We start from the raw sequence: 140,541 nt of genomic DNA, 5'->3' as shown, positions 1-140,541 counted from the left end.
TGGGCAAAAGGGTGAAATAATGCTTATTGGGATTATGTCCAACCTTGGCAGACTGCTGATACTCTACTTCACAGGGCTCAGTTTAAGACTTCCCAAAAAACCAATAGCATGGGCAGACACCCCTGTTTCTAATGCTTCTTTGAACCAAAAAAAGCACACCTATTCCCATTACTTCAGATTAAACCACCCAGTTCTTCGGTGTCATCTTTCCAGGTAAGAGCAAAAGGAAGCATCAGCCCCATCCCATAGAGATCTCTGTTCATGAGCTATTTTAGCCCCGCCCATACCTAGCTCTATCAGCAGCTCATTGATAGCTTCAATAACGTTTGCTCTGAGAGAAGGGTAAGGAGTGCTGAAATCCTCACTCAGTCCTCCAGAGGTCAGAAGTTTGTGCAGGGAATCTTGCTGATCACTTTCCTCACTGCGCCCATGAAGTCTGCAGAGAAAAAGCCCTTCAGCCTCAGGAGAGCATGCAGGTGCAGAGCCTAACACAAAGCAGCTAGCATCCCCACAGCACAGCACGTGGGTGTGAATGGAGAGGAAGGAAAACCATATGCAGGGGTCATGTCACACCAAAGAGCTTGCCTAGCCATCTCTGGCAGAACCTGAAGCTCTGCCAGTGAGCGCTTCCCAAAGCTGCATCCAAGCACAGCAGGTGGAGAGCAGTACTCACAGCTACTGCTGCAGTGGAACAGACCCTCCTGGGGATGCAATAGAAATGGCCAGGTCAGAACCCAAACTGCTCTGGGGAGGGGAGCTTTTGCATCTACTAAAGGAAATGTCATCAGCTATTTTGAAAACCACTGGTCCATTGGTAGTGGTGCCCTTCCCTCTATTATTAAACTTATCGAATCCCTCTGTAGAAGATGCTGGAACATGGAACAGCAGGTGATAAAAGCAATCTCACAAAAGCAAAACACTCTGCAGGAGCCTGCTCTGGGTTCTTGGGGGGGCAGAGAGAGCACAAGAAGCACCTCACCGGCCATACTCCTCCCGAATGACCTTCAGCACACGCCGCACCATGTTGCCCACTGTGGTCTCGGATGGCTGTGCTGCTGTCATCCGCTGGCCCTCCGTCCGGATCAGATCCATCAGCTCCCCTGAAAGAGGGCACAGTCTCAGTTATAAACTGCCTGCGGCTGCCCTGTGCACATGTCAGACACCGGTAACACAACGCCAAGGCAAAGCACAGACGTGTGCAAAAAGCAACGCCACAGTTTGCACCAGAGGATTTTTGGGTAATGTGAATCACCTGCATACAATGCAGACTTGGAACCTATGAAAGATCATAAGAGATGAGTATGGAGAAGAGGAAATTCTTCTGCAGGTGAGATGAGCAGCATTCTGACTGACATCCCGAGCTTTTAGAAAGACCTTTACGTATACCCCATGCACAGGATGGCAAACTCGGGACGCTGAAATTAACTACCTAAAAGTGGGAGCCATATCCCAAGAAGCTTTTGCGAGGAACTGCATACAGAAACAGCTGCCGACAAAAGAAGGAAGCCCAAGCCCAGTCCCAGCCCACGGCACAGCTCTGACAGTCTCGGGGTGGGCGAGGAGCGCGGGCAGACACGGGCGACTCAGAGGGAGCCCGGACCCCGCCGGCCACGCTCGGAGCCCCGCCCACAAAGCTCCCGGGGCTCCCCGCTGCCGCCCTCCCCCCGCCAGGCCGCAGCCCGGCCCTCACCGGCCCATCCCCACCGCCCGTGCGCGATAATCTTTCGCAGCAGCGACAGCGTCTGCCGCGCCGTGTCCTCAGAGCGTGGCCTCTGCCCGCCGCCCCGCAGCCGCGACACGAAAGCCTCGATCTGCTCCGACAGCTCCAAGCCGCGCTCGGCGGCACCCGGCATGGCGACGGCCGCGACACCGCCGCACGGGCGGGAGAAACTCTTCCGCTTCCGCCCCTCTCCCGCCCCATTGGCGGACACTGCGGACACTGCTCCCGCCCCGTAGCGGCGCGGCCAATGAGAGGCGCGGGGCCGGGGCTGCCGGCGCCCTCGTTACTCGGGAGACGGGCGGCGACCCGGACCCAGGAGGCGGGAAGAGCCCGCCCGCGGCATTGACTTTGGAGCGGGCCGCGCTCGTGGCGCAGGGAGCCAAAGCAAACCGGCTGGAAGGGCGCAGCTCCCGGCGGCCCGGCCCTTCCCGCTGGCAGCGCCTGGATAAGGCAGGAATGCGGCTCCGTCTCGTCCGCTTCCCGGCGCGCCGCGGCCACGGCGCAACGCTGCAGCGCCGCTCCGGCCCGCCGCTCTGCTGGGCCGAGGAAGCAGAGCAGGCTGCCAGCCGGACACCAGCGGCGCCTCGGCGATGTACCGCAGCAGCTCGCGCCCAGCGCCCGGGCTGCTCCGGTGTCCCCTGCTGCTCCTGCGTGCCGGGAGGCCGGCCGGCTTCCCCGAGCGGCAGGCGGTCACACGCTCGGGTCTGTGCTGGAGAGGTCCGCCGCATTACACGGGAGGACGCTGCTGCCCGGCTGCCCCTCTGCGCAGCCGCACTGCAGCCAGGCCGCGAGCCGTGCCTGCCGCTGGGTGCCGGCATGCAGACGCCGCTCCCACGCACGCACCCTGGGAGCGGGCACGCGGGGAATGGGCCAGAGAAAAATGCATTGCGTTGGAGCTTTCCTCTGTTTGTTTACTTATCTGGCTCATAAACAGAGCAGCTCTCCGAGATTAGGCAGGAGGGAGCGAGAGGAAGGGAAACCAGTCCGGGGGTTGTGACCTCCGTGTGGATGCGGGCTGTTTACATTCCCTGCTCCAGTCCCAGGAGCTGTTGAGGGGCAGTTTCTTCTCAGCCCTTGCCAGGCTGCAGGGTTTGCGAGCTCCACGCTCACGCTGCCCGTTCCCTGCAGCACGTCCCGCCGGGCAGTGCCGCCGCAGCCAGCCGAGGACAGCTGCCAGCCCGGTGTCCCTCGGGGGGCAGAGTTCTGCTTTCAGCCCGCTGCCCCGTATTTCATGAATGAAAGCCTCTGAATGGGGATTTGGGAGCGGTTAGCCTGCGGCCGCGGTAGCTGAGCCGAGCCAGAAGCTGCCTTTCTCTGGAGAACTGGAAGGCATACACCGGGCTCTGGCTGCTTGGCAGGACCGCGGCTGAGGGACATCTGGTTGTCAGGGGCCAGCAGCTGCCGCCGGGCTCCAGTGCGTCGGTCTGAGCACCCAGGAGGAGTGAGGAGGGAGGGGAAGTGGGGTGGCATGGTCCCGGCCAGGGCAGCCTAGGGCATGTGGAGAGGTGACTGGAGACCTCTTGGTGTCCTGGTATATCCAGTAACGTCTTGCTGTCTAGCACGCTGTGGAGGTGGAGAGCTCCTTGGTGGGTCCTGGGCAGCTGTCCAGAGCAGAAGCTAAACTCTGCAACCCCTCTCTTGTCTGCCTCCTGCACGTCACGCCTTCTGCATGTCTTCTCTTCCCTGGCATACCCAGATGCCCCTGGGAAGACTTGGCTGCAGCGGCCTCCCAGCTGCCGTGTGAGCAATGCTGTGGGTGAAGGAGCTGAGGAGGGGATGAGCTGGCTGGCAGAGCCAGGCAGATGCACACATGTTCTGTGCCTGTGGAGGAGCTGGGGCATGGCTCATCTCACGCCCAGCACGGTGCACTGCTCCTCAGGAGCTGAAGCTGCACTGTGTAAGTGGATGACACAAAATTGGGAGGAGTTGTTGACTCTCTTGAGGGCAGAGAGGCCTTGCAGAGAGGTCTTGAAAATTTGAAATGATCACCAACTGCATGAAGGTTAACAAGAGCAACTATCTGATTCTGTGCATGGGACAGAGCAGGAGGATGAGAAGCTGCAGAGCAGCCCCACAGTAGGAGCTCTGGTGGCTCTGTTGGACTGCAAACCGATAACGAGCCAGCAGAGTGCCCTGACAGCCCAAAGGGCCAACTGTACTGTGGGGTGTACCAGGCCCAGCACTGCCCCCAGGTGAGGGAGAGGTTGTCCTGCTCTGCTCTGCGCTGTATGGACTCAGGCTGCTCAGGGCTGTGGTCATGGCCCCATGCTGCCAGAGTTCAAAGGGCAATTGGACAATGCCCTAAGACAGAGTTTCAATTTTGGGTGGCCCTGTGTGGGAGCCAGGAGCTGGGCTCAGTGATCCTTGTGGGTCCCTTTGAACTTGGGGTATTCAGGATTCTTTCTTAGGGGTGGCAACTGGATACACTGTCCGTTCTGCCTGATGAATTTTGCATTTATCTTTCCCTGGGGACTGCATGCAATCCCCTGAGTGCTAGTGCGAGGGAGGAGAAGGCAGCACAGAGGCTGGGTAGAGTCTGGGAGCACTGGAACATCGTGTGCTAGGAGGCTGTTTGGATTAGAAACTCTCTGAGGATCAAGTGGGCTGGATGAAATGCCAGGGAAGGGAATTGGAGTTTGCTGAACTCTAGTAATTGGACTCGTCTGTAACACACGGATAAGAAAAGTGAGCTGCTCACGCTCAGCACAGATGAAGGGAAGGAGCCAGTACGCGGGAGCCAGCAGACACAGCCCAGTAGGAATAACAAGGTGGCTGTCTGCACAGCAGTGATTGCACAGGCTGGATAGGTGACATGGGGAAAAGGAGCATGGGGTGACTGCTGGGTGCCAAAGGTTCTTTCGGGCATGAGTGGCAGAGGAGTTCAGGACTGTACAACACGTGATGGCAGGGGGAACACAAACCATAGCCTGAGGAGTTGGGTTCCCCGGAGTGTCTCTGGTCCATGTTCAAAGGAATGGCCCCAGGCAGCAGCTGTGACAGTCGCAGTGGCAGACAAGGCTGTGCAGCCATGGAGGCAGAACTATAATGAAACAGGAGTGATTCTGTTGAAGGGCCAGGGGAGCCCAAACCGGTGCTTTCTGCATGTTACTGGGAAGAAATTGTGTCACATAGTAAGCAGAGGAACTGGAAATGATAGGCTGAAGCAAGTGCTGAGCACATGGTGAATACTTCAGCTTCCAGGAAAAGATGATAAAAACCCCAAACAAATAGCTGATGATCAAAAGCAGGTATGTGAATAGCTGAGAAACACAGCTCTGTGCGTCTGGAGGAGCACGAAGACACGGCCTGAGTCATCGGCAGTGTTAACATGCTTGAGATTCATGGCTGACTCCATAGGTACCAGGAGGTGTTCTGCTGCTCTTTGCAGATGAGCCTGGCAAAAACTGCTCCATGAAGCAGCATCTATAGGGAAGTGTGATTGAAGTGAACAGCAAGAAACAGGCAGGGTTTGCTGGGGGTGCTCTGAGGGTGGGGTAATAGGACCAGCTCAGTGCCTCGAGATAGCAAATGACTGGGTACAGCTCACTGCTCAGCAGCTCGCACGCATATGCCCCAGCCTCTGCCTGGCAAAGAGCTGATGGCCCACCCTCACATCAGCATGGTGCCCACAGGCAGGCCTGGCAATGCTGACACAGTCCTTGATCCCTCAGGGAAACAAGTAGGTGGTTCCGAATCCGGTCCCGGGATCATCTCTTCTGCCAGCACGTCTGCTGCTTGCTCCCTCCTTTTCAGAGCCTTAAAATAGAGGCCGAGGCTGGGAAGTCACAGGGTTTTTCTAGACTTTGTTGTGGAAGCAGTCCACACTTGTGCCCCCAGTGGGCTGTGCAGGCTGGGCCGTGACCCTGGGGACAAGAGAGAGAGGCACAAGAAGCTGGCACTGCAGTGCCTGTTCTGGGCAGGGAGCCCCGCTCACCAACTTGTTACTCTGCCACCATTCCAGGTCCCTGGTTGGGATACCGGCAGCTGGAGGCTCTGGGTTCAAAGGCCAGGCTGGTCAGGAAGAGTGAGGGAAGTGTGGGGGAAGCCAGCTGTCAGGTAGGAAAACAAGTTCGAGAGAGGGCTGAGGGAGCATGCTGCAGGGATGGTCAGAGGATGCTGGCCCCAGCACCACAACCAACACATCGGGCCTTTGTAGCCAGAAAAGGCATCGGTGTCACTCAGCGCTAAGGAGAGCAAGTCAGAAAACTGGCTGGCACCATGCAGGTGGTGACTGGGTCCCATCCCTGCTCAGAGGGCACGCAGCAGGCTGGATGGGCTGGGGAGGAAGCGGTGCCGGGGTTTGCGACGTGCATCCCTCCAGGATGAGCTCAGGGGAGTCCCCAGGCAAACCTGGCACCACCATTGCTGCTCCAGGAAGCCGGGCCCTTCGGGGGAGACAAAGTGCGTCCTAGCTGCTTTGTGGTCACCGAGGGTCCGTGACACCAGCAGTCTGGGCTGCTTCCTGGTCACCGGCCAGCTCTGCGCAGTTCCTCCACTCACGCGCTCCTCGCACTGCAGCTGGCTGCCGGGCTTGCTTTACTCATTGTCTGCCGCGGGTGATGCGAGCTATTCAGCGGCTGCCAGGTTTCAGGGAAAGAGAGAGATGAGCCACCCCTCCACCCACGCTCTGGGAAGGGCTTGGGGACGAAGCCCTGCCGATGCACACGTTCACTCCTGTTGGGGTGAGCTGAGTGCAGAGCCCGCGCACGCCATCCCCGCGTCCCATTGCTGCACTGGTGCTGTGAGCAGAGGTTGGGAGCCTGCTCTGCACAATAGCAAGCCTGCTGCTCCCCCTCTCCTTATGTGTTTGCCTTCCAGAACCAGACAGGGGCTTGCCGTCACTATTATTTTGCTTTGTGTCAATATTATGACAGCTAAAAGCAGGAGAACTGCATCCACATGATAAGCAGCCAGAAGCTCTGGGCTGGGCGTGGATCACATTCATTTGGCAGGAGAGGATGCCTGGCAGCCCCTGCCCGCAACTGGCTGTGATGGGAGGTGGTGGGCAGAGGCACGCAGCAAGGCAGCACGTGCGCCGCTCCTCCCTGTTAGACTCCCACCACCTTCATCCCAGGGCTGATGAAGCCTTCATGGTGTGTCGTGAGGGGAGATGTACACAGAAAGAGCTTTGTTCTCTAGTGGAAAGTCACCTCCAGCTCTCATTCAGACCCATTCTCCTGGGGGGTTGCACATGACAGGGGCTGCGTGGGGGCTCTCATCAGCTTGGCACAAGGGGCTGCTGCCTGGGCACAGCAACCACACACTTGGTCTGGAAGGCTCGGTTTGGGAAGCTGCTGAGACAGCGCTTACCTGTAGGCACCCACGTATACTTGATGCTGCGGTTCAGCTCCCTAACCTCACCCTGCTCCTGCAAACACCGTGTCCCAATGTGTCCCCGCCAGCCGACCAGCATGATGTGCTCTCCGTGACTTCCCACCAGCTGCCATGCGCTGCCCTGGTGCAGCCATGTCACGGCGGAGCTGGGAGACAGCCAGCTGGCTTAACCCTCCCTGCTGCTGGCATCACCTTGCCCACAGCTTCACCTCTGTGGGAATGGGGCTTGGCCTCAGTGCCAAACGAGGCTCACACTTGGTGTGAGATGCTGAGCTGAGCAGTGCCTGCCCCTGGCTCAGGGTCCTAGGACTCAGGTCTTGCTGTGTCAGATTGCTGCTCGCTGATGGCATCGCCCCTTAAATCTCCAGGGGGATATCAGTGGGGTGCGGCTGCACTGCTGGGATTGCCCTCATGGGTCTTGTGCCCCCTGTGCTCCGAAGCAGCTCTGGTTTCCCTGTAGCCAGCCTGGGGCACAGCGCCGCAGGCAGAGTGCATGCTGAGCCCTGCTGTTGTGCCAGCACAGGGCAGCCGTCAGGTGTCTGCAGCCTCATCAGCCCTACAGAGGCCATGGGTCCCCAGGGAGGCCAGGTCCATCCCGGGGAACCAAAATAAACAGCAGAGTTCCTGCCACGTGCAGCCGGGGCTGACTAAGGGCAGCCGCTTCCGCCTGCTTCGAGCAGCAACAACAGCCACAATGTTCGAGGTGCGCAGCACGGCCCATTTCCCCCTATTGTCAGCCTGCTGCTCAGCACACACATCCCCTGTGCACCTGGGCTGGGAGGAGAAACCACGGGGCTGCCCGCAGCCACACACAGGAGGCCAGACCTGGCCAAGCTCTGGGGAGTACTGTGGGGCCCAGGAGTCCACAGGCTTGTTCCCTCAGGAGAAACGCTGGCAATGCAGGGGTGCTCTGGGACGGGGCCCAAGGAGTGCAGTGTGTCACATCCCTGTGACGTGTGGCCATGGGGGTCCCGTTGTGGTGGGGTTCAGCACTGCTGGCTGAGGCTGCTCAGGCACAGCATCACACGGGGCTCCGGACTGACCCACGGTGGGCCAGAAATAGCTGCAGCACAAAAATACAGAGCTGAGGTTTCCAGGGTGTTTTCTGAGGGCTCAGTAGGTGACGCAGGAGGGCCAGGAGACAGTTGGCTTCACAGGGACATGAGGATGTTTGTTTGGGCTGTTCTCACCTGAGATGCCAAAGGTGAGATTTTACAGGGGCGAAGACTCCCATGGGGGATGTTGATCCCAGCACAGGACTATGGCAAAGAAGACTCAGTGCAGTGGGGTGAAGCTCTGCTAACAGAGCAGTGAGGTGGCACGGGTTTGCTTGACATATTGGAGACAAAGCTCTTAGCTTTGTGGCTGCCACATCTTTCCTGCCAGGAAACGTTTCCATGAGCCCCCAGCCAGTCACTGAGCCCTTTTCCTAAGGTCTGTGGATCTGGAGCCCCAGGGAGTTTGTGTGGCAGATATCAGGGTGCAGTTATAGCACTGTCCCCAAGCCCTGTCCCATGGCTGGGCCCCTGCTGGATGCTCCCTGCTTACAGGAGGATGTTGCTGGTCACAGGTTACCAGTGTCCAAATATTATTTTCCCAATCCTGTCTCTGCTTCATGCTACCCGGAAAGGGGATGCTCATCCCAGGAATGTAAACTCTGCCCGAGGCCTCTGAGGAAATAGCTTCAGGACAGGAACAGGATTGCCCTCACAGTGAAGGGCCAGTCCGTCCCCCCTTCCAGCCACATGGCCCCAGGGAGAGCCCTTTGCTCCAGCACCAGTGGGGCCTTGTGTCTGAGGGGTGGCCCCAGGAGACCTTCCCGCAAGGACGGGCTGGCAGCCCTGGAGGCCCCGCGTGGTGACGACCTCTGCAATAACAGCGCTCTGCCCTCCGGGTGGCTGTAACTCCTGCACATGGCTGGGGGAAGAACTCCCTTGGCTCCCACCCCAAAGCCATCCCCGGGCAGAGGGGTGCTCTGGGCCCAGAGGTGCCATAGGGCAGCGGAGGGCAGCACAGGCACCGCACGGGGATGGCACCTGCTCCCATAAGGGCATGGGAGCTCCAGCAGGCGCTGAGCACCTTGCGGTGGCCCTGAGCAGCTGCTGTGCTGCTGCGTGATGGACTGCAGTCCCTTGGCCTCTCTGTGAGCTTATCTCCACAGCACCTCCCTGCTAGGTACCAGCACCTTCCTCATGTGCTCAGTGGTAGCAGCACACAGGGGGGTCCAGCTGGAGCCTGATGCTTGCTGGCACCTGAGCCACCACGGCCTGTATGGCCCCGTGTCTCGGGGACAGAGGACGTGGGGCCGGTATGTGCCACAGCAGTGCAAGGACGGATCCCACACGGAGGAAGGCCGGGAGCCCCCGCAGCCCTGCTGCCTCCCAGGAAGCAAGGATACGAGGCCCGGCCTGGAAACAGAGCCCATCTTTACTCAAGCCCCGCAGCCCACGGGGATCGTGTTCCCGCTGGCATCTGCTCCCTCCCACCTCCGGCTGCCACAGCTTCCCTGGCTACCGGGGTTTAAAAATAGCACAGAAAAGGCCACGGAGCTCCTCCGGGTTTAACCTCGACGGCCCGGCCGCCCGCGGCCCACTGAGCGGAGCCGCTCCGCGGCCACCGGGCTGCTTTCCTCCGGCCCGGCACCCGCCACCCTGCGCACCCCCGTCCTCCGCGTGCCGGAGAACGTCGGTGCCGGGCAGAACCGGGGTTTAGGCCGGGATCGCTCCCGGGCTCCAGCAGCGGGGAGGGGGGCGGCCCCGCCGCTCCGGGGACGCGGTCGTTCCCGCGTCCCCCGGGGCCGGGCACCTGCTCCTCCCCGCGGCCGGAGCGGGCCGGGGCGGGGGCCGAGGCGGGCGGGGGCGGAGCGGGACAGCGGCGGTGAAATAGGGGCGGCTGAGCGGGACGCGCTCCCATGGCCCGGCGGCGACGGAGCGGGCTGGCATGTGGGGGGCGACGGGGCCGAGACGGTGGCACTGAGTCGGGGTCGGGGCGGCGATGCGGCTGCTCGGAGCCTTCCTGCGGCTGCTGCTGGCCGGGGCACTGGGAGCGCCGCCCGCCCCGGTGAGAACCGGGGGGATCGAGCGGGGAGGTCGGAGTGGGGCCGCCGCCTGGGACTGGAAGGCGGCGGTCCCGCCGTGCCGCTCCTACAATGCCCGCTTTTCCCTCCCTGCAGGCCACGGAGACGCGGGGGACAGCCAGCGCGGAGGCGCCCGGTGAGTCGGCGGAGGGCGTCGGTGCGGGACTGCGGGCGGTTTCCCGGCTCCGAGCTCGTCGTCTCGCAGCCTCGCGGCCCGCGGCGGCACCCCCGGTCGGTGCTGCGCCTCCGAGCGATGCTACGGGACGGCGCAACGCGGCTCCGCCCCGGGGGGAGCGGCGGGGAAGCGGGCGGTAGCTCGCCTGGACCCGGGGCTGTGCCCCTGCTCTCTGACGGCCGGCAGCGCGGCCGCCGGGGGTACGGAGCCGGCAGGCGGGTACAGAGCCCCGGGGCGACGGGTGGCTGCGCGAGGTCCGCAGCAGAGCAGTGGCAGTCTCTTTGGGGGCATCGGGGGATCCTCCGCATCCCGCCCTGCGATGGGGACAGCGCTGCAGGGCTCGGCTGGGGACCCTCTTCTCCGGGGCACCCCTTAGAGCCCCCCGGTCTCTTGCAGTCCTAACCTTCAAGGAGATCTGGAACCGTAGCTTCTGCCGGCCTCGGGAGCAGCTAGTGGATATCATTACCGAGTTCCCCAACGAGGTGGAGTACATCTTCAGGCCCTCCTGCGTCTCCTTGCAGCGCTGCGGGGGCTGCTGCGGTGATGAGGGGCTCCGCTGCGTCCCCGTGCAGACCGGCACGGTCACCGTGCAGGTGAGCACCGCCCCGTGGGGCCGGGGTTGGCGGTGGGTTCCTGGAAAGCTTTGCGCTCGCGGCCTCCCAGCCTCACGGCGCTGTAGGGGACCCGCACAAGTGCCCAGCCAGAGGGGTACCTACGTTCTCCGGGAGGTCGGGTGAGACCTCTGGTGGCACAGACCTCTCTCTCCTCTTCCTTGCCCTCTCCTCAGTGCGCGGTCCCTAACAAGAGCTGCTGCCACCAACTTTCTGCGTCCCCGTGGGGCCGGGGTTTCCCTGCGGCTCGCGATCCTGCCAGCGGGGATGGCAGGGAAGTTCCCGTGTGCCAGGGGACGCACACAGCGGTGCTGGCAGCAGACGTGGGATGGGCAGGGTGAGCACGAGGGGTCGTGGTTGTTTCATGGCAAGCAGGGCAGCTCTTGTCTTCGCTCTGCACTGCTGGTAGTCCGTGTGCTGCTGCCGTGCTGTGGGTGAGGGATTGGAAAGCCTGCAGAGATTGAAAGCACATCAGAAGTCAGGAAGGGAGCTACCAAAAAAAAAAAAAAAATTACAAATTTCAAAACTCTTGATTAGAGCAAAAATTTGAAACAAGTAAGAGGTGGGGACCTGTGCCCTTCCTGGGCTCCCCAACACAGGAGGCATTCAGCTGCAGTGCACAGGTCAGTGTGGGTCACAGCACTGTTGAACATTCCCAGAGAAGCCCCTGAGTGTGTGGGTTGCCCCCCTGGCTGCTCTGCAGGCTGACGTGCGGCAGGGCAAATCCCACACCCCCAGCACAGGAGGCACCATTGTCTGGACTGTGGCCCACTGTGGTGGGAGGAGTGGCAGCAGTGGGAATGGTCTGGAAAACTGGGTTGAGAGAAATGCCCTTCCGAGAAGGAAGATGTGCAAAGCAGTCAAATGTATGAAAGGTCTTTGTAAAGTCAGACCAAATATCTGTTCTAAAGCTGAGAAATCCCTACAGGAGACTTAATGCAGCCCCAAAGGCACAAGGAGGTGTTAGAGAGCTTCCAGAGCCACAGCCCAGCTGGAGCTGCTGCCTATGGAGGCAAAGGCCCTAGAACTGAGGAGTGGGCCTGCCCTGTTCCTGGACATGGTGCTGGGTGGTCATTGTCCTGCATTGAGTGGAGGTGGAGAAACGATGCCTCGACAGTGGGCTGGGAAGTAACCTTTGTTCCTTTCAGCTTGTGAAGATAAAGCCCAATGGGGAGGCACCCTACGTGGAGGCACCCTACGTGGAGATGTCGTTCACTGAGCACAAGCAGTGCGAATGCAGGTAGGGCTCACTGTGCTGCTGAAGCCCTGCAAGCCCACCTGCCACCCCTACATGGGGCAAGGGGACATGCTGGGGCCTTTCCCATCTCAGCTGTGCTGGGTTTTGCTGGAGCTCGTGGCCCACAGGCTGCACTGTGTCTCTGCAGCACATTCCCTGCAGCTCAGGGGTGTGGTGAGCTTTGATCAGGCACTGAGCAGTTGATGAGTTGGGCTGCGTGTGCCCCCATCTCCTCACTTGCCTTGGCACCATGTGCTGCTGTGGGCACAGGGTAAGGCAGCTCTGGAGCAGCGCACCCAAGCCTTGGAAGGATGCTCTGTGACTTGGCACAAATGAGTGTGACAAATGAGTGTAGGCCAAAAGGCCGGGCCTTGCATCTCCCTTTTGGACAGGCTGCCTGATCCGAGGATGGTGATTTAGGGTTTACATCTGAGCTTAAATGCATGGCACCAATCTGGCAAGACCATGCAGCACTGACCTGGGACAGATGCTCATCACCGCCTGCCAGCCTGGCACAAAGTTAACTGCAGTGGGTCACTGCCCTCTGGTATCAGCAGTGGAGTGTTGCAAAGAATGGGAAGCACGTCCTGCTGGGCAGCATGAGCCTTGTCCAGAAGAGCATAAGGATCCCGTGCCAAGTGTTCCCCCACAGCAGTGCAGGCAGTGATGTTGGAGCAGGCCCGGGGCTGTCCTGCTTCACGCTGGCTCTGGAGCTGTCTGTCAGTGGATGTGTAAGGAGCGGGAAGAGGCACGTGTGCGACTTCCCCCTGCTTCCAGCTGTGTTCTCCGTGAGGGAATTTCCTGAGCCTGTTGTGGTTTCCCTATGTGGGGTGATTCCTGGGGCAGCATTCACAAGTGCGCAGTCTGGCTTCAGGTCTGTCTTGCACCTGCACAGCCTTTTGTCTTCTCATCAAGCACCCTTCAGCACTTTTACATTTCTCCCCTTGTCAAGTTCAGTGTAAATGCAGCGGATGGAGCCTAGCCATGGCTCATATTGGGGATGCTTGAGCCACGGATGCTGTGGCTGGTGTCAGCCAGCCACTGCTGAAGCCCAGGGGTGTCACCGAGTCTGTTGTCCCCCTGTCTACTGTGGTCAGTGAGGGGCTGAAAAGTGAGCAGGAGTTATTGAGTATGTTTTAAGGATGCTAAGGTGCTTTGGCAGCCCCTTGGCAGCTCCAGCTGGCACTGCCCCATAACCACCCTGCTCTCCCAACAGGCCGCGGCAGGACCTGGCGAGGCCAGGCAGGTAAGTGGCATTGGGGCGCGCCGCTGCTGGGGCTGCGGGTTCAGTGCCCACATGTCAGCCTCTCTTTCCTGCTTTGCTTTTGAAGGAGGAGACTCAAGGGCCGAGGTAAGAGAAGACAAGACAAGAAGAGACGTAAAGACTGCGAGCTGTAAGTGAGCAGGGCAGGCATGGGTGGTTCGCTTCTTGACAAGGATCAGCTGCAGTCAGGTGTTAGGTCTGGTGCTGTGAGTAGAGCGGAACAAATGCAGGAAGGAGCAGGACAGAGGGGACAGCGTGGGGCTGGGAGATTGGACACACACCAATCCATGTACAGTAGGCCTCTGGCAGGGATGCTTGAAGCTGGCCGGTCCCACTTAGGGTGGGGATGGGTGGATGGAGCGGTGAATTTGTTGCATATGGCTATATTGCCTGCACAGTCCATGCTGAGTTCTTCATCCATGAATTTCCAGTTCTAGCCTCATTCTGCTGCCAGCCGTGTCCTTACTGCAGTCCTTGGCCAGCTGCTGTTTGGGTTACTCCTGTCCTTACCCTCGCTGTGTCCTGCTGACTCTTGCAAACAGCCTGCTGGGGCTGCAGAGCAGGCACTGCCTGGGGATGAGCCCGGTGCTGGCACTTTGCTTTTTATACTCCTCTCTGTCTGAAGTGTGCTGCTCAGTGCTCTGCCAGCACCTACAGCTCCATGCCCCTCTCCTTGCCATGGAGCTCCAGATCTCATGGCTCTTCCCTCAGTTTGGTGTTGAGGCTGGGCATGGGGAGGGCTGAGGGGCAGGAGGTGATTCTGGTACTGCAGAGCCCAGTGGTTCTCACACTGTGCTGTGCTTCCCTTGCAGATGTGGCACACCACGCAGGTAGCCTCCGCTCTGCCCCTGGCCTCGCTCCTGCCTCTGGAGCTTGAGCCTGTGGCACTTCTGCCCAGTGTGGGGACGTGTGGTGCTGAGCCCCTTGGAGTGACAGTGCTGGGGAGAAGGACTGAGGCAGGAAGGAGCCGACGAGATTCATGCTTGGCTTGGGTGGAAGCGTATCCTGGAGGCAAGCATTCTCTTGCCCCATCTGCACTGGTTGCAGCAGGACTAAAGGACCCAGAAGGGAGGATGAGGAGCCGGAGCTGCAAACTGGTGCTGGAGGGCATCTTGGGGCTGAGAGGAACAGAGCTGTGGGCATGCTGCTGGAGCTGGGTGCAGTGTGGAGTGGGAGTGAGCAGGGCTGGAACCACAGAACTATTGTGTCCTACAGGCAGAGGGGAGGGAGCACAGCTGGGATGGGTCCCCATCTGGGCAAGGTGCAGCCCAGAAGGGTGTCTGCAGGGGAGGGGAGCTTGGCAAGCCCTTCTGTAGGCACGGGGAGGAACTGGGGTGCTTCAGACCCTTCCTGTATCCACAGCCACATCCCAGCCGTGCCCTTCTGAATAAAAGCTGGGGGTGGACCCAAGAGCTGGGTGGGTGAGTGCTCCTCTCTTTTACAGCAGCTGGAGGGCCCTTCCAGCCAGTGCCCAGACTGGTGGTCCCAGCTATTGCAGCACTCATCCCATTCCTGGTGTGGTCCTGCACTGACTCCCTCTGTTTCTTTGAGGTCTGGTCCCATCTTGCTGTCCTACAGCTGTCCCTTGGCCCTGGTGGAGCTGATGCTGGAGGCAAACTGCCCAGGGGCTTTCCTATCCAAGAAATGTACTCCATTCATCTGGCACAGTGGCACCGTCTGTTACTGGGAACACACTGGTATGGGCAGGGGACTGTCATCCCCAGTCTGGGGAGCTACAGGCACTCATTTTCTGTTTGCCCCAGTAGTGGAGAAAGGGCTGGGGGCTCCTCCCTGGGGCCATGATGGCACTTCAGCCAGGGCCATGGACAGCCCATACCCTGGTTCCTGCTCACCTCAAGCGCTGCCCCTGGGACTCCTCCATTCCACCCCCAGTGTTGGATCTGGCTGCTGCATGCATTCTGTGCTCTTCTGTACCCTTCAGCAGCACACAGACCCTAAGGACAAAATGGGGAACTGATGGCACAGAAGTTCCTAGGTCCAGTCCTGCATTCAACCACCCTCTTTGTGAATGTGGAGCTGACTAGAGCTCGCTCAGCTTTGGCAGCCCCTGACAAGCCACAGCTGGGGGTGTATTTCTACAGACCTGAAGCGGCTGTGTGATGGCTCAGCTGCTGCCCTCAGCTGAGGAGAGATATGGCTTATCCTGTGCTGGGTAGTCAGAGAGGGCTGCAGCATGGATAGGAGATTTGGGGCAGCCTTCTCAGGTCTGATAGTGCTAGGTGGGGGTCCTGGTGCGGGCAGCTTGCTGCGCTGTGTGCCTGTTCAGCAGGTCCAGAGGTGCTGTGAGCAGCAGGAGCCACCGGCAGTGCTGAGGGATGGCCCTGATGGCCTTGCATCCTTTGTAACAGTAAAACTTTCACCATGGTAGTATTATGACCTTTGAGAATGAAACTATGTAAAAACAAGACTATTAATTTAAAAGCCTGTCAGGTATGATTATTGGGGTTAAAAACCCGGAGCCCCACAACAAGCGCAACAGCCTAATGTTTCCCTTGCCCTTCTGCTGGCCAGGTAAGACGGCTGGGCGCCCACCTCGCCTATCCCGGCCGTGCCTTATCCCTGCGGGTGAGGGGAGGCCGGGCCGTGCACGCTGCAGCCGGTAGGGCCCTGGGGAAGCAGCGGGACCCCACGGCGCTATCGGTGCCTCTGGCTCGTGGAGGCTACCGGTGCTGCGGAGCAAAGGTTTGTTTAAGGAGGCCTGCAGGGCCGGGCTGCGGCGGGAGGGTCAGCGGGGACGGAGTGTCGGCTGGGAGCGGGCTGCAGCGGGGCTACACGACCGCGTGCTGTGGGGCGTAGCCGTTGTGGCGACAGCGGATCCCGTCCCGGCGTGCCGGGAAGCTCCCCGCTTCCCCCGGAGCCGCGCACGATCCGACAGCGGCAGCCTCCGGAGGTCTGGGGCTTTCACCGGCTCCCAGGCAGCCGCTGAGGACCCTCGGACTCCAGCGCAGCGGAGCTCCGCGCGCACCCGCCCCACCGGTGCGACGGTGGGAGCCCCCCGCGCGTTCCCGCGCCGCGATGATCTCACCCGCGGCCAATGGGCGGGCGGGGCCGCCGCCGGGCGCGCTCCTGCCGAACGCGGATCCCGAGGCGGCCGCGCGCAGCCCCGGCGGGGCGGGGCGGGGCGGGGCGGGGCGGGGGTAGGAGTAGGAGGATGCCCGAGCCCCGCGCCGCGGCCCCGCGCCCCCGGGCCCCATGAGCCGGCCGGGCCGGGACTACCTGGTGGAGGCGGCGCGGCAGCTGCGGCTGGCGCTGGAGCGAGACGTCAGCGAGGACTACGAGGAGGCCTTCAACCACTACCAGAACGGCGTGGACGTGCTGCTGCGCGGCGTGCAGGGTGAGGGGCAAGGGCGCGGGCGCGGGGGGAGGGGGCGCGGTGCGGAGTCTGGAGGGTCCGGGCGGGGCCGCCGCCCTCTCACACCGCCCTCCGCCCTCAGTGGAACCCAACCGGGAGCGGCGCGAGGCCGTGAAGCGGAAGATCACGCAGTACCTGCGGCGCGCCGAGGAGATCTTCACCTGCCACCTGCAGCGGGCGCTGGGCGATGGCAGCCCCGGCGGCACGGTGAGCCCCAAGCGGGGGCCGCGCCCTCGTCCCCGTCCGGGTGACGCGTGGCGGTGGGTCCCTCACCCCGGTTCTTCCCGCCCGCAGGGGTACAGCAGCCTCCGCCTGCGGCCCGTCAGGACGCTGCGCTCGGCGGTGGACAACCTGCGGCGGTGCCGGGTGCTGGCGCTCATCGACAAGGTGAGGCCGGAGCGCGAGAGGGGTGCGGGGGGGCCCCGGCCCGCCCTGGTGGCTCTGGGTGCGAGCTGTCACCGCGTCTGAACGGTGCCGTACGCTTCCCGCAGGTGCAGGTAGTGCAGGACCCGGCAACCGGCAGGACCTTCGTCCTTAAGGTGGGTAACGGCTCCGGGCGTCCTCCGCCTCCGTCCCGTAGTGGCCCGGGGTCCTGCAGCACGTAGGGCCGAGTGGTCGGTGCTCCTCAGCTCCTTTGTCGTGCGGCTCAGCAAAGAGCGGCTCGAGGAGCCTTCTCTGGAGCCTTCCCGATCTGCAGTTGTCCGCTTGCCCCTCTCAGCCGCCTCCTGTGAGCAGGAGGGAGGAGGTCCTCTTCATCTGTTTGCTTCTCCACTGGGCCTTAGCCTTGCGACGGTGGCCCAGGCTTCGCCTCGCGTTCTGCCCTGAAAGCAGTGGTGGGTCACACGCACGGTGTGCCCAGCGCAGGTGGCGGGCACTTCCAGCACCCTTGGAACACAATAGTCCCCTATAAATAAAGGACTTTGGCACGCTGCCACAGCCCTCTTGGCTGGGTCCTGTCCTGACAGGGCCTGGGAAGCTCACACCTTCCACCTGTAACCCCCAGTGACCTGTGCTCTACCTCCTCAGAGCCTCCCCAAGTCCTTCGTGGAGACCCGCACTCGCCAGACCATCATCCCACATGGCGTCCCCTTTATGGTGAAGCTGCTGTGCTACTACGCAAGTGAGGACTCCATCTTCCTGCACCTGGAGCACGTGCAGGGTGAGTGCAGCGCTGCCTCCCGCTCCTTCCCCGGCCTTAGTGCATCAGCTGCGTCTCCGTGGGTTAGGTCTGCCTTATCTGCTGGCGCAGCCCTTCTCAGGAGGATGTATGGTTAGAGATGAAGAGGCTACGCAATGGGTTTGAGATCAGACCAAAGAGAGGGGATGGCAGATGGGGAGATGATGGGGTGCGTGGTGTGGTACCTGTCTTGCTTTGTGCCCCATCACTTCTTCTTTGCTTTCCAGGGGAGACACTGTGGTCCCACCTGCGTGCCAAGTACCGCTCTCAGCAGGGCTCTTGCCCCAGCTCTGGTTCCCTGTGTACTGCAGTCCCCCCAGCCCTGCAGGGCCATGGGGGAGAGAACAGCGAGGACAGCACCAAAGGGAGCAGCCAGGGCTCCTCCAACCAAGCTGCATTCACTCCCAGCCCCAGCCTCTGTGAGCAGGGTCTGGTCTTCCACACCCAGAACTCTGTGACCACTGGCGAGGCCAAGGGCTGCATGTTGGCAAGAACAGCTCAGCATGAGCCCAGGGCTCTCAGTGGCCAGACTGCCAGTCTGACCTGTGGTTGTGCTCCAGCCCCATCGGGACTCCGCAGGGCTCCGGCCGCCTGGGGGCACGGCCGCACGGCCTGGGCTGTGAAGGAGGAGCAGGTGCAGATGTGGGCAGCAGAAATCCTCTTGGCTTTAGAGGGGCTTCACCAACAGGGCGTGTTGTGCCGGGACCTCAATCCCAGGAACCTGCTGCTGGATACAGCTGGTAGGTGGAGGCTGGCCACTGGGCTGGAAGATGGCTGCTCACCCAATTGCCAGGAGTCTCAGGCTTCCTGAGCCTGTTGTGGTGGGAAGATGGGGAGGTTTGTCTGAGCCTGAAAGCATGATCTGAGACTTCCGAGAGGTTATTATGAGAGGTGTGTCTAGAGGGAACATGGCTGCAGGAATATGCTGCTTCCGCTCCTGTGTGGACCTGTCTGCCTGGGAGATCCTGGCACAGGGAAGTTGGGAGCAGCTGAGCAGTATTTGAGGTTGGTGGAACTGCCCTTTTACCCAGGTTGTACTTGTGACCCAGGGTTCCTTGAGCCTGCCATTTGCTTCAAGTCATGGGTACCTCCCTGGGCAGCTGGAAAAGTTTGAGGCAAACTGAAGAGCCACAAAATGCTTAGGAACAAAAATCAGAATTTTGCAAGGGGAAAGTCAGCCTTCCTCTTCTGCTGTGCTCCTCACTGCTGCCTGCTCCAAGGTCCATGGACTGGCCCCCATCTAAGCAGCCTGCTCTCAGCAGGGGATGCTCAGTGTCCCTGCACTCAGGGCACAGCAGAGGCCGTGTGTCCCAGCTGTCCCCAGTAAGGGCTTATTGCCAGCTGAATGGCTGGGCCTTGGCTTTGTGCTCTGCCAATTTTGTCTTAACCTCTTTGGTGCTGGCCTTCAGGTCACATCCGTCTCACCTTCTTTGGCCAGTGGACAGAGGTAGAGCCACAGTACTGCAGCCAAGCACTGGAGCAGCTGTACAGTGCCCCAGGTAAGGCTCACATCCTCTGCCCAGTGCTACTGATCGGGGGGAAGGCCAGCTGCACGCAGGCCTACCGTGTAACAGCCTCGGGGCTGCTGCCAGGCCCAGCTCCTCACTGCCAGCCCAAATCCCTCACTGGCTTCTTTCTGCAGAAGTGGGAGGCATCGCAGAGCCGACTGAAGCAGCGGACTGCTGGAGCTTTGGGTCACTGCTGTACGAGCTGCTGACTGGAGTGGTAAGAAGCAGTGGGGCTGTGCAGCACTGGGATGGGGCACACGGGACACAACAGTGCAAGGGGCTGCATTCCAGCACTGGCCCCATGCTGCAGTGTTCCAGGAGTGTGGTTCCTAGTGCCCTGTGAGCTAAGAGCCTTGGATTTTAACCTGCCACGCTGGGATGGGAGTGGGTGGTACTGAAGGCTCAGCAGGGTGTTACTGCTCTGATCAGTGCAGCTGCTCACTGTCACCCTCTGCCTCCTACAGCCACTGTTCCAAAGCCATCCAACAGGGATCTACCCTCACACACAGCTGCTTCTGCCCGAGGGTCTCAGCCTGGCAGCTACATCACTACTTACTCAGGTAAAAGCTGAAGAGCCAAGTCAAGCCTAGGCAGCTTTCCCAGTGCACCCATCTTCCCCAGCTAATCTCCTATGTTTCTCTGCAGCTCCTGCAGCACAACCCCAAACAGCGTTTGGGTGCAGGAGGAGGTGGAATCTCCAAGCTCAAGTCCCACTCTTTCTTCAGCACCATCTCTTGGAGCAAGCTGGTGGGCTAAGCAGGGGAGCTCGAGGGGCTGCGTCCTACCCAAAGCCTGTGAACCCACTTGGCTCTTCTGCCTGCAGTGGTGGGAGGCCTGCTTGTAAAGGGGGAGGGCACATACAAGGTTTTGTGGCCACGAATCTTCTGTTGCTGCCTACGCTTGCTAGCATCTTCAAGGGGAGGCTGAGGGTTCTTCCATTAGGACCCCCCTGCTTGGGATGGAGTCTATACCCTAAACCTCATATGTACCACCCTTTTCAGCCACTGAGGAGAGGCCATGGCCCACTGCTTAGCACACTGCCGTGGGGTTTCTTCCCTCTGGTTTTATTTCTGCTGCTACTGCAGTTGATGTCCCTGTTATTTTTTGTGGCTTCCAGTTGTGTCTCCCTGGGACTCTGCTGGCTGGTGCCCGAGCCTGTGCTCTGTGCCATTCACCAGCTGCATGTGTGTGGTAATGCCTGCTGCAGGTCAGGGGTGGGATGGAGCCCCTGGCTCTTCTACTCCCAGCTCTGTGAAAAGAATAAACCACATGTAACTGCTTGCAGAAGTGTCCTTCTGTTTCTGAGTCAGCACTCAACCCAAACTGTTCTATGATTTTATGATGACTGATGAGAATTAGCACAGCTTGACTTGTTGAGAATCACAGTACCTCTGGGCCGAAGGAGTATCCAGCATCGTCAGGAGCGTACTTCTGATCCTCCTCTCCCAGTAACCTCCCACTGCCCAAGCTTCCCCAGTACTAATGAGCTCCTGACAGCAGTGAAGCACTGCTGCGGCTGCTGGTTCCGACCCTGGCTGTCGCCAGCTGCAACACCCCGCTCCTCTCCCAGCCCCTCATCTTGGCGGCAGCAGCAGGGCTCGGCCACCAGAGGGAAGCAGAGTCCGGGAGAAGCTGAGCTCCTGCTGCAGCGACGCGGCTGCAGTGCTGCGATGCAGCGGGGCTCAGCAGCACCGACCCCACAGCTGGCACCTCTGCCCCAGCACCCTTGCCACGCAGCACCTTCGCAGTCACCCAGAAGGGTCACAGAAAACGAAGCTCCAAGCACAGCAGCTGCTCGAGCCTCCTACAGCAAGCGAGGCAGACTCAATCAACCAGGTTGCCCTGGATTGGTGTAAGAGCCTGCGGGGTTCAAAGGCTACACTCTAAACGGAATACAGCCTCATGTACACAGGTACGGATGCCCTGCTGTATTCTGAAGGTGCATGGGAAGCATTTTTAAAATCAGAACCTTCTCTTTCACTCCGTTTATTTTTGCAACAGCAGCTGACCACGCTGGTCTTCTCATAGCATAGGGTTTGGGTTTTTCCTCCCCCCTTCTCTCCTAACCTATCTGTCAGGCACAAAGGAAAGCTGATGCCACGCATCTATTTCTCCTTAGCTGCCAGGAAGCAGTAGAAACAAGTACTAGAAATTCTCTCATCAGCATTGCAGCTGTGCGTTCAATAGTTTTCTCTCAGAAGAGGTTGCCTTTACTCATAGCTGGTAAAGGCAAACCATTCTCTGAAGCTTATGTCAGAGATGGGAAACCCCTACCACAATCCAGGAATGGTTTCTTAATGTTCCAAGACAGACAGCTCCTTGGAGAAATGCCCTCAGTGCCCGTAACAAGAAACAACTTTCAGTTTACATTTCTTGCCTGCGCAACCATTAATACCCTTTTTCTCACTTCCACAATTTACAACCCCTGTTCTACCAGGGAAAACCAACCTGGTTCCAGAACCATACTGAGAGCTTGTCCCAGTTCTCGTTCTTGGCCATCACACCACTTAGAAAATGCTGGGATTCCTTTGCTGTTGATAGACAAAGAAATATGGAAAAAGATGCTTTCTCATATTTTCTGGTAAGAGACAGTTCTTTGCCAGAGGATTTGAGAACAGGAGAGTTCAGAGCCAGAGAAACTTCCATTTACTATCACCACGGAAAGACCCAGCTCCAGTTCCCTTCCTCTCACTCCCAGAGAACGGGCTGCTCATGCTGTGCTACAGGGGCTGCCAATGCCCAAGGCCTCTCTCAGGAACTACCTCCCCAAACACAGCCCACCTTGCAGTTGTTGACCAGTTTTATTTCATTTAAAATCCGCTGTGTTAAATATTTTAGTTACAAGTTCAGTGTAGAGGGTAAGAGTAATAGACTCTGCAGGCACTAGCAACCCCCTCACTCTCCATTACATGTGTGCGCTATCAGATTAAGGACTGTCCCCCCTCCCCCCAAAACCAGCAGCCTTGGGCTGGGATATACATTACACTTGCAGACCAGCCTTCCCTTCCCCCCCCCGCAGCTCTCTGCTGGTAGCAGGCCAAGCCCTCACACGCAGACCCATCCATCAGTACGCTGTGATTCAAGGACAGCTGCTGCGGGCTGTCTTAGCCTAGTGTTGGGCATGTCATGGTGAAAGGGTGGCCTCCCATCCCCAGGAACAGTGCTGCCTCCACAGGGATCATGGGCTCTGCCTACTTGGCCAGGAACATTCATGTCTCAGTGGCCAGGCTAGAGAGAGACAGATGATCTCCAAGGAAAAGCAGGGGAGATGCAACCACTGCATTCCAGTCCGTGGAGGGAGTGTAATTAGAGCACTGCCAGGGGCACAACACCTACCTCAGCACTGCTCTGATCAAAAATTCTGCTGAAATTGGCCTGGGGGAACCCAGGCTGCCCTTGCAAGGCAGATGAGTGTGATATATTTTCAAGCAAAACGGGGACAGAACAGTAGCCTTTCCTCTCCCTCCCCTCCCAGAACCTCAGTGCTAGGAAATAAAGCTGAACCCACTCTGGAGTGGCAGGAAAGGATACCCTAGCACAGCAGCAGCAAGCACTTTCCAGTGGTATTGGACAAGCTAGAGGTGAGAGTTTGGTGCCATGAGGGAGAGGATGCCACACAGATGGCTCCAAAAAGGCAGTGCCGTTCAGCGGTCGGCCCACTGCACAGCAATCCTAGTGAGAGGCTGAACCATCCGTTAAACAGAACAGGAAAGGAGGTAGGAGCTATCCTCCCAGTTCCCTCTGGGACATCTCTGATCTCAGGGGTGGGAGGGAGACTGGAATGACCCCAGCCAGTCCCTGAATGCCCTGCGTTGTGCCCCTGCTGGTGCTGCGTCTATGCCCTGGGTGGGTTGTGTGGGGGGTGTGACTGCTCTACAGGTCGAGTAGCAGCACGCGGGGATCCTCCACCGCTGCCTTGATCTTGCGCAGGAAAGTCACTGCCTCTCTGCCATCAATCAGCCGGTGATCGTAGGTCAGTGCCACGTACATCATGGGCCGGATCTCGATCTGAAGGGGAAGAACAAGACGGGTGTTAGCGAGCTCAGCCCTGCTGCCTGCAGGATACCCTCCTCTCAATCTAGGGAAGACCTGGCATTCTCCTGTCCTGAATCAGGGGCTCGGAACACCGCATGGCACAATTCACACCCGCTCATTCAACCCAGGCACCAGCACTAGCTTGGCCTGCACTGCACAACGCTTGGTCCCCTCTCTGGAGCTGCTCTCTATCACAGAGACTACAGCCCCTTCCTCCTTTCCACACCCTAGCAGTTATTCAGCTGCGTCCCTTTCAATTCGGGCAAGGCTCTCTGCACATCTCAGGCAAGTACCAGTGCCAGCAAAGTTGCCCTTTCATCTTTCAGTCTCTGCTCCTCCGTCACAGTGAAGCCTTTCAGAAAGTGACATCACCCTCCCTAGAAACAGCGTACCGGGCATGATCCTCATCCCACAGAGCACTCCTCTCTACTCACTGAAATCTCCTGTGCAGCTCCACTTACCTTGCCTCCCACAGCCACAGGCCTGTCAAAGATGGCATGCATGCCTAAGATAGCAGACTGCGGTGGGTTGATGATAGGTGTCCCAAAGAGTGACCCGAAAACCCCTCCATTGCTGATTGTGAAAGTGCCGCCATCCATGTCTTCGATAGCCAGTTCGTTCTTCCGTGCCTAGAGGAAAGGTAAGGCCTCAGAAAGCCACTCAGACCACAAATGACAAAGGACAAGGGTTTGAATGTTCAGCCTCTCAACAAATGCTGATAGCCAGAGCTTCACTTATTTGTTCAACTGAAAACCAGCATCAATTACTTGAAAACACATTCTGTTTTAAGACTCAAATATTTGCTGTCTTTGCAGAAGATTTTTTTTGCCTTTGATTCCAAATCCTGCTTGTGCAGGAAACAGATAAGAGGGACTTATCCCAGGGCAGTTCAGCCTTGGCCTCCAGAAGGAATGGTGAAGACACAGCATATCACTAATACATAGTGGGAAGTCTTCTGGAAGGGCAGCAAGTAGATAGGTCTGTCCTGTAAGCCATGGGCACAGCTACAGCTGTAACTGGACCGTTCCCTACAACATAACTCCATGTGTCAGAGGTCAGAGACGATGCCACAAGGGGATCAAATCAATTCATGCCTATCCAGCACCCTCCCAATCTTTTCCAAGAGCACCTCCAGCTTTTCTTACCTTTTCCCCCAACTCATAGATAGCTCGCTCTATGTCAGCAAAGTTCATATTTTCTACATTCCTAACGACAGGGACCACAAGACCCTAGGAAGAAGCAAAGTGCACAATCAGCAAATTAATGGCAGTGACAAGTAGATAACCACTATTGGGCAGGAGCCTGGCCCAACCCAGCACCATTCCTGCCTCCTGCTCAGCCCACAGCAGGTGGTTGGCACAGCTGCCTCACGTTCTGTCAGCCTGCCAGAAAACCTGGCGTGGCACCCACAAAGGCCCTGTACAGTGAATGAAACGTTGTCTTTGCCTATAAACCCGTCATATAAATTCAGCCAGGACTGTCCGTATCCCCAGGCCACATCCACCACAGTGAGTGAGGCACTGGGCAGCTGTCATCTCTTTCTCTGTGAGAAGAACAGAGTCCCTACATGTGGGAGCTCCCCTAGACTTTGAGAGCAACGACAGAACTTCAGTCCTGGCCAGACCTCTGTCTTACAATGGAAAGAACTAATTCAGCATGAGTTCCATCCCATACTCTCCCTTCTGCAGGAACACCTGTTTTGAGCAGGAATATGATTTACAAAAATGGTGGGACAAAACAGCAGAGTTAGTCAGAACATACAAAGCTTTTAGTGTCCATACCATATTCTCACAAGTGCAAGAAAAACAGGTTTCTCTAACTTAGCCCTACTCGACCACCACCAAGATCTTTATTGACCCTGTTACTACACATTTAAGCACAGTGGCAAAATGTTCTTTGTCCTCCACCTTCTCCCACAACCCACCTCAGCAGTCCACAATACATCAGATGTCTCATCTAGATAAGCAGTCCCATCAGTAAGATTCTGCTGCAAGCTGTGTTGGCTCAAAGCATATGAGCATCCCAGACCCAAGGCTACAGGAACCATGCGCAGAGCACCTAAGGTACTTACCCGGGGAGTTGCTACAGCTACACTGATGTCCACATAGTCCCTGTACACAATCTCTTTGGTCGTGTCATCAATTACTAGAAGAAAAAAAAAAAAAAAAGAAAAGAAAAAGGCACGTTACACATGCAGTACCCAAAGATCAAAAGTTGAACAGGCCAGAAATAGCCACAAATTATAACAACTTGCTCAACTATAGAAAGTGTGTCCTCACTGCTTCTATGGGAGAAGTATCAGGACATACAGAAAGGAATCATAGCACATAGAGGTCAGTGCCAGTCAAACATTGCCTTGATTATTCTCCTCCTCTGGGTTTGAGCAAACACTTCTGACACTCACCAGGAACTGCACTGCACCTACAGCAACTACACCAAGCAGCAGGCTCAGCTTTCTTTGGGCTAAGACATCTAGCCACCAGCCCCAGCCACCCTTGCTAATAGGACGTTTGGCAACACGTACTTTACCTAAGTAAGTGGCATTAGCAACATCAGCAACAGCCTGAAGGACTTTGTCCTCTCTTCACCTTGTATTTGACTTGCTTATCCATGCCAACAGCCCTGCCTTGGACTGGGCCACCTGCTTTTGCCCACTCTGGCACATTCACTGGTAAGATATGCGACTCACAGTGAGGATCACCACTCACCTGCATTCACAACAGGCTGGTCCTGCAGAGCGAAAGCTGAAGCTTTCACAAAAGCTGACATGAAACCTAATTTCAGGTTGTGCTTTTTCAGGAAAGGATCCCTGTGTACAGCTCTCATCTCCCGGATGTTGCTGCAAAACATGTTACAACAGTGGTCAGCAGGGAGTCCAGGAAAATGCCATTTCCTCACTCTGTAACAGATCTCAGTGCCATCCCAAGGACTGCAAACTTGCACTACCAATTGGCAAACTTCCAGCGTCCTGAAAAATCCTTTAAGAGGTGTAGATGAAATGGGCTGATGGCTGCTCCAAAGCCCCTGCCAAAAGATCTAACAGGAACTGCTTCTGGACCCTAACCTCAACAGGATAGGTTTACAAGGCTTGTGCTGCCAGGCACAAAAGCAAGATGTGGCATGGCATATTTCCTGCTTAGACCTGATAAAGCTGCAAATACTTCTGCTGAAACTCTGGAGCCACCACTGCAGTGCGGCACTGCAGAAAGCAAATCCAGATGCATCTGGGCTGACCCTGGAAGAATGAAAAACACAGGAAAAAAATGCCAAAAGAAGAAAAGATGCAGGTAATGATAGAGGTAGAAGACTTCAACCATTGCACAAGCCCAGCACTAGCCAGTGCAATGACATCTCTAAAGCCCCACTCTTTGACTTTGGGAACTAAATGAATATGAAAGAATTGTTCCCAGATGCTATGAAGCCAAGTGCCAGCTCTGCCACAGTCTTCAAGCAGGTAACTCCTGTTCCCTCCCTGCTTATGATTATCAGAGATGAGAATGTTCACAAAAAAGAAATGAGCTCTGCCTATTCTAGGATAATATAGATGCTGTGGAATTGCTTGATTCATCTCTCCTGATTCCAGAGACCTTAAGTCTTTGAAGAGACGGTGTCAGCAAGGAGCAGGGGTCTCTGTGGTTTAGAGTGTTTGTTTTCCTGCACCTAACCTTGTTTAGGGCTAGGATTACTGCCCAAAGACATTAGTGCCTCCCAAGACACAAGGACTGCAGCAATGAGGACAAGGTTTGCTATGAAAGTGACTCATTACGGCTTACTCCTTTCAGATGCTGACCCCCAACGGGAAGCAGGAGGCCCAAGCTCAGACCCTCTTGAGTCGTCAGCACAGCAATCAATCCAAACCAGATTACCAGATGCAATGAGAGCCCGAGGCCAGCGTAAAGCGACACCTCAATGAACCTCAGAGAGGAGATAACTCTGAAGCACTTCCCCTCCAATCAAGACTATTTTGCCAACCTTATTGTTTTGAGACCCAAATATTTACATGTTTTGTCTCAAGGAGTGGAATAGGATTTCAAAAGGCAATTTGATTTGGGCACAATTTCCCCCTAATGCACTGTAACATAAGCTGCCCACCTTCCAAAGCCATTAGAGTGCTCAGTCCATGCAAGCACTTGAGTAAGAAGACCCCCACCTGCCAAGAGGGGAGGGAGAAGGACCTCGGTCTGTTCAGGAAAGCTGAACCATCTGACAACAAGGGCTGCAGACGTGTGCAATGCTCATGTGAGAAGCTCTGGGGAACTACCTCACGGGTGGCCAAATATGCCCACCTGCAAAAGCAGTAACCTGGCAAGTGCTTTTGGTGTCTCCTAATAGCCACTGTCCAGCTGATAGCATTCACTCATGCTCATCTGTTCAACATCTACTAGTCCTCCACTATGAACCGCATAGATGAGGAACTGGGCTGCCCCTTAACAAGCAATAGATGATTCCAGAGGAATGAAAGTCCAGCAGGAAACTATGCACCCTTCCTGCTGCAACACCAGCATAGCTCAGATGAAAACGCACAGGTCGGGGAAAAGTCTAAGGAAGAGGTGCCAGAAGACGCTGTTAGCCTTTCCAAATGCAATCAGCATGGTCTCAGCTGCTATTTAAAGATGACTGCCCTCATGTATTTCTACTAGCAAAGGTTAAAAACAACAGGTCTGCTCCTCACCTCATATCGATCTCATTGAAAGTGGTCAGCATGGCACAAGTGTTCTGAGCCTCCTTCAGCCGCTGGGCGATACGCTGACGCATCCTATTCATTTTCACCTGAAAATTAAAAAGAAATAAGCAGAAGCTGCCTCAAGTTCACACAAGAGGCAAAACACACAAGAAACAAAAAAGGCCCTTCTTGCTATCTGGTTGACCAGTAAAACGTCCAAGGTTTTCACCTCAGGTCTCCTCAAAGAAGGAGCACAGCAAGCTGAGAAATCGGTCGCCCAGCTTGACTAAAAGTTCATTTGAACTGCAGAATTGAAATGCATCACAGTAGAACTGCTCTGACCTGCCCGTTTCTCAGAAATGCCAAGTACAGTCAAATTTCCAGCATAAGGCTAGCATAAGAGCAGCAAAACAGCTGAGAAAGCAGACTGCTCCATCAAGTTTTCTTAAGAAGGTATGAGATAGCTGTAGCGCCCTCAGCCCTTTGCTGAGGGCTTGTGCACAGACCAGGCAGATCACGTGGAGCTGTCTGTGCTCAGTCAGCAGAGCTGAGGACAAGATTTTTGCCTAGAAAAGACCAACAGGAGATCAGACCTGGCTCTCTTCATGCCACCTCCAAATGGTCATCTCATCTAAAGCATTTCCCAATCTGTCACAACCCTGACAAGTTGAACGTGAACAGATATATTCAGATTCATTCAGCAAGTTCACACGTTATGCCAAAACAAGTCATCACCCAGCAAGAGAAGAACCAGCAAGGCCCCTATTCCCACAGCTTACCCTATGCTCAGATCTGGCACCTTTGCTGGGCACTGCCTCCCCAGGAGGGGCTGCCACTGGAGCTGCAGCCGGCTTCACTGCAGACACTGAGGAGTAAAGAAGACATCAGTCAAAAAGGAAAACCAGGGGCTGAGGGCAATGCCTGAGAGACAGAAGGCCTGTTCCAGTCACTTGCTTAGGGTGCCTAAGCAGCCTTACATTGGCTGGGCAGCCTCAGGGACAGCTGAGTTCTGCAGACAGGCCTCCACTATACAGCCAGTTTGTTGGCTTTAACTTTACCAACACTCCCCATGGAAAAGAGGCTTTAAAATAAGAGGAAGTGGCTCTTGCCTCACCTGGTTTGCTGTCAATGGGCTGAGCTGACACAGGTGGCACTGGTGGCATTGTAGTTGGAATTGGTGCTGCAGCAGGAGGAGGAGGAGCTGCAGCTACAGGTTCAGGTGTTGCAGGAGGAGGAGGAGGGGCTGCTGCTGGTTTGGCCTTGGCAGGAGCAGCTAAAAGAAAAGGAAGAACAATTATTATAAGAGCAACCACAGCTTCTACTGCCAGGGACCTCTGGGCCGAACCAACCTGACAGAAGTCAATCATCTAGCACTTTGCCTTTATACACTCTACACTAATAAACTGATAGGAGCCACCCCATGTAGATCCCATGGTGTTTCATCTCATCAACACCCTAGATCTCCTCACTGTGCAGAAGACTGGATACTAAAGAGGGTGAAGAACGGAGGTATGTGAGGGGAATTCTCAGATAATTTTAGCTTAGTACTGCAGTCTCCTCCAGAATAAGGAAAAGCCAAGTTTCTCTCTCAGAAAGACTGCAATTATGTTTGTCTGTTTTGTTTTTTTTTTTTTTTTTCAACAAAACAATGTTTTAAAAAAAAAAAAAACCCAAAAAAACAAACAAACAAAAAAAACAAAAACACCCAAAAAACTGGTTGAAATAGGAAGGTAAGTGCAAGTTAAACCCCAAACTTACCTCCAGTTTTCCTGAGTTTGAACAGAGGTGTCCCCCCTTCCACTTTGCCACCATCAGGTACCAAAAGGGCTTCAATCACACCAGCTGCTGGGGCTGGAACTTGCAATGATGTCTGTAAAAAGGAAAGTCTTTAAATTCTCCCAAATACTGGATGAGGAATGAGTGCCCAAGCAAAGATGCCAATAGGCACATGCATTGTAGTCTGGCACAGAGAGCAGCTCTGTCCTGCACCATTTCCACCAGTTTGCATGCCCTCCAGCAGGGTTTTGTGCCAACACTTAGAAGTGTGGAAGATGCTGATAGTAGATCATATAGTCTGATCTTCCTGCTTCAAGGTACAATGCAGAACTGACCTACTGCCAGCATCTTTTTGACAACAACACTGGAAAAAGAACTTGGCAGGGAGTTTCAGCGCAAGCTTCAAAGCCTAAGAGTATTTTAAGGGGTAAACTTAATGGTTAAATTTAAAATAGCCTGAAGATACCAAATTGCTCTGCAGATTTCTCCTGTTCATACACAGACAGGTTTCCAAGGTGACAGCACCCTAACAGGAGGGAGTGAAATTACAGATCCTACAAACATCAGCTCCTCTGATTCTTAATCAAGTGTATGAGGAAGGAAGGAATTATCAAGCAATCCTCACTTCAGGTACAGCCTGCTTTCATAGTAAATGGAGAAAAGTCTGTCCCTGTGAAGGGAGCAAGAGAGACAGGCAGGATGTGCAGGCTCAGCTGGAGAGGAGCCACACAAGGTACTCACTAGAGAACCAGAAAACGTTTTGGTCCAGAGAACTCCTACCTTGTCTGTTTCAATCTCACACACCACTTCATCTTCCGCCACTGTGTCTCCAACAGCTGAATGATAGATATGAAGACCACTGTGAGGAAGGAGGTGTGCTCCAGCCTCCCCTCTTAACCCACAGCAGTTTCCCACTAACCCAGAATTTTTTTCACCCCAGTTTTCCACGTGTTCTAAAGAAAAGTGTAACTCAAACTATCTACCGCATAGAGTCCAATTCCAGTCTAAACATCTCTCTTCATCCAACATTACTCAGGACAGAGGAACTGAAGCAGTAATTGCAATCCTTACTCTGCAGGAGAACTGTAATTAACCTTAACTGCCTTCTTTGTCACAGACTGAAGAATATAAAATGGTCAGCCAGTTAACTACAGTTCATCCCTGAGCTGTCCAGTGCAGAAGAAATGGTACTGAGACTCGCAGGGAAGAGGCAACTATTTACCTTTCTCCCACCTGACATCTCCTTCTGTGACTGACTCTGCAAAAGCTGGGGTGTTCACCGTAACCACGTCATCCCCTGTGACAGAGACAGACAGATAGACTTGAACACATTCAGAGCTCAAAACTTTTGGCACCTCTTCATTCTTGTCACCAGGACTCCAGTAGAGTGAGTGCACAAACACTCAAGCCAGCTGACCTTCTCCTTGCTTCAGTAACGATTAAGATTCGAACATGAGAGAAAATCTCACCTGACTGTAAGTTGTAAGTCACAATGTGACAGAAAAAGCAGACAAAATCTTTAGGGCTCCGTGCCCAACCAAGTGTGACAGCAATGAATTTAGACCAAGGGTGGAAAAGGCAGCTTCAGCTGTTGTTAGAACAGCAACAGGTAACATGAGAGTCACCCCACTGACTCCTGCCTCTTTACTTACTATGTACTGCTGTGGTTCTGAAGTAACGGACAGTGAAGACACTGGAGCTATTTACTCTGCAGAGAGAAAGAACACAAGATATGAACACAGAATAAGCAGCAAGTTCCCGTGGAAGCTGCCAGCACCAGTCTCAAGCTCAAAATTTACATTTGCTTGTTTAACTAATCTGAAGGCTGCTCAGCTGTTCAAATGTATTGGTTCAAAAGAACTTCCACTTACCTGATCAAGGGGCAAAAATCCAACTAAGAAGCATGGAAACAATTCAGTAGTGCTCTCAGAAAATCAGCATGAAGTGACATCTACAGAATTTTAATTTACAGAGACATCCCAACATATCTGCTGTGTTTTAAATACTGGTAAAAGGTTGACCTACTCAGCCTACTGCACACCTAGGATGTGATCACAGGAACCATTTTTTACCTCTAAAAAAAGTCTGAAGAAGAGAAAGCACCATAAAATGGCAACAGCAAAGCATTCAAGAGACAACTGCTTCCCTCCACCATTCCTCTTCACAGGGAGCTGGCACAGATGTTTTTTATACCTGTGGATACTGTATTTGGAAACTTGAAGCAAATGTGCTTTAGCATTTCCGCTAACACAGGCTGCTTGGTGCAAGCAGACCAGTGTATCAAGCTCTTGGATGCACTCTTATGGTTAAAAAAAAAAAAAAAAGTATTTGTGGAAATGATGAGACCATCTCAGCAATGCAGACCTTGTCATATGAACAAGAGCTCCCCGAGCCATCCCACTCCTCCTGCAGGAGACCACCTCTTCATGTGTCCAACAGAAATCCTACTGGGAGGCTACCACAGAGCATTCACAATCATAAGAACAATGGGAAGAAATTGATTAACCACTGCTCTCTTCATTCCTGCCCATCCTGCCTTGACATCTGGTTCCAGACAGACCTTATTTTATTGAAACATACAAAGTTCCTGACCTGCAAAAGCCAGAGAACCCAATTTTTTTTCCCCCTCCATGCTCCTCGTAAATGCACAAAGATTTTCTGACAGCTGACTTTATTCTGCCTTCCAGCTTCCAAATGCTATCATGGTTAGATCCCCTGCATATCACAGCTCTCCTATGGATACTTACATGAGCTTCCTGCTGTCAATGTAGGCCAGTCCCTGGCTGCCAGCCACACCTGTGAATGAGAAAGGTATTACCCACAGGAACATCACCCAGTCCTCAGGACTGCTAAAACCTCAGCTGCTGGTGAGCTATCCCCACCAACACAAAGGGATTCCTAGCAGGAGAAAGTGGCAATCCCCTAAGAGGTGCTCTCTAGAACTCTCACAATTGCATGGAACAGTAAGGAGGAAAAATGCCTTGAAAATGGGGCACAGGGCAGAGCAGTGAGTCACTGCCACCCCTCTTCTCTCTTCACCCACTGACCCAAGAACAAGTCTGCTTCATAATTCAAAATGGGGAAGATACTTGCACAGCTTCTCAGGGTTTTCTAGGCATCAGTGACCCCTTGCCACACTGCTCACACGCCCTGACACAGCAATTCTTATTACTTACTGAACTCCTGTCCTTTGCCTCTTTCAGGGCACTGGACCTATTTCCAGACTGATCTTAAAGAGAATCAGTATAGCAATTATAGAATGTAATTATCTCAATTACACAACACCAAAAAGAAGCAGCATTTCTCCACTTGATCTTTAAGAAAGTTAATACAATATTGATACCATCCCCTACTGAAAGCTAATAACACTGGAATTCTATAGCCAGGAAAGATAAGCAGATTTAACACATTTCTCAAAGCAGACTCAAAGGGAAGTGATGTAATCCCATACAAAGGTAGCACAGCTCTGAGAAAATGCAGTTTAAACACCAGACGACTTTGTGGTCATATTCACTCTGACATTTCAGTTAACATTCACCCAAATTTTCAAAGCAGTTTATCAGAGAGCTGGTCTCTGCAACAGCAAGTGTTGTAAGCATTACAATGCTTGAAATACAGCACTGCTGCTGAGAAATCTCTACCTTGGGTGGATGCACTGGGTGGCATTTACACTAGGCAAGAGAGGCACTCATATGGGCACACGTTTCTTCATTGTATGATTGATAGAAATAACTCTTAATAAATCCAATTATCAATAGATAAGCACCTCTGCCTAGATTAACTTGAAGTTAAATACAAAACATAAGACTTACCAGACAGGGAGCGCCTTGCCAGAGTACAGTTGCCCTGTCAGAGAGAAGAATGTCAGTACTGCAAAGAGGCAGCCCCAACCTAGAGGAGCTTTGGTTTTCCTAAGACACCTGGACCAGAAGGGCTCCACCAGTCCCACAGTCACAGAACCTAGCACTTAGCACCTTTTTCTTGGTTGTTCAAGACTATAGGGTCTTTGAACTCCAAAAGGTCAGAATTTTCCTCGACAGCCTAACTCCTTCTGCCTACAGTGAGCTGGGGACTCCACCTCCTTATGACCTTTTCCTTCATACCCAGTAATCATTGACCCACCTTTCACTGGCACCAAACCTGCAGATCTGGAGAACCAAAACATTCTTCACAATCTATAGGAAAATACCACTATACTCACAACTGAAATGTGATTGACGATGGTTTAAACAGCTCAAAGCATCCTAATCCAGCAGCAAATACAGAAGGTAAAAATCAGATGTCATTCAGAATGTCTGTTTCAGGATGGAGGTTTATGTAGAAACCCCAACTTCAGTATCACCAGAGCAAGAAAAATGGGATACAGTTGAATACCAAAATAACTTCTGTAGATGTGCGTCACAGACAGCAGAAACATCAGGGACCAAAGAGATATTTAATCCTGTGTCTTATCAGCTACAGGACTGGGTGGTATAACATGCTAAAATACATTCAACAAACACCTCCCATCATCAAAACTATTTAACGGTTCTGAAATTGGCCCCCTGGCAGATCAATTATCCAAACTCAAGGACGGGTTTGGCTTCCCAGATATTAATGTGCAGTCAATTCAATTGTCTATGGGCAGCTCAACATGGCTGCAAATCAGCCGTGCTGAGGATGCACAGCCTGGCTGCTGTGCCAGCTAGGATCTGGCAGAGCCCATCAGCTGCAGCATCACTCCATGCAGCAGCCCACCTTGGGCCCAACATCCTAGACACGAGATTCTGCAAAACCAGCGGGGCATGTGGAGAAGGAAGAGAGAGGTGTTGCACCATCCTGAGTGCTACACAGCTTAGCCTCAGCCCAGTACTGCTAGCATTGATCCAGTTCATGCAGAGACAGTTCTAAGCCAGGATCACTAAGACAAACCTCCTGCTAACTCCATCTGGTTGTGTGCCTAAAGCACCATGATCCTCAGTACGTGCCAGCACCTGCGCTGGTCAAGTCCTCCTCAATTTCTGCAATGTCTCAGATAATACTGAAGTTAATCTCAAAATATCAAGGAATATGAGCTCCCTTCTGTCCTTTAGTGTTTTCCTGGGTACTCTATAAAGTTGTAAAGGTAATCTGAGCATCCCAGACAGTAATTCATTAAGAAAAAGTACAGAACCAGTGTAAAGGTCTTAGTATAAGGTTAAAAAAAAAAACAAGTTTAAAAGGTCTGTGCTAAAGTAAATGGCTGTGAGAAAACAAATCTGCAGCTCTCTTCCAGGAGAAGGGCCAAGCCTATGTGCTACAGTTGCTGCAAAATAAAGAAAAAATGGCATCGCTTCGCTTTGCCCTAGGCAAGAAGTGAGAGAAGAGCTCTACCGGTCTGAGAAGCTGTAAAGAAAGACACCGAGATGCTCTCTGCCTTGTGTTCTGCAGAACTGCTGTGCACCCACCCCTAACCACAGTGTGCCAGCACATGCAGCTCTGAGAGATGCCCTGTGGGCTTATTTCCTTCAGAGGAAAAAAGGGATCGGGAATCGCTGTGATTGTACCTGTTCCTGAAATCACCTGGCTACGTGTGTCACGTGTCAGATCTTTGGTAAAATAGGAAAACTGTAGGTTTCACCAGCTGCTGTTAACACCCTAGGTCAGTGTAAAGAAGCAGTGTTCCTTTGGAGAAGCAAGTCTTGTTCTAATTTGCTACTGACTCACACAAGTGATTAAAACTTTCCCCCAGTTACACGTGACTTCTCAGAGTTGTTTTCACGCTGCTGTTATGTGAAAGTGACCCCACCACGTGGCAACTCAGGCTACACCTTCAAGGAGCTGTCACCTTCTAGCAGGTCACCACACACATAAATCAACTATAGTGCATGTCTGCTAAGACAACAGCCTGCATGCCTGCAAACCTCTTCTGCAGTAGTAGAAACAGGGAGCAGGTCGGGAGCAGGTGGACCCTACTTCAACAGGAGCATGAAGCCCATTGCACAGAGCCACAGTGAGACCCTAGTGCTGAGCAGCTCTGACAGCAGCAATCATTTTGCCAGCCAAGGCTTCTGCAAAGCATTGTGGCTGCTGCTTTATTAGCAAGGATGGATGCAAAGCAACACTGTACACAGAAAACCCATCGTGCATCTTTAACACAATTATATATAGCACAGCAAGGCAGATGCAAAGATAGGAGAGAGAACAATTCACAGTGGGTATGGGATACAGTTACTAAGACAACAGGCTGACAGCTCTTGTAGCATGTGGAGGGGATCAGCGAGGGAGGAAGTTCTTAATAAACTCTTCTCCAGAGAAACACGAGGACTTCACCACCAAAGTGTGAATGAAGGACAGCTGCCCATCACATCATCCCTCTTCAGAACCTCTTGGTCCTCCTGGGACTGCCTTGGGTCACCCTTCTGCCACTGCATCTGACTTGTCGGGGCAGGAGCCTCAGTGGCACCTGCATGATTTCTACTTGATGTATGAACACAGACCCCTCCTTCTTCCTAAGCATTAAACCCAGCTGTCCCCTCCCTTCGCATGCTGTTTTTTGCTGACTTAACCGTTCTTCCATTCAGCTCAACACTTCTGAATTTGTTTCCACTTCTCCCAGCAGAGGCCTGCCACGCTCCAGCATTCCTTTCTACAGTTCCCCCAAGCCCCATGTTATCTCCACATCAGCACTTAATCCCCACATCCCTACTCCAAGAGATGTCAAGCTGCTACTACCTCCTTCACTTCTCAGCTTACCACTTTTTCTCCACCTCAAGCAGGCTAAGCACAACTCACTGCCCACTTGCTGTTTAGCTATGGCTTCTCTCCATGCAAACCGGTTTTGAAAAAGTCTGTATTCTCCATCTGCCTCTCCTCCCTGTTCTGCATAATTACACAGCACCATAGCTGCTGATAAAAAAAATAACTATTATTAAAACGCCACTTAAATAAGCACGGTAAGTAATGTGTCACCACAAATACACGAGCACGGTTACGAACATAACCATACACACGCAGTTACAAACCGCTTACGGTGCACCGTACACACGTGTATCCGTGTGCGTAACTCCGGGCACAGCCAACAGCCCACCTGCAATTCCCGCACCAAAGAAGAAGAGAATCGCGGAGGGAGGAAGGGAAGAGCCAGAAGGAAAGAGCCGAGGGGAGCGGCCGAGCCGAGGGCTCCCTCACAGTCACGGCGCCTCCGCCACAACGGACAGCCCGCCCCGCCGCCGGGACTCAACACCGCGGCCGCGCCACCCGCGGTGCCCCCGCCCCGGAGCGGCGGCGGCGGGGCCGAGCCGGGCGCGTCCCGGTGTCCTTGGCGCCGCCGAGCCCGCCCGCCCAAGTGCCGCGGCAGCCCGCCCCTCGCCCTCCCCGCGGGCGGGCCGTGCCGGGCCGTACCTGCCGGAGGGTGCGCACCGAACGGCCCAGCGCCCGGCCCAAGCAGCGCGACCGCCACAGCAGCAGCATCGCGGCGGTGGCGGGAGGAGCTGGAGGGCGGACACCGGAAGCAGGCCCGGCGAGAGCCGGAAGTGCGCAAGGCCGCACCAAGCGCTCCGGCGGGGGGGGGGGAGCGGGGCGTGGCGGGCGCCGGGGGGGGCTGCGGGGCGGGGGCAGGTAGTGCTGTCTCGCGGGCCGGCTGTGGAGCCGCTGCGTGGTCTGCCGCTGTCCGAGGCGGGCGGGCGCGTGCGTGTCCGGCTCTGAAGTGTGGCTGGGCTGCCGGGGCTGCTGTTCAGCTGGGTCTGCACGGGCACGGTTCCTGGCTGTTGGTGGAATCCGGGTGTGGCTTTCTGCAGGGAAGCAGTTCTGGCGGTCTTTCTGCTCACCTTGCTGCGTCCTGCTGTCAGGATCGCTTAGGACCGGAGCTGCTGCAAACGTCAGCTTGATTAGAAATGGGCAAGGTCACCTCACTGCTACAGGGAAATAAGTGTGGGGAAAAACAAAACAACAGACCACACATAGAAACAAGCAAACAAAAACAGGCAAAAGGATTTAAGTAGGCTTCATTGGAAAGGAATACAGCAGGTCACGGAGAGTCTAGTGTGACCTGATGTGATGCAATGAAGACAGGGCCAGGCTCTTTCAGTGGTGCCCAGTCCCACTCCTAAGACACGGTCCACGTTTTAAAAATGTCTGAGGGTGCCCCAGTTACCTTCTGCTTTCTGCCTACTTCCAGGCAAGAAATGGTTGTTGAAATAAAATGCGGAGAACTTACTGCAGTCTCTGAGAAGTAGACCAAGAAAATCAGAACTCTGTCTGGCAATCAGCATCCTGAAGGTTACATACACATCCTTAATATAGCTGTTGGTTAATAATACATCAGTGGTAAACTGCAACCTTCAAAATAGTCTCCTAAAATAAATTTGCAATGAACATTCTTGGTGAGATTTTCAAAAAAGATTGAAGAAAAATCAATAGGGTGTTGTCTCTGAGGCTTCAAAGATGTGCTGACTGCTTTAAAACAAAGCAGCTGTGCCAGAAAGGCTCTCTGCCAGGGGTTTCTCTGCAGTTTGTCTGTAAAGGGCTGAGACCCTTGAGCAGGACTGCCTGGTGTCAACTGCTTTTAACCACAGCCACCTGCCTACCAAATGAATAAAACAAGCATCACAGTATTTATTAAGTACGTGGAGGTGAGGTAGATGGCAACCTGGAAATGGCAGAGGCAATTTGGTTTTGTCTAGCTCCAGGAGTTCCATCTGCTTTTGCCTCCCACACCAAATGTCAAGCAGCTCCATCCTGGAGCAGAGTTTGGGTTGTGCTGGTGGTAGGAATATCTCTTGAGTTCCCGACAGTCAGCAAGGTACTGACTTTTGCTGAATGTCCCAAGTTGGAAGGGACCCACAAGGATCATTGAGTTCAACTTCTGTCTCCATATGGGACCACCCAAAATTCAAACCCTGTGCCTGAGAGCATTGTCTGAATGCTCTTTGAACTCCATCAGCTTGGAGCTGCAACCACTGCCCTGGGGAGCCTGTTCCATGTCCAGCCACCGCATCGTGAAAAGTCTTCCCAACTGTTTCCTGTATTGTGGACCCCTGGTATCACCATAGTAGGGAACATCAGAAGCACCTGCGCACCTTCAGCAGGAGCTGTGTTCACCTGAAGCTCCAGGCCATGGGTACCGCTTGCCTCTGGCTGTTGTACTTATGTCATCTCATTAATGATTAATTGTCTTGAGTCCTAGATGGGTGCTGTCAGATCAAATTGCAGCTTCCCAGCTCTCTCAAGGTTGTGCTAGTTGGTGGGGTGATCGTACAGTGTTGCATGGAGGATGCTGGATGGAGTTCTCTGCTCCAGGGATTGCCTCCTCATGGGCCTCAGCCTCTCAGCTGCCACAGCATGACTGAGCTGCAGAGCCTGACAGGCACTGCTTAGTGCTCTGCCATGATGGATATGGGGAACTGATGGTCTGCTCAGCCTAGTGCTGGTAATGTCTCAAAAGCTGATTATTTGACATTTTTGTCTGTCTGAGGTATTTTGCTCAAGGTTGAAGCTCTGCTTTAAGTTCCAGATGTCTTTCTTATCTCTGATAAACAACCTTCCTGAGATGGGATGTTTCTCTTCAAAGATTCAAGACTGTCATAAATTAGACCCACAGGGACAGCATCCTTGAGATGAGGACACAAGTCCAAAAGAGGAACCAATCAGAAGAGACTAAATGTCCTTGTGCCCAAATACGGATAAAGTGAGGAGTGGGATGCCTCCCCAAACAATCACTGACGACCCTTGCACAAGCACAGAAGATTCAAATATGTTATAGAACCTTATGCTTACATAAACCTATTAATGTGTAATGGATAGGTGTCATTTATGTATTAGGTAGGCATATGGTGAAAACTTTTGACTATAAATGGAAGCCAGCATAAAGAGCACTTGATTTGTGGGAATATTCCACTTTATGCCCTGCCCAGAATAAAGCGATGTCTCCTCTCCAAATGCTTGTTTTTTTGAATGTGTTTTGGGAGATACAGAATCAACAACGTTGTTATCATTTCTGTAAGCCTGGGGGACGCTGAGGCAGGTGGCCAGACCCCTGGACATCCATCTGCATATTCAGGAGTTGTTCCCAGCTGGTTGGCTGCCTCCAGCCACCCCACTCCCTCTTTATAGGACATGAGCATAGCGGGAGGACTTGCTGGGTGGCTTCTCCATCATCCTGCAGCACCCAGCACACATCCTGCACCTTGGCAGCCCAGGTGAGTGGGGCACAGAAAGGCACGCGGCTTGGGCTGGGGCTCCTCACTGGTGGCAGAAATGGCACGCCTTGGGAAAGCTGTGGGGTGACAGGCTGCCAGTGGGGTGACATGGTTCTCCCAGAAAGAAGTGGATGGGGAGCTCTGCGGTGTGGCTGATGTCTGGGGAGGACATACCTGCCGGCTTCTCTGGGCATCTTCATTTTCCTCCTTGTTTATTTTCTTCAGTTTGGAGGAGCATCTGTTTCTTTTTACTATTTTGGAAGACTGCACTGGTAAAGGCTGGTAGCAGCAGCAGGAATGGGAGCACCCAACTGCGAACTGCAGGGATAGGACCCTGTTAGTGGGAGCAATTTACTTGGGCCAGGACATAGGGCCAGTCTGGATACAGATTGATGCTGGAAAGCCCCTCACTTTTCTCCCGTCCTCCAGCTGAGGCTCCCTGTGTGGAACATCTGAAGAATGAATAAGATATATATGTACCTTGCATTTGCTGTGTAGCTTTACCATAGGCAGCTGCTACTCTGAGGAGCAGTGTGTGGCAGAGGGTGAAGCAAGCTGTGAATGGGGTGAGCAAGAGCTGCCGGCAGCTGGGCCTCGTGCTGACCTTGGGCAGAGCAAGTAGCCACACTGCTGGGGAAAGGGAAACCTCATGGCTGGGCGGGAGGGGAGGCTACACAGAGAACAAGTGCTGTCAGGCAGCCTGGGAAATGGTTTATTACAGATAGAGCAGCAGTAGAGGATCCAGAAAGGTGTGACAGAGGAGGGAGAGGGAAAATGGTCTAGCAAAATGGTGGGGCAGTGCAATTTACAGGGAAGACAAGCCCGAGGACCTGCACTGGAGTGATGTGCCGGGGTGTGTGATTGCTCTCCCGGACACCAACCTGGAATAAAGGCTAACAAGCGGCCTGCTGAAAAGAGTGAGTAGAGGCTTTTTTTTAAACACCACTCAGTAACATGGCGGAGGACTTGCTGTAAGAGAAAAGTCATGGGGACGGGAGATTAACAGCACTGAAAATGATCAGATGTATCTGGATATAGGTGAAAGAATCTCAGGCCCTTTAAAGATGGCTCAAAAAGGCATAAACCACTTCAGACATGCAGAGCTGATGCTAATTAATGTGGTTGGTGAGGCAGCACCCCATAGGGATTTTTACTCTTTAGCGGACCAGGACATGAGCTTTTGCTATTCCTGTTTTAAAGGTGTCAGAACTAGCAAGAGGAGGGGTGGCTGGCTGCCTGCACTCACTGTGACAATTTTAAGCCTGAGGCTGCTGGCTCAGGAATTCTTCTCTTCCCCAGTAATCCCCATCCCTTTTATTCTGTTTTGACAAGCCCTCAGCAGCACTGTCCCAGCATGTCCTGCTAGTAGCGGTCACACTGTGCTTTTTCTGCTTCTAGCCCCTTGCTGTGCCTCTTCCAACCACCCCAGCATTGGGGGATGGCAGATGCTGCTCGTCCTCATGCCCTCAGGGCTCCCTCTGCTCCATGCTGTGAATGCCTTCTGTAGAGCTCTGGCTGCTGTCCTTATTTCCGGGCACCCTGACAGTGCTCAGTGGCAGCTGCAAACGCCTTTGCCTAGGTGCACGTGGAGGAAGGCTCTATCTGGTGCTCAGTGCCCTTGTACCACAGTCCACGAGCTCAAAGGGGACTCTTGCCAAAGGTGATCTCCCTTTCTACTTATCGCTCTGAGCCTGTGCCCCACACACCTGAGGCTCCTGTTACCTGTGGGAGGGGGGGAGAAGTTGTGGTCAAGGCACAGTGAGATGGATCTTCAACCGTTCCAGGGCAAAGCTGTGGTGCAGAGAGCCCTCACTGCTTGGCACATTCAAGGCCCAAACCATTAGAAGTGGGCTCTAGGCACCACAAATGCCTGCTGTCAGGTGGGAGCTGGGAAAATCTGTCATGTGAGCATGCATGGAGGGTAGCTGTGTTTGGTTCTACCAGTGATACTTTACTCTTTCTTCAGCTCTGTACCTCTAGCTGGCAGAAGCATCGCCAGGAACGCCTGCCAGTCTGTCTGTGGAAATGATCCCCTACCAGTTGCAGGGTAGCTCACTGGTGCCCAGGCAGAAAGAGGACATGAGGAATGGCAAGTCTGCCCCTGTGCAGGACAGAGGCTGTGTTACTACAAAGCACCACCAAGGGATGAAAACAGAACCTTGTTTCCAGAGGGACCCTCTGTTGCCTTCCCCTAGCTCATCCCTCATGTCACAGCTGCTCAGCCACACAGCAGTTGGCAGGAGCCTGGACCCCTGCACCCTTTTCCCTTCCTCTGCAGTGGAGCCGCCCCAGGGCTATGAACTTGGTGTGCCTTTCAGAGAAGCAGCACAAACCCTGGCTATCACCAGAACCTGTGGCCCTGCTCCTGTGCCCTGTGCAGCTGATGGGGAGCAGCTCTCCGATGAATACCTACAAGCCAAGAGGGCTAGGGTGGAGAGCATCATCCAAGGCATGAGCCTCCTTCCAGCCCACCAGGGCTTGGAGGGAGGTTTGGCGCTGGGCAGGGAGAGAGGTGGGGGAGTGCCCCACCAGGGCAAGAGGAAGCCGAGGGTACCTCAGCAGCAGGGTGCGGGAGTGGCTGGGCAAGGGGCACCTGCCGCTGGCAGTCCCCACACAGCAGAGTGCCAGCAGCTGAGGGAGCAGCTCTGCTTTCTAGAGCAGCAGCTGAGGTGGCTTCAGGAGAGGTTCTCCCAGGTCTGTGACTCTGGGGATGCTGCCCAAACCCAGGAAGGTGCTGGGAAAGTGCAGCTGCTTCCTGGAAAAGCTGGAGACAGAGTGGGCAGGGATGGTGTTGCCAACACCTGCCATTCACACACAGCCACTCTCTGGGAGAGCATCCTGGAGGTGGATGGGCCCACGGCAGGGGAGGATGAGGAAGGCAGAGGCAGTGCAGGCGTCCTGCCCTCAGTAGCCAGGGTACTCTCTCAGGCCCTGAAACACGAGCTGGCTGGGATGACATCCCGTGTGGTGGACTCCGTCTTGAAGACCATGTGGCCAAAGGCAGCCAGCCACCTCCTACAGCAACGGCTAGAGCTAGGGCCAGATGCCAGGGGAGGGTGTTTACCTGCTGGGAAAGGCAGAAAATCACTTGCTAAGGCACCCTCCCCGAGCATCCTGGGCTCACATCGGCCAGAGGCACCATCACTATCACTGGGGAAGAACTCTCAGGCCAGATCCTTCAGCCCGGAAGGGGTCAGAAACCTCCGTCAGGCACCCAGTGTGGGTCACAGGCCAGGCTCAGCTGCCCTGGCAGTGCAGGACAGTCAGCTGCTGGGCCAGCTGCTGGTCCACACCCCACACAACCACTGGGACAGCCCTACTGCCTCAGAGAGTTGGCGCATGGAGCCCGCAGATGCACGCTGGGCAGTCACCAAGCTGCGGCCATTGGCAGTGAGGCCCCTGGGCCCTGACATGGTGGAGGGGAACAGAACACCCCTTACCCCTACCCACGTATCCTTTGGGGTAGATGGAGTGGCCTGGCTCCTCAGAGATGCCGATGGGAAAAGCCAACTTTCTGCTACTGAGTGGTCAAACACTGGAACAACCTTCCTAGAAAAAGGTGACTGATGACCCACACCTGTCAGCTTCCAAGGGACATTTGGATAACGTTCTCGCTAATTTGCTTTAACTGTACGGGCACAGGTTTCCCAGAGGCTGTGGAATCTCCTCCTTGGAGATCTCCAAAAGCCACCTGGATGTGGGCCTGGGCACCCTGCTCCAGGCGTCCCTGCTCAAGCAGGACCCAGAGGACCCTCCTTGGCCATCCTGTGACACCAGGCTGTAGGGATGGGCTATGACAGACCAAAGCTGCCATGTGCAGGTTTTCCTTGACTCAAAGCCCACATCTAGGAGGCGCTGACCCCTGGCCACCTAAAGAAGGCCAAGCTGATGTTCTTCTTCACCCGCTACCCCAGCTCAGCTCTGCTGAGGTCCTACTTCCTTGATGTGCAGGTAGACCTGCTGTGGGATGCAGGGTAGGATCGCGGGGTGTGGGATTTTGGTGCTGGTTTGTTGAGAGCCCACTTCCCCCGCTGTGTCTGCACAGTTCAGCCGCTGCATCAACTCCCAGCTCATCAAGTGGTTCAGCAACTTCCGTGAGTTCTACTACATCCAGGTGGAGAAGTTTGCCCGGCAGGCCCTGCTGGAGGGCATCACGGAGGCCACGGCCCTGCGTGTCTCACGGGATTCGGAGCTCTTCCGTGCCCTCAACATGCACTATAATAAGGGAAACGACTTCCAGGTGAGGGGCCGGGGTGTGGGGCACAGGGCCCACTTCCTGGAGCCCACCTGCTCATCTGTCCGCAGGTGCCCAGCTGCTTCCTGGAGGTGGCAAGCCTGACGCTGCAGGAGTTCTTCAGAGCGGTGCGGGCGGGCAGGGATGCCGACCCCTCCTGGAAAAAGCCTATTTACAAAATCATCTCCAAACTGGACAGCCACATCCCCGAAGTGTTCAAAGCTGCGGGCTGCTCCCAGGAGCTGCCCCACAATTGATCTGCCAGGCAAGGGGCCCCAGAAGGTTTTGGGTAACTGCTGGCAGGGTGGGGGAAAGGCTGGCTGTGCTGGACAAATCCTGGACTTACGGCATCCGTCATTCTGTTTTATTTCTGTCCTGTCAGACAGCCTCCTTGGGTGAAGTCTACGGTTTGCTCCAGGCATCAGGATGTTGTGCTATACATTTCATTTGGCTGCTCAAAGGCAGCGGTGGAGACCCATGGAAAGAACACGGAGAGGAAGCCAAATGCTTGGAGCCTGGAAATGGCTGCTCTCCTCCTGGCCCTGCTCCAGCTTTCCCCAGGACCTGGGCCAAGCCACCTTTCTCCTCATTTCCACAGGGCCACAGATAAGGGCAAGTGGCCCTTTTTGTTTACAGAGCAAGCAGAGCTCCCAGCAGCGGGCACCGTTTCCTTGGCACGGCTGTCCAAGGCGCTGTGCTTGCTCCAGCAGCACTCGTCAGGCCCTGCCCAAAAACAACACAACAGCATCCAAAGCAAACATCTGGTGAATTCCAGCATTTCAAGCAGCCCATGAGGATGGCTGGCCCTGTCTGGGACACATCAAACTGTTTGTATCCGCCAGCACACCGCCTCACCAGTGTCCTGCAGAGGAGCTGAAGCTGGACAGTGTGACTTGTGTTGGAAGGGGTCAAGGCAGTGCTGGAAGCGCTGCGGGATGCCTGCTGGATGCTGGAGCACGGCAAAATGCACGGAGAGGAAAATCGATGCTGCACAAGCAGTCCTGCAGCAGGGTGCCTGTAGCTGGATGGCAACACCTTGTGGCTGAGCAGTGCAGTGTGGGTGGGCTCCACAGGGGCTGTATTACAGTGGCCCTTGCCATTGTGAGTGGGGTTAGCCACATTCCCTGTCTGGATTTGTATGTTAGTTGCTTGAGGTCTGTATGTTGTGCAAACCCAACTCCAAATTTACTCCATCTATTTTTAAATAAATACGGCTTATGTTACCACTTTAAATCCCCAGAGACCTCTCTGATAACTTTTTCTCTAAACTTTACCCTGGGAATTTCTTGCATTTTGTTAGGAAAGAATAACCCCTTGAGAGAAGGGCTTCAGTGGCTGTGCTGTTGATGGCATGGTACGTACTTTCATGCAGCCTGGTTGTGCTCAGAACAGAGCAGGCGGTTTTCTCTTGAAGACAAATGCCTGGCACGTGGGGATTTCCATTGGCTATGTGTGCATGCTTGTAGGGCTGGGAGAGAGGGAAGAGACTGCACCCACCACCATGGCAACAGTGACTTCCCATGTGTGAGTGTGCTGTAAGAGTTGCTTTTCCATTTTCCACTAATTATTCAATAAAACAAGAGGGGTAGCACACTCACATCCTGCTGACTCAGTTTTACCTTTGAAGCAAAATCAGCTATTTCTCTGTATCCAAACATCTGTGATACATGCATAACATCCCCATTACCACCACTAGCCATCTGCTCTGGGAACAGTCCTGCATTTCCAATTGCATTCCCAGTCCCTCCACAGCACCGCTCGCAGTCCACACAGCTAATGACAGCAGATACTGCTGAGCTCTAAATACTGCTGTTTCCCTGCCTCCAGGCTAAGTGGCAGGAGGCAGCCGAGAGAGGGAGATGTAACCACATCCATGCCCTTAGAGCCCTTAACACTTACTCACGCCCATTATTATGAACTGTAAGAGCTCTCATTACTCACATAGAGCTAATTGGAGCTTGAGGAAGTCCTTGCTGAATGCTGAGCGTGGGTGCCACAGCAGCCTGGGGGGGGGGTGGAGGGGGGGAATTAACAAGCAATTAAAGACCTTGCCTTATCTTTACTGCTGCTAATGGCCTTGGTCTGTCTGCAGAGCCTGAACCAGACCCTGAGGTTCCCAGCTGAAGCAGAAGTTCTTGGAAAGGACCTTCCCATAGATAACATCCTGGATACAACAGCTTTCTCCATGCTAAGTGGTGGCCAATGGTCATGAAATCTCAGCATTTGCTGTCCCATTATGTGTGCTCTTGCTTAAGAGTTCAGGGGGTAACTTTCATTTTACATATTAGTGTCAAACACCATTCCTGGTTTTGCTGTTCCAATAAAACCTGCCCTACAAACACTCTCTGGGACTACTGCCCATTGCCTACCAAACAACTGTAACCACACAGCAGTAAATCCAACTGGCACAAGCCAAACGTGGCAGCCCCCTGCTGGTGTTTATTGCTCAGGCTTTTGTGGCTTCCGCGCTTGTTCTATTGGATTAACGAGGATCAGGCTTCAAAGCGTCAGCCTGTAATGAACAGGGTCAATCTTTTTTAATCTTACCAAACGAGAAGCTAAAGGCAGTGGTGAAGTGGAAGGCTTGAAGAGTATGAAAAATACATGACTGAGGAAAAAAAAAAGGAAACTTGAAGAAAAGTATTTTACTGAATTACTCAATGCATGTCATACGTCATTCATAGCTTTATGCAAAGTACAGATATCATTAAAAATACTTTGTATGACTTTACAAAACTGGCTAAGTTAGATCTATGACAACATAAATGCATCTGCACATACCTATATCCCTCTCTTTCTATAAAACCAGCCCTCACCAGCCTCAGAGGGAAGGCAGCATACTCCACAGCCTAAGACACCTTTCTCCCTTTCTAGCCACCCAGTCTGTAAATAAGAAAAAGGGAAGAAATGAGGACCACCTTTGGAAAACAAGGTTTGAAGACAAGGTGAGCTCGTGGTCAGGGGAGACATGAGGCCAGCCCCACGTGTCCACACATCCACTAGCATCCCCATGGCTGGCAGTGCAATCTGTGTTCAAATTAAAATTCCAAAGGCTCTTTTTAATCAAATAAATAAACAAAATCTTTAGGAACAGTAGCTACAGTCACAAAGAGATGATGCTTTAGAAACTGTAATTTTAAAGCCACAGCACCCTCTTCTTGTGAGCAACCACTGCAAGTACTGAAACGTTCATGTTGAGAAGTGTCATGGGCTACAGTTGTTGCCTCAGCAGCACAGCTGATCTCCTCAGCTTTGGCAGCCCACGGCCTCAGAGAGACTCTTCAGTGTGTTGTGATTCTTTTGTTGAAGGCTGGGCCCTAGCACAGCACTGTGAAGCTCGCTCTGAGCTCTGGGTGCTTTTCACTTTTTGCACCTCAAACTTTGGGTAGAAGGCAGGTGCCCCAGCAGAACCACTAGAAAGTGCCCTTTGTACACCAGGGGCTGGCCAACAACAGAGCCACCTGAATGGCACAAACTGCTGCTGAAACTGAGAGCAGACAGCTCTGATGTGAGCAGGACCTAGCACTGGGCAGCTGGAAACACCATATTGGCGAGTAGCTGTCCAAGGCTCTTGCCTTTCTGAGCCAGAGTGGGGATGTTTGATTGGTGATGAACGTTCCGTTTCAGGAACATCATGGCGTTTTCATTATTAATTGAAAGTAAAGGAGTGACAGCAGTGTACTCACCCACAGGGCAGCACTTAACTGGAGATCTGTGTTATATGTGCGAGCACCTTCTGTCCTGCAATGTAATTAGGATTCTGGCAGCAGTGCTTTCTGTGCTTGAATTAGGATCCCAATTGGGAAACCAAATCCTTGAAGACGGTGGGTTTACTTAGGAAGATGCTGCATTTCAAGTTCTGGAAGGAATCACCTCACTCCAGGATGTAATTCTCTTTGAAGTATTTCTAAGCAGCTACAAGGAAGACTGTCAAGAATCACAGGCCAACACAGATGTGGGACTATCCCAAACACAATTCTCAAGATCTGTTTCTTAACAAATGTTGAACACGAAGGCCTCAGTCAGCAGCCTGCCTCTTACCATCACGAGGTCTTCCTTCTCCAGAACAACTGCATGCCCTGTTGCATTAGTCACAGTCACCCACCAGGCTCAAGAGCTGTCCATCTGAGCCCTCTGCAGTTGTGGTTGCCTGGAAGCCAATGGCAGCAGCAGTCTTCACAGAGCAGCTCCTCTCTTTGCAAACGATGCTGGAGCCAGCGTGGAAAGCGTTCTGTGTGAGCACGGCACCAACATCCCCTGAGAACAGCATGTAATGTCCCAGAAGCATGTTTTGAGTATTCACTGGCCCTTACACAGTCCCCATGACACGCTGGGTTTTGATAGTTGAACAGTTTGCAAAACTCAGTTCACATTTCTCAGATCTTTTCTCAGTAAGTCTTCTGGTGCCGGCTCAATTGCCTCTACTCAGCACATTACTGAGTGGTCATGTCTTTGAAAGCATTAAGTGGCTTCTTCCACTGCAAAAAGACCACAGAGTTAAGAGCCCCACACACAAAACACAACGCACATTGAAGGTTAAAGCTGAGAAAGGATTTTTGGACATAAAAAAATAGCATCAGTTAAGAGAGCTGGGGAGAGGAAGGTGGGGAAGATACATAAATGTAAGTGCTGTAGGAGTAACTCTGATATCATATAGGTGTAAAACAAATCCAAAGTAATGGAGTTGCGACAAGGCAAATACGGTATTACTAAAAATCAGGTCCCACATACAGAAGACCTGCATACAAAAGTCCTAAATCCTGGTACAAATAAAGGAGTACTGAGAGTAACAGGGAGAAAGGCTTTGTGCAGAAATCTCTTCAAAATCTGTTTTCCCTATGAAGGATTTAAACAGGACTGTAGCGTTTAGAAAATTCCCTGCCACAACAATGCAACTCTGTGCCTCTAAGACGTAGTGCACAAATAAACAGTACCAAACATTACGACCACAGCACAGCTTCACGTATGCAGGACGATGCAGTACGCCCCAGCCAACTGCTATGCTTCCCTCCAGCATCACCAGAAGTAGCATTTTTAATACTATTTTCAAAATCTTTGTCTTTTTTCACACAGACAGAAAAAAAAAACCAATCTGACACAGAATGCTGAATTCCAGCTCTTAATTTTTCATGTTTCGCTGCCCTTCTGTAATTTCCAGAATTCCCTACAACACTGGCTGCTCTTTGTTTTGCTGTTATCTCACACCAACTTTGCCAGGGAAGATGCTGACTATGTGCCTATTTGTACAATATTTTAATAACTTTAACTACTTCAAACTCAATGCAGTTTTAGCAATAGAGGCTTTCTTTCTTCACAAGTAGTGTATCAAAAGAAGGGAACGATGAAACAAGCACTATTTAAAAGAAGAAAGCAACCTACGTGTTGGAAAAAGCTAGCAAAGTTTCCACAAAACAGAGTCCATTTGTACATTCAGTTGTCTTGAACTCTATCTCCAGGTCTGTAGGAATACCACAAAGAACATGGGATGGGTCAAATGCAGCAGACAAACTTGAAAAACAACAGTGGAAAGGTGATGGAGGCCCAGCCCTGCTGCACTGGATTAATCCAGCTGGAAAACTGAACGTAAAGACAACTGGTTTCAGCATCACAATTTTATTTAAGTTTTGTATGACATACAAATGAGCTGGATCATACACTTGATCATGACTCATAGAAAAATGCAGAATACATAGAAAATAATGATAACAAACCTAACTGGACATAAGGAGAGAGGCACATCGCTTGTCTCTCCTGAACATCTACATTCACTAGTGTCTTTAGCTGTTGAGAAGAGACTTCCTTCATCTTGATGCACATGGACAAAGACAAACTAAGATAGAAGAAATCCCAAAATAGTCCATAGAAGGAAAATAAATGCTGCAAGAGATAAATGACACATCTTAGAAAAAAATGGAACTCTTAAACTGGAGGAATTCACGTACTAAAGCCTCAATCCAAAGGATTCATCTAAATAAGAGACTGATTCAGAACTAACTGCATAAAGAACATTTTCCAAGGAACGGCCCTTATAACCAAGCTGTCTGTGGCTAAAACACCTCGATGAAACACTCCTGCACAGGTGCAGTCACTGCATCATCAATCCTGGACTAAACATCAACTGTGCAGATTTACAAATAACGTCTATTTCAGAAATTCTGTCTGATTAGGCATGGTGCACAGTGGAAACAACATAGCACATGTACTTGTTTACAGAATTTATCACCAAAAAAAGATTAGATACAGAAAAAAAATGTCTGAATAAAGAGAACTTCTGCAATACCCTGAGAGGAAGGACAGTCTCTTGGAAACCACGCAGGCATAACAGACACCACCAAAGAACTTCTCACCAGAACTCAGACCACACCTGGATGCTACTGGATCGGAAATGCAGTGGAGGGAGCAATTGAATTCCATCTTAAAAGCCACAAGATTAGGATTTAGCTGCAGAACCATATAAACCACCAATGAACACGATTTGTCGGTGTGGCATAGGCAGTGTTTTCAGATCTAGCAAAACACAAATCTTGCCAGTTAACTTCTGGATACTCCTTCAAAGCAGCACATCATAAAACCAGCTTAGACATGAAAGAGTGCAAATCCATATCGTTGAGATGACCTTCTACAGCCCAGTACCAGACACAACTGACAGAGGTGGGCTGGAGAAACAATCATCATCATTGAGGGTCACAGGCTTCATCAGTTCCCCCATACGAACCACAGCCAGTCACTTCTGGCTTTACTGAGGCAAGCCTAGCTTTTTAACCAGATCTTTGGTTTATTTTGAAGTAGGAGATAGTTGCACAGTGCCAACACACTGCTCCCAGCACAGCATACTCACCGTGACTCACCCCTACAGATTTGTCAACAAACTGATTAAAGGGCCTCTGAACCATCTTCTCAAAAGGCATCTGAAGCACACATGTGGAAACGAGGCAGCAGCAGGCAGCCTTGTAAGACTGAGGAAGCTTATACCCAAGTTTCTTTAGGGCCATCCCTTCAGCTTTAAAGCAGATCGTTGCTGCCTGCTAGGAGAAGGGAAGGGAGATACAAACCTTTATATTCCTAGAAGAGGAATAAGGAGATTGTAAACCCCTTGGAAAAGGGTATTCACATTCCTCAGCAATGAAGTGCCTACTGCAAAACGTGCACTACATATATTGTGTGTGTTGAGCATTTCAATCAAAGTTGCCCATGTCAGCGTTTCAAGTATCTCCCCGAGGCAGATCTTTGTCTCAAGCTCAAACTCTCATTGATGTGAAGTTCTGTGCTTAGATAAACAGGAACAAGCAGGGCTCTTCTTCACCAACTCCACAGAAATAGCTTGTTCTTGTCCACATGTGAGTGTCCTAGGGTGATGCTTCTAAAAAGTAATGTTTTTATGCTTACAGGTGATATAATGCCCTTCTAGCCTCAACAGAAAATGCAGTTAATTCATGTGCTGCTTTTGTGTGGAGTAACTGCAGGTGAGTATTGGTCTTCCAGCCTTTGCAAAGGAAGTTGTCTCAAACATAAAATAAGAACGTAACATTTTGTTCATTATAGTTAATATTTTATCTTGAAATTGGGTCAGAAGTGACACTTCTATGCTATAGTTCGGATATTCATCCTTTTTTTTCCCCTTCATTCCAAGGTTTTTTTTCTTTGTTCCAAGAGGAAAGAAGTGAAAGATTCAGTTAGAAATCTTGAAAGATTTCAAAACAAAATTATTTATTGCTACAATATACTTAGGCTCCACAAACCAAAATGCAGCTACTAGCAAGTTAAATCCCAATTTTCCTTACATATCAGGAGTTGCCAAGTGTTTTGTCAGAACATAAAAAGATAATTTCATTTCAACACCTCTCATTTAGGTAGAATGAAGACTCGTTCCATATTTATGCAGCTTTAATGAGCAATGTTTAACCACTGAGTTTTTTTCCATGGCAAAGTGGTAGATTTTTTACAAAGCAGAAGTTAATAGTTTAAGATTGTAGTGGGCAATATGAAACCACAAAAATGATGGTGGAAATCATTTCAGACTTACGTTTTCTCTTCAATTAAATGCTAACATGAAAACAAAGTTTTAGTGCCATCTGGCTGTCATTACCTGAAAACTTCGATTTCTGTGAGATTCAAACAGAAGAGTACAATGATATCTATCAGATGAGTTAATTTGTCCACATCTTCTTCAAATAAAAGGATTTGGCAACTTCAGTTCAAAGGAAATAGAAAAGCAAACACCTCAAAGAACACCAGAAATCCGATCACTTGTACAGGAGTTCTCAGCATTCACAATGAATGATAAATCGAAACAGTGTAGACGCCCACCATTAAGGCCATGTTTTCTGTGCTTTGAACAGCGAGATCGTATATCCAGAAGAAAAAAGCAATATAGTATATAGTATATTCAGAACAGAAAACTGCTCTTGCTGTTTATGTGACACGAAAACTGAATAAAAAGATAATTTTTAGATGCTGCTTTGGATACCTTGCCTTCCACATACCGCGTAGTCACTGCCTGTGTTACCTACCTGTTAAAACACTTCCCCCCAAGAAACACTGCACTTGCAATTTCCCTCTGAACAAGGCAACGATCTCAAGAACTGGTAAACTGTTAACAACTGAAGGGGTCTCCATCATCCAGATGATTAAGTGTTCAAACAGAGCAACTTCAGGCATGAATACGGGGCTTTACACTGGATAGTTCGCATGCCATCCAAATAAAGCGTGTCAGAAACTTCCTGCTTAAAGCTGAATATCCATTTATATGTTCTTATCCCAACCAGCTGAGGAAACAAACATACCCCCTGTGCACAAATACAAGGGAAGCAATATGGAGAAAGACTTGAATGATTCAAATTCTAAAATACAAACCGCAGAGAAAGGTTTAGAGATTCCATGCGAGTCTTTCACGAGTTAGAAAAATACAAGGAAAAAAAACCATTCCATCCAGACAGCTTTAAGGATTTTCATTTTAAATTCTAAATCCTCAAATTCAAATTGATCGGAGACCTCTGACTAGAAATCTAACACAAAATGGAAAACATCAACTACTTCAAAACACTTTTAGTTACCTCTCAATTTCCAGAAATTCTCTGTACTTTGTGTGTGTGTGGCAACAGTACTACTTATGCTTATCTCATTAAGCAAAACCATGAGCAGGAGAGTGTATTCTCTTCCCAAACAACATCAACCAGCTAAAAAGTGATAATCCACCTCAAATACTGTCATTAGCAATTCTCCAGCCTACATACATCATGAAGGTCTAAGGCTCCAGGCTGCAGATCCAATAACAAACGAATTTAGAAGCGGTAGAAAGATTTCACAGTCACTAGAAAAATCCAGCAGCAAGAGTGAAACCAAAGAATTTCACTGTGAAAGAGATTGATCTTGAGCATGTATCAGAAAAGTTACGTGTAAAAGTTGCATGAAGGCTGATTTTGATTTGTAGCAACGTATGAGCAAAAGAGAAATCTACTTTGAGACAAAGGAATGTATCTACTTTGACCTGATCTACTTTGAGTCAAACTTTATGAGTAATGAAGATTGACTTGCAGGCTCAAAATAAAGAGAGTTGCGCCATTCATATTTTACATTCTAAGGAATTTCTCTCTCTTCTCATTTCTACTACAAGACAACCAACTTAAATCAGTGTTTCATGGCACTTTAAGAACTTTCTTGTCATCCACTTACAATTCATGCTGCAGACCTGCCGATCTCAATTTAAATGGCCACCTGTGTTCCTCAAACGCTTTGTGTCAGAGTATGCAGGTTGTATTGGTGCAGTTTGACCCCAAACTGCCCACGGATCAAGTGAAGTACAGAAACTTTGTTTCCCAAAAGTGATCTGGGAAACAATAAATAATGAAGAGAGGCATAATAAAAAGAACAGCACACCACCAGCGTTTGACTTCTTGAGGATGCAGACCAGGTGCATTTGCCACACAACAAGACTCTCAGTACGGCTTCTCCTTTCCAGTGAACATACACTGTGTTACAACAAGAGAGACGCTGAGTTTCAGACCAGTTCATTCAGTAAGCTAGTTGACAGAATTATTAGGAATTTCAAAGCAAAAAGTTCCATTTGTGTTCATCTCAGACCAACCATTTTTTCATGTCCTGACGTTTGTTCAATATTGTGTTTCCATAATTTCATGGCAGTAATATTAATAAAATTGCACAATCTGCTATGGGAAATTGAGTCCAAAGGGCATGTAGCAATTCGTGATAGCCACAATAAATACATGGATTTATATTGGCAAATAATACTTTTCTTATGCTAACAATTAAGCTGCTTAGGGGCAACATGCTGTCCTGCAGGCCGAATTACTTCATTCCCTTGAAAAGGAATCCCAGAGAGTTCCAGAGAGGTTCTCAACTTGGAAAGAAAAAAGAAAAACCAAACAGATTTCAGCTTGAGGTCTTGTTCTTCTAATTTCAAAGCACACTAACCAAGGAGACCATTCTTCTGCTGGAAGTATCCTTTCCAGTGTAAATTACAAATCATTATTCTTCATCACAGTTAATCTTCATAACCAAAAGGAAGATAGTTAAGGCAATACCTTAAATAACAGACATTAACAACAAACAGATAGACTATGCTTGGAGACAAACATTCTTTTACAAACAGACAGGGAAGAAAAGCAGAGATCCAACTTGTACCAAATGCCAGCTCTTCCCTCGTAAAGATAGGAATTAATAATGCAAGGTGGGTTGTCTACGTTGATGCAAACATTTAAGAAACAACTGTGAAATTTCCAAAAGTGATGCAGTAGTGTATGGTGGATTTTTACTCTTGCATATCATAGTCTGGCCAACATGCTTAATGAGTAAAACACACAAGATGGCTAAAGATGACAACTAAGCTCCATCAATATACTCACATCATGACTTAGGTTGCAAGTTCCCTTGCAAAAAGCCCATATATCCCTTCCACGAGGTAGTTCCAATATTCTTAAGAAAGCAGATAATCTTGAGAAAAACCTGAAGTGCCATAAGAAATTGTAAATCCCAGAAAACACTTTTGAAACAGTCAACTTGGCTTAAGAGGTAGAAGCTCAATTCTGCAGTTTCTACCAGTGACTTTGTGCAAGGTTGTCTTTTTAGATGTGCCGTGCTAGACAGAAACAGTCCAATTTGAAGTTAACACAATTGCATGCATAGTCAAAGATGGATCATTATTTAGAAGCACTAGATGCAAATTTTCCTATGTAGGCAACAATGAAAGTAGGCATTTTTTTTTGGTCAGTGCAGTGAGAGATTCTAATTCCAGTATCAGAGAGCAGATGAAAAACAACTAAATCACCATCAAGCCTTCCTGGATTCTATAGCAAAGGTTTTTCCAGACAAAAGAGAAAGCACTGATCATAAGCTCTGACAACTGTAAACCTAGTTGGACATTCCCATGTTTTTCTCAGTTCTGCCAGCAGCAGAGAAATTTCTCATTTTTGTTTAATTTTTTCCCTCAGCAAAGAACCAGAGTACGTGGAACGTTACAGGGTGCAATTGTGGCAAAACGTTATTTTCTTTGAGAGCTGCTTTGCATAAAGCAGGTAAAAAACTGACCTGCTTAACATTCAAACCAAATGAAACAGATGGCAAAGATCACTTAATGAGTTCCGTGTGGCATGGCAATGGAAAATGCAGAACTTCAGGGAGCCAGGAAAGACAATGGCAACAGTTCCCAAGCTGTTTTCATTGACGAAACTCTGACCTAAATTTGAGAATTTATACATTTTCCCTTTCTTATCAGAATAAAGCATAACTTTAATGTGCAACTTCTCTTTAATTGCGGTCACCACAGAAAAAAAATCAGCACGATCCCTTTGAGTGTTATCAGCTGAAATGCTTTTCAAAATTATTGCAAGTAGTAAATATTTTTAATTAAATATTATTTAGCTTGGAAGGAAACTGTTAGAAAGGACCTGGTTTAGGTTTACCCCCAGAAATACAGAGAAAACAGTAATCAAAGTCAAGAACAAAACATCAAATCATAACAGCGGAGTGTCACCAGAACTCTAGTTTTGTTACAGAGTACTTACACTAGGTTGAAAACCATTTGACATGCACTTGAGAGAGAAGCTTCCCTGAAGTGAAACGCCGGATTTTCACAGTAACACACAGTCTACTACCTTTTGTTAATACAGGTTTTCCCTTGTCAACAATCTCCATCAGAATTCAAAGAACAATTGACAATATTTAAAAAGGGAGCATATATGCTACATCATAGTGTACATATAGAAGAAGAGCACAGTCTTCACATTCTGTTTTTGTATTCAGGAAGCTTGATGTTCTTGTATTAAAAACATTCAGGGCATAACACAAGTTCATATACTCATGCACTCTTTCCAAAGAGGTTTCAATCATACAGCGCAGAAAAAGTTGATAAATGCCCAATACACTAAATCATTAGAATGGCAAACGGAATCACCCTTAAGCATCACTTGCTCTTCTTAATGGCATAAACTACTGCCACAGCAGAAACAGCTGATTTCCCAATACGGTTGCTCAGCGGAGCAACAAAGAAGAGCAAAGAAGGAAATTCTGGACTCTGTTTGCATCCCTCAAAAAGACTAGGAGAAAGATTTCAATTCACCACTAGAAAAACAGTTATTTTCAGATTTAAACACCTTGACTGGTTATGATGTTGTTAACACAAGGCATTTCCTTCAAAACTTCACTGGACAAAACAAAGTTTTCACCAGCAAACCTGTAATACCGTGCAGAAGTGGTACATCGCCAGCTATGAAGATTTTATCAGTTTTAGTACCGTGGAGTATTATTTTTTCTTTTTCAGCAAGTTAAACATTTATTAAAAGGATAGAGGGTTATAATATTTGGTCTTTGTTGCTTCTTTTAAAGAAATTCCTCTATAAGACAGTAGACTGGATGGAATGAAAAAACCTGGTAAGGAACAGCATTCACTAACAGGTACAGCAAGACCAGAATACATTTTCTAGGCTGTTCTCCACAAAAATCTGTAGTACCTGTTCTCAAGTTCAGCATGAAATAAATGTTCTTCATACATTACTACTTTGAGTATTTCAGAGCCATCGGAAACTATTTATACTCATGTAGTAATGGAAATTTGACACAGCAGACAAACTAGGATCCAGAAAATGATCATCTCCACTCTCCATGGAGAAAGAGTGTGGTGTAATTTCTAAAGGCCAGCAAAAGTTGAGGCCTTACTAGAGCTGTCTATGAGATGAAGAGCGGGTGATCAACCTAGAAGACAGGACACATTCCAGAATACGAGCACAGCACCTCTTCCAGGTACGGACAGTTCTGAGTACTGTCAACATGTGAAGACACAGACCACATTAAAAGGTGAAACAAAATCCATGCTATACGGTCCATCAAGAACACAGAGTTTATAGTGAAATTTATTGTTCTGCTTCCTAATACAATAAGCTACAAGGTACATACAGTATAAAACGAGAACAGCAACAAAGCAAAGGTGATAAAACATTGTGACAGTACAGTGGAGGTAACATCCGTCTAATCCTTCCACTTTATCCCACTAACAGCAGCTAAAACTACTGGCCCTCTCCCTCCCCTCCCCTCCAAAAAATATTAAAAAGTAAACTGTTTCTCTCATTTAGGAGCAGTGGGATATACATATTTTTTTTTTTTTTTGAGGGCATTGGGTATATGCCAACATCTCAAAAAATTGCTGAAACTAAAACAACAAATGAAAACAGTGAAGGTGGGAGTGACATGACCCATGCAAGATGCTCATGACACCTTGGTTCACATCTCCTCAGAGCAAGTGGCCTGTAAAGAAAGGAAAAGTTTGTTACATCAAGTAAAACAGCAACTAAAATGGACAGGTAAGACATAGCAAGCAAAATCTGAACTAGGTAGGACTGGACACACAGCTGAACTATTCTTACAGTGTTGCAACTATTCCTGTTAGCAGGTTTTGGTTACTGAGAGCTGACAATCTTTCTCCTTTAGATTTTAGATGGTGTACAGGGGAATGTACACTGAAAGTGCACAGCTGACACCACTATATCGAATAATCTTGTCTGGAAGAACTCTAACAGTGGCATGATCTGCAACCTCAACAGTTTAAAAACAAACCAACCAATACACATCAAGGCCATAAACATGCAAGACGACCAAATACATACCTTAAAGGCACAAAATTCCACTTAACCACTTTTTCATATATACTTGGTGCGGTTGAGGGCTCTTTCTGCAAGATGACCACTTTCATCTGTTATCTTCTCCCAGTCTGTTTGTCCAACAACAAAACCAATGGCCCTTTTCCTGTCTGCATCTTTCTTTTCTTCTAGGTCTGCCCACCGCACCTACGGAGAACATACTGTCAGTAGGATGCTCCCTTTAAGAATTTCTGAGACACATCCCAGCTTCCTTCCCATTGCAGATGAGTACAAGAATTTGAATGTTCACTTAGTTTAATACCAACAGATGCCTATTAGTTTTCTGATGAGTAAAGACAGAAGCTGCACTGGTATTTTTAACTGAATATCCCGAATGCACCATGAAGTAGAAAAAAGGTATGGATGATTAGCATTTCCCATTTCAGTGCTGTAATTCAGAGAGCTGAAAAATCACTACAACTATTTTTCTATTCAGCACAACACTTTCTTCAGGAAGACTCAAAGATCAATTTAGTGTCCCTGTTTCTGTACAACCTCTCTTTTCATTGCACAATGGAAACATTGAGAAGGCTGCAAACTACAGGAAGACAGCGTAAAGAGCAACTCAGTAATGAATGACTGAATGAGAGACCGTTTTCTTCTCTATCTTCTGTGGTAGTTTTTTATGCATGTCTTTACACTAAAAAACTTCTTCATACATTTTGTTGTCTCTCATCTTTACAGCTGCACCTGTTGCCTCTGTGGCTCTTCGCAGTCATGCAGATCACCTGCACTGGTCCTGTTCAAACACATACAGTCATTCCCACACTCGCAGAACCAGATAACTGATAAAGGGGAGCACAGCAGTAGGGATGGAGGAAGGAGATGATGAATGGTTGTAGTTCAGACACTCAACAGCAACACGCAATTGCAGGATGAGAAAAACAGCAGCTGAGGGATGCCTCCCTGACATCCTCAACGCCCTCATTTGGACTGGTCTGTTACTTCAGGACATACTCTTAACACCCTTCTGCCAGCACCCCTCTATTCAACATCTACCTGAATTTCCACAGATATTCATACTGACAAGCAATGTTTGCTTTATTCAACCATGACTTCTCCTCTGCAAATGTCTTAGTAACCCCATTTCTCTCACATACACTGTGAAGTATTACCTATGTTTTCTAGTTGACCTTACAAAACAAAACAGCAAACTCAAACATGAATATCTAGCTCAAATTACTTTTAGTAGTAAAAGCAAATGAACTGCACTTCTGATCAGCTCATTCACTAAATAATAAGAATGATGTCATGAAGACCAACATTGTTTAAATCAGCTTCAATTTCTTAGATCCAAATTCGACTGTGTCCTGTACAAGATACACAATTCTATGTCAGTTTTAATATAAAACTAGCTGTAACAGATATTTCTAAGAGTTTTGAATACACACATCCTTCTTTCTCCCTCCCTTTCTTTCTTTACATTTTTCTTGAAGTTAACATAATAAGCTTGACACACTCTTAGCCTCATGTTTTGTTTTATGTAGGTTACTACTATGTATGCTTACAGTGGATAGAGACGAAAATCCAGGCAGTTGAGCGTATGTTTGAACATAATGTTTGCAGCAGAAATGGTGAGTTGGAAAGCATACGTGATGCTGTGATCTGTAACTGGCAGTAGATGTGCTTCTTCACATATAGTATTGTTTGTATGGGTACAAATGATACAATCCTTTTGCTTTTAAGCAAAAATTCATGGGACACAGAAAAGCAATCATTTTGCAAAAACTTGCAAAGATTAGTTTACAGTTATTGACATTGGCTATGCTTTGAATACAAGTTTGTATATTCATTTTTCCACCCATGTAATGGTAGCTGTGGCAATAAATCTAAGATTTAAGAATACAAGACAATACTAATGTGCTACCCACACAAAATGGTAAGTTTTAGCATGTTGTAACCAGTCAGACTTTAAGATAGAACTCTGGAAGTAGAAGTTTTTCTTTCTGTTTTGGAAAACAAACAAACAGAAACCTCTTCCTATTATCTCTTTCGTCTTCAACCGTGTAAGGTGTATGCAGGAGGTAATTCCTACAAGATCTAACCAATACAACACCTACAATAGTTGGCATTTTTTTCCTCAGCTGACCCTTTTTGAAAGTAAGAACAGTATACTGTTTCTACTTATTATAAAACCTATCAGAAAGGTAGCTTAGTAAAATAATCATAATCTTGTCTTAGAATGCATTGCATACCACAAAATCTCATCACAAAGCACACTGTGTAAGAAAAGGACTCTAGAGGCTCCTCTGAAACAAAGACTATCTCCTTTCTCACTATGAACTGGGACATCCCTCAATACACCCCTCAATAGCCATGCCATGAATAGTTAACCTTCACTATCTACTCCTCCTCACTTCGTTACACAATCTGTAAAAAACACTACTCTCAAAAACATTCTCCTACAAAATTTAATAGAACACTAGAATGAAAAGTGAGTCAATAAAATTCCTATATCCATAGACACAGATTAACTTCACACAAATTCTTTTTCACAGAGATTGTTCACTGGTCATCTACAGAAAGTTATTTGAAAATGTATTACCCTCTTCTTTCCAGGTTCAGAAGCACGTGTATCATAGTCATCTGGAAGCTGCAGATAATCTTCCATTCTGCTGGCAATTGCTTCCCAGTCACGTTTCCTTTTAGTACCAGTCCGCAAACCATCCAGCTTGTCTGAGAACAAACACAGAGCCTCAGAGTTAAAGGAGATTTTTTTTTCTACTATTCACACAAACAAAGACGAAGATGGAAATAGTTTCAAAAGAATGAGCAGCAGAACTTGTACATCCAGTTGTCTTGACAGGTAGAATGATGAGAGTTGAAATAAACTAGAAGACTCAGCACAATTTTCAAGTTTTATTGAACTTTCACATTTACTGCGTGGCAACAGCACTCAGTCTTATTATTTGCAGGAGGGAGAAAACTTGCTTTTTTGGGCATGTTCAGAGCATATATAGTATGTCCTTACAGATACAGCAGAGCCACCCATCGCTCTTTAAGGAACTACAGATCCACTTGTTAGAACACAACACTAAAGCTGCAGCATCTTTCCCAGTCTTGTGTCAACCATGGCATACATGCAATATCAGGGAATAGGTGATAATCATATAACTTAATGCATCAAATACAAATTTTTGAAATAGCCTTTCTGCAGAACAAAAACTCCCCTTAAACCGTGACCTCCCTTTTATTTCTCCCAAAGGAAGAACAACCCCCCAAAATGTCAGAATCTTTTGTTGCATGGTCAGTCACAAATATCTGAGAAACATGATTATCCAACTGTCAACATTTTCTTCTCTTTCTTACTGAATCAATAAAGGTATTAGGAAAAATGATTCTAAAATTTTGTTCCTCTTTGGATACTTATTTTCAGTGAAAAAACGACATCGTCTTGAAATTACACTGTAAAATGCTTTTAGAAAGGAGACAAAGAAATTACTCATTTCAAGATTGTGAACAATAAGACGTGAAAACAAAATCTGGCTCCACAAGTCAAAGTAAATCGCAGTAGTACTTCTGTTGTTGTATGCTGCTGTTCTATAAACCAGCAACCAGTATATGAAGAAGATATAATAAGCACGGTAGATGTATTCTGTGAACCATTTCCAGTGATATCAGTAACATTGCTCAAAGTCAGCGATGTAATTAAAGTTACCCACAAAAGGCCTCTGAAATAAGTCAAATACACAGCAGTATATTTTCTGGAGAGCAGAAGATGATGTTCAAAAGTATGTATTTAAAGAAGTTCAGAGATTAGGTTTTTTTTTTTTTTTTTTTTTTTTTTTTTTTACTTAATATAGGAGAGAGAAGGTGAGGCAATGGCGATGTAAACACACTAGTAAAGTTTCAGTGTCATAAACTGGTGAAGTAATTTCTCCCTCATAGAACTCTGTCCCATTTCCCTACAACAGATACAGAACTTCTTCTCAGAAAACATTTTAATCCCCCTCTGCAAAAAAGAAAACTCTGTGCAGAATATTTCTATTTGTTACATGATATCTTGTTACATGATTCACTTAAGATTCTTCTTTCGCTCTAAGTTAAATCTGCCAAATTTGAAGCTCAATCTCCACAGAAAGACGGTACTCCCTCTAGAAGACAAAAATCAATTTACACAACATTCCTGTTACTCAGCACATAACGTCTTGCACTACTCCTCAGTATTACTCCCAGACTGATCTGTGTAGAACATTCACAGAGTAAGAGTTTGCAGGAAAAAAAAAACCAAAAACAAAAAACATTCCAAGGGATAGCAAGAAACAGAGCGAGGAGCATTTAGGAATGTGAAGAACTGAGCGTCCAGGAGCTCTGTCCATGTTTATGCATAACTCAGACACAATGCTTCTAGAAGACAACATGCTCTAATGCAAGTGTATCTCATTACCACTGTGGAACAGTTAGCTCTCTCAAGTCCCTGCTGCACATAGACAACTTGAAAATACTGCCAAGAAATGTGTAACTCATTACCAGCTGTAATCAGAGTTCAAGAGACATTCAGAATATGACATCCCCCCCCATTCCTTTTCGTTACTGCTACATGGAATTTATTTTGTTATCTCCTTCCATGTTTGAAGTTGCACTGCCTTTCCAGAGAGATCTGTTCCCATCCATACCATCGTGGTTCATATGCAGCAGACACACTCCAGGGTGATATGAAATGCCTACCATAAAACATTGCAGAGCTTTTTTTTTTTTAAAAAAAAAAAAAAACAAAAACTTTCCTGAAAATGAGACAAGGTGTCATTTTGTAACAATGGTGCTTGTGAATATTTATGGTAGATGATTACTCAGTGTTAAAACTGTCAAATAAATTCTTGTACCATTTGAATTTTAAAAACAGTGAAGCAGCAGCATTTTAAAATACCTAGAGAACTTAAAAACTCACCTGGAGAATTTTAATAATGAGGTTTCCAAAAGTAAATTACTTACTCGGCTCCTTGAAAAGCTGAATTTATCAATCGAATAAATTTTTGCAATTCTTACATGAAAGCCACAATGTTTCAAGAAGAATATTATTTGCATCCCAGAACAGATTTTACAATGGTATCAGAACTTCAGCTACAGCATAGCCCATTTCACCTTTCACAGAAGTTTGTCTAACTGACAGTTAAGCCACACATCAAAACAGGATTGCACTGAACACTTACAGTCAGGTTTTAATAATTCCATTTCTGTAAGGGTAAGACCCTGTGCGTAGTACATGCTAAAACTGAAGTAGTACTGACTAGATTTTAAAGTAAAAATGTGGTTGTGCAGTTATAACACATAGGGAAACAATACACCAGCACACAGTTAGAGGAATGCATCGTTCCTGCCAAAGTAAATGTAAATGAAAGCAAGAGCTTGGGGCCTAACAGTGTGGAGACTGGCACAATCAGCACTGCAGCTAAAAGAACTCAATCTTTTCAGACCTTTTCTGAGGCTTATCATGACCAGTAAGATCTTGCTGTGTTCTCACGTAACAGTGTCCATTCAGAAAGAAAACCAAAAGGCAAAACAAGACTTACAGTGTTGGTTTTGGATTCTGCACTAAATGACTTGTGCAGACACATGCCTGCTGGGACTAAGGCAATACACCTAGTGGGCAGGCCAGCTCACAGAAATAACCCAACTCCGGAACGACAAATGCATACCACACTTGGTGTGCCTTTCAGGAAATAATTTTAATAGGTCATCCATTAGAATGGGCCTGCAAGTTAATGGAATCATAGTTACTTGCAGACTGCAAGTGCTTATAGAGCGTACCCAGATCTAGAAGCTTTCTGACCTTGCAGAGAGATTTCTCAAAAAACCCCAGTGTTCATTACATGGGAGTGTCAGGCTTTCAAAAAAAGTGCCTTACCTCTAATCTATAGTTCTACATATCTGTAAGTTGGAATCTGGGAGTTACTTACAAAAGCAGAACTGCAAATACAGATTTATTAGAAGGACCTTCGCAGCGCCTGTATCTGTGACTTGTAGCCAGTTAAAGTTCAGTTTGTTAATTGAGCTCTGATTGTTGAAATAATCCTTGAACAATCTTGCAAGCAATTTATTTTAGAATACAACTAATGCTGCTGCTGCTCACTCCCAATTTTACATTTATGTTGAGACCGTATAAAAATCCTCTTGCATTTAACATTACAAAGTTTTCCCACGGAAAGAAAGTCAATGCAGTTCTCTGCTGCTATCTATTAGCAGTATTTGACCATGAGTGAGGAAAGCTTTGTCTGTAAATTTCTGCTGCAGTCACAGTCCCCATGTTGATAAAAATTAAATGTAAAACTGTTTTAGGACATCCTTTGGACTTCTATCATGCTAATTATGTGCATTAATTAGTGCACATTAGTTATGTGAGTTAAAGTTCACTGTATGCAGTATAAATCATCTGCTCCTACTATTCAGTGTTTGCAGGACAGTCTATGTCATTTAGAGCAACACAGCATATCAGAGTCTGGCATTCTTTAAAAGGAGGAGTAAAATAAAAACATTAGAAACTTAAGACATAATCTTAAGATATCAAAATAATTAGCTTTTAAACCAAGAATGCAGAAAAATCTTTAATTCTGTCTTCAAGTGCTTTGCTGTTCGACATGCCAGAACCACTGAGGCTCCTGTAGTTGTGCTGCAGGTGCCACAAAGCCCATACATACCACAAATACTTATATCACTTAAAAAAAAAAAAAAAAAAAAGAGCACAGCAGCAAAAGAGATGGTGCAGTTAACAGCAAGAGCTGAAAGGCTGCTTTACATAGGCCAGAACTTCCAGTGCTATTTCTACTGTACAGTGGCGATTTTGGTTACTGGGAAATAGTGACACACAGGGTTGTACCACACGTGCAGAAGTAGACACCAAAAATGTTAAGACATGCTGTATCCTATCCAGGTATTTGTTACTTCTTGTAGATGTGACAAAATTGTAGCTTTCTGCAGATTTCACTGATAAAATCTTGACTTAGTGACATTATTGTTCATTGGAAAAAATAGAAAAAATACGCATGGCTGAAAACTCCTTCCCAAAGTTTACTATCACACCCTTGATGCCTACATTTCAGCCCAAAGGTTGCTTTTGGTTTTGACAGAATTGCAGTGTTAGCACTTATGTATAATGCAGCCAGCAGTACTAATCCAAAATGCAGTAAACATAGTGCCCTTATACTCCTGTAAAGTCCATTCTGCATCCCTCCTAAGAACTCCATTACTCCCCCTGGAATTTGAAAAGCACAATGAACTTCTAAATTATTAGCACATAGATTTTTGAAAACATAATAGTACACATGGCATTTTTGTCCACACACGTCAGTTTTGGAAAGCAAGATGCAACTTCAATACAGTTTTACTTACTATGAACGTATCCCTGAAAGTAAGAAATTATTGATGACATTTAGGCTTGAGAAAAACATATGCAGTATGAACAAGAATGTAGTGTAATGTAAACTGAATCTTTGCTTTTTGTAATATGGAGATGAATAAAGAGTAGAAATACTGCTTGCTTTCAATTTTACAACAAAATATTTTCCTTGAACAGAGAAAGAACAATTAATGAGTACATAAAACAGTGATAGCTAGAAAGTCATAATTCCCTTGCCTCTGGCACCAGAGAAAATTTCCTTTCTTCTGTATAAAGGCTTTTACAGTTTCAGACACATGTAGGAGACCCAATATATTTATTTATCTTTATTAGGGAGGCACAGTAAAAATGAAAATCAAAGTTTTGCAAATATCATCAGATACCAACTATAAGAAACAGGAAAAAATAAATACCCACCTAGCTTTGCCTCAGAAGTGTCCATCTCCCATTTGCTTTTCGGAATGTAACCCTAAATCATACACAGAGAGAAGCTCGGAGGATTAGAGAGAGATACACATGCATAACACTTTTGAACTGGAAACAGCATTACAATGGGAGCTTAAGGTATTTCTTTTTGTAAGACACAACTCTTGTTATCAGATGAAGGGAACAAGTTACTCAGTATTTCAGAACTTCTGCATCCACTTCCCTTTCAGCGATTTTAGCAGCCCTTGCACATCATTACAAGAATGCTGCTTCCAACATAGAACTCCAAACAAGTCTAACAGATAGCAAAGATGCTGTGTGCACTGTTACCAGATTATATAAACCCAAGTGGCAAAGTTCCAGCAACACAATTTATCAGGCATTAAGGATATTCAAGGCTTTACAAATACAAATGCAAAAGTTACCTTAGTCGCATACTTTTAAGAATATTGACTACACACAAGTTTCACTTTATCCTTTCAAATGAACATACTAAATTCTTCTATAAAAGCTCAGTCCACAACAAAACTACTTTTCTATTTTTAAGAAGTCAGCATCTGCTGAGTCTCTGAGATTTAACTATTATTTTTCTTTTAAAAATATTTCAGCGATTCCTTCTGAACACTCTTTCCCTACAAATAACGGCACCAAGTGTTTTATATGTAACTACCCTTAGCCAGTTTATTTCTTGCAAATGAACATAATGAGATTAAATTTGGCAAAAGGTATTTACTTTAGGTATTTTCTTGTAATTTATTTTAAACTCTTGGACAAATAAATTCTTATTAAGCAATATCTTATAACTCCTTTCAGCTGCTCATATTTGATATGAAACTACATATGTTTCTCTGCAATTCCATAAAAAGCCCACAGTAGCAAAACAGAACCCCTTCATTGTTTTCAGGGTTTTTAAGAGGGAAAAGAACCACTCTAGAAGATTTCAGCAAGAAAATAAACAATCCACAGAGCAGTTTTAATTTACTAACTTCTTCCCTGCTCTATTTATACGTTGTCTCCAGTGTGAACACACGCACATTACTGAATGCTAGGAGTTATTAAATCAGAGTGCACCATCCCAGAGAGCTACACTGCTTTGGGTTACATTCAGCACTGCTTTTCCAAAATCCTTGGCAGATTTCTCTTCCATCAAGTATACCTCAGTGATTTGAGATCATCAGATTTCTGTATTTTAATGTTTGTTAATCGAGTCAGTAATTAATACAAACTAGTTTGTGCTGCAGTATTTCATTGTGACAGAAAACATTCAGGCATGTATGCATGTTTCTACTTTTAAGTCAAGTTGTGCATTAAAAGTTTCTCAGAAAAGTTACAGCATAACTAGGAGCCTGCAATGCAACACGTGATACACTGGTGAGAACGCTAAGTTAAATGCATCAGTAAATCATACCATCAAGTGCAGAAAAGCAAGAATTGTCTGAATGCTTCAAACAACCCAAGGAGAATTGATAATAGCAACAAAAGAGTGACTTGGATGGTGTGAAATGCACTAATGTGTGCTGAATCTGTGTAGTATCCAAGTCCTCAGATAGGATAGAAGAAGATTAAGACCATACGGCAGATGGAGCTCCAGACCTCTCTTTTTCCACAGGATTAAGAGAAGTGCAGCAAAATGAACCCTTATTGACTGTTCTCAAGAAGGTGACAGATACCAAATACAATATGCTGTTCCTCCTTTCTGACTGACATACCTCTCAGAGATTAGCCAGGTGACTCAACAGTACAGATTACACACAGCAGATCATTCTTTGATATTTATCACCTCTCATGAATCTGAACAGAAGGCATACTTATATGTAGATTACTTCTAGTTATAAATAATTTGCATAATTTTTACCACCATGGTTTCTCCTTGTCTCATAAAGAAAAGGCCTATTCTTATAATGTGCTGTGCAACAGGACACTCCCCAAAGCCCACAAACACACGCATATTTATGTAAACATTTCTCTCAAACGCTAAAGACAACTTTCTTTTCTAGACATAACTTGTTTCTGGAAAATGAGGAACTAGCAGCTATATTCTTGTAAACATGGATGCATCTTTAAAGACTTCTAACCACACCTTATGCAGTCTCATACTCTGTCAGAGAATAATTTAATCAAGAGAATGAATGAGTCATACTGCAAAAGTACAAAAAACAAAAACCAGATGCTCATTAAAATCCATTCTTCCTAAGTTTTGTCTTTCTTATTCTGGATTTCAAGTGTTTTCTAGACTGCCACTCCTGAGGAAATGTGTATCTTGATCAAGAAAATGGATTCTGTTCATCTCAGCTTTTGCTTATTTCCTGTTTACTGGAATTTAACTGCGTCGTTGTGGGAACTAGGATTTGACACTTTCAACTTCTTGAGCCCTGATCAGTTGTAGCTCCAACACACACCAAAAAGTTACACTTGGAAGCCTTCTAAATACATACTTCAAAGAGTCAGACCACAGGGCAATTCTCTAACCTTCATTATTCCAAAAGATCTCATCCCTCAGCTTGGAAATACCTACTGACAAAGTCAGAGTGCTTTGGCACAGAAAGTACTCTTCGTAACTGTTATCACATACTATGAAAGTTGAGATGAGTTCTTTAAACACGTGAAAAGAAATAAGCTAATTGAGCCCTCTGCCCATCCTTCCCATCTCTCCACTTGGTGTGATACTTAGATAATCTGGAAGAGAGAGCTACAGTGTACTGACTTTATAAACAAACGCCTGCAAGAGGCATGTTGCCATGTTACTCTGATAATGCTGTTTGTAGCATACACTTAAAGATGATTTTAAAACTTCAGTTAGGAATAACAGGATTTAACATTAAAGTTCTCTTAGAAATGTTTAAGGAAGAAATGACTAGAAATGTGTGTATTAAGATGGCACTACTAAGAATGGCAACGAGTTGGCATTTACAAGGCTCTCCCTCAGACATATTAACAGGCATTTTGTTAGATATGGCTGATGTGTCTCCTACCAGTTCACTCTCTTCTTCCTCTGTTGTATCCTTTTTGGCTTCTTCTTTCTGGTCTTCAATATTTGCATCAAAATCCTCCATCTCCACCTGTTACAAAGCACAAACACAAACTTAAAAGGATCTGCTTGGCTTCTAAGCCTTATCTTTTAAGCAGGGTAAGCTGAAGTTCAGATAGAAGAATGAAGATGTGATTAATGTAGTAGTTTATCACTAGAGCTCTTGATATGTCTCCCAAAAAAAGATGCAACAATACAGAAAAATAGCATTTTGAAGATGCACATCATGACAAACTACGAATGGAAAGAAAAGGCAGCATATTTATACATTAAGTATAATCTGCTAAATGATATTTATCTACCTCTCTGCACAGGTCTGGATTTCTCATAGCAGGGACCCAGAAAAGTTTGTTCATTCTTCACTTATTCACTTACTGGATCAAAATAAGTCCAGATCCAGTAACCTGGAAATGCGCCAAGCTCTGAGAGAGCAAAAATACTCTTTAGTTGGTCCTAACAGTTGCTAAAGAATGAAGTGGTTTTAACTCCTCCTCAAAGATTCGTCAATTCTGGGACCTAAAAAACACCTCACAAAGTAGCAGGTGCATTTGTGCTTACATATTTGTTAAGAATAACAGAATACACTTGTCTGACAGCAATTTTGGCTTTCTATAGGGCCAAGTGCACAATCTGTTGTGATCATATCTTTCTCTGCTTTATATTTTCAGAATAGTCACATCTCCATAACTTGTCATTTTAACAGGCAGAGATATTCTTACCTCCTCAATAGCAGCATCTTGCAACAAAGAACGAATGTCCAGGCGCATCATGTGACGTGGTGCTGCCTCCCAGTGATCAGACATCTAAGAAGGAAAAACATAAAAATGAAGTACTTTCAAAAATGCAAGAAATTCAAAGGAAAAAAAAAAAAAAAAAATCACAAAAAGATGAATCCATTTTTATGCCATTTCAGTCAATCCCGTGAAATAACTACCAGCTCCTCTTAGAAGAAAGCTGTAGGCATTACACAGACTAAAAGAAACCATGTTTTCCAACATCAGCGAAAGCAAAAATGCAAGAAAACCTGAAATCCATCCTACAACTTCATGTGTATACAGTTACCCTGCTGATGTCCTTTAGCTTGCGTCCATGAATGTTCCTCTTGGAACAGGTCTGGTTATCTGCACTCATTTCAGCCAAGTACACCTAGAAAGAGGAAGACAATATCAGATGCTGTATATTGATGCCATTAATCAATTTTCAGAGCTCTTTTTCTAACTGGTGATTTAGGTCCTCTGTTGTACATTCTAAAAAAAGGAAATTTGTAATTGTAGATCACAGCAGTCTTCCTTAATGCGGGAAGGTCTTTGCATTCAGAAGTTCTGAAATACCAGCATACAAGTGATAGAAATTTCAAACAACTTCAAGACATTTACCTCAAAACCTTTGGTTTTTGCTGCACTCCAAAACTGCTCAAAATGTCTCACTCTATCATTGATAGCATCAAGGATAATGAAGGGGAAGAAGCCATCATCCAATGTCTTTTTGAAAGTTTTAAACATGCTGGTACGGTAAGTCTCTTCCATATCAGCTTCATATTCGTATTCCATCACCTGGTTTAATGACAAAGGCATTTAAGAACGAGGAAACTATTAAACCACTAATATTCAACTGCTGAATGTCCTGACCATGAAGTAAGAGGAAGCATGAGAAAGTCTTCTTCTAAGTCAGCTTTCACTCACCCATTCTGCCCTTAAGTTATATTAGGTATAGTTACACTAGTCACAGCAGGACTTGGGCACGATGATCCCTTCCACACGATGAAGTGCTCCTTCCAATGCAGGATATTTTATGATTCTATATTGACTTGTTTTTCAAAAAAAAGTCAGAGACCTCCACATTCTTTCAAAGCACCAGACAGAAATTCTGATTGCTACTGTGTTGTGCCACAATGTCTCACTTCTTTGTCAAAATAAACAAATCAGTTAAAAGTACCTTCTTTTTTACTTTTTTCCCTGTATCTGGGTCTCTCTCTTCCTTTTCTACTTCAGTGATGAAATAATCATCCAGGCTGAGCACCCTTGGTGCAGGTCCTCCACACTCTACTTCCTTATCCTAGGAAGGAAAGGAAACAGAAAACACACTCTAAGCTACCCACACAAATTTCATTGTTACGTAAGATCTTCAAAACGGTGTTGGCAAACTGCAATTCTCAGCTCTATATTCAAGATACAAAGAGAGCAGTATTCTTTACAGTTGCTAAATAGTGGACAAGATTCACATTCTACATGAAGACATAGAACATGAAATAACAACAGACTGGAATTGTAGATTCTGATCTTGTCTCTTTCCACCATGTTTGAGTTTACCTTGGTATATTGTACAAAAAGATAGAAAAGAGCAAATAAAGCACATGAAAGAGATAAGCAGCACAATGCAGTGAGCACCTGTTTACATACCCTGATGAGTTTTGCTACATGTGTCTTTCCACTGCCAGGCAACCCTCTCATGATGATTACAATCTGAAACAAAGATCGTGTAAGACAAAGTAGGAGACTACATTCAACAATCTCATATTCCAAAGAATTCTTCTAGAAAATTATATGCCCTGGACTCACCATTCTGCATATCACAAAGCAAAGCCAGTACCACGCTTCACTGCCAGGTTTTACAAGCAAGGTTATGATGCATGGAAGAAGTTCCACAGAAGTAATAATAAGATTATGCAATGTTAGCTTTCTCAGCTCACACTGCATAGGCTGGTATAAAACTGGTTACAACAAAATCAATTGAACAAATCTTGCAAACATGCTTTATAGGATGGATCTTGTTCTGACTTTTTTTTTTTTTTAATTGGTGTACTGCCAACTCCGACTCTGCGTAAAGCCAAATCTTTCCTTTGATAAACCAAATACCCAAGGGAAGATCTCAGAAGAATACAAAACATATTCATATTACTAACTAATAGGAATTACATATTAGTTCACTTAAGTGGTTTACATTTCCTCTCAGAGTTCTTAGGGCTATGCTACAACACTCTGGGTTGCAAAGAAACCAGCAAAATTTAGAGTGCTTCCTCAAACATGGCCCTCTTCCCATCGTACCACACTCATGAGCTTTTTGTCTGAATACAGACTTCCCAGAAACAGTTGCAATGCATACGCACCCTCTCTGGCCTGCTGTCTCGTCCTGGTGGTTTCAAAATATCATCTACATTTTTAGATTCTGGCTTCCTTTCCACTCGTGGAGCAGGTGGTGGCTGACGGGGCATTGATGGAGCAGAAATAGGAATCCTTTCGTCGGGGTAATTTCTACGATCACCTTCAAATTCCAGTGATTGGACAGAAGAATTTTCTTAGTTAAGAAAAATTAAGAAGTTTTAATCGACTCTCATTGCTTTAGGATAATTCACGGATGTTTCCCCACACCAAGTTCTAATTTTGAAATTACTACTATCAAAGACATTTTTAACAGAAAATGTAACTACTTTCCTGATCTCATCTCTACCAAGGAACAAAATTTTCTTACATTACCCAAATAAGTTTTCATGAATTCTGTACTCTTAATGAAGAAATACTCCAAACCAATTGATCTTCTCCTGACTCCACCTCTATTAATCTCTATTTCTCATAATATTTTAGCATGTCTTCAGGACTGAGAGACCATACCTCCAAACATGGACGGCCCATGATCATATGCTGGACGATCTGTCTTTCTTTCATACGGTGGTCTGTCAAATCCACCCCTCCTGGAAGAGGGATGGTCCTTCTTGTCACGGTAAGATGGAGTCCTTGAAGGCGCAGTAGGAACAACCCTGCCAAAAGAGAATTCTGTCTTTTCTTAGGATTTCTAGTATGGACTCCAGAGAGAAATGAGCATGTACCGCAGCAAAATGGACAGGCTGATACACAATATAGGTTGAATCACACTGATCTCAGTAATGTTCCAGAACTACATACCTATCATCTCGGGGATGACGCTCTTTTTCAAATCTCTCTCGGTCATAGTCCACAGAACCACGCTCTCTGTGTAATTCCCGCTCTCTCTTGAAATCCCTGTGATCCACATTTGAGTTGCCTTGACGCTCAAAATAGGGCTCACGGTCTCTTTCTCTGTTATAACGACCAGGGTGCTCTGAAAAGAGAAACCCGTGTAAATCCAAATTTCTAAAATATACCCCAAAATAATTATTTTTGAAGGATAAACAAAAAACAAAAGTACAGGAGAAGCATGTGGAAATACATGATGCCAGAGCTAAAATGAACTTACTCAGCCACTGAACATCTTTTCCAAAACCTGAAAGACAACCAAATCAAGTAATCCTACTTAAAGGTAACAAAACATGTCTTTAAAGTAGCGTGGTCATTGACTGTATTACTCCACTGGACAATATAAACAATATAAACTGCTATTCTGAAGTGTCTTTAAAGCAAATAAAGTGGATCTAGCTTAAAGCAGAAGTTACTTTGTTTAAAATACACTTCTAGTGCCTTACAACCTTGCCGAAGAGCTAACCAATGGTCTGAGAGGTAACCAAACACTTCCTACCTTTTTGAAATGTTTGCCTCTCTGGTAGAGGTTCTGGACGCAGAGTTACCCTCTCCCCATATGGAATCTGTTCCACTTTACTGGTGGTTATATCTAGACAGAAATAATCAGAAAACATTTTAGGTCTTACAATACCATTTCTTTTCCTCTCTCACGAAAAGTAATCAGTCAATAGTATTAGAAATAACTGAAATGACTTATCAAATTTCTTTTAATAGATAATGTAAAAAGAGCTACACATACATATGGAACAGCAAGGTTTTTTTTAACTCTGAAACGCATGTGCATAGGTATGCATACCTCTACCTCTTAACAATGGGAGTTAATTTCTTCGGATTAGTTTAGATAGTACATGCAGTTAGATCATAAACCCTAAGATCCTATGGAAGTTTCAGTGACTCGTGGAACTTCTATACTATTAAGAATGTTAACTGACATGCTCACTTAAGATCCCTAATGGTCATTTTTCTGTAAAACATCTACTTAACGGAATCAATATGGCTTCAATTCTTATTCAATTCTTCAATAAAGTAAGTATGGCATCTTAAAAAGAAAAAATGCTCTTTAAATGACAATTTACAGTTTACAAACTTCTTTATAACACAACCTCACTTTTGTTAAGAGCTTTAAGAATGAAATAAATTGATTCTATTAAAAACTAATATTGAATTTTAGTTTTGATAAGCTTAATACTGAAAATCAGAGCCTTTCACTGCTTAGGCACTACATGTCTGTTGCTCCTCAGAACAGGACACTGTTGCCAGGGGGCTCTAGGTACTGTAGAAGAGGGTACTTCATACCAATCAAGCAGTATCTAAACAAGACAAATGTTAGTAACTTAAAGCAGAATGTAAGTTGCTCCTCAGAGATGTAACAATCCAAAACACTTTCTAACAGTTATTCCCATACTGAGGTATTAAATGGATTCAGGGAAAGTATCAGTATCAATCTAAAGTCAACATGTTGATATGACCACATTAGTTGGTGTTTGTTAGAGGTGGATTCCAGTTCACATGGAAAAGCTCATTATCACAGCATTATAGATAACATTAAACTCAAGACTGGAGGTCATGGAGTCATTAAAAACTGCACTGCTTGGCATTAGATGACAACATACACAGCTTAGATGTCAGCTGCAGAATATATAAAGCATACATTGTGTAGCATGCTCCTTTAGAAAGAAGCTGATGGAGAGCTACCTCTCAATTTCAGAATGAATATGCTCACTGTAACACTCACCTCGTCCATGGCCGTAATCCACAGTTTGCTGAATTACAGGTGCTTTAGGAACTGGTGGAATAACTGGAGGCAGTGCTCCTGGTACAGCTGACGGAACAGAGGTGTGAACAGCAGGTACTTTCACAGGCGAGGATACTGGTGGAGGCATCATTGAATCCTGTTTACGTAATTCATATTCCATATTTGCTCCTTTATCTTCATTTGTGTCCCAGAGTCCGTGGAAAGAATCCTCATCCCAGCGTTCCTGTTCCACAGCAGAAGGTGATGGTTTTAAAGACTGACCATGACTTGGGGTTGTAGTTGGAGTAGAAACTGGAGTATGTGGCCTTGTCATAGCTGTAGCAGGCCTTGCCAGTGGGGCAGTTGGTCTTGTCACAGGGGTGGGCTGTCTGAACAACACGGGAGGCTTTATAATAACAGCAGGAGAAGGTTTAATAGCTTGGGCTTCTAATGTTGCCTCTGAAGATAGCTGAGAAGAGACCTAGATGCAGAAAGCACTTTAAATAGAGATCTGTCGCCTAATCTTCTCTCATCCTAAGTCAGTAAGCACAATGGCAATCTATAGTCAAATTATATAGTACCTCCACCAAGATGCTAGAGGTAGGAGGACAGTATTTCATGAACTGGCAGCCTCAATTAATTTAGTGTTTGTTCATTACATGAATGCTTAAATACTATCTTCTCCTTAAAAATAACCATAACAATTTAAGCTCCAGTAGGCCAATCTTAATTCAAAAGCGTCTATAGTTTAATTCCCAAAGATTCCTGCTGTGAGGGGGCTGAAATAGTCTAGAAGTAGGGAAACTTGATGAGGCACAAAAGGATTGATAAGGCCAGCTTCTTTCTGGAAGACACTGGGAAAATTCCCAGAGTGCAGTACCACCTGGAAAACTCTTAATGCAATCTGGTCAGTGGGAAGGCGCTGCCCAGTGGAAAAATAAAATCCCTTCTTGAACCCAACATCCTCATGGAACACCACATACTGTGTCACAACAGACTTTTTAGCATCACAGTAGCTGCCAAGATATAGGCAGTTTCATAAGCAGTACACAACAGAACTTGGAGAATGGTTGTAATTACAAGCAAAGCTTTACATTCAAAGACACAGCAGAAATCTTAAGGTAACAGATGTTTGAAAACCTCCAGGCAGATGGGTGAAGTATTCTGAGATACAAAATACCAAAGTTAAGGAGTAAAGTCACTTCCTAGCGATGTCACCATGTTTGCAGTTCTTGGTACGAAATGTGTTCTATTACTTGACTTTATAGACACTGTAAACAAGAAAGAGGTCAGCAAAGCAAAAATAAAACTTGTAGTGCCTCATTCACAGTGTAATGCTTCTCTAGGAGGAGGGACAAAGAAAGTTTGGGCTAGTTAAAGGTCAGGATTACAGGTCAGTACATCCAAGTTTATTGGTACCAGTAACTTTTGGGCTAAGACATCACAAAAAAAGTCTGTGCATCAACTCAGCATCTCCTTCAACATACACATAACGAAGTTGTTTATTTGTTTTAGGAAGGCTTTATAAATGTGAGTAAACATGACTGCAGAAGTTCAGTTGTTTTCTGACCTGGTATGAGATACCAAAAAAACAAATTAGAGCATCTGAGAAGAGTTCTTAGGACCAATCAGGAGACGAAATAGCAGAACAATAACTTACAGCACAACAGGAAATGAAGGCATGGAGGTGCACAGACATGAGCTTTAAAGCACTTCACAATATTCTAGACGGTAATGAGAACTCCTAATAAAGACAGCCAACAGCAAACTAATGCCCACTTGATCTGAGTTTCTAATGGAACTATTCTCAATTTTCTTTCCTCTCAACCTCTTCAAAGTATAAAGAGCCCTTTAAAGCAGGAAGAGTAGAGCAATCTGGTATTCAAAGACAGCAATCCCACGTAGCTAGATGGGGAAAAGGAGGGTCTGTCTTCTCACAAATCTTGCAAACTTACTTTACAAGAGGTCACCTCTTCTTGCACATCATTCTACAGCAATTTAGACTGTTAAATCTCATGAGCTACTCTCTCCTGTGGGCCATGCTTGGAAGACACAGTGAACTGAATGACTAAAATAGGCTCTGGAAAATCTAAAGAAACCACAAAGTTGCTCTGCCTCAACAAAAGACAGATGAAGTTGTAAGGACTGCTGGGGAGGTAATTCCATAAAAAAGATTGATCATCAGAGCATGGAAGTGACCTAGCAATTACCACCAGCACATTACATTGTCTTGAAATGGATTTACCTGAAAGGCACCTGGTCTTGTGCCTGTGTTCTGTGATCTTGGAGAGTCTTGCGTGGAAATGTCAGGTTTAAACTCTTTCAACTTCTGCAGCTGTTCTTTTTGCTCTCTGCACATGAATCACAAGAAAGTGGTATCAGTCTGTTGCTTAAGTGAGAATATGGCATTAAATGGTCAACGCTGATTGTGAAATCCTTGTTTCACATCCACTTTACTAGCCATCGAAACATTTATATATTAGCTGCATCCTTTTTGACCAGACTTCCTCTAAACTTGGCTAGAACTACTCTGCTTCAACAGTAAAGAACAAAGCTGGATTTTTGCTTCCACAAACACCTGCAAACATGAAGCCCCATGGATATGCCTGAGTGCACCAGGTCTCACTCTAGGTTGCACGCTGACAAGACTGAGGCCAACACAAAGCATAACAGAGATGCCAACATTTAAAAACAAAGTGGTAATGTTAGCTTTTGTTTTCCTCTTTTATGGAGCAGAAAACAGGACAGCAGTGAATGCTGCAACCACTAGATTACAAACTTCTATTCAGTATGCTTTCCTTTCAGTTTTTGTTCACAATGTTTTCTCTCTCCCTTTTTTTTTCTTTTTTAATTGTAGTAAATCTTTGATCATACTAATTGCATGTATTATGGTAGCACCCAAAAAACAACTTAGAGCAGGATCCCTCTGTACTACGTGCAACAGAGGCCATCCTGGCCATCAATGCCTCTGTTCAGCATCCATTGCAAGGGCAATGTGGCTCACAGGAAGGGCTCCCATGTGCTGCATTAGTCCAAAGATTAGACTGAGCAATTGCCAGCATTTATGCCTTCTTTATGGCAGGTTTATGAAGAATAAATCTCACAATAAATATAGAACAGTATGCAGCACCAACTATGCTGTCATATTCACAACAAGAACAAAGCCAGATGCAGGCTTCACCTTTGCAGGTGAAAAAAAATGATGTACCATAATACTAATGTAGCTCTTGGATCAAAAAAGTAAGAAAAAAAAAAAATCAACAACAACAACAAAAATCAGTCTCCTTAAAGTTGTTTCTATCATTCAGATTGGGGTCACTTGCTTGGAAGGACCTGGTGCAAAGTACCTGTGTAATTAATTTTAAGAATATCCTCATATCAAATTTACAAACAATAGTATCAATATTATATTTGTATTTCTCCTTCTTAATGACTTAGACATGCATATCTATTCCATTTTCATTTCTATGTGTAAGTATTTCAGCTTGAATAAAATCATTCACTGATGCAGTGGTTCCCAAAGTACGGTTCTACTCTCTCTTTTTAGAAATCACTTTTCTTGCATTTCTGCATGCAGTGAAGGCCTCTATATGGGACAGATGCTTAGTAATCTTAAGAGTTTGAAAACAAAACGGCTTCAAGAAAAGTGCAAAGCATCTCTATATTGTTCAACATGGTTTAATGTAACAGAGATAACTAAACATTCACTTTAACTGCTCATTATTTTAGCTTATCCTCCCTCTGAAATTAAAACTCTTGTCTTTACTAGGTATCAATCCTAAGCTATCTCTCAGTGGCTCACAAATAGGATGGGTCACATGAATCTCTCATAGAATCTCATTCATAGAATATTATGGAAGAAACCTATCTTTCTGGTCTTCTCATGAATACATTTAATGCACCAAAACCTATGCATCAAATCACAAAGAAAATGTTTGTGCAGAAGGTGCGTGTTCTCCTCCTCCTTCTACTTCTAAATTTACTGAACCCTAGGATATTGCTGATGTGGAAGAGGATATTATTCTATTACTTATTTTGATATAAATCCCTATCAAATTGTTAAGGGGTTTAACAGATGCTTTCTAATATGAGCTCTTTGTTAACTTTCGCATTTTGAGTTTGCCTTGCATTCATATCCTCCTGGTTATTTGTCATTGCTCTTATGTTGATCCTTAGAAGCAATGTCAATCAAGCTGGACAAAACTATTCACTGAGGATGCTACAGGTTCAAATGAGGGAACATTCTAAAAAGAAAACAAACATACAAACCATACTTCAATTAAAAAGTAAGCAGTATTCAAAAATTAAATAGGTTCCATTATGTAAATAAGGAATCACTCCAACATAGATCTTGACGTGACTATTTGAAACAATTACCAAACTCACCTAAGGATAATAGAATATTACAAAGTAATTATCAACAAGCTCTTTTGAGAATAATGGAAAGATTGGTCAAGGTGATGTGGCTGCATCTTGAAAAGTAACTAATGGAAAATGCCCTATTCAACAGGAGAATGCTCTTTATTTGAGAAAAAAATAAGTTCACCCATGAAAGCTGTGATAACAATACTCTGAATAACTAGTTCCATGTGAGTTTCTACTGCCATTCTATGGTGAAAAGAAATGAAGCTATTAATGTATAAGTTGAAGAAATCTGGAAAACAAGGACCATCTCCACAGAAGCACCAAACTATTCTGATAGCTTTGCTTTACGGGCGAGCTGTGGTGGGAATAACAACATACTTAAGAAGCAAAAGCACCACGCAACAGGTTCGTTCTCATGGTACCTATTTGGCAACTACATTAGTTAATGAACATAATGAAAAAGGAGGTTCCAAGAGCTTGCTAAGGTCATGAAATTACATCAGGACAAGGTTTTTTTCCTCCAACATTTTTCTCAAGGTTGGAAAAGCACATAAGTGAGATGACTCCTGGAACTGGAAACAGATTGATGTCAAACAAGGCTTCTTAATAATTAGTTTTACAAATACATGAAGTGCATTTCCCCGCATAGGAACTCAGCTTTAAAACTAGTACTACCTATATGTAAAGCAAAATAAAAAGAGAAAATACTACTAAAAGTAAATTTTGTGCTCTTAAAACAGCCATGATGAGAAAAGGGAGTAAACAGTTTAAAAAACAAAAGAAAAATGAGAAAATCACCAACAACTCAATTGCAGAGGCAACTCATTGCTGATCAAGATTTTGAAAATTTCATTCACATCCAATTAGTCCATTTGGCTAGTTAAAGCTACAATATGATTGACTTGCCTACTTAACAGCTGAAACTGGATGTGGATTCACAATCCCTACGAAATCTTTGGCCACCAAAATTTAGCTGCTTCTTGGCAAACACAGAATATTTAATTTGCATTGGAAATAAAAAAGAAAGATAGGTCAGAAGTGAGTAAACTCATCAGAACATACTAATGCATGACAAGAAACATTTATCATGAAGATGTCCAAAAGGAAATTAACATCCCCCACTCAATACTATACAATTGAAATGTACCAGCTCAGAAGTTCAAAATTCTAGAGAACACGCAACAGTATGAAAGTGGATTAAAAAAAAAAATAATTTAATGTCTACTTATTTTTCCTGCCAAATGTGACAGAATCAGGCAACTCACCGAAGCATTTTGAGCTCCTGGGCAGCTTTCAGAATTATTTCATGCTGTCTTTGGCTCAGGACCATCACTCCCCCCAAGGACTGTTCTGAGTCCAGGTTGGAATCTGCTCCCAGCATATCAGAGGAATGTGAAGGTGGAAGAAGAGATGAATCCAGCTGACCGTCCAAAGACCTCACTCTGTCTCCATCGTCTGGATACCACCTATCTGACAACCGTTCCCTCTCCCAATCGTTCCTTTCAGGAACAAAGTCCTGTTTCTCCCGCCACGTGTCGTATCTCTCCGGATACTCTCGAATTCTCAGCTCACCTCTGTCTCGGAGGTCTCTGTCATAATGGTCTCTATTCCTATCCTCTCTCCACCTGTCTTCACGATATCTGTCCAGAGGTGGAAGGGGTGGTAGTGGTGGTAGTGGGGGAATATCCAGGTCACGATTCCCCATTTCTCTGTCATCCATAGGTCTCATGTCCCAGTCTCTATTATCCCATTCTCTGTCCAAATCTTGATCATAAATGTCTGAGGATCTCCCAGTTCTATCTAGATCTCTCTCTAGTTCCCTCTCCCTTGGCCTTTTCCAGTCATCCCACCATGAATCTCGTCTGTCATGATCAGATGATAAATGAGGTAGTGCTGGTAGTGGAGATAATGGAGGCATTGAATGGTGAGATGGCAGCCTGTCATCTCTATCATATGGATCTACAGAATCATCCCGATAATCAGAGTTGTGATCTCTCCAGTATTGTTCTCTTTCCCAGTCATCCAAATGCTCATGCTCCATCGAAGGGTCATCTCTACTATCCAAAGGAAATTCCTCATGCATTCTCTCATCTTCATGACTCCAAGAACCCCTGAGTGTCTCATCTCGATGGTAAGGAGGCATGTTGTCAGGGTCATCTCCTAGGTGACTTGGTTTATCCCTATCGCCTCCTGTTTCCCTCTCCCGGCTATCTGGCCTCCTGACAGGACCTCTCTCACGACTACCCGCCCTCCTGACAGGACCTCTCTCACGACTACCTGCCCTCCTGACAAGGACCCTCTCCCTGCTGCCAGCACGCCTGATAGGGACTCTTTCCCTGCTGCCGGCCCGCCGCATGGGCTCCCTCTCCCTGCTGCCTGCCCGCCTGACAGGGCCTCTTTCCCTGCTGCCTGCCCTCTGTCCCCTCTCCCGGCTGCCTGGCCGCTCAGCTAGCTCTCTGTCTCGGCTAGACATCACCCTCTCCCGGCTATCAGACTGGCCACCCATCGTCCTCTCTCGGCTGCCAGATCGTCCATCTGGCATCCTCTCCCTGCTCCCTGACCGCCCATCTGGCATCCTTTCCCTGCTGCCTGCTCTCCTGAACATGCCCCTGCCACGGATGGATGCCTGCCTAGCCTGCCCTCTCCCTCTGTACACATATCCTCTGCCACGGCCATCGTCCATCCTGCCCATTCCCCAGCCATGGCCATCGTCCATCCTGCCCATTCCCCAGCCACCGTCCATTCTTCCCATTCCCCGGCCGCCGTCCATCCGGCCCATTCCTCGGCCATCCATCCTGCCCATGCCTCGGCCACGGCCCATTCCCCAGCCACGGCCATCTCCCTGCCCTCTGCCCTGTCCTCTTCCTCTGTTTATATGCCCCTTGCCTCTATCTTCATGCATAAAAGACCCTTTCCCTCTGCCTTCTGGCCCAGGTAAGCCCTGGGTACTATCTGAATCAAGCAATTGACTGTCTGTGGAATCCAGATCCTCATTTCCTGTTACAGGGGTTACTGCACCTCCTGTCCTTGCAACACCTGACTGCAAAGCTACAGAATTGCTAGAAAGGGATGTTGAATTCTGGTTTGGAATAGGTGAAGTACTTGCTTTGGACTCTTCTACTTGCTCGTTAGGATCATGTGAACTCCACGTCCACTTTTTAGGAGGGTCTGAAGTGGCTTCTTTGACTTCAGCTTTGGATGGTTCCTGTTGAGTGTTTGCAAGGTCTTCATTTGGCTCAACGGAACTGGTACTCTTCACGTCAGGAGGCGATTGCGTTCCACTTACAGTCTGCTGATTGCCAGCTACGTCTGTAAAAGGCTCTTTGTTTTCTGATCTCGAGTCTGTTTGTGACTGCTGTCCTAAATGAGGCCTAGGCCCCCTCCACCGTGGACCACCAGGTCGAGAACCATGTGCATGTGATGTATTTTGAGAAGTATAAAATTGTCCTGCTGGTCCACGTGGGATATTGCCCCATCTACTCGTATGCTGTCCGTCAGTATTCTGTCGGTCAAAACGTGACCTGTGTCCTTCTGTGCGCTGGGAGTCGAAGCGGGGACCTCTTGGTCTTGAGCCTTCAAATTTGTCATATCCTCTTCCTCGAGGTCCATCAAATCTGTATATGAAATAAAGGCAATTTTACTCAAATGAATATATCAAACTCTAAAAAAAGATTTCACACCTCCTTGATTTAACTCATGTACTCTAGTGTGCCTTAGAACCAAACCCATTTGAACCACTTGCAGAACAAAGAAGAAGAAGAAGAAGAAGAGAGAAGAAATCTCCATTTCAACATTGCACAACGAAGACATTTAAACCAGCTGCAGACCCTAAAAAGGAAACTTGACTTAAGTATCTCAGGATTTAAACGTGACTTTAAAAAGGGAAAAAAAAAAACCCACAAGCCTTCCAAAGTTGACTGAGAAAAGTTTCAGCTTTTCAGTTTTGTGAAAATGAATAGGACTTGCTGAACTTTTGCTTTAATACTATGCAGCAAGCTTACTTTGCTATGGTGATGAATGGCATACAGGAAAATCTATACATACTTACAGAAAGGATCTGTTTAACAATTTGTGATATTAAGTTCCATGCAAGACAATATGCTTAAAACAAGTGCATTTTTATGGCATCCCTTTTTTTGTTTGTTTTGTTTTGTTTTGTTTTTAATTCCTTTTGAGAACACCTACAACTGCCCTTGCTTGAACACAAGAAGTCAAGCAAACAAACATAAAGAATAATTCACAGTCATATAATAAAAAAATCCAACTTGCACACGCACAATACTGTTTTACCTACCAGGCTACAACAAAAGAAATTCATTTCACACAAAATATAGAACTTGTGCCTGGACTCAAATTGCTGGGATGTTTGGGATTTACAGTTGTGCCCCAATGGATATAAATTCATTACTGCCTACCTCCTAGCAGCAGTTGACTTGCTGCAGAAATTAAGGTTTCAGTGAACAATTTACCAAATTAGATCATTTACACAACATCAAAGAATTTTAATAATCCTCTTAAGATGAAAAAGTAGAAAGCACATTTTCTTTTGGAACAAAACTGCATTTTGTTTGGAGTGAAGGAGGTCAAGATAAACAGGATGAGGGAAAAAAAAAGAAATCGTAAAGCATAGCAGCAACATATCTTGAATTTTAAGGATCACTGTTTACACGGGAGGTATAACTAGAAGAAAAGTTTGAGTACTGTAAGATGTTCTTCATCCCCTAAATTCAGAAAATTAGTTTAAGGAAATTCTTTACAGATTTTTGAGAAATGTTAATTGCTAAAATGGAGTGGATGGGTGTCTCCTCATACATCCAATCATTACCTGTTAACTATGGGATAGTACCATTTAACAACTACATTTTTAATTTATCACAAGTTCAATAAAAAATTTCAATGGCTGATACTGAGAACAAATAGTAAACAAATTTTTGGGAAAGCCATAGCATAATCACACAATCACAATATAGCAATGCTCAAAAGTTATGCTATTTTAATACTTCAAGTGTCCTCAGAAATAAAGCCACAGTCTACTTTCTTGGAGTTTTTGTTCGTTTGTTTGTCTGTTTGTTTCAAATTTAGTAGGCATCACTTCAACCAGCCTTGAACTAATGACCACACACAACAGATGTTGTTTTTGCAAACTGATATCATGACAATTATGGAAAGAAAACAGTTCAAAAACCAAGTTCTCAGGTCAAAGCATGTAGCAGACACATTTAGAGTAAGGCAGCAGACCATCTACTTGAAAAAATGCAGATTTGTATTTTAATAAAACTCTATCTTAATAAAGACAGTTACCTTCAAATTCAAAAATACCAGATGTTATAGAAAACAAAAGGAATCCCAGTGTTAGGCAAAGGCTCAAATCATTTCTTTCTTTCTTTCTCATTTATAGCTGTTTGAATGCTAAGTAATGCTACACATGTGGAAAAACACTGATTTGCATGCAAGACAAAGACCACCACTCTCTTATCCGGCAGCCATTTTGGGAAGTGCAGCAAACAGGAAAAAGATCTAGCTACAGAACTCTCACAGCAAGAGAAGTTAAAGAAAAAGCACAGGTGAAGCACTCTTACTTTTACCATTTCTTTCTGCAATCAATGGATTTGGACTACAAAGAATAATTGTTTCTCTTCTCTAAAACTAAATTTCTAGTAATAAGCTATGGTAGTATATTTAACTAAATAGATATCTGGATACTTTCTTGAACCCCTTTCAGAATGTGCTCTTTAAGTGTCATCATCTACAGCACTGACTTAATCCATCAATGACTTGAGGGATTGTTCCTCAACACTTTTGCTTTAGATATTCCTAAATTGTGTTCCAAGTACCACATATGGAATGCTGGAAATTTATACGGCTTTTTGTGAAAGGTCAGTCTTCCAGATGCGAGTTATCATCTTTAAGCTAAAGATGGCAAAGATGCATAAAATATTTACAGCATCTTTCCTATTTTCACAAAAGAAATATTATATCTCTGAGGATTAAAAGGGAGCAGCATGCTGAAGCATTTCACTAGAGAAACAGGAGGAAAAAAAAAAAAAGTGTTCCCCTTTAGGAAATGATTAGGTGAACAGAATTTACTTATCTTTGCTGTAATCAGATAAATACAGACCATAACGTGCATACACAAAACCTCTGCCAAACACACCTCATATGACCTCAGGAAAATCTGAGAATAAGACAATGTTTCATTTCTTAATATATCACCAAAATGCATTTAGCCTCAAACATGTATAAATCAATGAAAGTATCCTTACCGAGGACCTCTGGGGCCTTCGAAACGTGCTGATCTGGGAGGATCTGGAAGCAATCCACCTGATCTCACTGGTTTATCCTGCATGGTAGGTGTGTACGTTGAAGACAATGCAGAAGGGGTTTTCAGTTCCCCACATCCTTGCTCAGTTTGTTTATTATGGTGAACTTGAGACTTTCCGTGGTCTGAAGAGCTGAAGGATGAACTTCCTTGAGAATGGTAAGCTGAATACACAGGTGAACTAGATATTTTTGATGCATAGGTACCAGGAGTGGGAAGTAGAGCTGGCCTTGGTGTTTCAGTAGATTGACTGCTTTGAGAACTGGATCCTGAAGGGACAGAGGAGGAGTTGGATAACTGAGATACAGACGATAGAGGTGGGGGAACCAGTGGAGGTGTAGTTGAAGGCAAAGTTGGAGGCATAACTGGAATGCCACCCTGAGCAGATTGGGAATACGGAACAAATGGAGGTGGAAGTGAAACATTTGCAGGATACTGATTCTTCAAGTTTTGAAGTGAGCTCACTTTCTCCTGCAGATGGGACTGAGTGACCTTCATCTGTTCATCCCAGGCTTTCCACTGTTTCTCATACTCCTGAAGTTGGTCTTTATGAGGATATGTTTGAAGCTGATGCTGCCACTGTTGGTTCATTGATCGCTCCCAGTCTTTATGAAGCTGCTGGAACTGTTTTTGCTGCGTTTCATAATGTCTCAGCTGCATCTCCACTGACATTGTCTACAATGAGAATACAGGAATAACTTCAAAATACCATTTGAGTTACTGTCAGAGCCACACATTTTAGCGTCACTCCTCCTATCACAACTTCTGACTTTTGCAGATACTTGAGGAAGAACTACAACCAAACAAAAGCAAACTCCGACACCTAACATCAATTTACTCATTGAATGACTGGAGAGCAAGTGTTTATGCATAGAAGACTATTTTGTTTTACACAGGAAAACTAAAGAAAGCTATAGCCAAAGGCCTTCAAGCTGTGTTATTACTTAATGCAAACAACAGCTACTAAAGCACAAATCAATCTTCACCCTTGCGGCACATATAGTATGTGACTACTTCCCAGAATTTCAATTTCTAAACTTACTAACTTGCAGAGAGTTGCTTCAGCTACAAGCAGTTATTTTTCTTAAAACCTTTTCTGGATGACATAATTTGCACAGTGCAGTCAGTTTTTCCTCAGATGCTAATACTGATAGGCTTGACCTGTTCTAAGATTTCAGGCGTTATACTTCCAGATTTTTTAAACAGACAGCCCAAGCTATAAATAAATGCTTAATGTACAAACTCTTCCAATCCAGAAAAAGCTGGTTCAACTAATACAGCAATTAATGTTTGCTTAAAAACTTAAAGGTTTCAACAGTGATATAATCATCCAAATTTGTAATTAAGACTTCTACTTCATCACTGCACATTTTTCAAAATTATGAAATAGGGCAGCTACCAATTTACTTCACACAATCACCTGCTCACTTTCTCCTGCATGATTTCTAAATCAGGAAAATATCAGAAGCTGAGTAAGGTCTGTATTGTATTCAACTCTGCTCCTGTATCACTCAGATATGCCTGAAAATATTAAAAGTGTAAATTCTTATTTTCACTATCCTATTAAAGATTTGTCATCACCTCTCAAGCTACTTTTTTTCATTCTAAAGTTGAGTGATAATAGGAAACAGGGATACAGACTTCTGTCCATGCAGAAAAAGTAATTGGACAGATAAGCCGACCATGAGAAATCACTCAATTACTCATTTTTTCAGCAGACCGTTAGTGTTAGGTCACTCACAAAATATAACAAATATCATCTCCTGAATGTTTCACCTGCAGATGTGGAGGCTGTTGCATGATCTGCTGATACTGCTGTACTATCTGCTGCAGCTGGGCATGCTTCTGCATTATTCTCTGGTACTGAAATCCAACTCGGTGATGGGGATGCTGCTGCCATTGAGCTGCTGCTGCTTGCAACTGCTGCAGTCTCAAATCTTCCTCAGGGTCATCAGGAGGATCAATATTAAGCTAGAGAAACAGGCAAATACTATAAATAAAGGAAGGCTGTTTCTGTCAGAAGAGAAAAACACTTGTTTGCTACTCAGTTTACAAGAATCCTCTCGGCTTTCATTATCTTATCACTCTGTATTCCAGTGTTCTGATTTTTATCTCCTCTATTCTTGTGTAGTCTGATCTAAAGGTTAAGCAGATGGGGATTAGGTTTTTCATACATACAGAAACTAACAGGTAAGAGATTAACACAGATCTGCTCTGTGCTGCTCACAGCAAATGCAGGGAGACAACTGTGCATTTTCATGACGAAACAAAATAATTTTAAGTGCATAATTTTGCTGCTTGATGAAAACCTGCATATCGTAAGTGAAAGCAGAGCACATGCTGTAGGGCAGCCTACCATGCCACAGTAATCTGCTGAAACACTGAAATAATGACCTCCGTCCATTACGTAGAAACTATCATTAAGCACTCTGACAAAATACTAAATACTCTGTATAAAGTTCTTGGCTTCCAGACAAACTATTATACACAGAGAAAAAGAGAGCCAGACCAGACAACCAGAAGAGAAGCACTGAAAACAGCGTCTTAAGTATAGCATTCCTCATTTACAGAGTACTACATTTTGTCACAACGTGTTTCTCATAGACAAAGATGACAGTGTTGGAGAAGGTGCAAGTAAGTCAAGCTTGGTGCTTGTGTGGGTGTCAATGCAATTCTAAATATGAGGAATGTATTTTTTATTATTGCTGTGGCCTTACATGTTCTTTAAAGATTGTTTTACTGTATTTCTTATTACACAGTATATGAGAATTTGATGACAATATTTCCTGCATTTTGTCCCATCTAGCACAACACAGAGCGGCACCTCTCTGCAAAGCCTACCTGAGTTTCAGTGGATGTAAGAGAAGACTCATCTTCCTTAGATGCTGGAGGCAAGGATTCATTAAGCGGAGGAGGTTCAGACTGCGGAGTTGAAGCACTCATTTTCCCTTCTTCAGATTTTGCTCTCTGCTCAGATGAATCCTTTCCTACTCCTGGGCCTTTCATTTGCTGCTGTCCCTGAGCATGGGCTTTTGCTCTTTGCTGTAGACTAAGCAAGTGCTGCTGGTACCAGTATTGCTGCTGTTCCTACAATAAACAAATTTTCTAAGACAAATGGCTTTCAGCAAAAACAAACCAAAGAATTTTAATTTATGATAGTCATTGATGATCATGCAGAATAAAAATATTCTAGAAAAACGTTTATATGAGAGAAAACTCACTTCGTTATCAGCAGTACTGCAATGAAAGTAAAAAGATTTGATCAAAACTCAGATAGTGATATGTGAGGCATGGAAGACTGACAAATTTATTCCCCACTCCAAAGAGATTTCAATTAAGGAAAACAAAAATAAAAAGCAGAAAAATGACCAAGTAGTAGAGACATGTGGTAGGTACCATGCTTGCTAATGTTAATGCTTTTTATTCCTATCAAGTGAGTGTACTTACTAAGAGACTAACTTAGGGAAAACGAAGGAGAAAAGGTGGACAACAAATACAAGCAGGGGAGCAGTAAAAAGGATAAAATGTTCAAAAAGATGATGAGCATGAACAGAGAACACACACCTGTAGTATGAAAATGATGGCAGAGTAATCATGGTGGAAATATTTGAATAAAAGAGGGGTTAGGAAAAAAAAATACAACCCAAAAACCAGCAAAGAATACTTAGAAACTGATTTCTGATTACTCTGAATTACTCCCAATACCTAAAAGGGACCTACAAGAGAGCAGGAGAGGGACTCTTCATCAAGGTGTGCAGCAACAGGGCATGGGGGAATGGCTTTAAACAAGAAAAGGGGGGATTTAGATTAGGTATGAGGAGGGAATTGTCTACTCAGAGGGTAGTGAGGCCCTGGCAGAGGCTGCCTGGAGACCTGAAGGTGTTGTAGGCCAGGCTGGATAGGGCCCTGGGCAGCCTGATCTGGTGGAAGATGTTTCTTATGTCTGCTTATGGCAGGGAGGTTTCAAGGTGATATTTAAAAGTCCCTTTCAATCCAGACCACTTTGTGATTCTACAATTAATACTCAGCAGCTGAAAAAGTAGATATGGCTCCATCTAAAGAATTCTCCATCTAAGATGTGGCTCAGCTTTCAGTTTTAAATAATTCAGGCTACAATCAGAGTACTGTCAGTACATGACAGCAGCTTCAAAGCACTGTGAGATGCCACTAAAGTAAAGAATAAGAGACTAAAGAGGAGTATCTCAACACTTACAGGACCACGCACATTAGAGTGACCCAAGTGGGAACCATTAGCTCACTTCATCTTGTAATACATAAATACCAGGCATCAATCAGACTAGCAGGACACAGACTTAAAGCTGGTGGGAGGCAGCTCTTTACCTGACAGCCCTGAGCTATGCAAGTCCCTGCCAGAGAACTGCAAGCAATGAACTGCCATGGCGTCAAGGCACAACCACATAAGCTCCAACAAGAAAAGTCTCCAGATTTTACAGACAAAGACACCAGTCACAGCAAGGCAGCTCCTGTATTTTAGAGAAGTATCACTATTCACTTATTTGTGAATTCTTCTCTTAGCATCTCCTTTTAGTCACTGTTAAAGTCAGAATAATAAAACACTGTACTTTTAGTCTGACTCAGAGCAACCATTCTTATGTTCTCATGTCAGTTCCACCACTTTTGAGAATCTGTGACTGCCCTGCAGCTTTCGTGTCTGCTGTTCTCCCTTTCCATCCAAGCATACGCTGATGAGAACAGCAATCTGTAAAAAGCCTCCTCACAAACCAAAAAGAATCCGAAAGACAGGGATGCAAGGAACTAATAGAAAAAGCATGGTAACAACAGTGGTAGGCATTGTCTGATGGGATTTCTCAAAATTGAACTATGCAATTTGTCTTTAAACAGGTTTAAGAGAAGCATAAGCTTCCCCTGAGAGCCCACCTGACACTCAGAAAGGGACTGTGGGTTTCCACTGTCAAAAGCCTAGCAGACACAAACATACCAATGTGTTTTTTAAAAATAACTTCTGTAAAAGCTGCAACTTGGAGAGATGAGGTTAGTAAGTTAGTAAGCATGAGGGAGGAGCACACAATGCAGCTATACAAAAGATGTTTACATTTATCCCTCTCAAACAGCATCATAAGGTGACTTAGAACAAAGGTGTTGGATGCTGTGCCTCTGAAGGAATGACCACTGAGCCACCGTTACAGAATTCTGTTCACCCAGAGACCCAAGAGAGCCTCCTCAAACAATTGGATAAGGGGTGAAAATCACAGTATGACCAGTGATTCACACAAGGACATTCGCACACAGCAATGTATCCTGTCTCATAGTTTTCACAGCAGATGAAGTCAGCAATACATGCCCTGCAGGCTCTAACAGAGAAGTGAGAAAAAAGTGAAAACATGAGTTTCCGCAGCTCCTGAACAAAACAGAAGCACTGATGTAATGCAGAAGAGTCCTGACAGTACATTCAGTTATTTGAGCACTTACTCCACCATTGGCTGACCAAGAGACTATGCCTATTGCATTACACAGAGGCTGAAATCAGCACCACAACAGATGTGACCAGAACACACACTACCAGAAGCACGGTTCTGAGGAACACAAGCCTGCACCACTGAGAGATTTCAATGCACCCAGTTCTCTGCATGCTACAACGGCTGTAAAGTCACTCTGACAAAGACCCAAAATTCTCAGTTTTCAATCTGGTTTTCTCTCCTCCTATCACTTATGACACTTCTGGCTACACAGTGGGGGGACAAATTACTTCACTGCTCGATCTGAAGTTTAACAATTCAAGAATTCAGCAGCACCTTCAATGCTATTCACTTTCAACAACTGACTTGTCAAGGTTTTGGTACTAAATATGAGCCCCATTGGTATCCCTGTAAGAGATTAACTAGCACTGTCCGAAGTCTTCATAACATCACATTTGCAAACTAAAAGCACTCCGCCGCTGAGCAGTGATTCATTATATGGTACAAATGTAAAAAGGATACATTTCCATTGCTATTTCTGTGCAGGTATGGAAGTCTAATGGATACAAATTAAAGATGTCCCAAGAACTAACAAAGTTAATCTCAGTGACTTCAGTCTGATACAAAATTTCTACAAATTTTCTTCAGATCAGAATCCAAAGAACAACTGAACCTGCGTATTTCAAGCTTAAATAAAATCCATTCACTCTTAAGAGTATTTATACTTTGTTCTTGCAGCTGGAACTACATGAGCTGACCCCTAAGGGCTGCAAAAGCTCCAGCGAGGCCAAGGGTGGTGCACACACAGCTGGGGGCTCTGCACGCCCCTGTCCACACTTCACCAACGGCACTGTGCCCAAATTCACGCATACAGAGCTGCACTGATGTACTCACACTTGGACTAACATTATGCAGTCATTTCAGCCCTAGTGCACACGTAGAAGTGCACAGTTAACTGTAAGAATCATGTGTGAGAACTATTATTTCAGGGTATTCCCTAAGAAGCTCTGTATCATCTTATAGCAGAAGATCGAACCCGTGTGGCGGAAAGCGTATTTCCAGAAAGTCAAAGAGAACGGGGTACCACAGCAGGCAGACTCGTGAAGCTTTACCCACAGCCGGTAGGATCAGCCACAGCTCCAGGCTGACCAGACAGACCGGCTGACATATGGTCCCCGACGGAAAACCAAATGAAGGAACCACACGATGCACGCCACGGGTGCACACGATACCACCGCATCCTGCGGGAGCCGGACGGAGCCCTTACCTGGGGCGTCATCGTAGCCGGGTCGGGCTGCGGGGTGCCGCGCTGCTCCGTGCCTCCCTCCGAGCCTCCCTCGGGCAGGGCGGCGGGCGGGGGTGTGAAGCGGGGCTGGGCGGCTTTGGCGGCGGGCCCGGGCGGAGCGGACTGTGAGGGAGAGGCCTGCGCAGGCAGCAGGTAGGGCTGCGGGGGGGGGCGGGGGGGGGGCGCGGGGGGGGGGCCGGCCCGGGCGGCGCGCCCCCCCCGGGGGGGGGCTCCAGGTAGGAGGGGGGCGGCTCGGAGAAGGCGGGCGGAGGCTGCGAGGCCTGCGGGCGGGGCAGGTAGGGCTGAGGCGGTGGGGAGGAGGCGGGCGGCGGCAGGTAGGGCTGCGCGGGCAGGTAGGGTTGCGCGGCGGGCTGCGGGGATTGCGGCGGCGACGACAGCTCCATGTCCATGGGCACGGGCTCGGAAGGCGCGGGCTCTCCCCACTCTCCGTGCCCGGCGGGCGGCTCCGCGCCGTCGCGCTCCCGGGAAGCGGCGGCGGGGGGCGGCTTGCGGGCGGCGGGGGGCGGCTCGCGGTGGGAGAACTGCTTCTGGTAGCTGCGCACCGGCGGCGGCGGCACGGTGGGCGGCGGCTGCTGCCAGTCCGGGAAGGAGCCGGGCAGCGGCGGCGGAGGCAGCCCCGGGGGGGGCGGCCCCGGCGGCGGCGGCGGCCCCAGCAGCACGGACTGCAGCTGCTTCTGGTGCATCTGCTGTAGCTGCTGCAGCTGCGCCAGGTGCTGCTCCTGCAGGCTGAGGAAGCCCGAGGTGCCGCCGGGAGGCGGCGGCGCAGCGGCGGCGGGCGCGGGGCCCGGCGGCGGGTAGCTGGGCAGCGGCATCGGCGGCACGGCGGGCGGCGGCACGCTGGGCGGAGGGATGGGCAGCGGCGGCGGCGGGATGGAGGTGGGCGGCGGCGGGTAGTGCCCCGCCGCCCCGTAAAGGCCCCAGGCCGGGTACATGGCGGCGCCGCGGGCAGCCGGCGCGGAGCAGAGCGCGGCGCTTCCACAGGCCGCGGCGGCGGCGGCGCGGACGGCCCACGGCGCCTGCGCGGGGCGGCGCTCCGCCCTCTCGGGCAATAGAGCGGCGCGAGAGTGGAGCTAGAGCGTCGGGAGGCGCTTCCCGGCGGGAGGCCACGTGACTACGGGAGGGCGCCGTGCCGCCGGCGGGGCACGTAGAGAGGGAAGGAAGCGAGAGCAGAGCGCCGCGCCCGCGCTTCCGCCCGCCCCTAATTGGCACGGCCGGGGCGGAAGACGAGAGCGGCGGGGCCGAGCCGGGCTCCGCTATGTGTGGCCGGGCAGCGCCGGGTTCCACTGGCAGGGGAGTCCAAGTCCATGAAACGCGAACAACTGTTCTGATGCTCCACCTCTAGTTGGCTGGAGAACTGAGCATCTCCGCCCTATAGGAAAGAACAGTTGAGAAATCCAAAGCCTTGCAGGCAGGAGGAAGGTCAGGAAAAAGCTTTGTCCTCTTAGCTGGAAAAGCTGGGCTTCGCGTTCAAATGACACATCGTGCAGCTGTGAAGCTATGAGAAAAGCTTCCAGCGAAGTTTGAACTCAGTTATGAGACAACTCTCTGGGAAGATCACCCTAGTATGCACACACAGCTCTGTTATTTTATATCCTTTCATTTTGTCTGGCAATTTTAAGCATTCTGCCAGCCGTCAAGACATCCCACAAGTTCATCAGGTTGCTGTGCCTTTGACTTCTTCAGCACCTAAGAGACTTCTGTCAGGTATTAACCATGAGCAACATTCTATTTCTCCTCCAGACTCCTTCAGTCTGGGTTATCTCAAGTTATCTGCATAGGGAAAATTCTGGGTAATTTTGTACCTGAAGAAGTCTTTTAGAACTAGGATTATTCTGAAAACCAAATAAGCAGATCAAATCCTACAGCTATTTCTCAGTCGTTGTTTGAGAAGGTGTGGCCTTTAAGTGTTCATGGCAATAGTTTTGGGTTAAAAAAAAATAAGTGACTTCAACTGAGAGAAGAAAATGAAGGAAACTTTTTGAAATGTACAATTTAAAAGTGTCAAAATTCAGGCTGGTTGGTTACCTTCTTTCTATCTGGAGGTGGAGAAGTGTCAGTATGGTATTATTCCAGGGATAAGACTAGTAGGTGAGCTCACAGCAAGCAAAGAGAGCAAGTCTGACGTGTTCCCAAAGTTTCCTGCAACATCTGTAAAGGCAGGTGCTAGCATTAAGGTTATTAGCTTGTTGGGGCATTTCCCAAGGACAAGAAATTATTAGCAGAGGAGAGCTACTACCTTCACTGTGTGCTGCCTGCCTTTAGGGATATGACTTCAGCCATACACTGAAGACTGCACTAGTGTAGGGTATTGAAAGATACAAGCTCTATTGAAGTTTAGTCTTTTTCTTAGTTACACCAGGAGTACAAGTTTTCCCCCTTTTCTCTGTACCCCAACTCCAATATTTTGGCCAGGAGCCATGCTACAGCATGTGGGACTCAGCAACTCTCAGTTTCTCTCCTATCTCTGTCCTAAAACAGTTCTCACCACCACAGAGGAACAGAGATCAGAAGAGCAAACTAAAAATAAAAGCCTAATGGAGAAGATATGAGAATGTACCTTCATGAAGACAGAAACAATACATCTCAGAATTATTTTTTCCACTGCTTTTCTCCATGTGCTTAACCATTTTTTTTCCCCTCACTCTTCTGACTACTTCCTCCTCACATTACTGCCAACACTGCAGATCTCTGTGAGATTTGCTCTGATTTCTCCCCACTTACTCTAGTCCAGACCAATCTAATAACTTTCAGTTTGACACTTTCCTGTGAACAGCAGCACATTCCTCTTCCATTACATGAGACTTTAAAGCACCTAAGTATCACACAAAAAGGAGAGGTCTATCCCAGACCCAACAATGCCAACATCTCTCTGGATTTAAGCAAAAAGGCTGGACTGCTGGCTGACCTAGTGGACAGACTGTGAGATGATACCATCATATCTTAAATACAAGGTGCACTGGTAAGAAGAGATATTAAATATGCACTGAGCACCTACAAAAACAAGGGAAAATCTGTTCAATGTACAAGGATGAACTGAGTTAGGGAACATGAGCAGGACACAACTTGTTTTCATTCACTGTATTGAGATGCAGTTGAATAAAAGCCCATTGACTCTCAATTAAAATCTACCAGACCACGGCTCCAGAGAAGGCAGTCTATTGATGCAGACTTGATGGCTTTCCCCCAGCATTCAGATTCCAATTTCTTTTTGGAGTAGATGCAAAGGAGTTCACCAAAGGAATACTCATCCTGCTGCAGATGCAGAGATAAGAGCCTTCTAATACCTCTGTGGTCCCACTCTCAGTCATAGTTGGAATATCACCAGTAGTTAATTCAGAATGGTGAAACCCATCACCATGTGAGAACAAAGAGGGAGTCTGGCACATTCTTGAACATAAGAGTTCTCTTCTTCTGATATCCTTCTCCAAGCTATGGATTATCAGGTGCAGTCAGAAAAAAGATGAGTAAAACAGACTCTTTCATAAAGTTGTTGTTTTTTTTCCTAGGAGATCAAGGCCATGAAGTCAGTCCGATATCCTACAAAGAGAGTTCCAGCAAAGAGGAAAGCAGGAGGGCTTGGAACAAGAAGGAGCTTTATGCTGGCTCAGGGCCTTGGCATTCATGGCTTGGCTGGACAAGTTAGAACCGAGGAGCTCCATAATCATCTGGCATCCTCTCAATATTGTATCTGCAAAAGAAAGGGAAAACCTATTAAGACAACCTACTCTATGTTGTTCCCCTCTTAGTGCAGCAACATGCTTATAGGAAGACTGAACATAAAACAGCTTTGCTGCATTTCTATCTGCAGCTCAGAACCTCAGGGAGAAAAATATTACCTCGGAGAAAACTAAAAAGACTTTATAAAGTTACCTCTATCCTGCAGAGTTCGAGTGTCAAGAAATCCTTAACCCCAAAGAAGAAAAAAAAATGTTTTTCTAAGAACTAATCTAGGATTTAGGAGCAGAACCACTCTGGAGAATAAAATCCTGTCCATTCAACTTGTGACACATGGGCAAAATGAGTAAGGCTGAAGATGTTTGGAGGGAAAATATTCAATGCCATCTTCTACTTGCAGGTCAATTAAAACCATGTATTTACAGCAATTAGCTTGCTCATTTCTGATATGCTTCTGTCTGCATTTTAGTACACTCAGTTTCCACTGGTAGCATACCTGCCTCCCAGCATCCTTCCCATCCCATCTGAAGACTTTGACCCCTTTCTCTCCACGTTTTTATTTCTTTACCATGCTACCAAAATTATGTACCACACTTTGAAAGGATTTGACATAGAACTTCTGTCTTGCATAGAACCTAAATTGTACATAATGCAGAACAAATACTAAAACACTGGATATGATGAATGCTTTAGAAGGAATGGGAAACAAATTCAAACCAGTGTTGTTACAATATCTCACAAGTCTTACTGTACAGATTCATTGCTTTGAAACTGCTGCATCCTTCCAAGAAGCAAATTCAGTTTCTTAGCTGAGGATATAAAAAAATTTCAAATAGAACATGGAACAGGAAGTTTTTCTCAAGAATCTGTAGAACACATCTGCCCCATAGTCCTCCTACTGCTTATGCAAGATGTATCTATGGAAACACCGATCTCAAGGAAAGAAGTCTTCCAGGTAGCAAATAAGTGGACTGCAATAAAAGCAGGTCTACAACAAGTCTCTATCCCAGCAGCAGCTATGCTTTCACTTTTGTGTGAACACAAGGCCCTTTACTACAACCTCCATTATAGACATTGCAGGAGAGAAGTACACTGGAATAGAGTCCATGCCAGACAATGATTCTGCCTGGCAGCATTCCTTTCTGTCAGAAGTCCCTTACCTGTGCCTGGAAATATACATTATGGGCACTCCTGGAATCTTTCGTATTCTCCGCTTGAGCTCTTTATCCACTGTGGCTACAATATAACATTTGTGCTGAAAAAAAGAGGCAAGCCTGAGTCAACACTGGTGCTAAAGGCAAGCAAAAGCCTCAATTCAATTAGCTCATTTAACAGGAGAGGGCTACCTGTCAATAGTAAAGCACTCCTAGGACTTGCAGAGAATTCCATAACAGATTAATAATATAATTCTGCTAATCAAAACAGACTCCAAGAAACATTCAAACACTGTGCAGTTTTTACAGATGACAGCTTTCCCATTCAAAATGCTTCTTGATGCTATCTTCCACAAGAATGCTTAGGGGAGATTACATCCTCCACTCCAAATAAACTTGTGCTAAGTACTGAAAATGTCTTCTTATGAGATTTTACAGTTACTTTGCTGGAAACTTAAGTCATGAGTAACTAGCAGGGTTCAGGAATTTTTAGTGTGTTAGCATAGTGTGGGTAAATACCTGAGTGACTCTCTGTACCAAACAGTCATCTGCATAGGTTCCTTTGTGCATACATGGCAAACGTTCAAACCGAGGGTCCTTGGCAATTCTGTGGGGATACATATGTGCAGCATCACAGCAATCAGACCAGAAATGTATGGTAATACAGTATGGTGGAACACAGACCCTCTTTTCTATGATATGCAGCATATTATCCTCTAAACAAGGGCTTAAGCCACAGAGCCAATGGTACACTCCACTAACTTGAATTGATGAGCAAACAAATAATACAATCTGCCTAAATATTTCTTAGTTCTTTTAAACCGGTTTCCAAACTCTCAGTAATGTTAAGTTCTTGCCTAACAGAGAAAAATCATTTGAAATAACTCAAGCACTAGGAGAAATTCTAGATCTTACTGCTGATCTTTTGTACCTTGTATCTTTTCATACAGGAACACTTCACTTTCCCTCTGAAGGGGAACTTCAAAGACATTTAAGGGCTGCACTCATATATTTTACAACTCAACAGCTCAAATAAATGGTAAAAAACAATACAACTGAACAGTAAACCTTGAGAGCACAAGCCATCCTGGACTTGTTTTGTAGATATCACACAATGACACAGCTCTACATTACCAGTACATGCTACCTACTGCAAGAGGAAAAATATGAGGCATAAGTGAAAGGTTCCAAAAGACCCGAGTCATTTTTTTCTTTCTTTTTATAATTTTTTACTATTAAATATTTAGAGAAAAAGAAAAAAATGTTATTTAGAAGGTCTGAGGGAAAAAAAAAAATTATAGCTGGATATTTATACCTAGTATATAAGTTTTCAAAGTGATCTAAAACTGAACTCAGAAAGCCAGAGAAATAAAATCAAGTTCAAGACCTACAATCCATTTGTACAAGAGCACCACACCATAGCAAATTTCTTTCATTTCTTCTTGTCTGTCTCCTTTGTATTAAAATACAAAGTTCTAGAAGCAGAGAGGAATAGTGTGCACATACCTTAATGCCACGCGATACCTCTGTCCTAACTTCTCAATTTCAGCCATTACACAATCTGTGATACATGGAATACCTACATGCAAAAATGACAGCATTAGAAGCCTGTATTAGAACAAAACTGTATTTCTGTACAGATCTCAACAGCACAGCTCAGAAAGTTGTCATGAGCTCTGTAACCCACTGTTTGCAGTTCTAAACTTCTAAGATCTGCTAAAGATACAACGGGATGAAATGTAAAGCCACTGAGCAGCAATTGGACAAATCCATGATAATTTTAGATTTTTAAAATACCACTGCTTTACCTTAGTATTAGTATTTAAAACCACTGACTGTCAGAAAACAAAGTCTCAGGGCTACCACAGGCCATCTGCAACAAGCTCTGTGATTATAGTACATATTTTATTAAACATTTCTGTTACCCTCAGTTAATGTGGTGAGGCCAAATAGGTGATTCATGGACACATCATGGCACTATGTAACCTGGAATCTGCAAGTGAGGCAGACACTCACACTTGGCATAGAGGCAGTCCATCATAGACTGCACAAGGTCCAGCTTAGCCTTGATGGAGAAGTTGATGAAGTTGGTATCCACTAAGATGTGGTAAGGAGGCCCCAGCTGCGTGTTGTACTGGAAGAACAAACACGAGGGATGCTGGGGGCTGGAGGGAAGAATACAAATCGATTAACTGCGATTGACATCATACCAAATCCTACAACGAAGGAGGGCTACGAGGCCGACACCCTCCAGGAGGCCCGCACTGCGGCACTTACACCTCCCGCTCCTTGATGGCGCTCGGATCCTCCTTCTTCTTTTTGGCGGGGGCCTTGGCCCGTTCTTTCTCATTTCTGCAAGAAAGACCGCGCACCGCTGGAGCGGGGCAGCGGCGAGCCCCAGTGGGACCCCCGCGCCGCCGAACGGGCCGCCAAGCTGCGGGGCGCCGCCTGCGACGGCCTAGCAGTGGGCTACACTCACATGCGCTGGTCACGCAGGCTGATCATGCGCTTCATCACGGCATACTTCCGCGCCTTCTTTTGCTTTCCCTATAAGGAGACACGGGCGCGGATGAGCGAGACGCGAGACCCAAGACCCCAAGACCCAAAGGCCCAGCCCGGCCCGGCCCGGCCCGGCCCGCCTCACCATGCTGCCCAGCCAGCACTTCCGGCGTCGTCAATGTGCGTCACAAGTTCCGCCCCCTGAGAGGACCGGGAGTTTCGTCACTTCCGTCCGCCGGCAAGGGGCATCGGTTTCGCGGCTCTGTCAGGGGGGTGTTCGGTAAGGGTGCTGCCGGTCTGGGAGTGGGGTTAGGCGAGGCGGGGCGGGTGGCACCGCAGTGCGTAGGGGATGGCACATCGGGCTCGGGGCCGCGAGCGCTGAACTCGGCTTGCTGCGGCCGCTTCGCTTCTCGCTCGCTCCTGCCACAGCCGAGTTCGGGGCTGCCTCTTTGAGCCGGGGGCCTCCCGAGGCCCGGAGCCACTTCTGTTCGCGGTGACGGGCACCGGGCTGAGCGGAGGAGCAGAGGATGCAGCTCTTTAATAAGCTCGCTGGGCTGACGTGTGCTGGGAAACGGCGCCGTGCTGGAGGTGCTGTGCTGATGGGCTTCGAGGAGAGCAGAGGGGATGTTGATACCTGTGCTTCTTTGGAGGGTCTGTGGCCCTCAGTCTTACTAAGCTGTGCTTTCTGCTGGCGGTGCGACTTGATCTGTAACAGCCCTCCTGCACGGGGAAGGAAATGCTTCTGATGTTCTTGCACTTGGGTTCTGGTGCCCTGTGCACGAGGAGTGAGGCAGGACTCGTGGCTCTTGTCTTCACTGTGGGTTTTTCTGAGGTTACTGAAACCTGTAGGTATCTCCTAAATGTGGCCAGCTTTGCTTGACTTGCTGGTCACCAAATCAGCTCTGCAGCACCAATGTACTGCATGAGAGATTTGTCCTGGCCCAGGGGAAGGGGCAGCCTACAGGAGGGCCCTGCAAAGCAGCACCTGCTTGGCCTGGGGAAAACAGCTTGCTGTCCTTGTGGTCGTTCACCTGCCATGGAAAGTCCTTGGGTAGCTGACTGAGGTTTCCCTATACTATTTTATTTTATATTATGTTATGTTGCATGTATTTCTTCGGAATTGCATGTAAATGCATGTGTGATAAATGCTGGCTATGAACAGAGAAGGGCAGATTTGTGTTGCGGATACCTTTGTCACTGCTGTGGCTTTTGTCCTTGAGGGCTGAGTGTGCTCTGTGCCTTTTGAGCTGACTCTTCAGTCTTCCATGAGTGTATTTTAAAGCCAAGTTTCTGTTTGTCCTTCTGTGCATACTTTAATTAATGTAAAAAAATACTGCACCTTCTTGGTTGAAGGAGAATTGTCTTGTGTGTGGTGTGTGTGGCATGAGACACAGTGGGTGCTGGTGGTGGATGTTTGCATGCATGGATAGGGATGTTCTGCTCAGAGATGTGAAATTCTGTCATCTTAATGATTCTGGAGCAATACCAAATTACAGAAAGGCTTTTAAACCATTTTTAAATCCCAGCTGGCCCTGTAGCTGTAGCCATGTGAATGTGGCATCGTTGTTATAGCTCCTATGCACGGATATATTGGTGCTGCTTCCTGGAGCTTTGTCCTGTGTTCCCTTGACTTTACAGCAGCAGTAATGCAAACAAAATTTATTCTTGTTACTGGTCTTGTTTTCCATTCTGCCATGAGAGAGGCAATGGCACTAATGTTTATCTTATGATTCCTGGCTGTCTATCCTAATTGTGCAAAGACTTCTTGAGGCGAACTACAGTGAAGCTTTTTTTGATTCCCCATTTTCCATGCAGGTGGCAGGAGACCATTGTCTGCTGTGTCTTTAAATTCAGATCACTGGGACCTGTGGGTCAATTCAGCATTTCTCAGCCTAGTTATGATGGCACCTTATATTGCTGCTTTTATGAATTAGATTCCCAGATTGTTAGCTGGCAGTTTTTAGCACTGATACTGTTTTAATTTAGCTGTGTATGCTGCAGCTTATCTTGAATACTAGCTACTCACAGCTAGGAACTTTACCCAAGGAGCATCCTTAAAGCTGCTGCTGGCATGTGTGCTCCAGGGAAGCCAGCTGTGCCATGGCTGTTTCATCTCTGCTGGTTGCCCGGCTTGGTGCCTTGCCTGCCACTTCATGTGGAGATGATAGGATGAGAAGTAGCTGTGCTGATTTAAGGCAATGGCTTGTAGATGCAGGGAATCATCCTGAAGTTCTGCAATCCCAACCAAGAGGATTTTGTTGTCTTCAGATACACCTGTAGTTGGAATTACAGCTCTTTCTCTCCTTTCTGTAGAGAGGCTGTTACTTGCAGTGTGTTCTACAGAAAGAAGTTACGGGCTGAGAGTAGTATGGGTAGATGAACCAGTGGTGTCAGTTTGATGCTTTTTGGTGACCCAAAAAAGCAGATTCTGTAAGATGCTGCGAGGGGATCTCACAGATTCCAAAGCATTGATAACTTTCTGTGAAATTCTGCAGCTGTGCAGGGGAATGCATCCCTTTCACTGCCAATCCACTAAGGGGCAGTTTCAAGCAGGCTTTTGTAGCACACAGGCAAGCACTGAAGACTCTGTACTTCGATGTTATCTTGGAGATATACTGTGAAATAACTTAAACAACAAAGAAATTGCTAATCTGTGATTCTTAACATACAGAGATAAGAGTTTATAGACCTGAAACATTATTTAAGGGGAAAATTTAAGAACTTATGCCCCCGGGGACTGCAACACTGTTCACTCAACCAGAGAGAAGAAAATAGCAGTGTGGGTGGGACTCTCCCTGAGATGTGGGGGAAGAGAAGGCAGCGAGAGTCTGACTTCTGCAGCACAATCAAAAACTTACCCATTGTTTTGCCAGTGAGTTAGAAAGCTTAGAGCCTGAGTGGAAGTGTGCAGAAGCAGTTGGCTTTTGATTATTGGGGTGGAGGGAAATAAGAGACATATGTTCATGCTGTTGGATTTTACTTTTCTATTACTTTATTATTTTTATTATTATTTGGTTTATATTATTTTCATTATTAAAATCTGAATTCTGACAGTAAACTGTGATTTAGTGGACAGTGCTGCTGAAACTGAAATGCCTTATGAACTTGTTTTCTGAACTCTTAAAACATCAGCAAAAATTAGTTTGGGATAGCATAAAGTGTCCTGTGGCACATGAAGGCTTGGAGCCATAACTGGCTCCCTGTGCTTTGAGTAGCTCAGAGCTTCTTGGCTGCTCTGGGAAACTCATGAGCCCGATGAAACCTATGGAGGCAGATTATTTATTTGCTTTTGGTTCTGTCTTGAACTTTCCAGTTTAATAGATCATGTGGAATGAGAGTGTTATGTGGAGACTGAGGACATGTTGAAGCCAAGCGCTTCACTGACTGTGGTATCTTCATAGGATTGCTTCTGTGGATTTGACATCTAGTGATATTCTTGCAGTGCACCTCTCACCTGTTTGTACTTGCTAGACTTGTTGTCAGCAGTGGAAAGATCTAACTTTACTTTTTCTTCATTTTCCAGGGAGGCTAGCAAACTACAGGCTACAGGGAGCTGTTCTTCAGGGCAACCTTCTTCCGCAAAGAAGAGATTGCTGTGCTCAGGTCCTCACCTTTGAGCAGTTTTTCCTGTGATGCAAGTTCCAGGAGTTCCATTTTCTGTGACAGTCTTTTTTATGGCCTCTTTGTGCTGACATTTGCCCCACTGTTGGGCATAAGGAGGAAGGATGCTGAAGAATGGGTACCACCCTTTTGGTTTTTAGAACATGGGCAGTTGCATAAAGGTAAGCTGTTTAGCCAGGGGGATGGAGTGTATGTGGGGGGCATTTGCTGGGCTGGAAAATGATGGCCGTTGTTGTGGCCCAGGGGGATATATGCCTCATTTAAGCCTTCTGCATGCTGGTGTCCATTGCTGCTGCTGTTGAGATGACTGCCGAATAACTCCCCCTTTGTGTGTATATTCTTTTTTCTTTAAAGACAGTTTGAATGCACAATGTAGCTTCTCACTAACTGAATGGTGACTTGGTGAGCTATATTGGATGCATTAGTGTATGCCAAGTTGTTTGTCTGATTGTCGCACGCATTCGCTGCTACTGCTTGTTCCATCTGTCAGCTGTGTCTTATCAACCATGAACATGTTGTTCAGGGTGTAGTCTTTTTACTACATGTTTGTTTAGCACCTCCCTCAGTGAGAATTTAATTTTAGATTGGTGACTGAAAATTGCTGTTATCTTCAGTGTGCAAAAATCAAGGTTTTAGCTTGTGAGTTGATCAGCAAGAGTTTTTGCTTTTCAGAAGTGAGTACACAGAGGTGGACAGTTTTTTTTCTACTTTCTACAGTACAGGCACAAGGCAGGAAAAAAAAATAATGGATTCATCCCTGCTCTAGGAGGATTTTTTGTTCTCAATCGATCAGAATGGTCTGGTCCACATCCTTTTTATTCCATAGGCTTTCTTCTAAAGTTGCTGGTTGAGGGTCAGTTTCTGTCCATTTTGGTGTTGGCTCTGTTATACACTTTCATGGTAGTTTGGAAGTTAACTTCATGACTCGATTCCTCTAGGTTTGAGATTTCCAATGAATGGCTTTCAGATATTTTTGTTGAAATCCTGCAAAATTAGCTCATGCTTCAGTACTGCAAACCCACTGTTTGTTTTTTGAGGATAATACGTTGTCCTTTTGGGTCCCTGAATCGGAACAGCTATCTGTGATGGTGCAAGAACTATTCCTTTTAGCACATTGTTTGTATATTTCAGTCTTATGGAATAATGCCTTAAAGGTGTCCTTGGAGAGGAAGATAGATGATAGGTATTTATCTGAGGAATCATAGACTAAATTTGGGCCAGTATATGTGAGGAAGAGGTATTGGTCTGGACTTGGCCTATTTTGTGTTCTAGATGCAGCTGTGATCCTCGGCTTTGTGTCTCACCGGAGGGACCTGATGTTTTACATTATTGGTAAGTGAAGGAAAGGCTGCCACTGTGTTTGTTGACCTCCCTGTAGGCGTTAGAGGAATTTACTGAAAGCCTTTGATTTCGTGTTAGAGTCTACCTAACAAACATGAAGTTATTGTCACCCTGCACTGTGCCCTCCATTTGGCAGACTTGCCCCTTTACCATTCTTCTTGTTTCCAAAGTTCTTCCATTGAACTCACTCCTAAGCCATGCCCTTACTTTTTCTCTTCAGAACTAGTGTAGGGTTGTTGCCTCCATGATGCTTCTTAACCCAGGCTTAATGTGATGTGCAGGGTTTGTGTGGCTATCTACTGTTTTCCTTAAAGAAATCTCTGTAGTTCTAATTTGCAACTCAGAGAGAATTTTGTGTTTTTGCTGGCCATGCCTGAGACTCCGTACCACCTTTGCCTATTTCTCCTCCACTTGCAATCATTTGCAGTGTTTTAAGGGATGTGTTGTTTTCTAACCTAACTTCTAGCATAACACAATCTGTAAATGTTTGCACAATAACTTCTGCCTTGAACATCTAATTTGCAGTTGAGTAGAATGTCATTAATAAAAGGCATCTTGGGATAGCGAGGATGTGACTTCGGTGCTTGATTCATCATGCTACTGCAACGACCATCTGTTTTCTCCTTGCTGCAGGTGGGATCACAGTGTCTGTGGTAGCCTTCTTCTTCACCATTAAGTTCCTCTTTGAGCTTGCCGCACGTATAGTCAGCTTCCTTCAGCATGAGGACCGGGAACGCCGAGGGGAGCGAACTATTTATGACTACGTGCGAGGCAACTACCTGGATCCCCGGTCCTGCAAGATCTCCTGGGATTGGAAGGAGCCCCATGAGGTGGGCCATAGCATGGCCTTCCGAGTGCATGTAAGGGAGTATTTCTGTTTCCAAACATCTCTGGGGTGGGGACGTAGGTCTGAGTTAGGGGTGAGCTCTTCAAATGCTTTTTCTTTTTTTCTCCTTTCTAATTGAGACCAACTTAGGAGTAGGAAAGCGAGCTGTTCTTGTATTCTCCCCTATTAATGTATTACAGAACTCAGTAAGTGCATATCCAAAGGTTGCTCTCCTATAAAACCTGATCACGATCTCTGTAGGATCCTCAAAATAATTAGAGATCAGGCTTTTCCTGCTGCTGCTTCCTTTGCTGAGAAACAAATGGGCTGAGCCTTGCCTTCAGCATACTTGGTCATTTGTATCTTTTTGGTCATGCAGCTGAAGCCAGGAGCATGACACTGAGCATTTTAACAACCCTAGAGCTGTAAGGCCTCGTGGCTTCTCCCCATACCGTTAGAAGAGTTATTCCAAAAACTGAGTGTTATTCCTTTTGATCTGGAAAAGCTTGCCAAGGTCTCTGGTTTCCCCCTACTCGTGGAAGGTTGAATTTAGGTGAATGGATCAAGAATACAATTGAGATTCATGAGGGGCCTGAACACTGAGGGTCTGGAGCTATGTGAGGATCATTTGAGCAAGTTTTGTTGAGCTCCTGTGCATTCCACCCCACCCAGCCAGAAAGGTATCAAAGTAAGAAGAAAGTTTCAATTATGATACCATTTTGAGGTGAGGAAAACCGTTTTACCTGATGGTAAATGAGAAGGGGTTCTAACACCAGAACAGGGAATTAAAAAAGCTAGAAGGGACTTGTTCTGTTCTTGCTATTTAAATTTACTCCCTTCACCTCACTGACTCATTCATGGCAGCTCCAGCAACCTGCTTGTGCATGCCACGCTTGTCTCACATTTGCTTAGTCCTTTATTTCATCAACAGTAGCTGTTGCAAGCACTGGCTACTTTCCCTGTCAGCCCATACACATACTACTTCAGGCCCTGCACTGTTTAGAAGCAGGGAATAATAGTAACTTTTTGCTGACTGGAGACTGTTTGCTGACAGCAGGCAGGATCTAATCTACAGGCTGCAAGCTCTTAGGATTTTGAGGTGTAATTCTTTCCATGCAAGGAAGTACTGGCTGAGGTGCATTACCTTCTAAAATTGGACAACTGCTGTGATGGAGCTGGCTGTGTCTGTGTTGTTTTCGTGCCGATGCTTTTTATCTGCGTGGATTCAGTCAACTCCTTTGATCAGCATCTTCTGCATGGTATTCTATGCAAACTTGAGGAGAGTTTAGCTGAGCACAGATGGACAAGATCTGCTTGTTTCTCTGAAAGGACATAGCTTTGCCTTTTTTCCTTGGGTAGTGGATTCTCTTGGTTTCTGTTCTGATACAGACTAACATTGCAGAGAAGAAATGCCCAGAGGCATTTACTTTTTGGGTCACTCATGTGAACCCCAACTAAAAAGAGAATGTGGTTTTTCGACGCCCACTTGTGCCCTGTTTGTTTGGGAGAACACAGCCCGTGTGTTAGAGCTGTCTGTTCGTTTTTGTCTCCTATGCTGAGCTGGGGTTCTTATGCTCGTTTCCCCCGGTTGCAAAGCAGCTTGCTTTCTGTCTCTCTGTGCACTGCATATTTTTGCTGACCTGAATTTCTCCATTTCCCATGCAGTTATTCTATAAGAATGGGCAGCCCTTCCCTGCTCACCGGCCTCTGGGGCTGCGAGTTCACATCTGCCATGTGGCGCTAGCAATTGATATTCCTGTAACCCAGGAAGTTCTTCAGGAGCCTAATTCCAATGTGGTGAAAGTGGCCTTCACTGTGCGCAGGGCTGGGAGATATGAGATCTCTATAAAACTCGGTGGCTTGAATGTGGCCTACAGCCCCTACTACAAGGTGTTTCAGCCAGGTAAGGTCTAGGTAGCTCTGTAATGATTCAAAAAAGTAGGATGTGGAATTATTGAAAGGAATTAGGTGTATATATTTCCAAATAAAATAGATAGGTGGCTGGGAAAGGGTTACCTTTCACAATTTTCCTCTAGCCATGTATAAATCCCAGCAACAGACCTGTGATTAAAACATACTTTCTACTACTAGAACGTGGCATAACAGAAACTGCCTTGCAGAATAAGTCACTAGTTCTTAAGCTCTCTAACCATTTGTGACATATTCTCAATTCTGTAATAAATTCTTTGTGATCCGTCTAGCAGCAAGAGAATGTTTTTTGCAAAGGTATCCTGTACTGATAATGCTGCTGAAAAGATTCCCTTGATTTGATTCCTTTCCTTTTTTGAATATTCCACACTATTTCTCTGAGCTGCTTCTTTTTTACGCTTTTAATTTTTTTCTACTTTTGCTTTTTGAACTCCATCAGAACCTTTTGTATTTCATGCGCATTTTCACTGAAAGTTTCTCTGTTAAGTTGCATTATAAATAGATAGAAAGCTTGCTAGGATGACCCCTTAAAAAGAGGGAGCTCAGATTTAATTCAGATACCCTTCAGGATTAATTTTGTTTGATAAACTGAGTTTGCAGGTTTCCTTGGATGCCAGCTGACTTGTGCTTTGTAACTGCAGTGTGGGCAAGCTTCTGAGCTGAAGGTCAGAATGAAGAAAAGGGCATTCTTTGGAGGGCTGGTGACTGATTGGGTTTCCTTTATTGGTATTGAGATTGTAATCCAAGGTGTCTCCATTGCCTCGTGCTATGCATTTCAGTGCTCAGATTCTTTGTTTTTTGAGTCTAAGGACATAAAATCTTTTGAGAGCTTTATCAGTTTTCAAGTGGATTGTGCCCCTAGTTGCTTTTTCTTTGTAGCAGCACCTGGCATTCTGACTCTACGCTGTTTTTTCTACCCCAGGGATGGTGGTTCCCTCCAAAACCAAAATTGTTTGCCATTTCTCCACTCTGGTGCTGACCTGTGGGCAGCAGCACACCCTGCAGATAGTTCCCAGAGATGAGTATGACAATCCTACCAGCAATTCTGTGTCCCTTATTGATGAGCACAATTACAGTCTCTCCATCCATGAGGTGAGTGCAGCTTTATCCCTTGCCAATTCATTTCACATGAACAAGAGAGAATTGTCCTCTGTTTTGTGTTTTCTGTTTAGCTGGGTCCTGAAGAAGAAGAGAACTCTGACGTTGTGTTTGAGAAATCTGTGGTATCCAACCGGCAGACTTGCCAAGTGTTCTTCCGATTCACCTTGCACTGTAGGGGGTGTTTCCATGCCTGCATCTCCTACCAGAACCAGCCCATAAGTAATGGTGATTTTGACATCATTGTTCTAAGTGGTGAGTCAAGAGCTGCGCAGTGTTTATTCTCTGAGTGACCCACTGCAGAATGCTACATGCAGTCTTGTAGCAAAGTTAAACAGCATTCCTGCAGGCAGGCCATGCTTAGTTGCTCAAGGAATACCTATACTTTTTAAAAATGCTAAGCTAAATGAATTTGTTGCTGACAAGGGAGATCTTGGAAGAGTGATGTTCTCTGTACCTTCAGATAAAACAACGTGTGTCCTCTTGCATGTCTCACAAGATCTACCTCTGAAATTAGGCAACTTTTATTGCTTCCTACTCTCTTGCGTCTGAGCCATACAGCGAGCTGGCTGTGTATTGTATACTGAGCTGTAGTGATGAAGATCACTATATGAAACCTATGTGCTTTGGCTGTTTCTTGAAGTATTTGGCTATTTTCTTAAAGAAACAACCAACCAAAATAATAACAATAATTTTGAAAAAAAATATCCAAAGACTAGTAACAATCTGAAGCCAGGGCGGCCAAGATGCTACCATGAAACTCTTACATCCTGTTCCTGGTTTCACTTTAGTAACTTCATGTCACCAGGTTTTTTCTGGATGTTAGCTTTCTGGGCTTTTTTTTGGTTTCTTTTTGTTTTGTTTTCCTTTTAATCTGACTACCTTAAAGCTGACTAATTTGTCATTGTATAATCAATGAATATTAAGATAATGTAATTACAAAATAAACAAGAGAGTTAGGCAAAGCAGATAATGATAGCAAAAAAAAAAAACATAGAAAGCTTACCCCTATCCTGGGCTCACTTACAGAACTCCAGCAGAGCAGATCTCCAGAAGAGATCCTTCCCCACTGGTAGCCAGCTCTTGAATAGGTCTAGGAATAAACATATTTAATAGAAATTGCCTTCACCTGTGCTCCTCTGGCTGACTCATTGCTCGCCTCAGGTGATCAGTCAGAGGTTCAGGCTGTGACTTAGCAGTTCCCATGCAATCATGTTCTATGGATTATCTATTTTTTGGTTCTGGGCTGCACTAAGATTTACACAACCCTTATTCACTTCCTTTAGAGAACGAGAAGAACATCGTAGAACGCAATGTCTCCACCTCGGGTGTCAGTATTTACTTTGAAGCTTACCTTTATGAAGCTTCTAATTACACCAACACCCAGTGGCACCTTCCACCAACACATCTAAGCTCCTCCCAGCGCCGTCCTTCTACTGCCACTGAGGATGAAGATGAAGATTCTCCTTCTGACAGCCAAACTCCTGAGAAAGTGAAGAAACCTAAGAAAGTGTATTGCTATGTATCTCCTAAGGTAATGACCACAAAGATACCACTCTTAGGAGCATTTATAGTACAAAATAACTGAAGAGATTCCCTGCACCCTACCCTTCAATTTCAGATTTAGGTGCCTAAAATCTGGCCGAGAAAGTTTTACCTGTGGATGGACAGCAAACGTAAAGCTCATGGCTGAGAACTTTGCGAAGCTTTGCGATTCTGTTTTTCTAAGTCTCATCAAAGCTTTATAGGAATTTTGTCATGGATTGTTCAGGAGACTTTGGCCTTTCCTTTGCTCTGGTCAGGTCAGACTAGCAATTCCGTTTGTCAGTTTCTAATGCCTCTAGACCTGAACTAAGACACTTATTAGGTTTTATGGCTTTATCCTTTTTCTTGACAGTTACTGAGAAAGCAAAAGAAAAAAAGTAGTCAGAGGATGAAGTGTGGATAAGTAGAAGGAAGAGAATTCCAACAAGTGAGAGAAAATGAGGATTCCCTTATTATAAGAATGTCAGCAGAAGCCATTATCCCTTCTTATTGCCTTCAAACTTTCAAGGAAGCTAGAAAGAAAATGCCACTGAATCTGCTAATAAGTTCGCTTTGCAAATCTATTAATCTGAATGCATGCTGAAAAAATGCAGTGATGAGTATTGGTGTAAAAGGCTAATCAAGGAATTGTTTATCTAACAGAGAGAGAACTGTGAAACAGTTACATGATAGAGGTTGTTGCTAGAGATTTCTAGATCTCGACAGCATGCACCATGAAGAGCTGACTTTGGGAATGAGTTGCGGGCCTTTAGGAACTTTGAACCCTTTTATTCTTTGAGAGTCATTCTGGACTTCTGTAGACTTTTCTGTTGTGTTATTTGCTAAAGGGGTTCCCCAGAAGTGCGTACCAATGCAGGTTCTCTTCAGATGCCAAAGTTGGTGATGCATTTTCTGATGATTGTGTAACTGTATTCGTGGATTTCCCTATATATGCCTAGAGCATCTGTCCCTTGTGATAGATAACTGTGCTGTTATTTAAGATGTTCCTGTTCATATTTGCTCAGTTTCTGTTGTATAATTGCTCAGTGGAGAAATGCCACTCATCATTTTTCTCCAGTTACTGCAGCAAGAGCAGTGCAAAGAATGATTTTGTTTTTCATCGAATGATGCTAAAATTTCATCTTAGCTTGCTCTTTGGAAGCTGACAGTTCCACAGTTAGCAGTTATTTGTTCAGCCAGATATGAACTGGAAAGAAGTTTTCCCCAAATCTCCTGGATTTAGCAATTACAAGTGCTTTTCCAAAATAGTTTGAAATGGTTGTCAAAATTAAGGGGATAGTAGCAAGAGTTCTGGGAGGCAGAATGTGATATATTTTTTTTTTTTTTCCAGAACTTGTGTTACAATGTTGTCTTGGATTCAGCCTCTCAAGGGTACTTACATTAAGTACCCTGTGATTAGACTGGTGCTATTGTACTGAACACAATGGCTTATTTGCTGTATAATTTGTATCTTACATGCCTTGTAAGTGTTCACGGTCAACTCTTGCTAACAAGTTAAGCTTCTGTGTGCTGTTGCTAGTTTTAAAGGCTGTAAGTATTGTACCAGAGAAAAGATGTCATCAGTGTTTGCAGAAGCCTGACCCTAGGATTGCTCTATTTCTCAAGTGTTTTGGGGAAGACCCCTTAATGATTGAGTGACCTTTAACACTTTATTTCCCTTGTGGTTACTCAGCAATTCTCAGTGAAAGAATTCTACCTGAAGATCATTCCATGGCGCCTTTTCACCTTTCGAGTATGTCCTGGTACAAAGGTGAGTCTCTCCTTGTGAGAAGTCCTTGGGAGTGAGAATCTGTTTTTCTCCCTTTTGGAGAGGAGGTTTTTCAGACACAGAGCAAAGCTTTGCTTTGTAAAATTCAGACTCTGGAATGCTGTCTCACTGCCTTAATTCTGCTGTTATTTGAGTAGAAACTAGTTCTGTTAGTCCTTCCTGCCTTTTGTCCCAGGTTGAGGCGAAAATCATGACTTCTCTTGCATTTTTATTGTTTTCCTCATAACCTTACTAAAATGCTGTGACTGTGTCCACTGAAGCCTGTTGGCTAGGGAGCAAGCTTTGAAGAAGACTCCCAACTGGAGTCCAGATACTTGGAAGCAGTGTTCTTGTTGACTGCCTCTACATGATTGGGCAGAGAAGATCTGAGAGTGCCGGTGGTCTTGTTCTGTCTGCTGAATGTGCTGTTGGAACACTTCTCCTATGAGGACATGCTGAGAGAACTGGGGCTGTTCAGCCTGGGGAAGGCTCTGTGGTGACCTGTTGGTGGCCTTTCAGTGTCTATGGGGAAAAAATGGGACAGACTCTTTAGCAGGGTCTGTGGTAATAGAACAGGGGGAAATGATTTCAACCTCAAAGAGGGTAGATTTAGGTTAGATATAAGGAAAGCATCTTTTAGAGTGAGTGTGGTGAGGCACTGGGACGGGTTGCCTGGTGATGTGGTTGATGCCCTCTCCCTGGAGACTTTCAAAGTGAGGCTGGATAGGGCCGTGGGCCTGATCTAGCTATTCATGACCCTGTTTGTTGCAGAGGAGCTTGAGTAGGTGGCCTTCAGAGGTCCCTTCCAACTCTTAAGGGTTCTACTATTCTTTCATCTGCATGATGCTTACCATTTCTTGCATCTTTTTGCTTCTAGTTTTCATATCTTGGTCCTGACCCTGTGCACAAACTACTGACGCTGGTGGTAGATGATGGGATCCAACCCCCTGTGGAGCTCAGCTGCAAGGAGAGGAACATCTTGGCAGCCACTTTCATTCGCTCTCTGCATAAAAACATAGGTAAAAGGGTAGGGAGGTAGGTATAGTAGTTGGGAAGTTAGCAAAACTAGCAGACTCGAGTGCTTGGCAATGAAGAGTATCAGCACTGAATGAACTTTGAGAATGCAGTGATTCCTGCAATCTCATACTCTGTTGCTGTTGGTGCTTTCAGTGAGTATATTTCATTGTGCCATCTGTTCCTATTCAGTTTGGCTTTCTTGTAATGCTCTTTTAAAGCACGCTTGTGAGTGTTTGAATGTTAGCAAGAATAACTGCAGACTAACTTTAGAGTTCTGTCCCAAATGTCGCTGTAACAAACTCTTGGACTGTAAAGCAGTTAGGCTTAGGAATGCCTTCTTACTGTTCCAAGCACTGACAGCTCAGACCTGACCCTAACTTTCGCTGTTCCCAGGAGGCTCAGAGACCTTCCAGGACAAAGTGAACTTTTTTCAACGAGAACTGCGTCAAGTGCATATGAAGAGACCTCATTCAAAGGTCACACTGAAGGTCAGCCGTCACTCTCTTCTGGAGTCGGTGAGTGAGTGTAGAGGTCACCTCAGTCAAGTCCAGCACTTCTCCATCCTTTTTCTTCATCTCGATGCCTAAAGAAATCCAAACTGGCACTTATTAGGGCTGCCACACTAAAAATGATTAGTCCTTTTGCCCACTGGCAGATGCCAGTAGAAAGCTGGACGCTGGAAAAAGAAGAAAATCTTAAGGTAGCTCCTTTGTGTTCAGATGTTGTAACATGCTGTTGGATGCTGTGTTCTTCCTCTACAGCCAGTAAAATGTTGTCTGTTTCCTTAGTAATGAGGATACTTCAGCTCTGATTAAGGAGAGAAAAAAAAAAAAAAAAAATAGCCCTGAGAAATGTCTCACATAAATGCTTGCATGGCCTGTAAATGCAGGAATGCTGGTACTGTTGTCGTGATTATGGGGGCTTGGGGCTCAGACAGAGACTGATCATTTGAATTGGATCTGGGGTCAGAACCTGAGAGTTCCCAAGTCCTTGCTTACTCTTTCTTCTATACAGCCGTTCAGTGACGTGAGCTCTCACATCAAGTATGACTGAACTGCACACATGCATTGATGAGCTTGTAGCCATCAAATATTCTGTAGAGTCCTTGATTGAGTCTTCACTGAAGCTGATCTGATCTGATATATTCATATAATACATTTCTTAATTGACATTCTGAGTACCATGTAAAGAGAGCAGGCAGTTATCCTGACTTATTGTTTCCATATGTCTCATAACAGAAATGTTATGAAGATGGAAAAGAACATTTCTGGAGAAAGCAGGACTGGCTGGGATATATTCAGTAAATCCATGTTTTGGATTATTTTTTGCACGTACAAGCTTGCACTGTTTACAAGATTATGTTTCAGTTAATAGCATGATACAGAATGGCATTAGTCATAGAAATGCTGTTAGGAGGATTTTTTCCTGCTATTTTTGGAATTCCTGCACCATCATTTGCGCTGGTGTTACTGCCTAGTAAGACAAAATAAATTCAGTGCCATAATAATAAGTGTAAGTTCTAATGTACAAGGCTGACAGGCATGAAAACTGTGACCAGTGCTTATCCCAAAGAATTGACTAGCATGGTGCCTAATCTGTTTGAAGATGGATTAAGCCAAGGCAAACCGTATGGTTGAGGACTGCTAAATAATATTTTCCTTTAATTGAAATCCATAACTGGGACAAAAGAAGTTCTAGGCACCTGGAGGATTGCTACTTTTTTGCATTGTGAATTGCTTTAAGTATGAATTCAGTGAACCCTTCAAGCTATTTTCTAATGTTCTCTGAAAGATTCCTTTTTTTTGAATCTGACTCGTGGGCTGAAAGTGCTTTACAGAAATTGTTCCTACCCACAAGCATTTTAATACTTCAAACAATACTGCAGCCATGGGAGGGATATATCTGGGTTGTGCTAAGACTATTGTTTTTGAACCTCATACTGGTTTTAAGATGAGCTAGATCTGCATGGGTAGTGCTTCTCTCCTCTTAATAGAAAATGAGTAATTGACTTCTATGGTTTTCAACAAGTAGGAATTAGACCTCAGAAGTTCCTAGTTCTCAGTTCTGTACTTTAAAGTACTGGACTGTGTTTCTTATGTTCTGTGTAGTTTCACTTGTCCATCCACATGTGCAGTATTGGTTACAGGATGCCAAGCAGTAACAGCTGCTGCTATTTTACATTTCTTTTCTTTTCTTTTTTCTTTTTTTTTTTTTTTAAATTTATTTGCAGTCTTTTAAAGCAACACGAAATTTTTCTGTTTCTGACTGGAGCAAAAACTTTGAAGTGGTTTTTCAAGATGAAGAAGGTGAGTTATCCTGTGACTTTGTTTGAGGAGGAAGTAGAATTCTTAGTCTGAAATTCTGGTTTCATATAGTCTCTGTCCTTTGTGATTTTCTAGCTCTCACCTTCTCACGGATGTTGGTGAATTAACCTTCTGGTACTATCTATCACCACTTCAGATAGATACCTGAGGCTTAAAGTAAAAATGTGTGTATCAGGACTCAGAACAGAACCTGGTGTTCTTGAGTCCCTGTTTACTGCTTTTTCTGCTACGGAGAGCTGTTCATTGAGATTAGTTCTCCCATCAGGTAGTACTGAACTGCATGCATGAAACTCTTGAACTGATGACCTGTGGGTGACGTCTGAACTTGTTTTGTCTTATAGCTCTGGACTGGGGAGGTCCACGCAGAGAGTGGTTTGAGCTCATCTGTAAGGCATTATTTGATACCACCAGTCAACTCTTTACCCGCTTTAGTGATAACAACCAGGCCTTGGTGAGTCTGCAGTTTTCTGTACTGAATAGTCCAAGCTCTGCATTGGCATGCTGCTGGCTAAATAATGCTGCTGCTAAATTTAGTAAGAAGCATGCAGCCTTACCCATCCTTTAGGAGGCCTATCCAGACACTTTGTTGCCTTTCTCAAAGCTTTGCTTAATGATCTGAATCCACTGAAGCATGAAAAGCTGGATGAAAAGCAGAGGGTAGTCACTACCAGAGAATATAGGGACTCCAAATGCACAATAAAACACATACAGTTTTAAGATGGGCCAGACAGCTTTGTTAACTATGAGCATAGCAAGAGAGCATTTGAACAGTCAACAGGGCCAAGTACCTGCCTCTGGGATGGAAGAAGGAATCAAGCAGTGAATTCTTTGTTAATATGGAGAGATGGATCTTGGTGGACTCTGTAGGAATGCCACATCTGGTATTACCTTAGCTCAGACTGCTAGCTTTTGGTCAGAAAGAACAGAAGTTATTTCATTAGGACAAACTTAGCCAATCCTCTCAAACCTTGAGTATCATTAATTTTACCACTATACCAGTCAGCAGGGAAGACTACATTTTTGGGAAAGAGTAGGTGTTGTCAGAGTGTCTAGATATTTTATTAGGTCTGACTGTTTCAGATTCAATTTGTTCTCTCACACAGCCTCCAACCTGTGAATGTGAAACAATTGATGTTCTTCACAGATAGGCTCAGGCATTTCATTTCTGTTGCTTGGCTCTGAGGGTATTACCCTGAAGTTCCTTGGGCACCTAGTGAGATGCAACTTAAACTTTATTCCTCATACCTACTAGCTGTGATAGCCTTGTCTGGTACTTCAGTATTTTATTTCTTTACAGGTGCATCCAAATCCAGGGCGTCCCACGTACGTACGACTCAAGCTGTATGAATTTGCAGGCCGCCTTGTAGGAAAGTGTCTTTATGAGTCATCACTGGGAGGTGCTTACAAACAACTGGTGCGAGCTCGTTTCACCCGATCCTTCCTGGCTCAGATCATAGGACTTCGTATGCATTACAAGGTAAAAAGCTTCCCAGCACTGTCTGAAGATGGGATCTGGGAAACAGATGAATGTTAGTGTGGTAGGAGCATATTCAGAATCCTAGCTAGCAATATATGTAACTTTCAGAAAATCTCTCTTCTTTCTCATGTTCCTTCCTTCCTTTTTTTCTACTCAGTATTTTGAAACGGATGATCCAGAGTTCTATAAATCAAAAGTTTGTTTCATACTGAACAATGACGTGAGTGAGATGGATTTGGTCTTTGCTGAAGAGAAATACAGTAGAACAGGACAATTGGAGAAGGTGAGAAAGGCAGTTCCTGAAGGTGGGACAGTTCAACCCCTTCTACCTGTACCAAGGGAGACCGAAAACTTTGTGTGCCCCAGAAATGGACCTTGTGCTGGGTGTTAGCCAGGGGTGTTTGTTCTGGTTGGGACTTAAGGCTTGGGGATTGCTGTTGGTCATGCTCATGTCAAGTGATCTTCTGTTTTCAGGTGGTTGAACTGGTGACAGGAGGGGCTCAAGTACCAGTAACAAATGAAAATAAAATATTTTATCTGAATCTACTTGCACAGTACAGGCTGGCCAATCAGGTTAGAGAGGAGGTGGATCACTTCCTGAAAGGTAACACGCTGTCTGCTCCCCTCTCTTTTCTGCCTTCATGTCCCAAGGGCTAACACCTTCTTGCTCTTCTCTCCTCTCTTCTTCCAGGTCTTAATGAGTTAGTTCCTGAGAATCTACTGGCTATTTTTGATGAAAATGAGCTTGAGGTAATCACTGCCTTCCTAAGCATGTCTACCCTTACAGTGCCTCCTCTCTGACAAATGAAGAGACTTCTGATGTGGAATAATGTCAAAGTGCTTATTTTCTAAGGATTTATAATTTGGACAGTAGCTGTCGTCTTGTTTCCTGAGCTTCTGGCTTTGACTGCCATCTCTTGCCTTTCAGCTGCTTATGTGTGGTACTGGAGATATCAGTGTCTGTGACTTCAAGGCACATGCAGTAGTGGTAGGAGGATCCTGGCACTTCCGAGAGAAGGTAAGTGATAGGGTTTCTGTCTCTTGTTTGCTGTTACTGGTTAGCCCAGCTACAGCAGAAGACAAGTTAAACTGGAAACAGCTTTGCTTTCTTGGTTGGAAATTCGGCTTTCAGAAAGATGAACACGAGGATCTGAGTCAAGAACAATACTGCAAGTATTATGAAATAATGTTTAATCAAGTACAAGCAGGAAAAAATTAGCAGCAGCAGTCCTTTTACAAAAAGCCAACAATTTGCTAATTAAGAGCAGTTCAGCAGGGATTTGAGAGGAAGTGGTGGGAATTGTTGCTAGTGGGGATGCTTTAAGATCAAGACTGCAGCCCATGTGGTGTGTTTGGAATTCAGCGCTACAGTAGACTACTAATGTAGTAGTCTAAATTTGTACCCTTCAAATCTTTCTGGTGGGAACAGTATAGGAATGTAAGCCCTTCATTTAGAAAAATAATGGAAACTTCTAAAACACCCAAGCAGAAGAGAGGTGAGAGTACAAGCTACTGTCTGTAAGCACTGGAATGGTTTCACCTTCCTGCAAAAGTAGCAGAGGATGTGAAAAAGCAAAGGATGAGCATAGCACAAGAAGCAGACGAGCTTCTGTGTTGTAAACTTAGTTGGTTGTCTGTACAGGTATTTCTAAAAATAGAATCTGTGGGGAAAGCAGAGATCTTTCTACCTTAAAGGAATGAAGTAGTGGGAAGAAGTGTTGAGACATCTTTTAACTTAAAGGAACTATGTAATCCTTGTCTCATCCTGGTAACAGCAAATTGTTACTGTAATTAGAACATTAGGTTGTGAGATAAATTGCCTGATCTTCTTGTGATCTGCTTACAGGCTTATCTGATTTGTTTACCTGACCTGGCTTTACCTTTACTGTTTCCTAACAGGTCATGAGGTGGTTTTGGACTGTGGTCTCCAGTTTCACACAGGAAGAGCTGGCTAGGCTGTTACAGTTCACAACTGGTTCATCCCAACTGCCTCCAGGAGGATTTGCTGCACTTTGTCCATCTTTCCAGATCATTGCAGCTCCAACTCACAGTACTTTGCCGACAGCTCACACTTGGTAAATATCCTGGAGTGATAGGACTTCTGGCACTGTGCTTTGGGCATGATGCTGGCTATTTGTGATGTGTGTATTATACATAATTTGTGGGACACTTGTGTTAACCCATCTAAAATCAGCTGATGGAGATTGCTCCTTTTCAATCTAATCTGAATGGGATTTTTCTTTTGTCTTACAGTTTTAACCAGCTGTGCCTCCCTACCTATGACTCCTATGAAGAAGTGCACAAAATGCTGCAGCTAGCTATCAGTGAGGGTTGTGAAGGCTTTGGCATGCTGTGATTTCCCCTTTCCAGGAGGCCATTTGAACATCGTTCTTCATGGCAAGAGCCAGGTTCAATCCCTTAGCTGTTCTCCTTCCCTTCACCTGGGCAATGGGGGCAGAGCAAAGACTCTGTATAAAGGAATTTGTCATCCAGTTGTCATGTGGCCTTTCTGTATTTCAAATATGTCATCAAGAGTTCATAGTTTTCCTTTCCTTCATTCTCCCTTTGGTTCAGTGTGAAACAGCAGAAGGAGTGTGGTGCATTTATCAAGGAGACACTGTGCAGGATTACCCTGCACACCCATCCATCTGTGAGATGACATTCATGAGCAGAAGTTGCAGTGAGGTGCAAACAACATGCTGAGCTGCCTTTATTGTAGCTCTCAGGGAAGAAGAGGGAAGGCCAGTGTGGAGCTCTGCTGGAAACCTGGCTCATAGGAAGCCTTAGTACTTTTGTGTCTTGGCTCAGCTCCCTCACTGATGCACCCCAACAGCTCATCTAGCTCAATCACTCAAGAAGGGTGCAGAGTGATTCCTTCTTTCAGCACCTGGCCCAGAAGAGTTTCTTGTTCTCCTCCATCTTGCTCTGGATACTGTTGTCTGTCACCTGTGCCACAGAGAAAAATGGGCAGTCTGCCTCACTGGAGGGGATAGCCCAGAGGGGAGAGCAGTCTCATCAGAGCACAAGTGCTGGCCCTGACAGTCATTCTGTACTACCTCCACCAGGGTCCAGCAGCAGAAGCGTCCTTCTCCAGCACCAGCTGGTAATGAGCCTTTGCAAATGAACTGGAAGAGGAATTTCTCCTCCACTGAATGTCTATGATAGTGATTAATGATGTTGCACAGGAAGCTGTCCCACGCCCTTGCCTTCTTTCTCCTTCCTCAGGAGAGGGGGCACGGGCACGACTGTGATCCCTTATTGCTGAGCACCAATGCCTATCCCACGTTCACCTTCAGGGGTATATATGTTATATAAGAACAGCGACAGGTCAGTAAGCAGCTACAATATACATTGCTCTTGTGTTTGTTCTTGGGGTGATGGCTCTGGGCACAATGCCGTACCTCCACCCCAGCATCCCCCAGGGTCTTGGCTTCTACCTCTGTTGTGCAGCAGTCTGAAGCTTCTCTTTCTTTACTGCATTTCAGGCAGGGTTTCCAGAGGGTTGTTGGTGCCTGGAGAGCAGCTGGCTTTCTGTCCTCCCAATCTTCCTGCCTGCTCTTTCTTGAGCTCTCCTTTCCTACTGCTCTATTCAGGGCTGCTGGCTTTCCAGCAAAAAATGCTAATTAGAACTTCATTCAAATGATCACTTGACAGCCTGCATGACAGTACATTGCACTCACCGTTGTATGACTTGTGGGGAGAGGAGTGGACAGACCAGCATGATTGGTTTGAGTTAGGTTGGCAGTTTCTTCAGCCCTTCTTAAGGAAAAAGAAGGAAAATGAGTCTGTGAATGCTTGTAGGTTCTTCAGTGAAGCAAACTTTTTGAAGATCTTTTAAGTGCTCAACAGTCTCTTAGTTCAGGTCAGGAGACGCGGGCATCCTGCATTGCTAATGCCTGCAATTTAAGCTTTCACTGGATTATGGAATGGCTGGATTTCTTCCAGAGTGAAGTCTCAAAGTGGCACCCCTGAGCTAACTTTAGAACACTGTATTAAATAAAAATTCACATCATCCTCCTTAGCCCTCTTTTATCCTCGAGCTGATCCAGGCGTATTTCTGCACAGTATGGATTATTTTTTTCTTTAGAGAAGTGTATGCTTTTTCAGTGTACCTTAGTTGAATTGACTGGGAACTTGTGGAAATGCTCTTCATCTAGAGGATGTTCTTAGTAAGTCAGCATCTCACCAATTCTTGGGCTGTGCAGAAAGAAACAAGCCATTTTGGTGCCAAAACCAGCAAGCTGAGCGTTGAGTCTACTCAGGGGGATTTCTTTGCCTTGTGCATTCATTCTGCCACTGGCGCCAAGGTGCTAGGAGATTGCCAGCTTGAGAGATTGCCACCATTGCGCTCTGTAGGATCTGGACTCCCTTTTCAGTGCAGGCTTCTTTTTGCAAGGTCCTGAGCTTTGGGTAGAAAATGCAGTACTAGCTTTGTGCTGTGGATGGCTTCTGTGGCCGCTGCAGCTGTGGCTGTGTTCTCTGTGCCACCACTTCACTGCTTTCTCTAGGGACCGAGAGAAGGTGGCTTGTCTTAGCTCCTGTTTGTTGGGAGGTGAGCCTGGTGCTCTTCCCACATTGCAGCCTTGTCTTTCCAGCCTTGTAGCTATGGACCAGGTCTGCCAATGACATCTTCCTCAGGAATTCTCCCTTCTTCTACTGAGCTGGACTGCTTTACTCCAAGGACAAAGTAGCTGGACATTGGGCACTCTTCCTCTGCTGGAAGGAGCTCCTAAAATCCTAGTGCATTGCAGCCAGCATCCTATGCTTCTCAGAAGCTATACAGAGCCAAGGAATTTCTTCTTAACACAAGCGCAGGCGGGACTGTGGTGGGTGCAGGTACTCTTAGTCAAAGAAACCCATTTCCATTATTGACACAGGCCCCCAGTTGGTTCCGTGTTCCTGGATCTGTCGCAGTGTTTCTAATCTCTAGCTTTATACTCTTTTCCAAAGTGTTCACTTTTTATGCTGCCTTTAATGCTGGCAGCAGGTATGCTCTGGTTACCTGTACTATATGTTTCTTCTGACAGGCTTGTTATTTTCTTTTTCTCCTTATTTATTCCCAGTTTACTAGAGGCACTTACATAAAAAGTTTTAGGACCCTGGTGCTGTGTCAGACAGTTCCATGTTTCTTGAAGTAGCTTTGAAGTGCAGAGGGTCTGGCTTCAGCCTGCACCTGCAGACCATGTTGCATGTTTTTAGAAACCAGGAGCTGTGGATGATACAGATCAAATCCTAGTTCTCTCTGTTGAAGTTCTGGCAGAGCTCAGCCAAAATTTGGAAGCCTGTGGTTGTAGTAGCTGATTTTGTAAATAGTTTGTACAATAAATAAAATATTTTAAAAATGCTGCCTTCTCACTCTGTGTTCTTTCAGGGCTGGCAGAGGTAACCAAGCTGGTTAGTGCTGTCTATGGATGAGGAGCCACTTGGGGTCTCCCAATGTCTCTAGGGCCTAGTGGAAGGGGAGGGAAAGGGCAGGGCTCTACCTGTGGCTTGCAGGTGCCTGGCTGAACCCAGGAGCTGTGAGGTCCTAGAAGCTTGCAGCCTGTTGTGGAACTCCCAGAAAATGCACAGTAGTTGGTAAACCCAGAATGTATTGTAAGGAATCTGTAATGTGAGTCAAGAATGCAGTTGTTGCAATTAGTGGTTAACTCACTGTGTAGTACCTGACTTCTAAGCTACAGGTCCAGGCACTGCTCATGCTTCATTGTATTGTCCAAGAGGGTCTGCTGAAGTCAGGAAAGATAAGCTCTTTGAGACTTTTGTGTGTTTTTATGTTGTACGGTATGTTTCTATCCTGCAAACATCCTGCTGGATGACTTCAGCATGAAGTAGATACTAAAGTTTCTGCCCCTTACCTCAGGATGTGTACTTTCCTGGCCACCAGTTTGCGTTGATGGTGTCTTGAAGAGGGAGCAGTGGCACTGACCTGCTGCTGAACCTGTAGCCTTTTGGTTTGGCATGTACTTGGGTCTGTGCCCTTCATGCTGGAGATCTGCATTGCCCCAGCACGTGTCTTCAGTAACAGCAACTGTCTGTCTGATGGCTTGGAGTCCTTGGTTCTACGTGCGGCCGTTTGACCTGAATGTGTCCAGGTAGCTGTGCCGTCGTCAATGGCTTTTGTGCACTCAGTTCCACTGCTAAGCTTTTCTTGGCTCAGTTGTTGAACAGCTGATAAGGATTTTGTTCAGATACCTGAATGAGTGAAGCATCTGGGGAAATGATGCTTTATTTGGATATGTTTTTTTTCCTCTCTTTCATAATGTTATGGCTGAATCTGCCAATTGAAGCAAACAGTAATTCCTTGTTCCCAAAGTGAACGTGTATGTTTTTGGCTATTCTGTGTCTGACTTGCCTTGCACGTGAGAGCAGAAAAAGTCTAAGTATGTGATTATGGGAACTGTGAAAGAAAGAAACTTATGGGAGACCCTCAAGTCCACAAGAACCTCAGTCTGTCTTGGCAAGAGCCTTCTGGTGCCAAATCTGTGATTTTAAAAAGAAAATTTTAAGCTTTCTCCTTGTTTGTGTTTTTCTTTTTTTTCTTTCACTGAATGCGTGAGAAACACTAATCCCTGCTCTCAAGAGCATGGAATTTGATTGTAGGAGGGAGGTGTTGCTGCATGAATGTGTTCATTTTTATACATAATTTGCTATAAATTTTTTTTTTCTTCTGCAGTAAAACAAAACAGCTGTAGTTGAAGTTCACCCAAAATTCCCAACCAGTGTTTCCCCACTACCCTTCAGCAGGAATGGCGTGCTACAGCGTGCGCTGGGCTGGGAATGGGGAGTGAGGCTGAGAGCCAAGCTGCTCTCGGGGTAATGCTGCAGTGAATGCAGGCAGAGGAAGCAAAACTCTTGCACCAGATGAGGGATGGAGAAACGAGAATTGGCCTAAGGCTGCTCCAGGTCTTTCTACAAGGCACGTGAAGGCCAGAGTAAATTTGGGTAGTTTTTTGGGGAGTGATTCTATGGTGGCCAAAACCACATTCTTCCCTCCCTCTTGAGACAGCCCTCTGATAGGCTGTGAGAAGCGTGCTGGCCCATACCCATCCCTTAATTTAGAGATTTATGCTAACATAATTCTGAAGCCCTGTAAACTGATGCAATTTTCCAAATAATGTTAGAAATCTCTTACCAGAACGAGCAGCTGCTTGGGGCTCTCGTGCTGCAGTAGCTGAAGCGTGGGGCTGCCTTGAGTTTCAGCGCAGCCACTTACTGCAGCAGATAAAGAAGCACAAGGAAGCACAACTCTCTCCAGTTCTCTTGGAGGATGAAACCAGCTTTGAGAGGTTCGGTTGTGTCTGGAGAGGCACTTTGCTGGTTAGGGGCTGGCTCAGGTTTGTGGAAACCCTCACAGCTGGTGTGGAGCAGCTCCAAATCCTTGCTTAGGAAGAACTGGCAGAGTCCTTCCCTTTTGCCTGTACTTAAAGGAGCGATATGCAACCTTCCCACTTCTGGGCCTCGGGAATAACATGCCCTGTGCTATTATCAGTTGCTGAAACTAAAAATGACAGTACAGAAATGTCACCTTTGTGTCTATCCAGCAAGAGGTTGGTGCAGCGGCGTGGCCACCAGGGGGGGGCCGACGGCTAGCTGGAGCCTGGCGGGACCAGGGGCTGAGGCTGGCTTCGGATCTCCTGCACGTTGGGGTACTCTTTCTTTTCTCTCTCCCATTTTTTTTTTTCTTTTTTCTCTCACTTTTTTTTTGTTGTTGTTGTTGTTTGTTTGTTTTCCCCGTTTTCTTTATAATTTTCTTTCTCTGCTTCTAACCCTCAAATTGGAGTGTGTGAGAAGTAAGCATCCAGGAAGCATCCCCTTGCTCAGCACAAGTCCCTGTTGCATTCCTTCCACTTGCCCTGTTGTTTTCCAGCAGGCAATGCATTAAAAATGCATGAGAGGAAGTTGAATTTACATGTGTACATTAACCTGCAGCACGCTCTCGGGAGGCTTAGGACAAATAGCTCAGTAAGAATAATGTGCTCGATAGGAACAAACAACAGCAGTAATGCTAACCAGATCAGATGTGTTCCCTTGGGATGTGAGACACAGATTAGTCGTCACTTTGAGAGTGGAAAGGGAATTTTAACGTGTGGACTGGCAAAGTGTAGTTGAGCACAGAGAGCTGATCTTCTCTTTTTAGGGCCTGCTATAATTAAATGGACTTTTCTATTAACTGTGGGCATTGCCAGCTTCTCTACAGAGTCAGTCTGCATTTCTCAACTGCACGCTCATCTTTGCTCTTCAGGTGCTGGAGGCTTGGGAGTGCATGAGGGATTGGAAAGAAGTCTGCATTCTGCTACAGACTGAAGTTTTGAAGGAAAAGTTTATAAAAGAGGAGAGGTGCAGAAGAAATGTGCAGCTCCATTGGGTCCCTTGTCAAACTGGGGCAAAGTGACAGCCAGCAGAGACTGCAAAGCAGTGAGCACATAAGCAAGCAGAGCTGTCTGCTCCATGGATGGACCAAGGAAAGGGAAATGTTTCTCCTTGTCCCCCGCAGGGGAGGATTAGAGTGTAACAGGGATATGGGTAACAAAACCAGCCATGGCTAAATGAGATTTAAAGCAAACATTCCTGTTATAGCCCACACCCTGCCTCTGACAGGGGTTAAAGAAGCTTTCTCCCTGTTTCCTCTCACCTTCCTCACGGCCTGGTGCAGGATGCAAACCTGGAGGAGTGTTTGGCAGCTGGTGGCTCTAGGCAGGAAGAGGAAGGCAGAATCCGCTTTATCCCTGTCATAGTTCTCAAGATAATTAGGACTGAGCTAATTTAACACTTGATTAGGGAACAGATAGGCAGCTTCTTCACAGAACTGGCTGTTAACAGCTTTCTAGAACCCCCTCTCCTTGGGGAAAGGCCACCTGCAGCATCCTCCACACCTTTATCTCTCCCCCTGCATCTCATCCCTGTCCTATTCTCTTCCTGTGTTGCTTCTTCACTGCCCTGTGTGCTGGTGTGACCCTGGGGAAGACCAGCTGTACTGATCCTGTCTAGCTTGACTGTATCCCTTCTCCAGTCACTTGCACTGGGAGGGTTCTCTCACCAGCTTTTTTGGCTGTCTTTTGCCCTTCCCATCAGTTATGGTCACTTGCCCTGGCAATGTTTGACAGGGGCTGTACCCTAGCATAGTGAGCAACCAGGGTCAGCTGTCAGTCTCTGAGCCACAAGCCTAATGCAATGGAACAGATGGAACTATTTTTTCCAAGTTTTCCCTGGGCAGCAGGATTAAAGTCTCTGTTCTCAGCTGGGGTTCCCAGCACAGTCATTTCCCCCTACGTTATACAACACCCTATTAAGGCAAACAGCACAAACGTGTTCATTGGGATCCCTTCCCCCTACCCTAGAAGGCCAAAGAACAGGGGCGAGGGAGGCTTCTGAAGGCTGAGAAGCTGCCTCCCATTCAGGACCCCTGAGCTAATCCTGCCCAGATATCTCTCATGGAAGTGTCCTGCTACCTTCTCCCCAGGCCCATCCCTGTGGTGCCAGGGCTGAGGGGGAAAAATGGGTAACAGAGCAGTGGGACCACGTCCCAGTTGATCCATCAGGCTCTGCATAGACTTCAGGTGGATATAAGGGGAGAGAATTTTGCATAGCAGCATCAGATCAGTCCTGATGTCCCTGCCTGTGGGTGCGTGCATGCATGTAGCCTGTTTGGAGATGGCTGCAGGCAACCTTGGTGAAGGAAAAGCTTGCCAGCAGGATGAGGGCACATGCATGGAATGAGGAGCTGCTGCCTCTGTGCACCAATTACTTGCTTTATTGACAGAAGACCATAAATGAACAAGGGAATTAATTAGGCCTGCAGCAGGCCAGGCTGGATGCCTGCAGTGCTGAGAAGGCTGGAGCTGGTTCAAAGGCACAGGGGAGTTGACAGCCAGGAGCTCTGTGTAGCAAACAAAGGTGCTGCTGGTTCTGCTCCTGGGGAGTGCTGTGAAAAGTACCTCTGACCAGAAGGACAGTCTGCAGGAGGGAGAGGGATCACTTCCTGGCATCATCTGTTTGTTCAAGACTCGGCTGAAGGACATAAGCAGCTTGTTAATTCACTCTGTGTCCAGCTGCAGGCTCAGGTCCTACAGGAGAGCCTCAGGGCTGTGCGTGCGGCTGTGAGCCAGCTCCCACAGCCTGGGTACTTTTCTTGTGCTGGGCTGGGGCACACTGCAGCTGTCTGGCCCGGCTCTAGGAAAGTGCTTGCAGCAGGGCCTTTCCATCTGTCTTGGCCTAAGAGTGACCCTCACAAACCTCCTCTCCCTGTGGTCGCCTCAGCAGATGGTGAGAAAGCAGAGAAAAGGAGGAGTAGTAGAAGCTGCAATGGTAGGAGAACCTGACCCAATGGTGCCAATTGCCCTGATACCCACATGTATTTATTTTCAACCAGCCAATTTATCCACCTCCTGAGCTATGGCCTCTGCATTCCTCCTCCCACCCGTCTGAGCACCTCATGCTCCAGCCTCTGGATCCCCATAAAGGCTGTGGGGGTGTCCACAGCTCCACAGGCAGAGCAGGATGGGGAGCTCAGCCCAGCAAGAGCTGAGGGATGCTAATGCTCTTGATGTTGTGTTGGTGCAGTCTTGGAGCCCATGAGTTTGCTTTGGGCTGTTGATCTCTCGATTCTCCCCTGTGAAAGAGTCTGCTCTGGGAGGAATGCAGGGACCGTTTCCTCACCTATTACTACAGGAGGTCAGGGAGGTGGAATAAGGCACTTGGTTCACTGTAAGGGAAACTTCAGTTCAGCAAGGGTGTTCAGGACAGCTGAGTCGTGTATCACCCACAAGGCTGCACCAGCTGCTCTGCAGTCAGAACTCAAACCAGCACCAGACTTGGTCCTAGTTCCAGACTTTTCCTTCACCTCATTTGTTAGCAGCTTCAGATGCAAATCCTGTGGCCAGTACACAAAGGCCTAACTAGCATGCAGGGCGCCTGTCCAGCTGCCCTCCTCCTCCTGTCAGGCTTGGATGGATGCGAGCACTGCAGAGGGCTAGGAGGGAACTTAAGGAGTATCCAGGTCACAGCCCTTAGTGCTGTTGTGCTGTCTCTTCAGGTGGCAGCAGAGGCTGACTAGGACAGAGAACAGTCCTTCCCAAAACATGACTCAGACAGGTGTGTCCCAGCACAAAACAGAGGTGTAAGATTTGCTTTGCAGAGATAATTCACCCTCCTTGTGTTATGTGCAATGCTGATTGCTCGTGAGAGATGACCTTGCCTCCTGCAAAACAGCTTGAAAACAGGCAGTGTGGACAAGGAGCAAGAAACAGCCCAAAAAAAGAATAGCAGGATGGCGGAGAGAAACTTGGAAAGGTTGTCAGGCCTTCGCAAATGCAAAAATGTCTGGGGGCCATAAAGAGGGGCTCTACTGCAATGTTTGGTACCATGCCCAGCCTGAACCTCTCGCACCATTTTGCAGGCTGAACCAGCATTGGACTCTGGCTTCTTTGGCTGGATGGAAGTACTTGTCATTGTGTCCTGAGTACTGCATTGTGCCACTCCTTAATTCTTCCGAAGAGGTGTTGCAAGTAGATATGCATGTCTTGTAGCTATACTTTGGATTTGGATCCGCCTCTGGGGAAAGGAGGTGATAAGTGTTAAGAGCTGTTTAGACCCCTAACTGTTGTTTCTGAACTGGTTTCCAGCAAGAGCAGAAGATGGGAGTGTAGGGAAGCAGCTGTTTCCCCTGCTGGAAGCATCCCGAGGGGTCTGGGAGGAGCTCCAAGCTCACCGTGCCCTCTCAGCAGCTGGGTTAATGGCCAGGCTGAGTCTACTGGTAGCATTTTCTGACAGCAGTGGGTTTGCCCTTGTTCAGTGCCTGTTCCCGGGATTTTGCTTGTCAGCTGCAGGGGCAGGTTTGGGTCTGTCCAGGCAGTTCCCCTGCGGAAAGAGGCTGCTGTGATTAATGATCAGTGATGAATGAGAGGGAAAGGGATAGGAGGAGAGACCTGCCAATGCTTTGACTTCACTGAGGGCAAAGGTGCAGTCTGCTTTGGATCTGCCGATGGGAGGGAAAGGCGTGTCCGGGTCCTCAGCCAGCCAGGGTGTTAACAAGAGAGAGGTGAGCCTGGGTGATTAGGATGTCCACGGCTGCGCTGCATAAATCAGGATTTGAGTGCCAGAAAAAGTCTTCAGGGAAATGAAATGTCTAAGTGTCGTCAGCTCTGCAGAGAGATAATTAGAACCAGAAAAGCACCAGGAGTTAAAATGGTACAGATCAGTGAAAACAGGCATGTGGGATTGGGATCCTCGTGGGTTTGCACTGTCTGTAAGCTGAGCAGGAGGGAGGAAGGGATGGCCGTGGGGGAGTCAGGGTGTTTATGGAGGAGTCATAGGGGTTAGTCCTCCTCAATCTTGGAGACAATCAGCTCTGATAGAGGAAAGTTTTCCTGCCAAATGAGATCCCCTGCTCATTCAGATACCTTGAACAGAAAGCAAGAAACAGAGGAAAATGGAATGGGCCAGATTCACTATTACTCTGTTTGCTCAGTCAGTAGAAGGAGGAAGACCCCATCTTTTCACTCTGGGCCTCTGTGAATTGATAAACCACAGCCATGTAACTTGGGAGTCAGCATCTTCCTGGTGCAGCTCTGGTGCAACTGGAGCCAGGAGTTGTGTGGGCCTTTAGATTGAATAGAATCATGGTGCAGGTACAGCATCCCCAAAAGAGGTACCAGTATCTCCTCCACTTGTGCCAAATCCACCATGGGCATAAAGCCAGCAGCCTCCTGTTCTAGAGGTTAGATGAGAGTGAATCATGCAGCAAAAGGTTGTCCCATCTATGGAGATGTCCAAAACTCAACCAGAGACAGCCCTGAGCACCCTGCTCTGGCTGACCCCACTCTGAAGACAGAGGTGACTGGATCTTCTGAGATCCTGTTCCACCTCCAACCAATCTGTGAATGTGGGAGAGAGCACCAGACTGTGCAGAGCCACAGCCGAAGCTGGCTAAGGCAGCAGGAGCGCTCTCAGACATGCTGTGGTGCTGCTGGAAGGCTCCTGCACTGTGCAGACAGGCACTGAGCTGAGCTGCTGTAACACATCCACCTCCAGGCACTGTGCTGGTGAGGCTGTTCTGTGTCCAGTTCTCCCTGGTGGAGGCAAAGCTGTGAAACAACCTGTGGGAATTAAGCATCAAAGCCACATGAGCATCAGGTGTCAAGCTTGACCAGCTGGTAGTAATGATTAAAGTTATTTTGCAAAACAGCAATGAAGTATCTGGGGATGTTTTGTTTTTTTAGCTGCCTTCTTGTTGCTGCCCCAAAGGTTTGTGGTGAAGGACACATGTTCAGATCTCCCATTGTGCCTTAAGTGCTTGACAGTGCTGTTCCCGTCTCCAAAGGAGCTCCTTGTTGTCTGTGTAACCTCTGTCTGGATTAAGTGGCAAAAGGCAAATCCTCATCTTATGGGAAGAGCATACTTGACCTCTGCCTCCTCAGAGCTGCACTCTCCCTGGGGAGGAAGGGTTGGCTCAGCTGTGAACAAAGCACTGGCTGTAATGAGTGAGACTTTTTTGCCCTAGCAGTGTGGGGTGGGCCTGAGGTCAGATCTATGCTGCAGTGAGAAGGAAGAGACAGAAGACCCAGTGACCTGGAAGTTTAGAAGTAGCCAGCTCAACTTACTGAGAAATGTGGAGCTGCATGAACCCCTCCATCAGCAGAAATACACTGTCTGGGCAGGTGGTCCTACTGGTATATCTAGATATGAATTTTCTTAGCAAGATGCAAATGAATTTATTTTCCTATTTTCCAACCCATTCTCCTCTGTTGTGTCTTACAGTACTTCTTGCCCTGAATTGTGGTGCATTCTTTGCAGGTTCTCCAAGTCCCATGGAAGACATCATTGGCAGTAAACTGTGCCAATGTATGGGCTCGAGACAATGGTACATGTGCTCAGAGGTAGGTGCAACTAAACACATCTGTTTTGCCTAAGAACTGGTGTGCATACCACTCTCACCTTCATTCAGAATTCTTCCCTTGCACTATGCTCTTTGTTTCAGTATAACCTGGCTCACTCCAATGCCACAGGTCTCAGCAAGGATGTGGGCAAACAAGGTGTGTGTGTGGGATGGTCTCTTGTCCATTTTGTCACTGAGGGCCAAAGCTAGGTGCTTATCTGAGACAGAAGAAGAAACTTGTATCAGAGCCAGACTGAACTCTGGTCCCAGTCTCAGCACCCTGGAGCACTGTCCCCAACCCCATCATCACAGGCTCTGTTTAGAAGTTGTCAGCTCTCTCTGTGCTGACGCTCTCAAGTTAGTCCCCCTGAGTAAGGATGCATTTCTTTCCAGGCCTTTTTGGGAGATCTGCAGCTCCAGCTCCAGACTCTTAAAGTGAATACGTAAGGATGAAGAATTTGATTGAATGCAAATTGCTACAGAAATGCATTTGCACCACTGTCATGGAAGGTACGGTGCCTGCAGGCATGGTGTTGCCTCTGGCCTTTCCACTTGTGTTCCTCCCCAGCCTCTCCCATCGAAGCGTTCTGAACTTGGAACTACTTTGAATTGGTGCCTCTGAAGAATAGATATGCTCACAGTCAACAGCAAAAGAAGTAAAGGTCTGGTCCACCTTGAAAGTAGTGTCTCCTTTTGTGCCATTGGTTCCTGTAGATATCTGTGCAGAGCTCAGCCACAGGGGAAATTAAGAGGTCTCCCCTTCAGGGACAGGCAGTCCAGGAGAAGGAAGCAGAGCAGTGAGTGCTGCAGGATGAGAGCATTGCCTTACCTGCAGGTGGACCAGCAGATGGAAGGTGAGTGCAGACTGCAGATTCTGCTATCTGTCAGCAAAGCTGCTGTTGGGTGTCAGCAGGGAGTGGTTTTCAGGAGTACATCTGTATCTAGTGTCACTTGCTTTACCACTGAGAGAAGGTTTGATCATCAGCTGCTGTGAGCTCAGACCTGGGACATCCAATGGTCTTGTAGAAGCAACAGCTACTGCGCAAGCCAAGCAGATCTCCTGCTACAGCAGCTTACAGGTCTTCTGCACCTCCTGCCCCCTTGTCCCTCATGCTCGTAAGTATTAGCTGTGCTTCTGTTGGCAAGGGATGGCTGGGAAGACAACCAAATCAGTGTTTTACTCTGCATTTGTGTGGGAGGTCTGTTGTGAGCATGAGTATGAGCGATGCACATCTGAGAAACTCATACAACAGCAGAGCTGTGCACGTGAAGTGGCCCAGGGCAGCGGGCCATGATCCCTGCTCACATCCGCGTGGTGCTGACAAACCCATTAGTGGCAGTGTGATGCTGCTGGGAATCCTGGAGGTTGCTGACGGCCATGCCTGATGCAGGACAGAGCTGCCGGAGCACATCCTTACACACAGTGGAGAGCAGCCCCATGACCATCAATACGAGCACAGAGCTTTGGGGAGCTGCTGGCCTGGGGCCAGGATGGGTGCGCTGCGTCAGCGGGCTCGGGAGTGGGAAGGGCACTGAATTTTCCCTTTCCTGCTCCCTTCTGAGAGCCTCACTGACATGGCTTCCTGGAGCAGTGCTGTCAGGAAGAGGCATTTTGGGTTTTCAGGGACACGTGCGTTTGTGCAGCTCAGCCTGGCCTGTGCGGAGCGTGAGAAGGGTGCTGAACCATCCACCCAGGCCAGCTGCTTCCTCCAGTAGAGCACTGAGACAGAGCCGCTGCCATACCCAGACTATTTGGAAACATGTTGATAAACTTCCAAGCGTCTATTTCACAATCCAGATGTGCTCGCCTTGGCTGTAAACCCTCATCTGAAGAACAGGTGTGCTATAATGTTTCTAGCAGTGGCCCCAAAGCCAGCTGGAGGCTTGAGCTGAGCAGGGGCCAAGGGGCTGGTGCCATATAGGATATGGATGCCGGGGCAGGGACAGGTGAGGCAGAGAGCTGTAGGTCAGACGTAGTTCATAACAACTGGAGTCAGACTGAGGGAAGAGGGGGCTGTGCCACAATGTCCCCGTAGCCCCCAGCTGCTAATCTGCAGCACTGGAGCCAGCTTAGGAGAGGCAGCCCTGGCTGTATGGGCAAGCACCTGCGGGGTGCACCAGCCCTACGTTTATTTCCTTGCTAAAACAATGAGGAATGAGAGTTTATTTCTGGTGAGAGCCCGCACCCAGCTGTGGGTCCACAAGCGTGTGCCACACCTCTGTGAGGGTGGGTCACAGCGGGCAGCTGGTGGGGGCAGCGCTCACAGCTCTGATGTCAGCAGAGAGCTGGATTCCCAGCCTGTGAGGTCATAGCTGGGAAACTGGGTACACAGCCTAATCCCAGTAATTACCCAGTGGGACTGTAAAGTGTAAATGAACTACTCATTGCCTGGTGACTGACTACTTGAGCTCCAACACACGCCACCTTATCACTCTCACCTTTTGCAGCTCTCTAAGATTCACTTATTATTAAGACACTTAAAATTGACTTGAAATGATAGCATTGTAACAAACTGAGATCACAGTTCTTCCAGCTCCCAAACTGGAAGGAAAGCACCTAAAATTTGGTGCCATCTTGGGATGACAGAGTAATCAAGCAAAAATACAAATGCGACATCAGCCAGGGTCCTTCCATTTTGGGGTCTGCAGGGCTGCCACCAGTTTTCTCCTGACACATCAATCTGCTGGGCTGAAGGACTTCTAGTCTGAGTTCCCTATGCATTTAGCAGTGGAATGTTGTAAAGCAGGACCAAAACCTCGAAGAAAACAAAAGTCATAGCTTTTTAGGAAGACTACTTTGAAATCAAAAGCATTTAATCAGAAGATTAAATGACTTTAATCCCAAACACTCAGTAGAATTCAAAGCTTGATTACAGGCTTGTTTGTTTGTTTGTATCTGGTCTTTTTGATGTGCTGAGAAAATGCGGTGCTGTTGAGAAGAGTTCCGTATGGCAGGATATTCTCAGAACAAACTCTTTCATCACTGTCTGGCATTATCTTGTTTCTTCTGTCCAACAACAGTGTTGTGTTACCTTGCTTGGATCTGTCTTTTCCTTCTTTCAGGTCGTGGGCTCCTTGGAAGCACTGTTCCTGGGGTGGTCCCAGCCGCCAAGAAGGCAAGCTTTCTGCTGAGAATAGCGGCCCGCGGACCTGATCTCAGGATGTCAGTGTGTGACAACCTGCCCCTGGAAAATCTTCCTCACACTCTTTCTTTCCATTTCTCTTTTCCTGAGAGGCACCGAGTGTGTGCTCTGCTTGAAGCCTCATGGGGTGGACACCCTGAGCAGCCTCGCTCCTTTGAGGAAGGCATGATGAAATGGGCTTCTGGCCAGGGCTGTCCAGTCTGTAGGGTCCTTCTCCCTGCCACATGCAGCTCCAGCCACAGCTATGAGGAGACAGAGAAGCCAGCCCCAGCCTCCTGGAGTGAGGGGAGGCCGCAGTCAGATCAATGAAAACAGGACTTCATCAATTATAGATGGACAGGTTCCTCTGAGCTACGCTAGCTCTGCATGAGTCACATTCTAGCTGAGTTTTCTCTCTGTATTTTTTTTCTTCTTTCTCTTGAAGAGTTGTTGAAGGGTTGAAATACTGTGATGGATAAATAAGGAGCCAGCTGTGCTCAGCAGCCAGCTCCACCAGAGCCTTTCTGTAGCAGTAGCCCACAGCAATCTCCTCTCTGCCTCACTCTTCACTCGTATCCCCTGGGTTCTGCCATCTGTTCCTGCTCTCCAAATTTCTTCTCCCTCACAGTGGCATGTTTTGCTCTCATGCTGTAAGCTCCTTTCCAGCATGTGGTCTCAGCCCTCAGTAATACATGGGCACACGTTCATATAACAGTATCACCAAAGTGCCCAGTGGTGGGACACCCACTTGGTTCTGCTGGGCCTCTCTCCTTCATCTTGGAGATGGTTAGACAAAAGGAGAAACAAACCCAGAAAACCTTGGCTTTCTGTTAGGGGCTGCCAGACAGTTTTTGTTCTGATTTCTGACAATGTGCTGGCCTTCTCCTCACAAGAGAAGGCTGGGATGCGTCCTGGGGCTCCAAGGGATGGACACATCAAGAGCAGATGAAGGTGGCTGGAGGGGCCAGCATGAGTGTCTGGACAGAGCTGTTCCCAAAACCTGCCTTGCAGCTTGTCAGTCCTTTGGGAACATCTTCCCTGGGCATCCTGTCAGCGTAAGCACTGAACTCTGTGTCTCTCATGGGAAAGTCAAGGCTTGGAGTGGTGTTTCTGGAGTCTTTGCTGGCCATGCTTTCAGATCCAGAAACTGCTTTTCTTGCTTCCTCAATGTCCTTGGTTCCAGAAGCGCCCTCAGAGATGAACTGCTGCCTGGAAGCTGTTTCTCCATCCAGCTCTCCTGGCTACTGTGCCTTTGAGGTAGCTCTTTTCAGAAGCTGTGACTTGTGCCTCCAAAAGACTGGCTGTGCACCCTGATCTGTGAACCTGGGGGACTGGCTGGCCTTCTCCTGCACCTCAGCCTTCAGCCAGGGAAATGCTCCTTCTTAGCCCACGAGCTTCAGGCAGCTCCTGAATCCATGGAATGTGTCCCATCTGCAGCGCGTTAGGGGTCCACTCGCAGCAGAGGAAGAAGCACATGTGGGTTGTGAACCCTTCAGAAGAGGAAGAAAACAAGCTAATTTATCTAAGGGATGTGGTGCCAGGAGCTACATCTGCGGGCCAACTGGCCTGGAAGCATGGTTCCCGGGTGCTACCCAGCCAAGGGGGTGTTGCAGAGGTGATGGGGACATGAAGGGTAGAAGAATGAGAGTGCAAGGGGTCCAGGCACAGTGGGACCCCTGCTCCATATTCTTTGAGAGGGCTGAAGGAGAACTGAATCTCAGCCATCCCTCCGGGGCACAGACACATTTTCTCACTCAGCCTCTTTCACCAGGCACTGTGACTTTGATTTTCAGCTGCCCAAGCACTCCTGTTTCTCCACCATAATGGTGGTGGGAAGGACAGGCTATTCTGGTAGCATGGTGCATCCTTGCTCCTCTTCTCTCCAGGTTCCAGTGAGCCTCTTCCTTTCTGCTCTAGCTCCAAAAGCTGCTTCATTCACCTTGTTATGCTGCTAGCCATGGAAAGTGCGAACTTAGGGAGGTGCCACAACTCCATCTGAACTTGGCCTTTCCTTTGGTGCTGTCTCAGTCACCCCAGAGCTGGTGCAGGGAAGTACAAGGATGTGGATGCGGTGCTTCTGCTTTGCCCACCTGCAGCTCGCCCTCCTGCAAAATGCTCTCTGCAGTTGAACTCCACTCACCACCCTCCCCTGCTGCTAATCTCTCTTCCCAGGCATGGGTTTGATCTCGGCGGCAAGCCGCTCGATCGGCCGCTCTCTGTCTGCGTGAGTTCCTGAGAAATGAGGTATTTCATGTTTGTCTGCTGAGCCCCTGCTGAGCAGCGTGCTGCAGCCCAACTTGCAGCTCTCCACGCTCCCTGTGCTTCCCAATTTCCGACTTATTTTCAGGGAGAGCTAAATACAAGGCAATCCTGTACCTGTGCATTGCCCCTGGCTCACCTGCATCGGGGCTGCCCTTGCTCCCTGTCTGATTGGCACACGTGCTGCTGGGAACAAACAGCTCTGGAACACCCTTGGAGGAGTGCCTGCTTGCATGGGGAGATTGGGTAGAGCTCAGCATCCAGCTCCTGGGGTGGCTGTGAGTGTGACACCAGGCTGATTTGAGACGGGATGCCAAGCCCCTGTGCTGGCTCTGTGTGGGGTACTAGATGGCCGGTGAGGCTGTGCTTGGTTTGTAAACCTCATTCCTCAGCTGTCAGAGCCCAGGACTGCATCTTCCAGGGGTGACCCAGTACCTCTGGGGGGGGGATCCCACTGGTGCTCCAACTGAGTCCTCTGCAGGGCTTCCCGCAGGGCTTCCAGCACTGCCAGGGTGCTTTGAGAAGCTTTGTTTATGGCTTTGTTTATGGTATTGATAATTTTCTTGTGTCAGGTTTAGGCACAAACATTCTTTCCACTGCTGCATAAGAAAGTAATTAGGTGAGGATGGAAAGGACATTCCTCTTCCTCAGAACAAAGAGCTGAGCCTCAGCTCTTATCTGGCACTGCTTGCAGCTTTCAGTAGCTACGCCAGATTCTGCCCAAGCAGATGGAGATGTGATGTCATCCAGGAAATGCCAAGGCACCTACTGTCCCTCGCTCTGATGCCACTGCCCCACACAGACAGCTGCCAGTCCTGAGGTCAAAGTCTGAACCTGCTCAGCCTTGCTGTGGGTACCTGCAATGGGAAAGGCTGGAGGGATGCAGAGGGCAATCAGCAGGCCCTGTGAGGGCCTGGAGGAGTGGTGAGCATGGGAGGTGAGTCTGTGTTTTATTGCAGCTCCTCTGTGCATCAGGTGGGCAAGGGGGAATAGATAAATTCATGGGTTAACATAACTTTTCTGCTAAACCCAGTGGTTGAGCTGCAACATCTGGCCCCAAGAGTACCTATCCTGAAGGCAGACATGAGGGTACAGTGAAAGGGCTGCTCCATGCACACTCTGATACTTGTGTCCTCTTGCAGACATTCAGGAACTGCTCTCTGCATCAAGATGCTTCAGTGGGCTGTACCTTTCACCTGCCTAAGCTTGGTGTAATAAGTCTGGGTTGGTGTGCACTTGAGTGCACTCAGTGTGTTTCTTTGCCCTTCTTGCATGCAAGGGCTGCAGTAAGCAGCCTGGAGAGCCCACCCCAAATACCTCATGGTGTTCAGCTGACGCTGAGCCTGTGCTCCTCGAGGAGGACCTGCTCCTGCCCAACATGGCCAAGGGCAGTGGAGAGCAGCAGAGACGTGGCAGAGCATGAGGTCAAACCCTGACATCCTTCTACCTACTTTCACTCTTCGCCCAGTCCTTCTCAGTGCATTTAAAGCAGCCACTTGGAGCCACCTTTCCACCTCCATGTGCCCACACGGAGGAAAATGGGAGGGCTTGACGTCTATTGATGGATGCGACTCCTGGGAGGCGTCTCTTAGCCGAGGGACCTGGAGCTTTCAGGTGAGTCCTTTTCTACAAGTAAATGCGTAAAGTTCCGAGCAGGGTTTGGGGCCGTTCCGAGAGCACAGAAACCAGACTGCGATGGCAGTAAGGCTCTTCGCACCGGGAGATGCCACCAGGGCAGCAGGCAGGAGGCTGAGGAGACGCGGCGGCTCCCGAGGGCCCCAGACGTCGGGAGGCGGCGGCGCGTCCCTCTGGCGCCCGCATCCCCGCTCCGCGCCCCCACGGCAGCAGCCGCGGCCGCTGCCGCTCCCCGAGTGCTGCCGGCAGCGCCGAGAGTCGGCGGCTCGCTGCGGACCGGGCAGCGGGGGCGGCGGGAACGAGGGCGGCTCCCGAACCGGCGGAGCGTCGGCTTCCCCGGTCAGGCAGGGGTTAAGGCTTCTCCGTTGTAGTTTGTTTCCCTTTGCCAAAGTGGGTGTTGCTGGAATGTCTCCTCTGCTAAGGAGGGGGGCTGAGCCGTGTCCTCTGGAGAGGGGGGATGTCAGCATCAAAAAGACGCAAAAGGGGGAGGTTTCCAAAAATAAAACCATCCATCCCCTCCAGGCTCTGGCAGTGCCAGAGGCGGGCGCAAAGGTGCTCGGAGCCGCCTGCGGAACGCCGGAGCTCGCCGGCGGGACGACCGCGCTCCTCCGGCTCTTCCTCCTTCCGCGGGGCCGCTCGGCAGCCCCCGTCCCGATCCCCGGCCCCGACGGGCAGCAGGTGCTGGCGGAGCCCCGCGGGGAGATGGGGCAGTGAGGCGCGTCTCCGTCGGGCGGACCGGAGCGCCAGCCCCCGGGGGATGCCCGCCCCGCGCCGCCGGCCCTCGCCCGCCCCGCGGGCTGACAGCATGCGGGGCGCCGCGGCCAGCGTCTTGCCCCTCACCTTCGCGATCCTCCTGGGACTCGGCGACTGCCAGCGGGACCTGGCGGCGAGGCTGGAGCCCGGCGCCTCCCGCCGCGCCGAGCCCCGCCGGCTGCGGGGTCAGGCCGCGCCCCTGGGGGCGACGGGCACCGCTCCCGGCCTGCCCCGGCCGCACAGAGCCCCCCCGGAGCCGGCCGCCCTGCCCGCCGCCCTCCGCCCCCACCGCGGCCCCGCGGAGAGCCCCAACGACGGCCGTAGGCAGCGCCCCGAACCCGGACTCGGCCCCGCGCAGGGACTGCAGCCCTCCCGGCAGCGACCCAGGAGCGCGCTCAAGGCGCGGGTCGTGCCGCGGGCGAAGGAGCCGAACGGCAGAGGGAGGATGGCGGGGTAAGTGTGCGGCGCGCGCTCGTGCCTCTCCGCTGCCCTCCTCGGGCGCGGCGGGACGGCCCTCCGGGAGGGGCGTGGAGCCGCGCACCCATCGGAGCCCTCCGCCAGCGCTTTGCCGGTCCCTTGCGGCCGTCCCACGCGTGCGGCGATCCGTTTGTGTGCGTCGAGGTGCGAGAGTGGGGCGGCGCCCGCTGCCCGGCGCGCGGGGCTGTGCTGTGGGTGAGAGCGCTGGGTCTGGGGTTCTGGCCCCGGTGGGTTGAGCAGCTGTGTGCTGCTGTGGGCGGTGGATGCTGCTCTGCGGCTCTCCGGGTGCCGTGCCCCGTGCTTGGCAGGCGGCTCGCTTGGCTCGGCGGGATGGAGCCTGGCTGCCGCAGCTCTTGCTGCAGGTACCTGGCCTCTTGGCTCCGTCCTCCCGTAATGGGCCCCTTGTAAGCACTCCACACGGCAGCTTCCCATGGCTTCAGCTGGCTCAGCTGCGGGAGGCTTCTATGAGTTGCCTGACAGAGCCGCTTCCAGCTCCAGGCTCTGGCTACAGCTCTGAGGAGGTGGAGAGGAGATCGTATGGCAGGGCCACAGCTGCTCTGCAGTGAAGGAGAGCCAGCGAGATGCATGGTGCGGTGCCGACATACCCCCAGGCTTCCTGCTCTGCAGATCTCCCTCTGATCCCCTGGGGCTGATGCCCCTCACCACCAGTATCTCTGCTAGCCAGCATAGTACAGGCCACTGGAGCCCTGGCATGGGCGGCCTGACTGACCGTGTGTGTTGGCTCTGTGCATGAACAGTGTGCAGGCTCTGGGCTTTCTCTGACACGGACAGACATTCTTCTCCAATATGGGCAGGTATCTTCACTAGAATGCAAAAGGCAGCTTCACCCCTGATGTTCTTTTTCCCTTGCTTGCCTCACTGCAAACTTTTAAGACAGAGGTGTCTCCATGTACCTTCTGCATGTTCCTGTGCTCATGTAGTCCCTTACAACTACACAACCTTGCTTTTCTTCCCTGTTATGTTTGATACATGAAGTCTTGATCACTAATGGCAGGTAAGTGGCAGTTTCTGACACACCTATGCCTTATTTTTCCAGCCTCTTGGAGGGAGAGCGTATTGGAATGATTCCTTGGGAGACCCAGTCCTCGGCTCAGGAGGATGTTATCCTTCCTGCAGGCTGATTGTTGTCAGCCTTCCTGTGGTGGGGTGGCAGGTCTCCCTGGGCAGCATTTTCAAGGTCCCTGTGATGCCCTCAGTGTCAGCAGCTGGACCACAGTGGCACCTGGGGCTGCTCTGAGCCTCACACTGTGTGGAAAGGTGCTGAACCTCCTTGGAAACAACATCCATCCCATAGCAGAGGGCATTGCTGTTGACCTGTTGTCAGTGAGATTCAGCTGCCTGGTGTACCCAGGGCAGCCACAGGCCTTTAAGCCCAGGAGGACGAGGAGCTGTGCCTCAGTGCTGCACTCCCTGTCCGTGTGCGCTCTGCTCTGGAAAGTGAGAGCTGAGAGGGAGAGCTGCAATCCCCATGAACGTGAACTCTGGAACGTGCATCTAATGGCTTGTTGTCAATGGCTTTCCATCTCTTCTGGAGTCCAAATCAGCACTTTTTAAACTTCTCTGTGACCTGCTGCTTTTGGAGCTTTCTCACACGAAAGCTGCGCTGAAGTCACCGTCCGTGAGTAACCACATGGCGTTACTGCTCGCCGAGAGCTCGCTGCCGCCTCCAGCCGCTCTGTGAGACTCCCTTCTTCCACCTCATCCATCTTCCTACATCCC

General features: G+C 47.3%; 9 protein-coding genes across 13 annotated transcripts in view; 5 read left to right on the top strand and 4 right to left on the bottom strand.

Moving 5' to 3' along the window:
• Positions 1–1,862, bottom strand: part of EIF2B2 (eukaryotic translation initiation factor 2B subunit beta) — a 5,595-nt gene extending 3,733 nt beyond the window's left edge. The window contains exons 1-3 of the mRNA XM_042813671.1: positions 1,691–1,862; positions 980–1,100; positions 288–436 (exon numbers count right to left, since the gene is read on the bottom strand). Of these exons, the coding sequence (XP_042669605.1) occupies positions 288–436; positions 980–1,100; positions 1,691–1,853 (433 nt within the window). The 5' untranslated portion in view covers positions 1,854–1,862. The remainder of the gene's footprint in view (positions 1–287; positions 437–979; positions 1,101–1,690) is intronic.
• An 8,186-nt stretch (positions 1,863–10,048) lies between these two features.
• On the top strand, positions 10,049–15,859 carry PGF (placental growth factor). The gene is made up of 7 exons (XM_042813604.1): positions 10,049–10,114; positions 10,227–10,266; positions 10,702–10,898; positions 12,065–12,156; positions 13,370–13,399; positions 13,485–13,547; positions 14,230–15,859. The coding sequence occupies exons 1-7, from the start codon at positions 10,049–10,051 to the stop codon at positions 14,249–14,251; spliced, it is 510 nt and encodes a 169-aa protein (XP_042669538.1). The 3' UTR covers positions 14,252–15,859.
• A 613-nt stretch (positions 15,860–16,472) lies between these two features.
• Positions 16,473–20,759, top strand: RPS6KL1 (ribosomal protein S6 kinase like 1). The gene is given in 11 exon segments (XM_042814130.1): positions 16,473–16,583; positions 16,586–16,772; positions 16,873–16,997; positions 17,085–17,177; positions 17,282–17,329; positions 17,817–17,949; positions 18,195–18,707; positions 19,377–19,466; positions 19,610–19,692; positions 19,940–20,035; positions 20,121–20,759. Coding segments are annotated over 11 exon segments (1,590 nt in total). The 3' UTR covers positions 20,232–20,759.
• Positions 20,760–22,257: 1,498 nt separating this feature from the next.
• DLST (dihydrolipoamide S-succinyltransferase) lies at positions 22,258–37,411 on the bottom strand. The gene is made up of 15 exons (XM_042814320.1): positions 37,312–37,411; positions 33,762–33,795; positions 32,697–32,745; positions 31,602–31,657; positions 31,172–31,246; positions 30,730–30,785; positions 29,932–30,043; positions 29,288–29,446; positions 28,953–29,038; positions 28,183–28,280; positions 26,219–26,349; positions 25,582–25,655; positions 24,656–24,739; positions 23,972–24,139; positions 22,258–23,483 (listed from the first exon to the last, which is right to left on the bottom strand). Exons 1-15 carry the CDS (start codon positions 37,378–37,380, stop codon positions 23,349–23,351), a joined length of 1,386 nt encoding a protein of 461 aa, XP_042670254.1. The 5' UTR covers positions 37,381–37,411; the 3' UTR covers positions 22,258–23,348.
• Positions 37,412–42,131: 4,720 nt separating this feature from the next.
• Positions 42,132–44,597, top strand: PROX2 (prospero homeobox 2). The gene is given in 4 exon segments (XM_042815082.1): positions 42,132–43,556; positions 43,956–44,132; positions 44,134–44,346; positions 44,412–44,597. Coding segments are annotated over 4 exon segments (2,001 nt in total).
• Positions 44,598–56,323: 11,726 nt separating this feature from the next.
• On the bottom strand, positions 56,324–93,361 carry YLPM1 (YLP motif containing 1). The gene is given in 22 exon segments (XM_042813446.1): positions 56,324–58,095; positions 58,455–58,634; positions 61,033–61,163; positions 66,238–66,289; positions 69,219–69,305; positions 69,994–70,077; positions 70,337–70,420; positions 70,651–70,827; positions 71,210–71,329; positions 71,674–71,736; positions 72,381–72,568; positions 72,883–73,028; positions 73,174–73,348; positions 73,763–73,855; positions 75,002–75,482; positions 77,247–77,352; positions 80,632–82,980; positions 85,630–86,360; positions 87,462–87,656; positions 88,527–88,772; positions 92,391–92,609; positions 92,612–93,361. Coding segments are annotated over 21 exon segments (6,624 nt in total). The 3' UTR covers positions 56,324–58,095; positions 58,455–58,487.
• Positions 93,362–95,492: 2,131 nt separating this feature from the next.
• FCF1 (FCF1 rRNA-processing protein) lies at positions 95,493–99,949 on the bottom strand. Its single transcript, XM_042813784.1, has 8 exons — positions 99,903–99,949; positions 99,738–99,805; positions 99,536–99,610; positions 99,275–99,423; positions 98,765–98,837; positions 97,778–97,865; positions 97,265–97,359; positions 95,493–96,117 (listed from the first exon to the last, which is right to left on the bottom strand). The coding sequence occupies exons 1-8, from the start codon at positions 99,903–99,905 to the stop codon at positions 96,069–96,071; spliced, it is 600 nt and encodes a 199-aa protein (XP_042669718.1). The 5' UTR covers positions 99,906–99,949; the 3' UTR covers positions 95,493–96,068.
• Positions 99,950–103,295: 3,346 nt separating this feature from the next.
• AREL1 (apoptosis resistant E3 ubiquitin protein ligase 1) lies at positions 103,296–122,027 on the top strand. Of its 3 annotated transcripts, XM_042813781.1 has the most exons (19): positions 103,296–103,539; positions 104,651–104,710; positions 105,353–105,579; positions 107,211–107,448; positions 108,397–108,566; positions 108,647–108,827; positions 109,859–110,106; positions 111,790–111,867; positions 112,742–112,883; positions 113,275–113,396; positions 115,112–115,187; positions 115,547–115,656; positions 116,503–116,682; positions 116,840–116,965; positions 117,157–117,286; positions 117,374–117,432; positions 117,611–117,700; positions 118,582–118,757; positions 118,936–122,027. In XM_042813781.1, the coding sequence occupies exons 2-19, from the start codon at positions 104,695–104,697 to the stop codon at positions 119,036–119,038; spliced, it is 2,472 nt and encodes an 823-aa protein (XP_042669715.1). In that variant the 5' UTR covers positions 103,296–103,539; positions 104,651–104,694; the 3' UTR covers positions 119,039–122,027. The 3 variants fall into 3 exon arrangements, with proteins under 3 accessions (XP_042669715.1, XP_042669717.1, XP_042669716.1); XM_042813783.1 differs by lacking the exons at positions 103,296–103,539; positions 104,651–104,710; positions 107,211–107,448 and having other exon boundaries at positions 105,498–105,579; XM_042813782.1 differs by lacking the exons at positions 103,296–103,539; positions 104,651–104,710; positions 105,353–105,579 and having other exon boundaries at positions 107,360–108,139.
• Positions 122,028–138,328: 16,301 nt separating this feature from the next.
• Positions 138,329–140,541, top strand: part of LTBP2 (latent transforming growth factor beta binding protein 2) — a 59,557-nt gene continuing 57,344 nt past the window's right edge. For 2 of the 3 annotated variants that reach the window (XM_042814441.1, XM_042814443.1), the window contains exon 1: positions 138,702–138,777. In XM_042814441.1, coding sequence (XP_042670375.1) covers positions 138,770–138,777 — 8 coding nt within the window. In that variant the 5' untranslated portion in view covers positions 138,702–138,769. Of the gene's footprint in view, positions 138,778–140,541 lie in introns of all 3 variants that reach the window. The other variant, XM_042814440.1, reaches the window with a different exon arrangement.

The sequence above is a fragment of the Centrocercus urophasianus genome, unplaced genomic scaffold (assembly GCF_019232065.1).
Source record: "Centrocercus urophasianus isolate 14NV4802_14NV808 unplaced genomic scaffold, USGS_Curo_1.0 seq_14, whole genome shotgun sequence".
Classification (NCBI taxonomy): Eukaryota; Metazoa; Chordata; class Aves; order Galliformes; family Phasianidae; genus Centrocercus; species Centrocercus urophasianus.
Note: the sequence above shows the minus strand (reverse complement) of the source record. Positions and strands in the feature narration are given on the sequence as shown.

Excerpts from the sequence above, each read along its gene's own strand:
- PGF (XM_042813604.1), top strand. The coding sequence starts at position 10,049 with ATGCGGCTGCTCGGAGCCTTCCTGCGGCTGCTGCTGGCCGGGGCACTG. Across the intron at positions 10,267-10,701 it reads AGCCAGCGCGGAGGCGCCCG|TCCTAACCTTCAAGGAGATC; the intron begins GTGAGTCGGCGG and ends GGTCTCTTGCAG. Across the intron at positions 10,899-12,064 it reads CCGGCACGGTCACCGTGCAG|CTTGTGAAGATAAAGCCCAA; the intron begins GTGAGCACCGCC and ends TGTTCCTTTCAG.
- DLST (XM_042814320.1), bottom strand. The coding sequence starts at position 37,380 with ATGCTGCTGCTGTGGCGGTCGCGCTGCTTGGGCCGGGCGCTGGGCCGT. Across the intron at positions 30,786-31,171 it reads AGATGTCAGGTGGGAGAAAG|CTGTTGGAGACACAGTGGCG; the intron begins GTAAATAGTTGC and ends TCTATCATTCAG. Across the intron at positions 30,044-30,729 it reads GTGAGATTGAAACAGACAAG|ACATCATTGCAAGTTCCAGC; the intron begins GTAGGAGTTCTC and ends TCCTTTTTACAG.
- AREL1 (XM_042813781.1), top strand. Across the intron at positions 115,657-116,502 it reads GTGATAACAACCAGGCCTTG|GTGCATCCAAATCCAGGGCG; the intron begins GTGAGTCTGCAG and ends ATTTCTTTACAG. Across the intron at positions 118,758-118,935 it reads TTGCCGACAGCTCACACTTG|TTTTAACCAGCTGTGCCTCC; the intron begins GTAAATATCCTG and ends TTTGTCTTACAG.
- FCF1 (XM_042813784.1), bottom strand. Across the intron at positions 99,424-99,535 it reads GCCATCAAGGAGCGGGAGGT|CCCCCAGCATCCCTCGTGTT; the intron begins GTAAGTGCCGCA and ends TCTTCCCTCCAG. Across the intron at positions 97,866-98,764 it reads AGGTATCGCGTGGCATTAAG|AATTGCCAAGGACCCTCGGT; the intron begins GTATGTGCACAC and ends GTATCCCCACAG.